The sequence below is a fragment of the Pelodiscus sinensis genome, chromosome 4 (assembly GCF_049634645.1).
Source record: "Pelodiscus sinensis isolate JC-2024 chromosome 4, ASM4963464v1, whole genome shotgun sequence".
Classification (NCBI taxonomy): Eukaryota; Metazoa; Chordata; order Testudines; family Trionychidae; genus Pelodiscus; species Pelodiscus sinensis.
The window spans coordinates 132,456,004-132,574,718 of record NC_134714.1 but is presented as its reverse complement, the minus strand read 5'-3'; the positions used below and the strand labels follow the sequence as shown (position 1 = coordinate 132,574,718).

General features: G+C 45.3%; 16 protein-coding genes across 16 annotated transcripts; all 16 read left to right on the top strand.

The window, feature by feature from the left end:
• The first annotated feature begins 6,627 nt into the window (after positions 1-6,627).
• LOC102447108 (olfactory receptor 8U9-like) lies at positions 6,628-7,566 on the top strand. Its single transcript, XM_006130343.2, has one exon. It carries the CDS (start codon positions 6,628-6,630, stop codon positions 7,564-7,566), a length of 939 nt encoding a protein of 312 aa, XP_006130405.2.
• Positions 7,567-14,385: 6,819 nt separating this feature from the next.
• LOC102462413 (olfactory receptor 8U9-like) lies at positions 14,386-15,327 on the top strand. The gene has a single exon (XM_006117272.2). The coding sequence runs from the start codon at positions 14,386-14,388 to the stop codon at positions 15,325-15,327; it is 942 nt and encodes a 313-aa protein (XP_006117334.2).
• A 4,603-nt stretch (positions 15,328-19,930) lies between these two features.
• LOC102462166 (olfactory receptor 5AR1-like) lies at positions 19,931-20,869 on the top strand. Its single transcript, XM_075928831.1, has one exon. The coding sequence runs from the start codon at positions 19,931-19,933 to the stop codon at positions 20,867-20,869; it is 939 nt and encodes a 312-aa protein (XP_075784946.1).
• A 7,921-nt stretch (positions 20,870-28,790) lies between these two features.
• On the top strand, positions 28,791-29,729 carry LOC102461935 (olfactory receptor 8U9-like). The gene has a single exon (XM_006117271.3). It carries the CDS (start codon positions 28,791-28,793, stop codon positions 29,727-29,729), a length of 939 nt encoding a protein of 312 aa, XP_006117333.3.
• Positions 29,730-34,978: 5,249 nt separating this feature from the next.
• LOC106731572 (olfactory receptor 8U3-like) lies at positions 34,979-35,917 on the top strand. The gene has a single exon (XM_014570577.2). It carries the CDS (start codon positions 34,979-34,981, stop codon positions 35,915-35,917), a length of 939 nt encoding a protein of 312 aa, XP_014426063.2.
• A 6,616-nt stretch (positions 35,918-42,533) lies between these two features.
• Positions 42,534-43,472, top strand: LOC102461708 (olfactory receptor 8U9-like). The gene has a single exon (XM_014570576.2). The coding sequence runs from the start codon at positions 42,534-42,536 to the stop codon at positions 43,470-43,472; it is 939 nt and encodes a 312-aa protein (XP_014426062.2).
• A 7,198-nt stretch (positions 43,473-50,670) lies between these two features.
• LOC142829341 (olfactory receptor-like protein OLF2) lies at positions 50,671-51,642 on the top strand. Its single transcript, XM_075928830.1, has one exon. The coding sequence runs from the start codon at positions 50,671-50,673 to the stop codon at positions 51,640-51,642; it is 972 nt and encodes a 323-aa protein (XP_075784945.1).
• A 5,708-nt stretch (positions 51,643-57,350) lies between these two features.
• LOC106731571 (olfactory receptor 8U9-like) lies at positions 57,351-58,289 on the top strand. Its single transcript, XM_014570575.2, has one exon. The coding sequence runs from the start codon at positions 57,351-57,353 to the stop codon at positions 58,287-58,289; it is 939 nt and encodes a 312-aa protein (XP_014426061.2).
• Positions 58,290-63,127: 4,838 nt separating this feature from the next.
• On the top strand, positions 63,128-64,129 carry LOC102461216 (olfactory receptor 5AR1-like). The gene has a single exon (XM_014570574.3). The coding sequence runs from the start codon at positions 63,128-63,130 to the stop codon at positions 64,127-64,129; it is 1,002 nt and encodes a 333-aa protein (XP_014426060.3).
• A 7,485-nt stretch (positions 64,130-71,614) lies between these two features.
• On the top strand, positions 71,615-72,553 carry LOC102460980 (olfactory receptor 8U9-like). The gene has a single exon (XM_075926083.1). The coding sequence runs from the start codon at positions 71,615-71,617 to the stop codon at positions 72,551-72,553; it is 939 nt and encodes a 312-aa protein (XP_075782198.1).
• Positions 72,554-78,916: 6,363 nt separating this feature from the next.
• On the top strand, positions 78,917-80,732 carry LOC106731570 (olfactory receptor-like protein OLF2). The gene has a single exon (XM_014570572.2). It carries the CDS (start codon positions 79,354-79,356, stop codon positions 80,290-80,292), a length of 939 nt encoding a protein of 312 aa, XP_014426058.2. The 5' UTR covers positions 78,917-79,353; the 3' UTR covers positions 80,293-80,732.
• Positions 80,733-89,123: 8,391 nt separating this feature from the next.
• Positions 89,124-90,284, top strand: LOC102460741 (olfactory receptor 5AR1-like). Its single transcript, XM_006117266.2, has one exon. The coding sequence runs from the start codon at positions 89,348-89,350 to the stop codon at positions 90,281-90,283; it is 936 nt and encodes a 311-aa protein (XP_006117328.2). The 5' UTR covers positions 89,124-89,347; the 3' UTR covers position 90,284.
• Positions 90,285-90,431: 147 nt separating this feature from the next.
• Positions 90,432-102,815, top strand: LOC142829340 (olfactory receptor-like protein OLF2). Its single transcript, XM_075928828.1, has 2 exons — positions 90,432-90,516; positions 101,809-102,815. Exon 2 carries the CDS (start codon positions 101,877-101,879, stop codon positions 102,813-102,815), a length of 939 nt encoding a protein of 312 aa, XP_075784943.1. The 5' UTR covers positions 90,432-90,516; positions 101,809-101,876.
• On the top strand, positions 95,603-96,541 carry LOC102460498 (olfactory receptor-like protein OLF2). The gene has a single exon (XM_075928829.1). The coding sequence runs from the start codon at positions 95,603-95,605 to the stop codon at positions 96,539-96,541; it is 939 nt and encodes a 312-aa protein (XP_075784944.1).
• Positions 102,816-110,633: 7,818 nt separating the features above from the next.
• On the top strand, positions 110,634-111,867 carry LOC102460015 (olfactory receptor-like protein OLF2). The gene has a single exon (XM_006117263.4). The coding sequence runs from the start codon at positions 110,634-110,636 to the stop codon at positions 111,570-111,572; it is 939 nt and encodes a 312-aa protein (XP_006117325.3). The 3' UTR covers positions 111,573-111,867.
• Positions 111,868-117,252: 5,385 nt separating this feature from the next.
• On the top strand, positions 117,253-118,196 carry LOC142829339 (olfactory receptor 8U9-like). Its single transcript, XM_075928827.1, has one exon. It carries the CDS (start codon positions 117,258-117,260, stop codon positions 118,194-118,196), a length of 939 nt encoding a protein of 312 aa, XP_075784942.1. The 5' UTR covers positions 117,253-117,257.
• The last annotated feature ends 519 nt before the right edge of the window (positions 118,197-118,715 follow it).

Sequence of the window (118,715 nt, the reverse complement as noted above, 5' to 3'; positions counted from 1 at the left end):
GAAGAAGTCAGTTGCACCCTCAAATGCTCGTGATACCAGCTACATTTTTTTGTTAGTTTCTAAGTGGCTGCAGGACTATTCATTGTTTTTCATGGGTCTTTTTCAGTCACTGTGGTCTTTATTTCATGTTAAGGGGACAACAAAATGAAGAGCCAGGGGAACATTTCCAAGAAACAGCAACATGTCTTTGCTTTCTCTTTAAGGGTATGTCTAGACTACAGGGTTTTGTCAACAGAAGTTTTGTCAACAGATTCAGTCGACAAAGCTTCTGTCAACAAAGAGCGTCTAGACTGCAGCCAGTTCTGTTGACAAAGCAAGCCGCTTTGTCGACATAACAGTGTGGACGCAAAGGACAGTGTAGATGCAATAATGCCTTCTATCGACAGAACTCTGTCGACAAAAGGTGTTATTCCTCGTAGAATGAGGTTAACATACGTCGACAAAACTGCTGAGTTCTGTCGATGTTATGTCGACATAACTCAAAGGCAGTGTGGACGCAGGTATAGTTTTGTCAACAAAAGTCCACTTTTGTCAACAAAACCCTGTAGTCTAGATACACCCTGAGAGTCCTCACTGAACTGAACCCAAACTAGCACAGAAAGGGGGAATAGTCTCTCCAACATACATTTTAAAAAAAAACAGATAACTCATGACACTTTGTCCCTCATCAGCATGTTTACTATGGCTTTAGCTTTTAGTTAGGTTGGAAAGATTCACAGACTCTGAAGAGCAGGGATTGTGGGAATTATACGGCTCAGGAGACAGAGAGAGAGAAATGGATAGAACTGAGCCAAGAGCTAATTTCTGGAGTTCACAGGGGCTTAGGAAATATTCATTTCATCCTGAGCCACAGCTGAAAGTTCCCTCAATGTGGAACAAATTTCCTTTGGGGAGGAAGAAAACATTTTACATCAGAATAGTTCCTAAATATTTGACAACTTGAAAACATTCCCCATAACGTTCATTAGAACCAAAAGAATCTTTTTACACAGCTAGAAATGGCATGTGTTTTCCTTCCTGGGTATTCTTCAGTGGAAAGCAAAGACACAGAAAGGCTAGACTGACAAAATGGATGGGACTGGAAGTGTTAGTGATGCTGCTGCTTTTCTTGTAAGTTTCAATGCAGTGATTGGAGCACTCACATAGGATGTGGGAGATGTAAACCAATTCCCCTCTGTCCAATCTCACATGGGATGTGGGAGATGCAGGTCAATCCCCCTCTGTCCAATCGGTGACAGCTCTGCCCAGGTTCCGTCTTGGATCATTCTCTGGGCTGGTCGTTGATATTGTTGTTATGTGATCTGCATTATGTTACATCAAATTGATGTAACTGAGTTTGATTGACAGCGGCATCCACAGCACTGTTACATAAATGAAGTGGTGTAATTTACATCTCCCGATAGCATTAGTGTAGACCAGCCCTGAGAAAGATCCATGGCGGAAAACAGTCTCTGAGGGAGGTGGAGTACAGACATTGATGGGCAAGTGCTCTCCTATTGACCCAGCATTTCTCCACCAGATTTGCTAATTTACCACTTTATTTCCAGTGCCAGATTAGCCCATGGTGTAACTATGACCTCAGTCATTCCTGTTGGACTGATTTTTGGATGACCCCTGGAAAGAACCACAGGCCCAGAAAGAAAAAGCGATTCTATAGAGGGGTTCTATTGACTATTGTCTGTTTGGGGACCAACAGCTAAATCCGTCCCGAGACACACACACATGGTTTTGGGACAAAGCTACAAGGGGATTTTGTAACTTATTTGTGAGTCATTTCAAGTGATCCAAAACATCATTGTTTAGACAATAAATTATTAGTCCATGAGAAATTCACCCATTTCTTGACTCCTTTTTCTCTTAGTTACTGCACCTAATTGAAAATAAGGAGAATAGATTATCGAGTTTATAAACTTCATTGCCCTTTCTTATAGCTTGGTACAAACGGGATGAGGGAGTAGTCCCTCAAAACTCCAAGACTGTGTGTTCTAAACTTCTATAGGCAATATGAAATATATTATATGGTGCACCAGTATTTGCTGATGATTACAATAAAGGCGTTTAAATATTTCTCTCCTGGGCTGTCATGTAATTTCATTCAAAAGAAGTACAAATTGAAATAAAATGATCATATTAAGCAACTTTGTTTTTACTTTTCTCATTCAATACTGAATAATTAAATATATTCCTATAAGGATGTTTGAAATATAAAAAAAATCTGACAGTCTGGAAAATATGTAGTTGCCTCTTTTCATTCCAATGATCTGGAAGCAGTATTTTCAAAAGCAGTCATTCATTCAGGGTGTTTAAGGGCAAGTATGAAAATATGGGTCTTACATTCTTTCTGCCTTCTTTTTTCCTCATCTGTAAATCTTATTTGCCTGTTTTATAACAGGGTTCATAAAAAAAATGGCAGGTCCTTATTTAGCCCTCGTGACGCAGAAAATTCGAATATTTCAAAATGTATATTGCATTGATAGTCATAACTTCCATATTAGTTAGTGCAGTATTATCTCCATTATACAGATGGAGAACTGAGGGACAGAGAAAATAAATCTCTCTCTTCATGGTGGCACAAAAGGTATGCAGCTGAGCCAGGAACTAAGCCCAAATTATAGAGTGCTAGACTACTGGACAAGCTTTCCTTCACATGACAGGAGAAGTGGTGTAAAACCTATATATAAGAGTGGCAACATAGCCCTTATTCTATATATAAATATCATAATCTGCTGAATATCATTGTCCAGATCATTTGTGTGTGGCAGCCTTTGTACATAAAATAAAACATTTTTTAACATTACTGAGTCAATGTGAGCTTAAAAGGCAAACTGATTCCTCAGCCATGTGTCAATCAAATCAAATTATTTCTCAGCTGCTTCTGGGGCTATTCCTGGGCAGGAAGAAGAATGTGAGTGAGAAATCTACATTTTGACAAACAGCAGGAGTTTTCTGTCCCCTCAAACTTTGTCTCCTCATCCTCAGCTGGAGGTGATTCTTGACAAAGAGAAATGGGACTATAAGAGGCAAACATAAATGACCCAAACAAACTCTTCCTCCTTTTCTCTCGGCTCATCACATCAACACATCTGAAGGAAAAGAAGGGAAAGGATTCTGGCTGGAAGGCATCTGGCCAGTAAGTTTGCAAAAGCAGGTGATGAGAGAAATCTTTGCTTTCAATTCATTTAGCTTGTTAACTTAGGTATGAGTTGCATTTTACCTTTCATTCCTTTGTAATGGATTTTCAATTTCCCCCTCATTATTGATATTCACTTACAATTTTTCTGTAATCAGTAAATGCCTCTTATTGTTTTAATGAAGGCCTTGTGTTGTTGTATTGAAATATTTGGGACCCTCAGTTTGGGAACAGGATTTGCGCCTTTCCTTTTTTCATAAGGAAATGACAGACTTTAGGGGTATATCTACATTGCACAGTTATTTTGGAATAAGCTATTCTGGAATAGTTACTCCAAAATAGCTTATTTTAAAAAGCACATCTACACAGCAGGGAAGCCTCAAAATGAGTCCGAGGAGGACTTGCCTAATGTAGACGTGCTCTTTCAATTTAGATTCCCGGGAGGAATAACTTAGTATGGCCCTGGTGAGGGTCTATTTCGAAATATCAGAAGTGGGGTGTCTATACATGCCTTATTTCGAAACAGCTATTTCAGAATAGACGTTATTCTTTGTAGAATGAGGTTTACAGAGAAGCTGTCTGTTATTTTGAAATTATTTTGAAATAACGGAACTGCTGTGTAGACGCGCACATAGTTATTGCAGAATAACAGCTGTTATTCCGAAATAACTTTGCTGTGTTGACAGACCCCAGGTGAGCTGGTGTTGTCCAGGAGGGTGCTGGACAGTACCAGTCACATATTTCATTCTGCAACGCTAGGCCTGGTGACCTAGAGGTTGCTGCGCCATGCTGTTGGATTGAAAAGCATCAGGGGATTCTCTTGTTCATGAAGGTGCCAGCGGTAGAGCCCAGGTGTGAGCTCTTTCTATAGCCTTCATGTCTAGACCAAAGCCCAAAACTTTACGTAGGTGAAGAGGTAAAGGCAATGTAGCAGGAGCGGCCCTAGATGAGCAGCCGGCAACTAGCGCCCTAGGCAAAATGCGCACGTGATAGGAGCCCTCACCTCCAAAGCCTTCACTGGCTGTTTTGCTTGGATCCCTAGGCAACTGCGTAAGTCACCTGTATTGATGTGCTGCCACTGCACTGTGGAGAAGAAATGTGTATGAAATTACAAGAGTAATACAAGAGTGCAAGAGTTAGTTACACCTGGCATTTATAATCTATAGCGCTCACAACACGTTACAGCTGAGTGTTAATATGTTCCGTTGTCCTAATACTATATCTTTTGGGAAACTAATACAGTAGGGCACAAATTATCCAACAAGTTCTTGGATTGCATGGGAGACATTTTTTTAATTTTAGAAGGTTGGGAAGCTACTGGGGAGAAGCTGTTCTCGATTTGATTATATCAGACAGAGAGGAATTAGTTGAAAATTTGAAACTGGGTTCAGCTTGGGTGAAAGTGATCATGAAATCATACAGCTCATGATTCTAACAAATGGTAGAAGGGAGAACAGCAAAATAGAGATAATGGATTTCAGGAAGGTAGATTTTATTAAACTCAGAGAGCTGGTAGGTAAGGTCCCATGGGAAGCAAGACTAAGAGAAAAAAAATCTTAATACTGTTGGCAGTTTTTCAAAGGAGCATTATTAAGGGCACAAAAGCAAAATATTCCACTGCGTAGGAAAGATAGGAAGTACGGCAAGAAACTACCTTGGCTTAACCAGGAAGTCTTACATGATGTAAAAATCAAAAGAGTCATATAAAAAGTAAAAACTTGGTCAAATTACAAAGGATGAATATAAGCAAATAACACAGGTATGCAGGGACAAGATTAGAAAGGCAAAGGCAAAAAATGAGTAAGGGACATAAACGGTAACAAGAAGACATTCTACAATTATATGAGAAGCAAGAGGAAGACTGAGGACAGGATAGGCCCACTGCTCAGAGAAGAGGGAGAAACAAGAAGAGAGAACTGGGAAATGGTGGAAGTTCATAACAAGTCCTTGTTTCGGTTTACCCCAAGAAGATTGATGGTGACAGGATGCCTAACATAGTGAATGCTACTGGGAAGGGGGTAGGTTTAGAAGTTAAAATAAAAAAAACCAAGTTAAACATCTCTTAGAAAAGTTAGACGTTTTCAAGTCACCAGAGCCTGATTAAATGCAACCTAGAATACTCAAGGAGCCGATAGAGGAAGTATCTGAGCCTTTAGCTGTCATCGTTGAAAAGTCATGGAAGTAGGCAAAGATTCCAGAAGACTAGAAAAGGGAAAATCTAGTTCCTTCAATAGACTAGACTATTTGTGAGATCTATATGGTGAATCTGAAGAAGGTCACATTACAGCAGAGTATAAGGAGCTAGGACATCACTCTCTTATATGCCATGAGAAGCAAAATGTTCTAGTAGATGAAGCGGTGGGTTAGCTCTCAGTACTGTGGCCATCTGGCCCATGGAAGAGAATGGGGGTATGTGGTATATGAGGGACCCCATGGTAATTCTGCATCGTAATATCAAATTTTCAGGCATGAGCATTTGGTGTCTGCCGCCCACAAACCAAATCAACACTTGTTTGATCAGCTCCTCTCAGAACCCAGGTTGAAGTGAAACTCCGTATCTCTGAAGAAATTGCATCATTCAATCACACAGGAGGAAAGAGGGGGCCAAATTAATCCCCAAAGCATAAACTACACTTCATGTCGCTGAGGACACTAATTAGATGCTGTTTCTCTCTGAGCTCAGAATTCCCACTTGCTTATGAGATCACGTCCCAGAGATTACAAAACTCAGTATAAAACCTCCTGAATTCTCCACTCTGGCAGTTTCTGTTGATACCCTACGTATCTTCTCAGCAGGTATGTGCTGTTCGCATGCATCTCTCTCTCTCTCACATACATACACACACCCCATAGGAATAAGCAGGTTTTGAATTCAAGATCTCCAGCTCTAAATACATCAGTCCCAGCTCCTACCTCTTGAGTTAAAAGAACAACCCCTTTGGCAGGGAAGAATAGGGAGTTTCCTAGTCACGGAAGTCTGTGCATTGAATTGTGACTCAGAGTTTCCACACAGATTAATGTAAATGACTTTAGTAGATGCCTAAAAGGTTAATTAGCAGAGCACACAAGCTTTACCCCAAAGGACATGCCAACCCACAGAGCTCCCCTTGCCCAAAGAGGGTAGAAAGATTGACACTCATTAACTCTCGCCCCTTGAGGAGGTAAGGAATAATTTCTGCAGTCTGAGATACTTTCACCCTGATTCTCTCACAGCAGCGAGAAGAGATACTATTTGCTACTCAGAATAGTGAATAGGCGCATTGTTTGTCGGAGGGTGATTAATCTGCATATCCTTGTATTTTTGCAGCGTGTGCATTGTATGGAACACCTGGAAGGACCAGCGCTGAACATCTGGCTTTGTGGACTTTACGCTACCCTGAGCTGGTACCAGTGTCCGTTAAGAAACAGATGTGTCTTTGCTTTCTTCATTACCATGACGCAATAGGTTTCGCAAGATATCAACGTACCCTTCTAGCTGCCTGCTCTCGGCTCAGGTAATGGAAGAGGGAAATCACTCAGGGGTGACTGAGTTCATTCTCTCAGGACTGACAGATCGTCCGGAGCTGCAGGTCCCCCTGTTTGTGTTGTTCCTACTGATTTATGTTATCACCCTGGTGGGAAATGGGGGGATGATCTTGTTAATTACAATTGACCCCCGACTCCACACCCCCATGTACTTTTTCCTCCGCAATTTGTCCTTCTGTGATCTCTGCTATTCCACAGTAATTGCCCCTACGATGTTGCAGAATTTCTTAATCAGCAAGAGAAGCATTTCTTATACTGCCTGCACTGTGCAAATATTCCTCTTTGTCTCTTTTTCAGACATTGAGTGTCTCTTGCTGGCTGCGATGGCGTATGACCGTTATGTGGCCATTTGTAACCCACTGCTCTACAGGGTCATCATGTCTAGGGGGCGTTGTAACCAGCTAGTTGCCGCCTGCTATGCTGGGGGGTTGGTGGATGCAATGATACTTACATGTTTTACATTTCAGCTGTCATTCTGCCGCTCAAATGTCATTGATTATTTCTGCTGCGACATCCCCCCTTTGCTGGCGCTCTCCTGCTCTGACACCCACATCAATGAGATTCTGATGTTTGCTTCCATGTGTTACATTGTAGTGAGCAGCTTTGTGATCATCCTCCTCTCCTATGTCTGTATTATCACTGCAATACTGCGGGTCCGCTCTGCCGAGGGCCGGCGCAAAGCCTTTTCCACCTGCGCTTGTCACTTGATCACGGTGGTTATGCTTCATGGCACTCTCCTCTTCATATACTTCCGTCCCACGTCCAGCTATTCCCTGACCACAGACAAAGTAGCCTCCGTGTTCTACACGGCGGTGATCCCCATGTTGAACCCCCTCATCTACAGCCTGAGGAACACGGAGGTGAAACACGCCCTGAACAAAGCAAGGAATAAACTCCACAGCAATCTGTGAATATTTTTTTTCTAAGAGCTAGTTTAGTGATGAGGGCAGGAAAACTTGGTCAATTCAGTTCCCGGCCCATTGCAATGTCATTTCACAGCGATTATAGTAGTTCTGTTCTTTAGGGTATTGTTGTTATTATTTATTTGGTGCTATTCCAACAAGCTTTCATTAGGCTCTTGCCCCAGCAAAATTCAAGGGGGCATGTCTTTGACACGTATGATTATTTATGTGACGGGCTTTGGATGCTTGGAGTTGTTTGTTTTGGGAAAGAAGAGGGCAGCATCAAATCTAGCTCCCTATTTTTTTTAATTGGTTTGGATTCATTGTTATTGATTATGTGGTATCTATAGCTGCAACAAAGAGAGTCTGGCATATCCTTTTTCAACTAGTTCGAACAAAGGGGGTAGTGTAGACATACCCTAACTGGTGCTAGGTACTGACTGCAAAACAATAATAGATACCAGTCATAAGTAGAAAGCACATGGTATCACAAGCTCATTAAAAAAGACCTTGGTACCCACTCCACACAGATACAGACTCAGGTTAAAGAAAGGGTCTAAAATGGCAGCATGATGGATAGAGATGATCTAATCAAATCATGAAATACAGGGTGATGGGTGGTCACCTGACAACGTCAGAGGGTAACCTCACAATGTCAGAGGGGGGTAACCTGACAACGTCAGTAGTGAGGTGTGACTTGTTGTACCTGCATATAAGGTGGTGTCTTGGGGGGACAGTCTTTGTATGACTGGGGGGCAGTGGAACTTTCCCACTGATTGAGTCATTCCATTGTGGCAAATACATGTGCGTAGTGGTTCAGTAGAGTCTACTGACAGCTGTTACTGTGCTTTGCTCTGCAATAAACCTGGCCTGGCACCTTCAATCCTTATCTGGTTTGTGGTCTTTGGGGACCCTTTTTGGGTCTGCTGTGGTCATTGGGCCAAATCATTGAGCACACACGCAAGCAGCCTTCTGATTACCATCATTGACATAGCCAGAGACCTGTGAGGACACCACGGCCGTAAATCCTGACCGGCCCTCCCTGAAGAACTACACCTGACAGGAATTTTTTCCTAATGTCCAACCTAAACATTCCTTGCTGAAATTTAAGCCCATTGATCCTTGTTCCAACATCAGAGGTTAAGGAAAACAATTTTTCTCCCTCCTCCTTGTAACAACCTTTTAGATACCTGAAAGCTGCTACCATGTCCCCTTTCAATCTCCTCTTTTACAAACTGAACAAACCCAATTTTTTCAGTCTTCCCTCATAGGTCATGTTTTCTAGACTATTAGGCCATATCTACAGATACGATTGAATCAGCCACAGTCGATCTTCTGGGGTTTGAATTAACGGGTCTAGTGAAGACACAGTAATTTGAACTGAGAGGGGTGCTCCTGTTGATGCTGGTAGTCCTACTTCTACAAGAAGTGAAGGAAGACAAAGGGAGAGTGTGAGAAAAAAAGGCATCCAGCCAGTAAGTTTGCAAAAGCAGGTGATGAGAGAATCTTTGTTTTCAATTCATTTAGCTTGTTAATTTAGGTATGAGTTGCATTTTACCTTTCATTCATTGGGACCGTCTATTGGAAACAAGATTTGTGCCTTTCCTTTTCTCATAATGAAATGACAGACTTTAGTGGTATATCTACACTACACAGTTATTTGGAATAAGCTATTCTGGAATAGTTATTTCAAAAAACTTATCTTGAAATAGCAAGTCTACGCTGCAGGGAAGCCACAAAATGAGTCCGAGGCAGGCTTCCCTAATGTAGACGTGCTATTTCGGTTTAGAGACCCAGGAGGAATAACTTAGAATGGCCCTGGTGAGGGTTTATTTTGAAATATCAGAAGTGAAGTGTCTACACACTCCTTATTTCGAAATAGCTATTTCAGAATAGACGTTATTCTTCATAGAATGAGGTTTACAGAAGTTAGGACAAGCTGTCTGTTATTTTGAAATTATTTCGAAATAATGGAATGGCTGTGTAGACGCTCGTATAGTTATTTCAGAATAACAGCTGTTATTCAGAAATAACTGTGCTGTGTTGACACACCCTAGATGAGCTGGTGTTGTCCAGGAGGGTGCTGGAAAGTACCAGACACACAGTCCATTCTGCAATGCTAGGCCAGGTGACCTGGAGGTTGCTGCTCCATGCTGTTTGGTTGAAAAGCATCAGGGGATTCTCTTGTTCATGAAGGTGCCAGCGGTAGAGCCCAGGTGTGAGCTCTTTCTATAGCCTTCATGTCTAGACCAAAGCCCAAAACTTTACATAGGTGAAGAGGTAAAGACATTGTGGCAGGAGCGGCCCTAAATGAGCAGCCGGCAACTGGTGCCCCAGGTGAAACGGGAGCACAGTCGGCACCCGCACTTCCAAAGCCCTCAAGGGCCATTTTGCTTGGTGCCCTAGGCAACTGCCTAGGTTGCCTGTATGGACGGGCTGCCACTGCACTGTGGAGAAGAAATGTGTATGAAATTAGTATAGACCTAAAAGTGTGCAAGAGTCACAGTTACACGTGGCATTTATAATCTATAGCACTCACAACACGTTACAGCTGAGTGTTAATATGTTCCATTGTCCTAATACGATATCTGTTGGGAAACCAGCACAGGAGGGCACAAATTATCCAACAAGTTCTTGGATTGCATGGGAGACATTTTTTTAATTTCAGAAGGTTGGGAAGCTACTGGGGAGAAGCTGTTCTCGATTTGATTATATCAGACAGAGAGGAATTAGTTGAAAATTTGAAACTGGGTTCAGCTTGGGTGAAAGTGATCATGAAATCACAGAGCTCATGATTCTAACAAATGGTAGAAGGGAGAACAGCAAAATAGAGACGATGGATTTCAGGAAGGCAGATTTTATTAAACTCAGAGAGCTGGTAGGTAAGGTCCCACGGGAAGCAAGACTAAGAAAAAAAATCTTAATACTGTTGGCAGTTTTTCAAAGGAGCATTATTAAGGGCCCAAAAGCAAAGTATTCCGCTGCGTAGGAAAGATAGGAAGTACGGCAAGAAACTACCTTGGCTTAACCAGGAGGTCTTACATGATCTAAAAATCAAAAAAGAGTTGTATAAAAAGTAAAAACTAAGTCAAATTACAAGGATAAGCAAATAACACAGGTATGCAGGGACAAGATTAGAAAGGCAAAGACAGAAAACAAGCTCAATCTAGTTAGGGATGTAAAGAGTAACAAGAAGACATTCTACATATATATGAGAAGCAAGAGGAAGACTGAGGACAGAATAGGCCCACTGCTCAGAGAAGAGGGAGAAACAAGAAGAGAAAACTTTGAAATGGTGGAAGTGCTTATCAAGTCTTTGTTTCAGTTTACCCCAAGAGGATTGATGGTGACAGGATGCCTAACATAGTGAATACTAGTGGGAAGGGGGTAGGTTTAGAAGTTAAAATAAAAATAAAAGAACAAGTTAAACATTTCTTAGAAAAGTTAGACGTCTTCAAGTCACCAGAGCCTGATGAAATGCAGCCTAGAATACTCAAGGAGCCGATAGAGGAAATACCTGAGCCTTTAGCTGTCATCTTTGAAGAGTCATGGAAGTCGGCAAAGATTCCAGAAAACTAAAAATGGAAAATCTAGTGCCCATATATAAAAAGGGAAATAAGAACAATCCAGGAAACTACAGACCCATCAGTTTAACTTCTGGGCCAGGGAACATAATGGAGCAAGTCATTGAGGAATTTATCTTCAAATGTCTGGAAGATAATAAGTTGATAGGTAACAGCTAACATGGATGTTGAAAGAACAAACCAATCTGATAGCTTTCTTTGATGGGATAACAAGTCTTGTGAATAAGGAAGAAGCGGTGGACGTGGTCATGATGATTTTAGTAAATCATCTGATAGTCTCACACAACCTTCTTGTCAATAAAGTGGGGAAATACAACCTAAGTGGAGCATCTGTAAGATGGGTGCATAACTGGCTGGATAACCATTCTTAGAGAGCAGTTATTAACGGTTAACAGTCATGCTGGAAGGGCATAACATGTGGGGTCTGTTTGGGGACAGGTTCTGGTCAATATCTTCATCAAAGATTTAGATGATGGCATAGAGAGTCCGCTTACTAAGTGTGGAGATGATTCCAACTTGGAAAGGGTTCCAAGTGTTTTGGAGGATAGGGTCATAATTCAAAATGACCATAAATGACAAACTGGAGAAATGGTCTGAGGTAAATAGGATGAAGTTTAACAAGGACAAATGCAAAGTCTTCTACTTAGGAAGGAACAATCCCTTTCACACATACAGAACGGGAAGAGACTGTCTAGGAAGGAGTACTGCAGAAAGGAATCTAGGGGTCAGAGTGGACCACAACCTAAATATGAGTCAACAGTGTGACACTGTTGCAAAAAAAGCAAACACGATTATGGGCTGCATTCACACGAGAGTTGTGAGCAAGACACCAGAACTGGAGACAATACTACAACGGAGGCCTAATGAGCACAGAGCAGAGTGGAAGATCATTTGATAACTACTCTCTGGGAACAGTTATCATACCAGTTAAATACCCACCTTATTGTAGTCCCATCTAGGTTGTGCTTACCTAATTTATTAATAAGAACATCATGAAACACTGTACCACATCTACCACTTCCCTCTCATCCGCAGGCCCTGTCATGGGACGGGAAGAAAGGAATTATCCAGAGAGGAGACATTTTAACTTTACTGGCATTGTCTGAGGTGGGAGAGGAGTGACAGGGAATGTCTATACTAACGCCCCTACAGAGACTCAGCTCTGCTGCTGCAGCACCATCGTGTAGACGCTTTTACATGGATGGAATCTATACCCACTTCTCCTAGAGGCTTTAGGTGGCCTTACATGGGGTGTGAAAAATCTTCCAGTTTTATGCAACAGAGCATGGTTACATAATTCTTAAGCATAAGCCAGGCCGCATACGTTGTTATAATGGAAAAGAACATTTGGTGTTCATTTGATTTTGTTGGCACCTGTCGGAGGGCTTCAATTTTCCTTTTATCTCTGAGGAACCACTTTGTCCCTGTATCTCTACACTCAGAACAGCTCGCAAGTGTTATTAGAGTGGAATACCATCACTTTACACACAGTGCTGCTGCACACACTTTACATGGACAATGATGATCAGCGGATTATGAGAATTCAAAGGAGACCTCACGAGGCATGCTTTGAACAAAATTAATCATAGTCTTGCAAAAATGTGAGCATAAAGGTACACATTGTCACAATTGCGAAACAATTTATTTTGCCTCTAATTTGCTTGAGGATGATACGATGGCTCTGCACGTAAATTGCAGTGTATTAATCACAGTCTTGCAAAAATGTGAGCATAAAGGTACACATTGTCACAATTGCGAAACAATTTATTTTGCCACTTATTTGCTTGAGGTTACTACCTTTAATTTAAGAAGCAGCAAATGGAGTGAAAGTAAAGGAATCAGTTGCAACAGACACACACTTGACACAGACCTTTTTATGTTCAGCTATAATATGAGATAATACGATGGCTCTGAACGTAATTTGCAGTGTATCTTCAAAGAGGGAATTCACTAAGTTCCTTCAATAGTCCAGACTATTTGTGAGACCAATATGGGGAATCTGAAGAAGGTCGCATTACAGCAGAGTATGAGGGTCTAGGACATCACTCTCTGACATACCATGAGAAGCAAAATGTTCTAATAAATGAAGCGGTGGCTTAGCTCTCAGTACCATGGCCGTCTGGCCCATGGAAGAGAATGGGGGTATGTGGTATCTGGGGGGCCCCGTGGTAATTCTGCTTCGTAATATCAAGTTTTCCGGCATGAGTTTTTGGTATCCACCGCTCACAAACCAAATCAACACTTGTTTGATCAGCACCGCTCAGAACCCAGGGTGAAGTGAAACTCCGTTTCTCTGAAGAAATTGCATCATTTAATCACATAGGAGAAAAGAGGAGGCCAAATTAATCCCCAAAGCCTGAGCTACACTTCACGTCGCTGAGCACACTAATTAGATGTTGTTTCTCTCTGAGCTCAGAATTCCCACTTGCTTATGAGATCACGTCCCAGAGATCACAAATCTCAGTATAAAACCTCCTGAATTCTCCAATCTGGCAGTTTCTGTTGATTGGGAGGTGCTACCCCACGTCTCTTCTCAGCAGGTATGTGCTGTTGCCATGTATCTCTCTTTCCCTATCTCTCTCACTCGCACACAACCCATGGGAATAAGCAGGTTTTGATTTCAAGATCTCCAGCTCTAAATACATCAGCCCCAGCTCCTACCTCTTGAGTTAAAAGAACAACCCCTTTGGCAGGGAAAAACAGGCAGTTTCCTAGTCACGGAAGCCTGCGCATTGAATTGTGACTCATAGTATGCACACAGATTAATGTAAATGACATTAGTAGATGCCTAAAAGGTTAATTAGCAGAGCACACAAGCTTTACCCCAAAGGACATGCCAACCCACAGAGCTCCCCTTGCCCGAAGAGGGTAGAAAGATTGACACTCATTAACCTCACCCCTTGAGGAGGTAAGGAATAATCTCTGCAGTCTGAGATACTTTCATCCTGATTCTTTCACAGCAGCGAGAAGAGTTACTATTTGCTACTCAGAATAGTGACCAGGCGTGTTCTTTGTGGGAGGGTGATTAATCTGCATGTCCTCGTATTTGTACAGTGTGTGCATTGTATGGAACACCTGGAATGATGAGCTGTGACCATCTGGCTATGTGGACTTTCCTTCCCTGAACTGATACCAGTGTCCATTAAGAAACGGATGTGTCTTTGCTTTCCTCATTACCGTGAAGCAATAGGTTTCCTGAGATATCAACGTGCCCCTGTAGCTCCCTGTCCTTGGCTCAGAGGAAATGGAAGAGGGAAATCACTCGGTGGTGACTGAGTTCATTCTCTTAGGACTGACAGATCGTCCGGAGCTGCAGGTTCCCCTGTTTGTGTTGTTCCTACTGATTTATGTTATCACTGTGGTGGGGAACGGGGGTATGACTCTGTTAATCACAACTGAGCCCCGACTCCACACCCCCATGTACTTTTTCCTCCGCAATTTGTCCTTCTGTGATCTCTGCTATTCCACAGTAATTGCCCCTGTGATGTTGCAGAATTTTTTAACCAGCAAGAAAAGCATTTCTTATACTGCCTGCACTGTGCAAATATTCCTCTTTATCACTTTTACAGACACTGAATGTCTCTTGCTGGCTGCGATGGCGTATGACCGTTTTGTGGCCATCTCTAACCCGCTGCTCTACAAGGTCATCATGTCTAGGGGGCGTTGTAACCAGCTAGTGGCTGCCTGCTATGCTGGGGGGCTGGTGGATGCAGTGATGCTCACAAGTTTTACATTTCAGCTGTCATTCTGCCGCTCGAATATCATCGATTATATCTGCTGTGACATCCCCCCTTTGCTGGCGCTCTCCTGCTCTGACACCCACACCAACGAGATTCTGATGTTTGTTTCCATGTGCTGCATTTCACTGAGCAGCATTGTGATCATCCTCGTCTCTTATGTCTGTATTATCACCACCATCTTGCGGATGCACTCTGCCGAGGGCCGGCGCAAAGCCTTCTCCACCTGCGCTTGTCACTTGATCACGGTGGTTATGCTTCATGGCACTCTCCTCTTCATATACTTCCGTCCCATCTCCAGCTATTCCCTGACCACAGACAAAGTGGCCTCCGTGTTCTACACGGCGGTGATCCCCGTGTTGAACCCCCTCATCTACAGCCTGAGGAACACGGAGGTAAAACACGCCCTGAACAAAGCATTCTGTGAATATTTTTTTTCTAAGAGCTAGTTTAGTGATGAGGGCATGAAAACCAAGCCAATTCAGTTCCCAGACCATTGCAATGTCATTTCGTAGTGCTTAAAGTAGTCCTGTTCTTTAGCGTATTGTTGTTATTATTTTTTTTTCTATTCCAAAAAGCTTTCATTAGGCTCTTGCCCCAGCAAAATTCAAGGGGGCACTTCTTTGACACGTGTGATTATATATGTGACAGGCTTTGGATGCATGGAGCTGTTTGTTTTGGGAAAGAAGAGGGCAGCATCAAATCTAGCTCCCTCTTTTTTGTAGTTGGTTTGGATTAATTGTTATTGGTTATGTGATATCTATGGCTGCATCAAAAGGAGTCTGGCACATTGTTTTGCTATGCTACAGCCTTTCATGTGCTGTGTGGGGTTGTAGTAGACATTGTCACCCGGTTTATGAACATGCCATAGAAGGTGAAAAGAGATTTCAGTTACCATGACCTTTCTTTTAAGGTAAGGGGACAACCAATAAACTAAGAGCAAGGGGAATGTTTTCAAGAGAGACACGGTGTCTGTCCTTTCTCTTTGACAGTCCTCCCTAAACTGAATCCAAACTAGCACAGAAAGGGGGAGTTCTCTCTACAACATACACTTTAAAAAATTATGAATGCTGTCAGAAACTAGATATTTGTCCCTCATCAGCAGGTTCACTCTGAGTTCTGATTTTGGAAAGATTCCTAGCCTCTGAAGAGAAGGGATTTGTGAAAATTGTATGGCTCAGGGGACTGAGAGGGAGAAATGGACGGAACTGGCCCAAAAGCTGATTTCTGAGTTCACGGGGTATTCGAAAATGTTCATCTCGACCCGATCCACATTGGTAATTTCCCCAAATCGCTGGCAAATGGAAAACATTAATCTCCACTGAAGTTACATGACACATTTTACACGTCCGGAAATGGCACGTTACCTTTTCTTCCTGGGTATTCTTCCACGTAAGGCAGTGACAATGAAGGGCTAGCCTGACAAAAGGGATGGGACTGGAAGATGCGGTGATACTGCTGCTTCTCCTGTAATCTTCAACCCAGTGATTGGAGCAATCATGGGAAAAGGAGGAGAAACCCTTCTCTATGAGTTACAGACATTGGTAGGTAAGTGCTTTCCCATTGACCTGACACGTCTTCTCCAGTCTTGCTAAATTAACACCACTTCATTTATCAAAGCGGCACTGGGTTAGCCGGTAGTGTAGCTCTGGCCTCAGTCTCTCTTCTTGGAGCTACTGAATTTTGGGTAACCCATGGGAACAACCACAAACCCAAAACCAGAGAGCGATTCTGGAGACTGGTTGCCAGGAGGGGCATATGGTCAACCTCATGTCTCTGTTTTAATGGTTATTTCCTTAGTTATCTATAGTAGACCAAGGTTGAAAAAAAGATATCAAGAACAACACGGACTGGAATAACCTATTCATCAGGGGCTGTGGTTCTTTATGGAAAGGCAAGGAACCCAGGGACAAATCTTTGCCCAGCTCTAGTCTGAAGTGGGAATTGAAGTTGGATCTCCCACCTTACAGGTGAAAACTGTAACAATTGGGTATAATCTACAAACGGAGGGTATATCACTGCCTGATACCTTTGGCTGTTTTGTGCCCCGCAACTAAACTCTTCCCCAGATATATGCATGGGTTGTGTCTAGACTGGCCACTTTTTCCAGAAAAGCACCCACTTTTCCGGAAAAACTTGCCAGCTGTCTACACTGGCCGCTTGAATTTCCGCAAAAGCACTGACGATCTCATGTAAGATTGTCAGTGCTTTTGCGGAAATACTATGCAGCTCCCATTCGGGCAAAAGTCTTTTTCCGAAAAACTTTTGCACAAAAGGGCCAGTGTAGACAGCTCAGATTTGTTTTCCGCAAAAAAGCCCCGATCACGAAAATGCCGATCAGGGCTTTTTTGCAGAAAAGCGCATCTAGATTGGCCACGGACGCTTTTCCGCAAAAAGTGCTTTTGCGGAAAAGCGTCCTGCCAATCTAGATGCACTTTTCCGAAAATGCTTTTAACGGAAAACTTTTCCGTTAAAAGCATTTCTGGAAAATCATGTCAGTCTAGACGTAGCCATGTGGTTTGGGGACAAAGTTACTAGGAGAATTTGTAACACATTTGTGAACAATTTCAAGGGAAACAAAGCATCCTTGTGTTTGGCAATGAATTATTAGTGCACGGGAAATTCACCTATCTCTAGACTCTTTCGTGTGTTGGTCACTACACCAAATGTTGAAAATAACGAGAATCGGTTACAGAGCTTATGAATTTCCAGACCATTTCTACAACTTGGAACAAATGGGATGAGGGAATAGACCTTCAAAACTCCCAACTGAATGATCTCACCTTCTAAACGCAATATTAAAGAACTGGTATGGTTCTCCAGTATTTCCTGATGATTGTAATGAAAGTGGTTAGCTATTTCTCTCCCAGGTTGCTATATAATACAATTTAATATAAGTACAAAATAAAATAAAATGACCATTTGTTTTAACAACTTTGTTTTTACTTGCCTCATTCAATTCTGAATAATTAAATACATTCCTGTAAGAATGTAGGAATTGTTTGAACAATTTGAAAAATTGGACCATCTGTACGATATGTAGTTGCCTCTTCTCATTCCAAGTATCTGGAAGTAGCATTTTCAAAAGCAGTCACTGATTCAAGGTGCCTATGGACAGGTGTGAAAATGTGGGTCTTACATTTTCCCTTCCCTATCTCTGAATGGCAGTAATCTTCTTTGCCTACTTTATAATGGGATTCCGAATAGTTTATAGGTCCTTTTTTGGCCTTCATCAATGAAGTACATTCTGAGCACCTCAAAACGTGTATTGTATTGACTATAATAACTTCCACATTAGCTAGCCCAGCATTATCTCCATTATACAGCTGAAGAACTGAGGGACAGCAAAAGTAAGTATCTTCCTTCACAGATGCACAAAAGGTATGCAGCTGAGGTAGGTAGTGAGCCCCAAATTACAGAGTGCTAGACTAAGGCTCTATCCACTGGACAAGCTTTCCATCTTATGACAGACAGTAGAGGGATAGTGGTGTAAAGCCTACGTCTAAGAGTGGAAACACAGCCCCTCATTTTATATACAAAATCATAATCTGCTGACCATCATTGTTGTGGTCACGTGTGTGGCAGCCTTATGTGTAAAAAAAGGCGTTCTTGAATGCCAACAGGACTTTTTAGAAAGAGAGCATCCAGACTCACTCGCTGCTTTCTTTCAAAAAAGCGGCTTGCTTTTTCGAAATTTCCGCTTGCAGTCTAGACGCTCTTTTTCGAAAGAGGCTTGCAGTCTAGACATAGCCATGGTGAATTGGAAGAAGGTCGCATTACAGCATAGTATGGGAGGCTGGGACGCCACTCCCGTACATGCCATGAAAATAACATTTTCTAGTACAGGGCTACTTAACTTTGGAACCCCCAGAGGCCACAGTGACACTCATAGCACATGCCGAGAGCGGCAACGTAAGTGTGGTTGCATATATATACAAATATATGCAAATAGCTTCTTTCACACTGACGGGGATGAACACAAAAATTAAGGCAAGACTACACAACACGCAGGCCCCATTTACGTCAGCGCTGATGATATTAATAAACTGCAATAGTTACCACATTTCCATCCATAGGATGGCACTTTTAATCAGTCCATGACAGTCCACAAATTCAACTACTAAAAGGCATCTCCACAGAAGACCATTATATTGACTCGTCGTTGTGGAACGTGTTCCCACTGGAGGCCATGTTCAAAGGATCCCATCCACGGGCCGCAAGTTGAGTAGCCCTGTTCTAGCAAATGAAGTGGTGGGTTAGCATTTGGTGCTATGGGAGTCTGACCCATGGAAGAGAGTGGGAATAGGTGGTATCTGAGGGACCCAATGGAAATTCCACATCATAATATCAAGTTTTCAGCATGAGCTTTCGTTGTCCACCAACAACAAACCAAATCAACACATGTTTGATCAGCTCCACTCAGACCCCAGGCTGAACTGAACACGGCAGGATGAAATTAACCCTGACCTCAAACTCCATATCTCTGAATAAACTGCATCATTTAATCACACAGGGGAAAAGAAGGGGACAAATTAATCCCCAAAGCATGAGATACACTTCAAGACGCTGAGTGCACAATTAGATGCTGTTTCTCTTTGAGCTCAGAATTCCCACCTGTTTATGAGATCACACCTCATAGATCACAAATCTTAGTATAAAACCTCCTGAATTCTCCAATCTGGCAATTTCTGTTGATTGGGATGTGCCACCCCATGTATCTTCTCAGGTATGTGCTGTTCTCATGCATCACAGTCACATACACACGCACACAGAGACACCGTGGGAATCAGCAGGTTTTGAATTTAAGATCTCCAGCTCTAAATACATCAGTCCCAGTTGCATGTCCTTATATGTTTACAGTCTGTGCATTGTATGGAACACCTGCAAGGACCAGCGCTGAACATCTGGCTCTGTGGACTTCACCCTTTCAGGATTGGAAATCTGTGTCCATTAAGAAACTGATCTTTCCTCATTTTCGTCATTACCGCGAAGTGATAGGTTGCCCAAGACATCAGCATGTCCCTGTAGCTGCCTGATCTCTGCTCAGAGGAGATGGAAGGGGGAAATCACTCGGTGGTGACTGAGTTCATTCTCTCAGGACTGACAGATCATCCAGATTTGCAGATCCCCCTGTTTGTATTGTTCCTACTGATTTATGTTGTCACCCTGGTGGGAAATGGGGGGATGATCTTGTTAATCACGATTGAGACCCAACTCCACACCCCCATGTACTTTTTCCTCCGGAGTTTGTCTTTCTGTGATCTCTGCTATTCCTCAGTAATTGTCCCTACAATGTTGCAGAATTTCTTAGCAAAGAGGAAAAGCATTTCTTACCCTGCTTGTGCTCTGCAAATATACCTCTTTGTCACTTGTGCAGACATTGAGTGTCTCTTGCTGGCTGTGATGGCGTATGACCGTTATGTGGCCATCTGTAACCCGCTGCTCTATACGGTCACCATGCCCCGGCAGCTTTGTAACCAGCTAGTGGCTGCCTGCTATGCCGTGGGCTTGATGGATTCAATGCTACTCACATGTCTTACATTTCGTCTGTCATTCTGCCACTCCAATGTCCTTAATTACTTCTGCTGTGACATCCCCCCCTTGCTGGCGCTCTCCTGCTCTGACACCCGTATCAATGAGATTGTGCTCTTTGTTTCCATGTGCTACATTGTAGTGAGCAGCTTTGTGATCATCCTCCTCTCCTACGCCTGTATCATCTCCAGCATCTTGCGGATCCGCTCCGCCGAGGGCCGCCGCAAAGCCTTCTCCACCTGCACTTGTCACTTGATCACGGTAGTTATGCTTAACGGCAGTCTACTCTTCATGTATTTACGTCCCACCTCCAGCTATTCCCTGGCCACGGACAAAGTAGCCTCTGTGTTTTACACGGCGGTGATCCCCATGTTAAACCCCCTCATCTACAGCCTGAGGAACAAGGAGGTGAAACAAGCCCTGAACAAACTGTACAATAAACTCCTCAACAAACTGTGAATATTTTTTCTAACTGAGTTCTGATTTAGGGATGAGGAGAGGAAAACCAGGCCAATTCAATTCCCAGACCATTGCAATGTCATTTTCCAGGGCACAGGGCCGTCACTGTCATTAGCGTATTGTTCTTATTATGTTTTTTATTTGTATTCCAACAAGGCCTGCCGGCCCCAACTGAAATCAAGGTTTCCTTAGGCTCTCCCCCAGCAACAGTCAAGGAGGCGCCTGTCTGACATGTGTCATTATGTATGTGATGTGCTTTGGAAGCTGTTTGTATTGGGAAAAAAGAGGACAGCATCAAATCTAGCTCCCTCTTTTCTGTAGTTGGTTTAGTTTCATTATGTTATTGCAAATGTGAAGTGTGTAAATTCCGTGGCTGGAACAAAGGGAGTTTGGTTCATCCTCCTGCTACCCTGCAGTCCTTTACGTGTTCCGGTGGGTTCTGGTTGAGATTGTCCCCTAATTTCTGTCCATGCACTAGGAGGGAAAAGGAGATTTCAGTCACAATGGGCTTTATTTTATATTAAGGGGACAACAAAGGAAGTAAGAGCAAGGACAACATCTCCAAGAAACAGCACCATGTCTGTGCTTTCTCTTTGAGGGTGTATCAAGACAGCACTGCTATTTTGGGCTACTTTTGGTAGCCCAAAATAGAATTTTCTGTGTCTTGACAGCATATTAAAATAATAAACCATATCAGACACCTTCTTCTTCATCAGCAAGTTCACTATGGTTCTTGCTCTTAGTTTGGTGGAAAGATTCATAGACTGTGAAGAGCGGGGATTGTGGGAATGGAATGACTCATGACACTGTGTGAGAGAAATGGAGAGAGTGCAGCCAAGAGTTAATTTTATGAGTTCACGGGTACTTGGAAAATATTCATCTCATCCCAACGCACATCTGAAAAGTCACTAAACGTCTGGCAATTGGACAACATTGACCAAAATCTCCATTAGGATCAAAAGAAACATTTTAAACACAATGGCTATGTCTAGACTGGCATGATTTTCCAGAAATGCTTTTAACGGAAAAGTTTTCCGTTAAAAGCATTTTCAAAAAAGAGCATCTATATTGGCATGGACGCTTTTCTGCAAAAGCACTTTTTGCGGAAAAGCATCCATGGCCAATCTAGACATGGTTTTCCGCAAAAAAAGCCCCGATCGCCATTTTCGCGATTGGGGCTTTTTTGCAGAAAACAAATCTGAGCTGTCTACACTGGCCCTTTTGCGCAAAAGTTTTGTGCAAAAGGACTTTTGCCCGAACAAGAGCAGCATAGTATTTCCGCAAGAAGCACTGATTTCTTACAGTAGGAAGTCAGTGCTTTTGCGGAAATTCAAGCGGCCAGTGTAGACAGCTGGCAAGTTTTTCTAGAAAAGCGGCTGATTGGCTGTCTCTAGACTGGCCAGTTTTTCCAGAAAATCAGAAATGGCACATGTCTTAGATTCTGCAATGTAAAACAATGACACTAAAGGGCTAGATGGACAAAATGGATGGGACTGGAAGAGGTAGTGATGCTGCTGTTTTTGAGAGAATGAACTCAGTCACCACCAAGTGATGTCCCTCTCCCATCTCCTCTGAGCCGAGGTCAATGATTGGAGCACTCACATGTGATGTTGGAGATGAAGGTCAATCCCCCTCAGTCTAGTCTGTTCATGCAGTTTGAAAGTGGCTCTTCCACTTTGCCCAACAGTGGCTGGTTGACTGGGTTCCGTTCTGTCCTGGAGCATTCTCAAGAAAGGCAGGAAACAGCCCTGGTCTGTTGCGGGAATTGAAGTTGGATCTCCCACTACACAGATGAAAACTGTAACAATGGGATAAAAATTGCAAAGGGACGATGTATCACTGCCTCTTACCTTTGACTTTTTTTTGACCAGCAGCTAAATTCTTTCCCAGACACACCCACATATGATTTTGGGACAGAGTTACTAGGAGAATTTAAAAGATTTTTGTGAATAGTTTCAAGTGAAACAAAACATGATAATTTTTTACAGAAAAGTATTAGTCCATGAGAAATTTATCCATTTCTAGACTACTTTGTGTCTCGATCATTGCACCAAATGTTGACAATAAGAAGAATAGATTATGTAGCTTATAGATATTCACTCAAAATGTCTCTGTGGTCAGTAAAATGTCTCTTAGGGTGTATCTCTTAGGGTGGCCTTTTTTTCGAAAAAAGCTTTACCAGCATCTAAACTGCTGCTGCGTTCTTTCAAAAGTAAATCAAAAAAACATGGCATTTTTTTTGACCACGGTAAACCTCCTTTTACAAGGACTAACGCCTTTTTTTGAAAGTGCTCTTTCGAAAAAAGGATCTTTGTAATGCAAATGTGCTTTTTCGAAAGAGAGCATCCAGATTGCCTGGGTGCTCTCTTTCGAATAGGGGGCTTGCTTTTTCAAAAGTACTGGTTGGAGTATAGATGCTCTTTTTCGAAAGAGGCTTTTTCGAAAAAGCCTTTCGAAAGAGGCTTGCAGTCTAGATGTAGCCTTATTGTTTTAATTAAAGTAGTGTGGTTTGGTATTGAAATATTTGGGACCTTCTACCCGAGGAGAGGATTGCACCTTTCATTTTCTTTTAAACATGACAGACTTTGTATGAGCTGGTGTTGTCCAGTAGGGTGCTGGGCAGTACAAAATATGCATCCCATTCAGCTTTACTCTGCCTGGTGACCTACAGGTTGCTGCTCTGTGCTGTTGTGTTGAAAAGCAGCATGTGAGACACTTGTTCACAAAGCTGCTGGAGGTAGAGCCAGGTGTGAGTTCTTTCTATAGCCCTGGGCTGCGTCTAGACTGGCAAGTTTTTCCGCAAAAGCAATTGCTTTTGCGGAAAAACGTGCCAGCTGTCTACACTGGCCGCTTGAATTTGTGCAAGAACACTGACGATCTAATGTAAGATTGTCAGTGTTCTTCTGCAAATACTATGATGCTCCCATTCGGGAAAAAGCCCTCTTGTGCAAATGTATTTGCGCAAGAGGGCCAGTGTAGACAGCTCAGGACTGTTTTGCGCAAAAAAGCCATGATGGCGAAAATGGCAATCGGGGCTTCCTTGCACAAAACTGCATCTAGATTGGCACGGACGCTTTTCCACAAAAAGGGCTTTTCCGCAAAAGTGTCTGTGCCAATCTAGACACACTTTTCCGCAAATGCTTTTAACGGAAAATCTTTTCCGTTAAAAGCATTTGCGGAAAATCATGCCAGTCTAGATGTAGCCCTGATGTCTAGATCCATCCAGGTGAAGAGGTAAAGACACTGTGGGGAAGAAATGTGTGACATTGGTACAGACCTGAAAGTGTGAAATAGTCACAAGTAGCAGCCAGTATCTATAAGCAATAGTGTTCAAAGCACTTTCCACCTGAGTGTTAATATAATCCACTGTCTTAATATAATACTTGTGTTGAAAGGATTTGCCCAATAATTCCTCATAGGGGAGTAGTGATTTCGAGAGAAGAGTCCAAATCTCATATTGCATCGGGGATGTTGTGGGTCGCTGTGATTCTGAGCTAAGCTGCAGCAGGGGAACTCCATTCTAACTTCAGAATTATTGGCATGTCCCTGGAGTTATACCAGTACCAATGAGAGATGAGTCTGGCCCAGGGTACCTACCCCAACACTGGGACATGACCGATGGAGACATTGGGAAAGGTGCCCAACACAGGAAGTGGAATACACTCATCTCATTCTAATATCATGTTAAAAAGACCTCACGGGAGACATGGCACTACACAGGGGCTGATGCTCTGGCCCTCTGGGGCTATGTCTAGACTGCAAGCCTCTTTCGAAAAAGAGCGTCTAGACTGCAAGAAGTACTTTCAAAATAGCAAGCCACTTTTTCAAAAGAAAGCAGCGAGTCTGGATGCTCTCTTTCTAAAAAGCCCTGTTGGCATTCAAGAACGCCTTTTTTCGAAAGAGCACTTTCGAAAAAAGGCGTTCTTCCTCGTGCAATGAGGTTTACCGCCGTCGAAAGAAAAGCCGCGTTCTTTCGATTTAATTTTGAAAGAACGCGGCTGCAGTCTAGACGCAGGTGAAGTTTTTTCGAAAAAAGGCTACTTTTTTCGAAAAAACCTCTGAGTCTAGACACAGCCTGGGTTCCATTTCACACAGAAAACCATGGCAACCACAGGCATTGCATGGGCTCTGCACAGCTGGTCTCCTGGGAGCAAAGTTCTCCATGGAGCAACACTCAAAGCCAACAAAGCCGAATGTAACAACTTCTACCTCAGGCAGAGAGGTACCACCAAGTCATGGGCACAGGGGCCAGTTTGAGAGCATTTTGGTGGTTGAATGAAGCGGAAGTGAGCCCTTCATAGAATCACAGAATCTCAGAAATTGAAGGAATCTGGAGAGGTCACTCAGCCCAGCCCCCTGCAATTGTGGCAGAAGCAAGTACCATCCTCGGGAGGTGTGTGTCTCACCTGCTATTTAACATTTTCCAGTGAAGTATATTCCACAATCTCCCTGGGCAATTTATTTCAGTGTTTAACAACCCTGACATTAGGAACTTTTTCCTACTTTCCAACCTAAGCCCCCCTTTGCTGCAATTGAAGCCCATTGCTTCTTGTCCTATCATCAAAAACGAAGGAGAATCATTTTCTCCCTCCTCCATGTGATAACATTTTATGTTATGGAAAGCTGTTATCATGTCCCCTCTCAGTCTCCTCTATTCCAGACTAAAATAATTGAGACCTTTCAATCTTCTCTCGTAGCTCATGTTTTCTGGACCATTAGTCATTTTTGTTGCCCTTCTCTGGACCTTCTCCAAAGTCTGCACATTTTTCCTGATATGTGGTACCCAGAACTGAACATGGCTCAGGCCTAATCAGTGCAGACAAGAGCAGAAATATCACTTCTCATGATCCTTTGATAGCCACTCTCTGGCTACGTCTAGACTGGCATGATTTTCCGGAAATGCTTTTAACGGAAAAGTTTTCCATTAAAAACATTTTCGGAAAAGCTCCTCTAGATTGGAAGGACGCTTTTCTGCAAAATCACTTTTTGCGGAAAAGCGTCCGTGGCCAATCTAGATGCGTTTTTCCGCAAAAAAAGCCCAGATCGCCATTTTTGCAATCGGGGCTTTTTTGCGGGAAACAAATCTCTGCTGTCTACACTGGCCCTTTTGCGCAAAAGTTTTTCAGAAAAAGACTTTTGCCCAAACGGGAGCAACATAGTATTTCTGCAAAAGCACTGACAATCTTACATGAGATCATCAGTGCTTTTGTGGAAATTCAAGCGGCCAGTGTAGACAGCTGGCAAGTTTTTCCGGAAAAGCGGCTACTTTTCCGGAAAAAGTGGCCAGTCTAGACACAGCCTCTGTGAACAGTTATCCAATTACTTATGCAGCCACCTTATAGTAGCCCCATCTAGGTTGTGGATACCTAGTTTATTAACGAGAACGTCATACAGGACTGTATCAAATACTTTATTAAAATCTAGGTGTAGCCTATCTACCACTTCCCTCTCATCCACAAGGCCTGTGATGGGAAGAAAGGAATTACCCTGAGAGGACACTTTTTAACTTTACCAATTCCAAAGTGTTATCTGAGGTGGGAGAGGAGTGACAGGGAATGTCTACACTAACGTCTCTACAATGACTCAGCTATGCTGCTACAGCAGCACCATAATGTAGATGCTTTTCACATGGATGGAATCTACATCCACTCCTCTGAAGGCTCTAGTGAGGCCAAGGGATAAATAACTCATATGACGTGGGACTATTTTTCCAGCTTTATGTGACAGAACTTGGTTGATTTAATTTTTAAGCGTAAGCAAGACCTAAGAGGTTCTAATGATGGAAACAACCATTTGGTGCTCATTTCATTTTGTTGACACCTTGCTAAGGGCACCAATTTGCATTTTGTCTCTGAAGAACTGTTTTGTCCCCACTTTAATAAGCTTGGAACAGCTTATTGATGTTATTAGAGTATCAGAGGGGTAGTCATGTTAGTCTGAATCTGCAAAAGCGGCGAGGAGTCCTGTGGCACCTTATAGACTAACTGAAGTGTTGGAGCATAAGCTTTTGTGGGCAAAGACCCACTTTGTCAGATGCATGCAGATGGGTCTTTGGTGAATCTGAAAAAGGTTGGATTATAGCATAGAATTAGGGAAACGGTCACCACTTTCTTACATACCATGAGAAGCAAAATGTTCTATTACGAGGAGCGGTGGGTTAACACTTGCTATTGTGGGAGTCTGGCCCATGGAAGAGAGTGCGGGCATGTGGTATCTGAGGGTATGTCTACACTGCCACCCTTGTTCGAACTAGGGTGGTTAATGTAGGCATTTGAACTTGCAAGTGAAGCCCGGGATTTAAATAACCCGGGCTTCATTTGCATGTTCCCGGGCACCGCCATTTTAAATGCCCTGTAGTTCAAACTACCTGCCCGTGGCTACACGTGGCATGGACTAGGTAGTTCGAATTAAAGCTCCTAATTCGAATTACCGTTAAACCTCCTTGCAGGCTTCATTTGCAAGTGTGAATGCCTACATTAGCCACCCTAGTTTGAACTAGGGTGGCAGGGTAGACATACCCTGAGGGACCCCATGGTATTTCTGCATTGTAATATCAAATTTTCAGCCATGAGCTTTCAGTATCCACCAATAACAAACCAATTAAAACTTTTTCGATCAGCTCTACTCAGAAAATAGGTTGAATTGAACACAGCAGGATGAAATTAACCCTAACCTCAAACTCCATAGATCTGTGAAGAAATTGCATCATTTAATAACACAGGAGAAAAGACGGGGCCAAATTAATCCTCAAAGCATGAGCTATTCTTCAACTCACTGAGCACACTAATTAGATGTTGTTTCTCTCTGAGCATAGATTTCCCAGTTGCTTATGAGATCAAGTCTCATAGATCACACATCTCAGTATAAAACCTCCTGAATTCTCCAATCTGGCAGTGTCTGTTGATGGGGAAACACCACCTTATGTCTCTCTTCAGCAGGTACGTGCTGTTGTCCTGCACCACAGACACACACACATGCACATAGACCATGGTGATCAGTAGGTTTTGATTTCAAGACCTCGAGCACTAAAAACCTCAGCCCCAACTCCAACCTTCTGAGTTAAAGGAGCAACTTCGTGTCTGGGAAAAATAGTCAGTTTCCTAGTCACAGAAGCAAGTGCATTGCATTATGTCTCTGGGGATGTGTCTCTAGTCTACGGGATTTTTTCCGAAAAAAATGGCCTTTTTTCAAAAACACTTCCCCTTCATCCAGACTACCGCCATGTTCTTTTGAAAGTAAATCAAAAGAACGCAGCAGTTTTTTCGACTGTGGAAAACCTCATTTTAGGAGGAAGAACGCCATTTTTTTGAAAGCGCTCTTTTGAAAAAAGATGCTATGTAATGGAAACTGTGCTTTTTCGAAAGAGATCATCCTGGCTGTAGTCTAGATGCTGTCTTTCGAAAGACGCTTGTAGTCTAGGCATAGCCTAGGGGTTTCCATACAGATTAATGTAAATGCCATTTTTAGATGCCATAAAGCTTAATTAGCAGAGCACACAAGCTTTACCCCAAACCGCCATGATAAGCCACAGAGCTCCCCTTGCCCAAAGAGGGTAGAAAGATTGAAACTCATTAACTCTCACCACTTCACAAACTAAGGAATAATCTCTGCAGTCTGAGATAGTTTCACCCTGATTCTCTCACAGCACTGACATGAATTACTATTTGCTGCTCGGAATGGTGAACAGGCATGTTCTGTGTGGGAGGGTGATTAACCTGTGTGTCCTTGTATTTGTACAGTGTGTGCATTGTCAGAATAACCAGAAAGACCAGCTGTGAACCTCTGACTTTACCCTTCCCTGATCAGAAACCTGTGTCCATTAAGAAGCAAATGTCTCTTCTCTTTCTTCATTACCACTAAGCGATAGGTTGCTCAAGACATCAGCATGTCCCTGTAGCTGCCTGATCTCTGCTCAGAGGAGATGGAAGGGGGAAATCACTCGGTGGTCACTGAGTTCATTCTCTCAGGACTGACAGATCGTCCAGAGCTGCAGGTCCCTCTGTTTGTGTTGTTCCTGTTGATTTATGCTGTCACCATGATGGGAAACGGGGGGATGATCTTGTTAATCACGATTGAGACCCGACTTCACACCCCCATGTACTTTTTCCTCCGGAGTTTGTCTTTCTGTGATCTCTGCTATTCCTCGGTAATTGTTCCTACTCTGTTGCTTAACTTCTTAGCAGAGAGGAAAAGCATTTCTTATACTGCTTGCGCTGTGCAAATATACCTCTTTGTCTCTTGTGCAGATACCGAGTGTCTCTTGCTGGCTGTGATGGCGTATGATCGTTATGTGGCCATCTGTAACCCCCTGCTCTATACGGTCACCATGCCCCGGCAGCGTTGTAATCAGCTGGTGGCTGCCTGCTATGCTGTGGGCTTGGTGGATTCAATGCTACTCACATGTCTTACATTTCGACTGTCATTCTGCCACTCCAATGTCCTGAATTACTTCTGCTGTGACATCCCCCCTTTGCTGATGCTCTCCTGCTCTGACACCCAGATCAATGAGATTGTGCTGTTTGCTTCCATGTGCTACATTATGATGGGCAGCTTTGTGATCATCCTCCTGTCTTATGCCTGTATCATCTCCAGCATCTTGCAGATCCGCTCTGCCGAGGGCCGGCGCAAAGCCTTCTCCACCTGCACTTGTCACTTGATCACGGTCGTTATCCTTTACGGCACTCTCCTCTTCATGTACTTCCGTCCCACCTCCAGCTATTCCCTGGCCACGGACAAAGTAGCCTCCGTGTTCTACACAGCAGTGATCCCCATGCTGAACCCCCTCATCTACAGCCTGAGGAACAAGGAGGTGAAACACGCCCTGTACAAAGCATACAATAAATACCTCAGCAATCTGTGAATATTTTTTTCTAAGAGCTATTTTAGTGATGAGGAGAGGAAAAACAGGCCAATTCAGTTCCAAGCCCATTCAATGTCATTTCACAGGCTGCATAGCCGTCGCGTTCATTAATATATTGTTCTTATTATGCTCAACTTCATGTCTCTGTTCCAGTGGTTATTGTGTAGTTGCCCAAGATAGAACAAGTTTGAAAAGCAAGATTGAGAACAACCTAGACTGGAATAATGTATTATTCAGGGGCTGTGGTTCTTTATGGAAAGGCAGGAAACCCAAGGACAAATCTTTGTCCAGCCCTGGTCTGAAGCGGGAATTGAAGTTGGATCTCCCACCTCAAAAAACTGATTGAACAGGGTCAAAATTACAAAGAGAGGATGTATCGCTGCCTGCTACCTTTCTCCCTCCCTGCTCTTGCTCCCTTTCTCTCTACTCATGGCATCAACAGCATCTGAAGGAAGTGTTGGAAAAGGGTTCTGACTGGAAGTCATCCAGCCAGTAAGACTGTAAAAGCAGGTGATGAGAGAAATCTTCAATTTTAACTTATTTAACTTGTTAAGTTAGGGTATGTCTACACTACCCCCCTAGTTCGAACTAGGGGGGTAATGTATGCATACCGAACTTGCTAATGAAGCCCGGGATTTGAATTTCCCGGGCTTCATTAGCATAAAGCCGGCGCCACCATTTTTAAAAGCCGGCTAGTGCGAACCCCGTGCCGCGCGGCTACACGCGGCACGGACTAGATAGTTCGGATTAGGCTTCTAATCCGAACTATCTGTACGCCTAATCCGAACTAGCCGGCTTTTTTTAAGAGGAAAAGGCTTTATTTTCTGAAAGATCCCCATCTAGACTGGCGCTTTTTTCCGGCAAAGCTCTGAGCTCATGTTTATGCAAATGAAGCGGGGGGGATTTAAATCCCCGCTTCATTTGCAATTGCGATGTGTCTAATTTTCATCCCTTTTACGGAAAAGGGATGCAGTCTAGACACAGCTAAAGTGTAATACATTCATGTCATCCAAGTATCATCTTAAAAGGACCTCATAGGAGACACAGCACTGCACACTGGCTGGTGCTCTGGTCCTCTGGGTTCCATTCCCACGTGGAAAGCCATGGCAACCACATTAATTGCATGGGCTCTGCACAGCCATTCTCCTGGGAGAAAAGATGCTTCAGGGAGCAAATCTCAAAGCCATCAAAGCCAAAAGTTACACATAGTTTACGAGACAATCCTGAAGAGACAGAATTTAAATGTGTATGTTAATGGAGGAAAGTTTATATACCAGGTATCTAAAAAGGGTGTCACAAGGCGGAGGGAGAAAACTTGTTCTTCCTGGCTTCTGAGGATAGAATAAGAAGCAATGGGCTTAAACTGCAGCAAGGGAGGTTGAGGTTGGACATTAGGAAAAACTTCGTAACTGTCAGAGTGATTAAACACTGGAATAAATTGCCCAGGGAGGTTGTGGAATCCCCATCTCTGGGGATATTTAAGAGCAGGTTAGATAAATGTCTATCAGGGATGGTCTAGACAGTGCTGGGTCCTGCCATGAGGGCAGGGGACTGGACTCGATGACCTCTCGCAGTCCCTTCCAGTCCTAGTATTCTATGATTCTATGATTCTTTTAAATGACTTGTCACCTTAGCACAAGGGCCAGGCAAGTTTTACTATAAGGGCTTAAACTGCAGCAAGGGAGATCATCCAGTACAGCTTGGTGGGAGTGTTATGCTTATAAGAAGCACGCCGGATCTTTTTCATGGGAAAAGGCAATACAATCCAGATCTTTTTCATGGGAAAAGTACAATATTTATTGAGAATACAGTAGAGAAGCAGTTAGCATATGCTTTATAAAGACAAACCCACATACACACACACAGGTCCTGCACACGGTGCATGGTTACCAGGCCATGGTGGCTCAAATAATTCTTACTGGCCAGACAAGACTGCCTGAGCGAGGAGTCGGGGTTGCTCTGATACTCCTCTGAGGCTTAGCTAGCAGAACTGAACCCAGAGTACTATGGCAAGAGCCCCCCTTCTTTTACATGTAAGTTCCCATGGGAGTCTATGGGTTTTGTAGTGTCATGCTGCAATCATCCATCCTTAGAAGGCGTTAATCTGTGTTCTCCAGATTTGTCCTTTGATGGTGATTGTCCGACTGCCCATCATTGTCTCTCACTCTTGGGGGGGGGGGTCTCTGCCTGTCTCCAGGGTTCATCAGTGCTGCTAATTCAATTCAGCCTCAAGACGCAATGGCTGTTTCCTCATTATCTTCAGAGTTTCCACTTTTTCTTGATTCCTCTGGGCATCTGTGATGGCTTTCCCACTTACACAACTCCTCCACTCACACCACACAACTGTACAGAGTTTCAGACAAGATCAATAGTTACTAGAAGACACAACTTAATTTGTGATGCAGACGATGGCTGCGTCTAGACTGGCAAGTATTTCCGCAAAAACAAGCGCTTTTGTGCAAAAACTTGCCAACTGTCTACACTGGCCGCTTGATTTTGTGCAAAAGCACTGACGTTCTACAGTCCGAAATCAGTGCTTCTTGCGCAAATGCTTTGACGTTCCCGTTCGGGCAAAAGCCCTTTTCTGGAAAAGTTTTTGCACAAGAGGGCCAATGTAGACAGCTAAAAACCGTTTTGCGCAAAAAAGCCCCAATGGCGAAAATGGCGATCGGGGCTTTCTTGCGCAAAACCGCGTCTAGATTGGCACGGACGCTTTTCCACAAAAAATGCTTTTGCGGAAAATCTAAACGCTCTTTTCTGCAAATGCTTTTACCGGAAAAACTTTTCAGTTAAAGGCATTTGAGGAAAATCATGCAAATCTAGACGTAGCCAAGGGGTACAATCTGAAGGGAGGTTCTAAAGAGGACGGAGAAAGGCTGTTCTCAGTAGTGACGGATGGCAGAACAAGGAGTAATGGGGGAGTTACAGTGGGGGAGGACTAGGTTGGATATTAGGAAAAACTATTTCCCTAGGCAGGTGGTGAAGTACTGGAATGGGTTACCTAGGGAGGTGGTGGAGTCTCCATCCCTAGAGGTTTTTAAGTCTTGGCTTGACAAAGCTCTGGTTGGGTTGATTTAGTTGGGATTGGTCCTGCCTAGGGGAGGGGGCTGGATCTGATGACCTCCGTAGGTCTCTTCCAGCCCTATGATTCTATGATTCTAAATGAATTTGTAATGCTGCAGTAAACATTATCTAATCATGAAAGACAGAAAGAAATAGAAGAATACAGACCTTATAAGCAAGCCATTATGCATGAAATCATTACACATCACACTTATAGTCTTATAACCAATACTAAAATATACATTTTTGCTACAGGTGAGGGCTATAAACAGAGGAAAATGACTACAGAGGAAGATGGCTATTTGACCTCAGATCAAAAAACATTTAAAGTCACACTCCCTGTTAATTATCTCTTATGTTAGTCTTCTTTCTTCTATAACATTTTACAAAATATATACAAGATAATCCTTAACTTGGGTGCCATGGTGGAACAAATCAGAATAAACACACACACCCTCAATATTGATAGAAATGTAGCCGTGTTAGTCTGGTGTCGCTGAAACAAAAAACAGGACTATGTAGCATTTTAAAGACTAACAAGATGGGTTATTAGGTGATGAGCTTTTGTGGGCCAGACCTACTACCTCAGATCAAATAGTGGAAGAAAATTGTCACAACCATATATACCAAAGGATACAATTAAAAAAAATGAACACATATGAAAAGGACAAATCAAATTTCAAAACAGGAGGAGGATGGGGGGAAAGGTAAATGTCTGTGAGTTAATGATATTAGAGATGATAATTGCGGAAGCTATCTTTGTAATGGGTAAGATAATTAATGTCTTTGTTTAAGCTTAGGTGTAAAGTGTCGAATTTAAGCATGAATGACAGTTCAGCGGATTCTCTTTCAAGTATAGTCTTAAAAGGACTTTGAAGCAGGATGCAGGTAATCATGTCGTTGAGACAATGTCCTTTCTGGTTGAAATGGCAAGAAACTGTTTTTTCTTTGTGATCCTGTCTAATATCTGTTTTGTGGGCACAAGACAAAACTCACTTTGCTCATGGATGGAAAATACAAGAGAGAACATTTTTGTTTCCCATGTTCTAGAAGCTGGAGCAGTGGGCTAGCATTTGGTGATGGAAGAATTGGTGCTATGCGATATCTGAGGGACCCCGTAGTAATTCTCCATTGTAATATCAAGTTTTCAGTCACAAGCTTTTGGTATCCACCAACAACGAACAAAATCAACTCTTTTTTGATCAGTTCTTCTCAGAACCCAGCTTGAACTAAAAACAGCAGGATGAAATTAACCTAACCTCAAATTCCATATCTGTGAGGAAAGTGCATTATTTAATAACACAGGAGAAAAGAGTGGGCCAAATTAATCCCCAAAGCATGAGCTACTCTTCAACTCACTGAGCACACTAATTAGATGTTGTTTCTCTCTGAGCATAAATTTCCCAGTAGATTATGAGATCACGTCCCATAGATCACAAATCTCAATATAAAACCTCCTGAATTCTCCAACCTGGCAGAGTCTGTCGCTAGGGAAACGCCACCTCATGTCTCTCCTCAGAAGGTATGTTCTGTTGTCCTGCACCACAGACACACACACATAGACCACAGTGATCAGCAGGTTTTGATTTCAAGACCTCGAGCACTAAAAACCTCAGCCCCACCTCGCTGGTGGAGAAAAATCGGCAGTTTCCTAGTCACCGAGCTGGTTTATTGCTTCATGTCTCTGGGTTTGCACACAGATTAATGTAAATGCCATTTTTGGATGCCAGAAAAGCTTAATTAGCACAGCAAAAGCTTTACCCCAAACTGACATGCCAAGCCACAGAGCTCCCCTGGCCCAAAGACGGTAGAAATATTGACACTCGCTAACTCTCACCCCTTCATGAGGTAAGCAATAATCTCTACAGTTTGAGATAGTTTCGCCTTGATTCGCTCATGGCAGTGAAATGAGTTACTGTTTGCTGCTCGGAATAGTGAACAGGCGTGTTCTTTGTGGGAGGGTGATGAACCTGCATGTTCTTTTATGTGTACAATGTGTGCATTGTATGGCACATCTGGAATGATCAGCTGTGAGCATCTGGCTCTGTGCACTTAATTCTTATCTGATGTGGTAGCAATGTCCATTAAGAAACTGATCTCTCCTCATTTTCTTCATTACCACAGAGCAATAGATTGCCCAGCATATCAACATGCCCCGGTAGCTGCCTGCTCTTTCCTCAGAGGAGATGGAAGAGGGAAATCACTCGGTGGTGGCTGAGTTCATTCTCTCAGGACTGACAGATCGTCCGGAACTGCAGGTCCCCCTGTTTGTGTTGTTCCTACTGATTTACATTGTCACCATCGTAGGGAACGGGGGGATGATCTTGTTAATCACGATTGAGCCCCGACTTCACACCCCCATGTACTTTTTTCTCCGGAGTTTGTCTTTCTGCGATCTCTGCTATTCTACAGTAATTGTCCCTAAGATGCTGCAGCATTTCTTAGCAGAGAGGAAAAGCATTTCCTACACTGCCTGTGCTGTGCAAATATACCTCCTTGTCTTTTTTTCAGATACTGAGTGTCTCTTGCTGGCTGTGATGGCGTATGACCGTTATGCAGCCATCTGTAACCCGCTGCTCTATACAGTCACCATGTCCAGGTGGCGTTGTAACCAGCTGGTGGCTGGGTGCTATGCTCTTGGGGTGGTCGATGCATCGATACTCACTTGTTTTACATTCCGATTGTCATTCTGCCGCTCAAATGTCCTTAATTATTTCTGCTGCGACATCCCCCCAGTCCTGGCGCTCTCCTGCTCTGACACCGGCATCAGTGAGGTTGTGCTGTTTGCATCCATGTGCTACATTGTAGTGAGCAGCTTTGTGATCATCCTCCTCTCCTACATCTGTATCATCTCCAGCATCTTGCAGATCCGCTCCGCCGAGGGCCGGCGCAAAGCCTTCTCCACCTGCACTTTCCACTTGGTCACGGTGGCTATATTCCATGGCACTCTGTTCTTCATATATTTACGTCCCACCTCCAGCTATTCCTTGAACACGGACAAAATTGCCTCAGTGTTTTACACAGCAGTGATCCCCATGTTGAACCCCCTCATCTACAGCCTGAGGAACATGGAGGTGAAACACGCCCTGAACAAAGCAAGGAATAAACTCCTAAGCCGGCTGTGAATATTTTTTCACTGAGTTCTAATTTAGTGACAAGTTGAGGAAAACCAGGCCAATTCAATTCCGAACCCATTGTAATGTCATTTTGCAGGGTGCATAGCAGTTGTGCTCATTAGTGTGTTGTTCTTCTTATGTATTTATTTGTATACCAAAAAGGCCTGCTGGCCCCAATCGAAATCAAGACTTCCTTAGGCTCTTACCCCACCAAAATTCAAGGAGGCACCTGGATGATATGTCTAAGTATATATGTGATGTGGTTGGATGCATGGAGTTGTTTGTATTGAGAAAGAAGAAGGCAGCATCAAATGTAGCTCCCTCTTTTTTTGTAGCTGGTTTGGTTTCATCATGTTATTGCAAATATGAAGTGTGTGATTACCGTGGCTGAAACACAGGAAGTTCAGCACATCCTCTTGCTATCCTGCAGCCCTTCTTGTGCTCCATCAGGTCATGGTGGAGATTGTCACGTGGCTTCTCTCCATGCACTAGGAGGGGAAAGGAGATGTCAGTCACAATGGGCTTTATTTTGAGTTAAGGGGACAACAAAGGAAGTAAGAGCAAGGGCAACGTTTCCAAGACAAATTGTTGTGTCTTTGCTTTCTCTTTGACAGTCCTCACTCAACTAAATCCAAACTAGCACAGAGAAGGGAAGTTTTCTCTCTCTTTTTTTAAAAATATAAATCATGACAAACAGTTTGTCCATCATCAGCAAGTTCACTGGGGTTCTTGCTTTTACTTCAGTTGGAAAGATTCATAGACTCTGAGGGTGTCTCTAGACCACGGGTTCTCAACTGTGGGCCATATGGCTGCCCAGGGGCCACGCCCTACCTCTAGGGCACCATATGGAAAAAACGGAACAGTCGGTAAATTATGTACTTTTTTTTCAACTAACAGTGGTTATGAGGGGGGCCACAGAGGTAAACGAGGCTCAGAAGGGGGCCATGAGCAAAAAAAAAAAAAGTTTGAGAAACACTGGTCTAGAAAAAAAGTGGCGTTTTTTCGAAAAATCTTTACCTGCATCTAGACTACCACCGCATTCTGTCGCCAATCAATTGAAAGAATGCAGAGGGTTTTTTGACCGCGGTAAACCTCATTTTACAGGGAAGAACGCCTTTTTTTAAACAAAATACAGGACTATGTAGCACTTTAAAGACTAACAAGATGGTTTATTAGATGATGAGCTTTCGTGGGCCAGACCCACTTCCTCAGATCAAATAGTGGAAGAAAATAGTCACAACCATATATACCAAAGGATACAATTAAAAAAAGTGAACACATATGAAAAGGACAAATCACATTTCAGAACAGAAGGGGATGCGGGAGGGGGAGAGGAAGGTAAATGTCTGTGAGCTAATGGTATTAGAGGTGATAATTGGGGAAGCTATCTTTGTAATGGGTAAGATAGTTAGTGTCTTTGTTGAGATCGACACGTAGAGTGTCGAATTTTAGCATGAATGACAGTTCATAGGATTCCCTTTCAAGTGCAGATTTAAAAGGCTCTTTCAAAAAGAGGCGCTATGTAATGCACACTGTGCTTTTTTGAAAGAGAGCATCTGGACTGCCTGGGTGCTCTCTTTTGAAAAAGTGGCTTGCTTTTTCGAAAGAACTGGTTGTAGTCTAGGCGCTCTTTTTCAAAAGAGGCTTTTTCGAAAGATACTTTCGAAAAAGCTTCTTTCGAAAGAGGCTTGCAGTCTAGACATAGCCTAGCTTGGTTCATTTCTCTCTCTCAGTCTCATGAGCTGTACAATTCCCACGATCCCTGCTCCTCAGGCTAAAAGCCTATTTTCTGAGTTCATAGGGGCCCAGAAAATGTTCATCTCAAACTGATCCATCTCTTAAAAGGCCCTAAACTTTTGGCAAATTGAACCATTGATGGAAATCTTCATTGGGGTTAAAGGAAACATTTTGCACAATCAGAAATGGGACATTTCTTTTCCTTCCTGTGTAACTTAAAGGAAATGGCAATGAAGGGTGAGACTGACAAGATGGATGGGACTGGAAGAGGCAGTTACGATGTTGCGTCTCTTGTAACCTTTAATCCAGGGATTGGAGAATTCCCATGGGAGGTGCCACTGGACCCTCAAAACTTTTAGACATGGTGATCTTAGCTAGTATGGGAAACTTCAATATATTGATAAGATGATCTAGTATTGCTGATGATTTATAGTAAAGGTGGTTAGGTATTTCATTCCTGAGCTGCTGTATAATTCAATTCAATATAAGTACAATATGAAATATAATGACCATTTCTTTTAGCATCTTTGTCTTTTCTTCATTCAATGAGGAAAAAATTAAAGTTATTCCTTTAAGAATGTAGGAATTATTTGAAATATAAAAAAACCCTGCTAGTCTGTACAATGTGTAGCCTCTTCATCTCATTACAACTTTCTGGAAGCAGCATTTTCAAAAGCAGTCACTAATTCAGCGTGCCTATGGAACGAGTATGAAAATGTGGGTCTTAAATTTGTTCTGCCTCTATTTGCCCATCTCTGAATGGTAGCAATAATACTTGTCTGTTTTATAACAGGGTGGATAACATTTCATAGATCCCTGTATAGGCCTCCTCAATGAGCTAACTCTGAGCACCTCAAAATGTATATTGAATTGATTGTCATAACTTCCACATTAGCTAGTGTGGTATTGTCTACATTATACTGGTGAAGAGCTGAGACACAGAGAAAGTAAATATCTTCCTCAAAGTTTCCATAAGAGGTCTGGGAACTAAGCCTCAAATTACAAAAAGCTTTCCTTCGCATGACAGTAAAGGGATAGTGGTGTAACACCTATGTGTAAAAGTAGCAACACAGTCCCTCATTCTATACATAATGCTCATAATCCGCTGATCATCATTGTCATGGTAATTGTACGGGGAAGCATTGTATATCAAATGATAAGATTCTACCGTATAACATTACTGAGCCACTGTGAGTTTTAAAAAGTAGGGGCAAAGCAGTTCCTCAGGGTATGTGTACACTACAGCACTAATTCGAACTAACTTAATTCGAATTAGTTAATTTGAACTAAGCTAATTCGAATTAGTGTATCTAGACCTAAAAACTAATTCGAATTAGTGTTTTGCTAATTCGAAATAGCATGTCCACACTGAGGGTGTGTCTAGACTACATGCCTCCTTCGACGGAGGCATGTAGATTAGCCAGATCGGAAGAGGGAAATGAAGCCGCGATTAAAATAATCGCGGCTTCATTTAAATTTAAATGGCTGCCCCGATCTGCCGATCAGCTGTTTGTCGGCAGATCGGGGGAGTCTGGACGCGATGCCCCGACAAAGAAGCCTTTCTTCATCGACACAGGTAAGCCTCGTGAAACCAGGTTTACCTGTGTCGATGAAGAAAGGCTTCTTTGTCGGGGCATCGCGTCCAGACTCCCCCGATCTGCCGACAAACAGCTGATCGGCAGATCGGGGCAGCCATTTAAATTTAAATGAAGCCGCGATTATTTTAATCGCGGCTTCATTTCCCTCTTCCGATCTGGCTAATCTACATGCCTCCGTCGAAGGAGGCATGTAGTCTAGACACACCCTGAGTGGCCCCTGAACTGAAGTTAAGGCTGGCCAGAACCAGTGCTAACAGGGCATCAGGTTAGGACTCAGAGTGTGGAGCTGCTGCTTCAGGCTAGCCGAGGGCTGTGCTTAAAGGGACCTGACCCCCACCTTGGACAGACAGTTCTCAGGGTTCCCCGCTTGCTTGTCTAACTCGATGAGGGACAGCAAAGCAGTCCTATCTTGGAGTACCCTGAGGGCCAAGTGCTGTGATGTGCCGAGTGTGGGCAATCAGCCCGGCTGCACTTGCCACAAGCTGCCATCCGGGGGGTTCAGTCAGGGGGCTGTCAGGATCCAGGAGGCCCTGCAAGAGAGCTTCCACCCTGAGGAGCCCGCAGAGCCAGCCCAGTCCTCCCCATCAGGGGCTCGTGCCCCATTCCTCCCTCTCCTCCTTCCACTTACCCCTCCCTAGCCCCCCTTTCTGATGTAAAAAATAAAGGACACATGTGTTCAAAAATAGAAACTTTAACAAAACTGGGGGGGAGATTAACCTCCGGGGAGACTGGGAAAAGGAGGTGGGAGAGGGGAACAGAGAGGGTGCGAGAGGGGAGGGGGAAACCTGGGAGGAGGGAGCGGGAAGGGGAAAGCCAGGGGAAAAAGGAGGAGGGGAAGTATAAAACTATGGAACGCCATATCTTCAGTACTGTGTACAGATGTGGTCTCCTCACCTCAAAAAACATATTTTGGCCTTGGAAAGGGTTCAGAAAAGGGCAACTAAAATGATTAGGGGTTTGGAACAGGTCCCATATGAAGAGAGGCTAAAGAGACTGGGACTTTTCAGCTTAGAAAAGAGGAGACCGAGGGGGGATATGATAGAGGTCTATAAAATCATGAGTGGTGTGGAGAGGGTGAATAAAGAAAAGTTCTTCATTAGTTCCCATAATATAAGGACTAGAGGACACCAAATGAAATTAATGGGCAGCAGGTTTAAAACTAATAAGCAAAAGTTCTTCTTCACACAGCACATAGTCAACCTGTGGAACTCCTTGTCACAGGAGACTGTGAAGGCTAGAACTATAAGGGTATGTCTACACTACCCTCCTAGTTCGAACTAGGAGGGTAATGTAGGCATACCACACTTGCAAATGAAGCCCGGGATTTGAGTTTAAAGAGAAGTTAGATAAATTCATGGAGGTTAGGTCCATGGAGTGCTATTAGCCAGGGGGTAGGAATGCTGGCCCTGGCCTCTGTTTGTGGAAGGCTGGAGGTGGACGGCACGAGACAAATCGCTTGGTCATTGTCTTTGGTCCATCCCCTCCGGGGTACCTGGTACTGGCCACTGTTGGCTAGATGGACCTTCGGTCTGACCCAGTATGGCCATTCTTATGTTCTTATGTTCTAAGCTCAGGGTCGGGGGTCTCACTGGACCAACTTGATTTTCATGCAAACCTGCTCCTAGGTTTGCATGTGGCCTTCGGTGGCCAGGCTGGCAGCTATCCTGCCCTAGACAGCCACATTCCTGTGCCTAGTGCGGAGAATGAGGTTTACCTCATTCGAATTAAGCACGCCGCTAGTTTGATTTAAATTCAAACTAGCGGTTTGCCTGTGTAGCCCCTATTAAAGTTAATTTGAACTAATGGCTGTTAGTTCGAATTAATTTGTAGTGTAGACATACCCTCAGAGACAAAAAAATTGATGCCTCAGCCAGGGTTCAATCAAATCAATGATAGCTCACCTGGTTAAGGGATCTTTCTTAGGCAGAAAGAAGGGTATTAGTGGGAAATTTACATTTCGACATAGAGCTGGGAACAGAGTGCCTGACATCTAAGGTGTTTACAAGAGTTGCCCAAAAATTCCCATTTGGGGAGTAGTAGTTTTGAAAGCAGACCCCAACTCTTAAATTCAGGGCTCTCACACTCTTTACAATGGGTAGGTTTTGGGTCGGTGTGATTCTGAGCTAAGATACAGCAGTGGGAATCCAGATTAACTCTACTGACATCGTTAGTATTCCTTGGAGTTATACCAGTGTAACTGAGAGAAGAATTTAGTCAAAGCTTTCTAGACCGATGCTGGGAAATTACTTAGGGAGACATTTGGAGAGGTACCCCACACACAAAGTGAAATAGCTCTACTCAATACCAGCTCAAACTAAACACAGAAGGATGAAATGTATCCCTAAACTCTGTATCTCGGATAGAACTTGCATCATTTAATAGCAGGGGAGAAAAGAGTGCGCCAAATTAATCCCAAGCGTAGGATGTACACCAAAGGTGTCTTTGGTTCTCTGAGCTCATTAATGAAATGTCTCTTTGCGCTCAGGTATTCCCTATTGTTTCCTGGAGCATGTCCCATGGATCACAAATCTCAGTATAAAACTTCCCAAATTCTCCAAACCGGCAGTTTCTGTCAATAGGGAAACCCCACCACATCTCCCTCTTCTCAGCAGGTACATGCTGTTGTCCTGCATCACGGCCATACTCACGTACAGACACCATGGAGACCGGCAGGTACACAACTCTAGACCTCCCGCACTAAAACCTCCCCCAAGCTCATACCCAGGGAGCCAACAGAATGAGTGATTTGGTTGGAAAACACAGGAAATTACATAGTCGCTGAAGCCAGAGCCCTTTATTAGGTTTTTATACAGACTAATGTAGCAGATGCTGGAAAGCTTAATGAGCACAGTAAGAAAGAGTTATTCCAAACCTGCATGCTGAGCCACAGAGCGCACCTTGCCTCAAAAGGGAAGAGAGTTTCCCGCTTGTTTACACTCCCCCCTTCTGTACTCTTGTCAGACAGATGGTTTTCACCCCGATTCTTTCACAGCAGAGTCACGAGTCACCATCTGCTGCTTGGATTCATGAAAAGGACAGTTTGAGTGTAGGGTGTAATTAACCTGTATGTCCTTGGTTTTGTACAGTGTCTGCATTGTATGGAACACCTGGAATGGCCACCTGTGGACACCTGGTTCTCTGGACCAAGCCCTTGCTTGAGCTGGTACTGGTGCCCATTAAGAAACTCATCTTCATTTCTCTTCACTTACTTTGGTACAGAGAAGGGATAAGTTTCTTTCTTCAGCCACCTGCTCACCTCACTGTAGCTGCCTGATCTCGGCTCAGAGGAGATGGAAGAGGGAAATCACTCGGAGGCGACTGAGTTCATTCTCTCAGGACTGACAGATCGCCCGGAGCTGCAGGTCCCCCTGTTTGTGTTGTTCCTACTGATTTATGTTGTCACCCTGGTAGGTAATGGGGGGATGATCTTATTAATCATGATTGATCCCCGACTCCACACCCCCATGTACTTTTTCCTCGGTAATTTGTCTTTCTGTGATTTCTGCTATTCCACAGTAATTTCCCCCAAGATGCTGCTGGATTTCTTAGCCGAGAGGAAAAGCATTTCTCATGCTGCCTGTGCTGTGCAAATGTATTTTGTCATTTTTTTTCAAGATATTGAGTGTCTCTTGTTGGCTGTGATGGCGTACGACCGTTATGTGGCCATTTCTAAACCCCTGCTCTATATGATCACCATGTCCCGGCAGCGCTGTAACCAGCTGGTGGCTGGAGTCTGTGCTGTGGGGCTACTGGATGCAATGATACTCATGTATTTTACATTCCGGCTGTCATTCTGCCATTCCATCATCATCAATCATTTCTGCTGTGACATGCCCCCATTGCTGGCGCTCTCCTGCTCTGACACCCGCCTCAGTGAGATTGTGTTGTTTGCCTCCATGTGCTACATTGTAGTGAGCAGCGTTGTGACCGTCCTCCTCTCCTACGTCTGTATCTTCTTCACCCTCCTGCGGATCCGCTCTGCCGAGGGCCGGCGCAAAGCCTTCTCCACCTGCACTTGCCACTTGACGGCGGTGGTCATGTTTCATGGCACCCTCCTCTTTATGTATTTCCGACCCACCTCCAGCTATTCTATGGACACCGACAAAATAGCCTCGGTGTTCTACACGCTGGTGATCCCCTTGTTGAATCCCCTGATCTACAGCCTCAGGAACACGGAGGTGAAGCGCGCCTTGAACAACGTGAGGAATAAACTCCTAACCCGTTCCTGAATCTTGTTAACTCAGTACCTAGCAATGGGGAGTGGATTCAATTCCCAGGCCATTTGAATGTCACTTTGTAGAGCCCATGGTAGCATTGTTCATTACTACATTGATATTATTATTTGTTTGTTCGTATTCCAAAAGTGCCTGCAAGCCCCCGCTGAGATAAGACATCATGAGGCTGTTGCCCCAGCAAAATTCAAGGTAGCTCCTGTTTCACATGTGTGTAAACATACATGTGACGTGCTTTGAAAGCATGGACGTGTTTCTATTGGGAAAGAAGAGCATGAAATCTGTCTCCCTCTTCTTCGTGAGGGGTTGGCTTCATTATGTAGTCACAAGTGTGAAGTGGGTGATTTCTATTCTGAACCGAGGGCAGTTTGGCACCTGCTCTTTCTACTCTGCAGCCCTTTCTGTGAGCTGTGGGGCTGTGGTAGAGATTGTCACCTCGTTTGTGTCCATGCATTATGTAGGGAAAGGAGATTTCAATCACAACGATTTTTAATATAAGTGAAGGGGACAACAAAACAAATCACAGCAAGGGTGATATTTTTCAAGCGAGATCGCGGTGTGTGTGTGTTTGCAGCCGCTGTCCTGAACTCAATCCAAGATAGTACCGATAGTGTGAGTTTCCTCTACAATGTACATTAAGCAGAAAGATAATGTCTTATCATCGAGTCGGTGTTGATCAACTGAATCATTAGAGGTTCAGGAGCTTAGATCTTTTGGAAAGATTGATACAGCAGGGATTCTAGGAGTATGAAATGGACAGAGTTGGGCCAACAGCTGATTTCTGAGATCACAGGTGCGTAGAAAAACTTCAGCCCGTCTTGATCCAAGTCTGAATACAGTATTTCCTCATTTAACACTCTAGATCTGCTTCAGAAAATGATCGTGTTAAGTGAAAACATGTTATGCGGGGTCAATTTTCCCATTGAAAATAATGGAAAAGGTGGGGGTTGCATTTCAAGCTGTGGTCTCTGTTGGGATCGGGACATTAGGTTGGGGGAGAAAGGGGACTGGGTTACAGCAGGGAGGGGAGATGGCTCTGGGGAAGGGAAGGGATGGTGAGGGGAGGCGGATTGGGTTGGGAGTATGCCCCTGTGATGGGTCTGCCGGGACCTGCACTGAGTCCAGTGGGGGGGGGGGGGCCTGCAAGTGGAGGTGGTGGAGACGGGGCAAGGCTTCTGGTGAGGGGGAGTCAGTGGGGAACGGCGCGGTGAGCGGCGAACCCTCCGCCGCTTTGCAGGGAGGACGGGGAAGCCCCGCGCAGCCGCCAGCAATGGGCCAGCTGGGGAAATCGTGTTATTCCAGGGATGGTCGTGTAATTCAACAAATGTTCCCTAAAAAAAAATCGTGCTATTGCGAAAACGAGTTAAGTGGGCACGTGTTAAATGAGGAATTACCGTATTACCAAAATGTTTGGCAAATTTAAATCATGGACCAAAATTTTGATTCCTTTCTGAGTATAGTTCAGCATGGAAGTGAAGACAAAGAAGGACTAGACAGACAAAATGGATGGAGTGGACGAGGCAGTAATGCTGCTGCTTCCCTTATAGACAGTAATCCAGTGATCAGAGAAGTTATGTAGGAGACACAGGACTGGAATAACTCATTGCTTCGTGGCTGGGATTCTTACTGGAAAGGCAGGAATCCCAAGTGCACATCTGTGCCTAGCATTGGACAGACAGGGGATTAAACCTGGATGTGCCACCTCACAGTTGAAAACCCTAATTATTTGCCAAACAATTACAAAGGGAAGGTGCACCATTAGTTCCTTGCGACTGGCATTTATATCCTTCCCCGGAGACACACACACGATTTTGGGACAAAACTATCAGGAGAATGTGTAAGCTTTTGGGAATAATTTAACGTGAACGAATGTTTCATTGTTTTTACACTAAATTATTACGTCCAAATGAAATTCTCCCATTTCTAGACACATTTGTGTAATGGTCACTGCACTGTAAAGGTACGTCTAGACTACAGGCTTCTGTCGACAGATACTGTCGACAAAACTTCTGTCGACAAAGCGCGTCCAGACTACATTGAGTTCTGTCGACAAAGCAAGCTGCTTTTGTCGACATGGTAGTCTGGACGCAAAGGACAGTTTCCATTCAATAACACCTTCTGTCGACAGAAACTCTGTCGACAGAAGGTGTTATGCCTCGTAAAATGAGGTTTACCAGCGTCGACAAAACTGCTGAGTTCTGTCGACGTTATGTCGACAGAACTCAGCGGTAGTGTGGACGCAGGTATAGTTTTGTCGACAAAACTCTGTAGTCTAGACACACCCTAAGTGATGATGAGAAGAGGTGGGTAGTGGAACTGTTGATTTCAAGGCTTTGTCTATATGTTAGTACCAAAGGGCTAAGGGAGGGGGCCCTCAAAACTCCTAGCTTGTGTATTTTTAGCTTCTATAAGCAACTCTAAGGAGCTAAAATGCTCAAGATTTGCTGATGCGTTCAGTAAAAGTGGGTAAATACTTCACACCCAGGAGCTCATATAATTCCATTCCCTATAAATACAAAATGAAAAAAGTGTTAGCAACTTTATTTTTAGTTTTCATAGTCCATCATGAAACATTAAAGATATTCCTTTATGAATGTAGGAATGGTGCGATGTATAAAAAAAAATCCACCAATCTTTGTAACATGTAGTTGCCTCTTTTCATTCCAGCTACATGGGATCAGCATTTTCAAAAGCATTCACTGATTCAGGGTGCCTTTGGTTGATCTTTAATTCTTTCTGTCTCCCTTTACCCATCTCTGACTGGGAGTAACCAGACTTGCCTGTCTTAATACAGGGTTCATAAATGTTTGTAGGTCCTTATATGGTCCTCATCAATGTAGTATACCTCTGAGCACCTCATAATGTTTATTGTATTTATAGCCACAACTTCCATGTTAGGTAGAACAATAATATCTTCATTTTACAGATGAAGAAAAGAGGCACAGAAAAAGTAAAAGTCTTGCTTCCAGGTTGTAAAGTAGGTCTGCAGTTGAGCCAGAACTGTTTTCTAAATTACAGAGTGCTGGATTAAAGTTCTACCTACTAGACAAACTTTCTTTCACATGCCAGTAGAGAGAGAGTGGTATGAAACCTATATATAAGGGTACGTCTAGACTACAGGCTTCTGTCGACAGAAGTTTTGTCGACAGATACTGTCGACAAAACTTCTGTCGACAAAGCGCGTCCAGACTACATTGAGTTCTGTCGACAAAGCAAGCTGCTTTTGTCGACATGGTAGTCTGGACGCAAAGGACAGTTTCCATTCAATAACACCTTCTGTCGACAGAAACTCTGTCGACAGAAGGTGTTATTCCTCGTAAAATGAGGTTTACATACGTCGACAAAACTGCTGAGTTCTGTCGACGTTATGTCGACATAACTCAGCGGTAGTGTGGACGCAGGTATAGTTTTGTCGACAAAAGTGGACTTTTGTCGACAAAACTCTGTAGTCTAGACACACCCTAAGAGAGTGGCAACACTGCCTCTCATTCTATATGCAAAGCTCATAATCCGCTGATCATCATTGTCCTACTAAAATGTATTGCTTGTATCATATAATTCTACTTCATAACATTACTGAGCAATTCTGAATTTAGAAAAGCAAGGAGAAAGCAGTACCTAAGAGACAAAACAAAACTTGATGCCTCTGCCAGATGTCAACCAGATGAGATATCTCACTTGGTTAAGAGTCCATTCTTGGTCAGGAAGAAGGGTGTGAGTGAGATATCTACATGTTGACAAACAAAAGGCCCAAATTCTGTGTCCCGTCAGACATTGTCTCCTGAATCCAAAGATGGAGATGATTTTTGCGAAAGAAAAGTGGCTATAAGAGACAAGGTCAAATGTCTGAAATGTACTAGCCCACCCTTTCAGTCTGCTAAACACATATACACCATCTGAAGGCATTACACCATCTGAAGGCATTACACCATCTGAAGGCACTGGAAAGTATCATTGGACTGGGGGAGGATTCTGGATGACAGGCATCCAGATGGTCAGACCACAGAACTTTAGGTTCATTTGGGTTCTAAAGTTAGGTATTAGTTGCATTGTCCCTTTTATTTCTTGTAACCAATTCTCAGTTATCTGCCACATTATTTGCAATCACCTCAAATATTTCTGTAGTGGGTTTTATTGTTTTATCAAGGCTCATGTGTTTTTGTATTGAAATATTTGGGAACTTCTCCATGAGAACAAGATTTGCACATTAACAGAATGACAGATTTTTATGAGCTTCAATTGTCCAGGAGGGTGCTGGACAACACAAGGCACACTTTTCATTCAGCATCGCTAGGTCTCATGACCTAGAGGTTCATGCTGTCACATTGAAAAGAAGCATGGGATTCTCTTGTTCCTGAAGGCTGCTAAACAGAAGGGCAAGAATCTTAGAATACGTCTAAACTACATGGCTCCGTCGACGGGGCCATGTAGATTTGTTTGTTCGGCAAAGGGAAATGAAGCCGTGATTTAAATAATCGTGGCTTTATTTAAATTTAAATGGCTGCCCCGCTCTGCCAATCAGCTGTTTGTCGGCAGATCGGGGCAGTCTGGACGCTCCCCTGCCGACATGAAAGCCCTTTATCAACCTCCCCGGGAAACCTCATCATACGAGGCATAATGGGGAGGTCGATAAAGGGCTTTCAGGTAGGCGCGGGAGCATCCAGACTAGCGCGCTGAGCCGACAAACAGCTGATCAGCTGTTTGTTGGCTCAGCGGGGCAGCCATTTAAATTTAAATGAAGCCGTGATTATTTAAATCCATCGATGGAGCCATCGATGGAGCCATGTAGTTTAGACACGCCCTTAGATTTGGCCCATAGCAAACAGTATAGGGATACGGTATCTGAGGCACCTTGGCAGTATTTCAGAGGGGATTGTGGAAATCATTTCATATTTAGCTAGAAGCCATTCTGTATAACAGAATCCATTTCAGTTTCTTGCTTTTGCACGTACGCCAGTGAGTGAATTGACCTTCACCAATGTGAGAAAAAAGCCAGAAAGATGAGCTGTTGGAATGTGTTAATGAATCATTTTGAGTTGAAACTCTCACTCCCTAAAACCTGTTTCTTTTTTTGCTGATAACCATTTCTCCTTGAAGCTTGCTTTCATGGTATGCCCTGGCATCAAACTTGTTTGGTTAAGGGTATAAAAGACTAGGATTGATTGTGTTGAGCAGCCTTACTGGGTCAGGCTCTGCTGGGACGACGTTTGGCTCACTTTGTGCCTTATTGATCAATAAAGCTGTTTGTTAGCTGCCTAACCACATAGGAGCTTATTTTGCTTCAACAGGATCTATTGTGTTTTCAGCCAAAAGTTTTCGGTCTCCACACAAACACTTTATTGATCAGCTCGACACAGTACCAGGGTTGAAATTTGAAAACAAGAAGATGAAATCTGCATCCTGTTGCACTGTGTAACTCTGATAGAAATTGCATCATTTAGTAACACAGGAGGAAGGAGTGCACCAAATTAATCCCCAGGAAATAAGCTACCCCTGGGGTTACTTTGCCTCATTTAGTACATTAATTAGGTGTTGTGCCTCTCTGAGCACAGTTATTCCCAGTTACTTCAGGGATCATGTCCCATGGATCACAGATCTGGGTATAAAACTTCCTGAATATGCAAAATTGGCACTTTCTGTCGATGAGGAAAGACCACATCTCTCTCCTGAACGGGCATGTGCTATTGTCCTGCATCACAGTCACACGTGCTCACAGATAACAGGGCAATCAGCAGGTAATGAATTCATACCTACAGCATTAAAAACCTCAGCACTGCAGTTATGCAAACCTGCTGTATAAGGAGTGAAGGGGAGAGTCTGTTTGCAGGGCAAGAGCTGGGACTCATAAAGAGGCACTAGAAGATGAAGGGAGGAGAATGAGCGGACAGTAGCGGATCCAAGATTCTGCAGTTGGCAATGGTGGCTGGGCGTCAGAGAGATTATTCTCAGAAGCTTATTCTCCAAAGCAAGGTGTGGCTAGTACAAAGCCAGCTCTGTACGGGAGCATTCCTGCAGAGGCATTATGGACAAGGGGAAGGGAAATGCTGTTCACTACATGAAAATCATAAGACAAGGGAAGAAAAGGCCATGTGGTTCCTGGACGCTATGGCTATGTCTACACTGCAGCGCTATTTCAGGATACTGGCGGTATCCCAAAATAGCTATTCTGCTTCTTTTGCGTGCACCCATTATGTCAAAATATAGCGGGCTTGCTATTCCGACGTCCTTGTACACCTCATTTCATGAGGAGTAATGGATGTTTCTGAATAGCGATTTATTTTGAAAGAAGTGCTGTGTAGATGGTGCCAAATTCGGAATAAGCTAGTCAGAAATAATATCAAAATAAGATACGCAATTTGCGCAGCTCAAGTTGCGTATTTTATTTCAACCTCTGGTGCAGTGTAGATTAACCTTATCTCTGTGCCATAAATACAGTCATACTTGTTCCAAGCCATGGAAGACCCTTTGGGTCCTTCTAAGGTGGCAATTGTAATTAGAGAGGTTGTGGAATTTCCATCACTGGAGATATATAAGAGCCGGTTAGACAGACATCTATCAGCGATGAGATAGGCCGTGCTTAGTCCTGCCATGAGGTCAGAGGACTGGACCTGTGATCTCTCAAGGTCCCTTCCAGTTCTAGTAGTCTGTGAAACCATGTGATTGGAAAAAATAGGCAATTACATTGTCCATGAAGCCCCTGGTTTCCACTATTTCTCAGGATTTTCTTAAAGAACAATGCAAATGCCATTTCAGATGCAAAACAGCTTAATTTGCTCAGCTTTACCACAAAGAGACATGCTGAGCCATAGAGCTCACTTCGTCCAAAGAGGGTGGAAAGATTGACACTCATTTACTCTCACCCTTTCTTGAGCTAGACAATATTCTCACCAAACCAAGATGGTTTTCACCTCAATTCTCTCATAGCAGTGACAGGAGTTCCTGTTTGATGCTTGGATTACAGAACTGGAGTATTCATACGTAGGGAATGATTACCCTCCGTATCCTTCTCTTTGTATAGTGAATTAATTATATGGAACATCTGGCTCTGTGGACTAAGCGTTTCACGGAGCTGGTACAGGTGCCATTAAGAAATTGATCTCCATTTTTTTAACATGTTACAGAGAAGGGATAAGTTGCCAGAGCTGTCAGCCTGCCCACATCATCACTGTAACTGTCTGATCTCTGCTCCGGGGAGATGGAAGAGGGAAATCACTCAGCAGTGACTGAATTCATCCTCTCAGGACTGACAGACCGTCCAGAGCTGCAGGTCCCCTTGTTCGTGTTGTTCCTACTGATTTATGTTACCACCCAGGTCTGTAATGGGGGGATGATCTTGTTAATCACAGTTGACACCCGACTTCACACCCCCATGTACTTTTTCCTTAGGAGTTTATCTGTCTGTGATCTCTGTTGTTCCACAGTAATCGCTCCTAAGATGCTGCAGAATTTTTTAGCCAAAAGGAAAAGCATTTCTCATGCTGCCTGTGCTGTGCAAATGTATTTCTTTCTTGTTTGTGTAGATGTTGAGTGTCTCTTGCTGGCTGTGATGGCGTACGACCGTTATGTGGCCATCTGTAACCCTCTGCTCTATATGGTCACCATGTCCAGGCACCGTTGTCACCTGCTGGTGGCTGGGGTTTTTGCTGTGGCGTTGGTGGATGCATTGATACTCACATGTTCTACATTTCGGTTGTCATTCTGCCGCTCAAATATCATCAATCATTTCTGCTGCGACATGCCCCCCCTACTGGCGCTCTCCTGCTCTGACACCCACATCAATGAGATTTTGTTGTTTGCATCGATGTGTTACATTGTAGTGATCAGCATTGGGACCATCTTCTTCTCCTATGTCTTTGTCATCTCCACCATTGTTCAGATCCGCTCTGCCGAGGGCCGGCGCAAAACCTTCTCCACCTGCACTTGTCACTTGACCGCAGTGGTCATATTTTATGGCACCCTCCTTTTTATGTATTTCCGACCCACCTCCACCTATTCCATGGATACCGACAAAATGATCTCAGTGTTTTACTCACTGGTGATCCCCATGTTGAACCCCCTCATCTACAGCCTGAGGAACAGGGAGGTGAAAGACGCCCTGAGGAAAGCAATGAATAAACTCCTAATCAATTCTTGCATCTGTTCATCTCAGTGCCGGTTGAGTGATTGAGGGCGGAAACAGCTGAATTGAATTCCCAGCCTAGTGCAACTTTTTTTTTCGCACAGCCCCTGGTATTATTGTTCATTATTGTATTGCTCTAATTATGAATTTGTTTGTCTTCCAATAAGCCCTGCAGGCCTCAACTGAGATCAGGGCTGGAGGGCTACATTAAGCTATTATCCTAGCAAAATTAAAGGATGCACCTATTGCAAATGCGTGAGTACATTAATACATGCATTTGCTTTGAATCCATGGATCGGTTTGTTTTTGGAAAGAAGAAGGGAGTATCTAAAGTCCCTCTTATTTGTAGTTGGATTGGTTTCTTTATAGCTGGCTTGGTTTCATTATGAAGTGTGTGATTTCTATAGGCTGAAGCAATGAGAGGTTTAGCAGAGAGTGATTGTCACCTGGTTTGTGTCAATGCACTGAGGAAAAACATGATTTTCCTCACAACGTCCTTCACTTCATCTTAAGGGAACAGCAAAACAAATAGGAACCTACTGTCTATGGTTACATCTATACTGCACCTCTCTTGCACGAAAGCTTATGCAAATGAAGTGCAGATTAGCATATTGCTGCACTTCATTTGCATAGGTAATTAGGGGCCACTTTTGTGCAAAACGGAACTGAGTAGATGGCTCCTTTTTGCATAAGCCCCCCTTTTGCGTAAGAGGCGTTCTTCCTGAAAAATGAGGAAGAATGGCTTTTGCTCGAGAGGGGATCTTTGTGCAAAAGCGGCCCCTAATTAATTATGCAAATGAAGCACGTTGCCATGCTTCATTTGCATAAGCTTTTGTGTAAGAGAGATGCAGTATGGGCATATTCTATGAGAGAGAACACGGTGTATGTGCATCATTTTTGAATGCAGTATTAAATAGCACCAAAAACGTGAGTTTTCTCTATTACATGAATTCAACAGAGAGATAAATTCATATCAGACACTAGATATTTACACCTCATCAGCATGTTTGCTATGCATTCTTCCTCTTGGTGCTCTTGGGGTGTAGCACAGCCGCTAAAGTATAGTGGTTCTAGGAATTGCATGGCTCCAGGGACTATGAGTGAGACAGGGATGAAGCTCTGCCCATAAAGGATTTTTTGGTTCATGGCTACTTAGAAAATGGTCATCTTGACCCAATCAAAGTCTAAAAATTCCCTAAACATTTGACAAATTGAAAACATCGACCAAAAGGTCCTTTGGGAGAACACAGTAACACAGTAGAACACAAATGACAGATCCATTGGAACAGGGACAGGAAGTTGAGCAGCTCCCCGTCTCGATGGGTGCCCCTAGCAACCAGTCAATAGAATCATTCTCTCTGTCTGGCCCTGTGATTCTGCCCAAGGCTCTCAGGAACGCCATGGCTCCAGCAGGAGAGACTGGGGCCAGAGCTGCACCACTGGCGACATCGACGCTGCTGCTAGAAATGAAGCTGAGTTTGTTTGGCGCATCTGGTGGAAACACATCAGATCAATGGGGGTGCGACTACCCATCAATGCCTGTTCCAATGGGCCTGTAATTTGTGTTACATAGTCGCACAATTTTGAAGGGAGAGATTGAGAGTGACCCAGTCAGGAATCGCTCATTGCTCCGTGGCTGGGGTTCTTTCTAGGAAGGCAGGAAACCCAAATGCACATCTGAACCCAGAATTGGGCAGACAGGGGAATTGAACCTGGATTGCCACCTCACAAGTAAACAGCCTGACTATGGGTCGTGAAATTACAAAGCCTCCTTATTTGGGCTGCCTCGTAATCGATGCCTAAATCCTTCCCAAAACACATGCACATAGTTTGGGACAAAACTCTCAGGAGAATTTTTAACACATTGGCGAATAGTTTCAAGGGAACCACAGATTCATTGTTTTTGACAATAAATGTTGAGCCCAAAAGAAATCCACCCACTTCTAGATACGTTTGTGTAATGGTCACTGCACTGAATGCTGACAATGAGAAGACTGGGTTACGGCACCATTGATTTCAAGGCCCTTTCTGTTGGTTGGTTCCAAAGGGCAAAGAGAGTGGAGCCTCATAATTTCTAGGTTGCATGATCTTAGCTTCTATAGGCAATATTAATGAATTGATGAGATGCTTCAGTATTTGCTGGTATTCACAGTAAAGGAAGATAAATGCTTCAAACCCAGGCTCTCTGATTGTTCCTTTCACTATAAATACACAATGAAACAAAGTAACCATATGTGTTAGCAACTTTATTTTTACTTTTCCTATTCAATGATGAAAAATTAAAAATATCCTTTCAGAATGTAGGTATTTTTTGAAATATAAAACACCTGCTGGCAGATCATTAAAGATCGTAGATTCTTAGGAGGCCCACATCACCATACTTCTTGGGAGCACCTTAAAATCTTTATTGTTTTGATTGTCATAACTTCTACATTAGGTAGCACAATATTATCTCCATTACACAGATGATGAGCTGAGGCACAGAGAAAGTTCATGTCCTGCTTCAAGCTCACACAAGAGGTCTCTAGAAAAGCCAGGAACTAAGCCACAAATTACAGAGTTCCAAGCTAATACCCAACCTAATAGATGATCTTTCCTACTCCTGACAATAAAGAAACAGTTATGTAAAATTGTATGTAAAAGAGTGGTGAAATTGACTAGCCCGTGATACGGGAGTTCAAAGCAAACCCGACTCGAATTAGCTGTTATTCCTCGTGAAATGACGTTTAACAGCTAATTCAAGTTAAGGGGTTTACTTCAAACACCAAATTGCTTCATTTGCAATTTCGGTCGCCCTCATTAGACTCCCTAGGTCGAACTAGGGAGCTAGTGTAGACGTACCCTTACTTTCTCTGTGATGGAAGGGATTACAATAAATAGAATAAAGTTTTCAAGGTGCTCAGAGACTCTACATTGATGACATAATGGAGCTGAAGCTGACCTTCTTGGTGGCTGGTTGAAGAGTTTAATTGATCTACCTCATTAAATGTAATGTTATGACCGTGTTTAAGTCAGAATTGGGACAAACAAAATGGAGTCTGTGACCCTTGACCTAGGGATCCACGTTGGATCTTCTCAGGCATTGACGCTCAGAGACTGGGCTGAACTGGATTTTCCCCCAAGTGGTAACGAGGGTGTCATTCCCCTCAGGCTTTCCTTGTCCGTGTGGCTTTGTAAGGGCTGCATTGCCTCAGTTACAGCTACTGTCGGCCCTAGTGGCAGCTCCACCCCCTGACAGCCAGGGGCAGCCCCAGCCATGCCTGCGAGGGGGGGAGAAGGGGATTTTACCAACTGCCCCCCCACACAGCCTGCCTGTAACACCCCCAGCCTGCGGATCCTCTGCACCCCCCAGTGCGGGACAGGACATCGCGGGACTCCCTGAGGATCCTAAATCTGCCTGAGGGTAGCAGGTCCTAGGCACCTCCCCCAGCGCCTCTGCCAGTCCCAGGAGAGTAAGGACACTGCACTCAGGGGCTATTCTTACCATTTTAAAACTCAAGGCCAAACGGGGTTTGATGAGGTGGGTCTGGACTTCCAGCCCCTGCATGTGCTGTTACTGTCCCTAGTTTGGTTTTAAGTGTGTTATATCTGCATTGAGTCATCTCCCCCTTTCTCCCTCTTTTGCAATTAATCCCTAGATAACATTAAACCTCGTCTGTACCCGAAGATCATTGCATCTTTCTTCATTGCTCCTGCATGTGGCGCCCTTTTCCTTCCCTGACTCCACCCACCCCTGCTTCTCACTCGTGCTTCTCTCCCAGCAAACTACCCAGGTAACAATCCAAGGAGCCTTCTGATCAACAGCCTTACATGGGCCAGCCTGGCCCTGACTAGCTATTCCATGAAGCCTTCTCTCTACAAGCGGGTCACTTACTAAGTGTCTCCAGTCACCATCGCTGTGTCTAGACTACAGGGCTCCATCGACGGACCCATGTAGATTAGGGTTGTAGGCAAAGGGAAATGAAGCGGCGATTTAAATAATCGCCGCTTCGTTTAAATGTAAATGGCTGCTGCGCTGAGCCGACAAACAGCTAGTCTGGACGCTCCACGGCTGACATCAAAGCCCTTTGTCGACCGCCCTGGTAAACCTCATCCCACGAGGAATAATGGGGCAGTCGACAAAGGGCTTTAATGTCGACCACGGAGCATTCAGACTAGCGCGCTGAGCCGACAAACAGCTGATCAGCTGTTTGTCGGCTCAGCGCGGCAGCCATTTAAATTTAAATGAAGCGGCGATTATTTAAATCGCCGCTTCATTTCCCTTTGCCCAATACACAAATCTACACAGCTCTGTCGACGAAGCCATGTAGTCTAGATATACCCCATGTGTCCTCCATCAAGCAAAACCAAAGAACCTAGCTGTTCTATTTTGGGGAGAGACACAGCAAGAGAAACACATAGAATATCACAATCTGTGATTGATAGATCGATAGATAGATCAATAGACAGATGATAGATAGATAGATTTTGGGGATTTTTCAAGAAACTATCTTTTCCATGAACGTCTTTCAATCAAAATACCAATCTCGTCCCTTCCCCTCCTCAAACTGTGGCTGTGGGACGCTGGAGATTTTCTAGAGCAGTTCAGCAAGAAGAGAGTCCATCATACATCATGGGAAATTGGCCCATGCAGACAATATTGGGCAGTGGTAACTGAGCCACCTCTGTGTTATTTCTGATGGGATCTATTGTGTTTTCAACAAAAAGCTTTCAGTCTCCACAAACAAAGTCCTTTTTGAATACCTCGACACAGTCCCAGGGTTAAACTTTGAAAACAAGAAGAAGAAATGTACGTCCTGTTGTACTGAGCAACTCTGAGTGTTACTGAATGATGCAATTTCTAAGGCAGAAAACGTACCAAATTAGTCCCCAGAGAATTCATTTCACTGAGAGTAACTTAGCTTCACTCAATAGGTGAATTAGGTGTTGCACCTCTTGAGATCAATTAGTCACGCTTACTTCAGGGAGCATGTCCCATGGATCACAGATCTGGGTATAAAACTTCCTGAATACTCAAACCTGGCACTTTCTTTCGAAGGGGAAACACCACATCTCTCGTCTCATCAGGTACGTACTATTGACTTGCATCATAGTCACGCTCACCAGGACCATCTACGGGTACTGAACTCATAACCTACAACACTAAAAGCCTCAGCCCACCTTGAGCTATGGAAACAAACCACTTGATTGGAAGAAATAGGCAATTACATAGTCCCTGAAATCCCTGGTTTCCACGGTTTCTCAGGATTTTCTTATAGCGCACTGGAAATGATATTTCAGATGCATAAAAGCTTTATTAGCAGAGCACACAAGCTTTTCCCCAAACAGACATGCCCAGCCACAGAGCTCCCCATTCCCAAAAAGGTTAGAGACATTCACACTTGTTTACTCGCACCCCTTCTTGAGCTAAGCAATAATCACATCACTCTGAGATGGGTTTCACCCTGATTCTCCCTCAGCAGAGTAACAAGTTGCTGTTTGCTGCTGAGATCAGTGAAGAGGAGTGTTTGTGTGTGTGTCATGATTAACCTGTGTGCTCTTTATGCGTACAATGTGTGGAATGTATGGAACAACTAGAATGAGCAGCTGTGAACATCTAGCTCTGTACACTAAGCCCATCCCCAATTTTATACAGGTGCCCATTAAGAAACTGATCTCCATTTTCTTCACTTACTTCATTACAGCGAAGACACAGATTCTCAGAATCAATCCACCTGCCCATATCACTGTAGCAATCTGATGTCTGCTCAGAGGAGATGGAAGAGGGAAATCACTCGGTGGTGACTGAGTTCATTCTCTTAGGACTGACAGATCGTCCGGAGCTGCAGGTCCCCCTGTTTGTGTTGTTCCTACTGATTTATGTTACTACTCTGATCTGTAATGGGGGGATGATCTTGTTAATCACAATTGACCCACAACTGCACACCCCCATGTACTTTTTCCTCAGGACTTTATCTTTCTGTGATTTCTGCTGTTCCACAGTAATTGCCCCTAAGATGCTGCAGACTTTCTTCGCTGAGAGAAAAAGCATTTCTCGCACTGCCTGCGCTGTGCAAATGTTTTTCTTCCTTGTTTGCGTAGATATTGAGTGTCTCTTGCTGGCTGTGATGGCGTATGACCGTTATGTGGCCATCTGTAACCCCCTACTCTATACGGTCACCATGTCCAGAGAACACTGTAACCAGCTGGTGGCTGGGGTGTGTGGTGTGGGGTTGGTGGATGCAATGATGCTCACATGTTGTACATTCCAGCTGTCATTCTGCCGCTCCAATATCATAAATCATTTCAGCTGTGACATCCCCCCATTGCTGGCGCTCTCTTGCTCTGACACCCGCATCATTGAAATTATGATGTTTGCTTCTACTTGTTACATAATAGTGATCAGTAGTGTGACCATCCTTCTCTCCTATGTCTACATCATCTCCGCCATTCTGCAGATCCACTCTGCCGAGGGCCGGTGCAAAGCTTTCTCCACCTGCTCTTCTCACTTGTCCACGGTGGTCATTTTTCATGGCACTCTCATTTTCATGTCTCTCCGCCCATCCTCCAGCTATTCTATGGACACAGACAAAATAGCCTCAGTCTTCCACATGATGGTGGTCCCCATGTTGAATCCCCTCATCTACAGCTTGAGGAACAGGGAAGTGAAGGATGCCTTGAAGAAAGCCATGCACAACCTGTTAGCGAATTCCTGAATTTGTTCATCTAAGTTTTGGTTGAATGTTGGGGAATGAGAACAGGGGAATTCAGTTCCTCTCCCATAGTGATGTCATCTTGTAGAGCTCATAGTAGTATGGTTCATTATTACATTGATATTATTATTTATTTATGTTTATTCCAACAAATTCTGCTGGTCCCAACTGAGATTAGAGCTTTCTTATGCTATTACTCCAGCAAAATTAAAGGATGCACCTGTTTCACATGTCTGAGTATGTAAATGTACGTCATTTGCTTTGAATCCATGGATCTGTTTGTAGTTGCAGTGAAGAGGGGGGATTCAAATGTCTCTCAACTTTGTAGCTGGGTTGGTTTCTTTGTATCTGGCTTGGTTTTATTAGGATGTGTGTAAATTCTATGGCTCAAGGAAAGGTAGTTGTTGTAGAGTTTGTCTCCTGGTTTGTGTCCCTGCACACTGAGGAAATAACGTTATTTTCATCACAACATCCTTCACTTCATCTTAAGGAAACAAAACAAAACAAAACAAAACAAAAAAAGAAATAGGAGCATGGTGTCTATGGATACGTCTAGCCTACAGGCTTTTGTCGACAGTGGTGTTGTCGACAGATACTGTTGGCAAGGTTTCTGTTGACAAAGAGTGTCTAGACTACATTCAGTTCTGTTGAGAAAGCAAGCTGCTTTGTCGACATGAGAGTGTAGACGCAAATGGCAGTGTAGATGCAATAACCCGTTCTGTTGACAGAACTGTGTCGACAGAAGGTGTTATTCCTCGTAGAATGAGGTTTCCCGCCGTCAACAAAACTGCCGAATTCTGTCAACATTATGTATAGTTAGACAAAACTACAGACAAAAGTCCACTTTTGTCGACAAAACCTTGTAGTCTAGACACACCCTAAGAGAGAGCACAGTGTGTGTGCATCCCCTGTGACAGTCTGCACTGAACAGAATATGAAATAGCACAAAAGTGTGAATTTTCTCTACAACATAAACACAGAGAAAAAAAATCATACACAAGCTATTTACACCTCATCAGCATGTTAACTATGTGTTCTTGCTCTTAGTTCTCTTGGGATGTATTATAGACTGTGAAGGATAACGGTTTTATATGGTGAGTGAGAAATGGATGAAGCTACTCTCATAAATTATTTTTTAGTTCACAGCTGCTTAGAAAATATTCATCTCAATGTGACTGAAATCTGAAAATGTCCTAAACATAGAGCAAATTGAAAACATTATTTGAAATAAAAAATAGCTATCGGTGGACCATTACAGTTAGCTGTTCCAATATGGGCCTCATCAACACAAATCCCTGAGCACCTCAAAATCTTTATTGTTTTATTTGTCATAACTTCCATGTTAGGTAGCACAATATTATCTCAGTTTCACAAATGAGCTGACACACAGAGAAAGTACAGGTCCTGCTTCAAGACTATATGCGAGGTCTGCAGTAAAGTCAGGAACTTTAAGCCCCAAATTAAAGAGTTCTAAGCTAATGCTCTCAATACGACTAGATGATAATTCCTTCTCCTGACAATAAAAGAACAACTTAAAAAACAACTAATAGTGTAGCAGCACCTTGAAGACTAACAAAACATAGATGGGATCATTTGGGGTTTTTTTTAAGTTTTTCCAGTTATAGGCTAACTCGGCTACTCCTCTGAAGCAATGAAGGACCAGTTGTATAAAATATGTATGTAAAAGAACGGCAAAACAGTCCCTCTTTCTCTTCATCAAGCTCATAAACTGCTGATGATCATTATTCTGCTAAAATATGTGCGGCAATGTTATGTGTAAAATTAGAAGATTCTGCTGTGTAATGTATTGAGCTCTTTCAAGTTGAGACAAGGAGGCAGGGGCGGGCTGCCAATCAAAATAGGCCCGGAAAATGGGTTGAGAACAGCCCTCCCCATGACATCATCCTGCGTGCCCCTCCCCCTTTTTGACGTCACCCCCGTGTGACTCTACACCTGCGTGCTGATTCGAGGTTTTTTGCCACTCCAATCAAAACATTTTTTGCCCTCCCCCCTTTTTTGTCCGGGGAGAGTGCACACGCAAATGCAGCTGGCACGGCTTTCTGGGGGTGCACGCACAAATGCAGCTTGTGCAGCTTCCTGGGGGGGGGGGCACGTGTTCCAGGGAGAGCCCAAACCACAGGGTATATTCATCTCCTAGCAGAAGCCCCTTCCTCTCCCACACTTTCTCCCTATTTCCCCCTTCCCCTCTCCTACTTAACTTCTGCCTTCCAGTTTGTGGGGCTGGAATCTGTGATTGGACCCCAGCTGCTTCTGGGGCTCCAGACCATGGAGCTGGGCTATGCGGTGCAACACTGGGCCGGGCAGTTTTAAAGTCCCGGGCCATGACGTCACGCCACGCCCAGGTGTCTCCCCTTTCATCCGTTGCACGGGGTTTGAGTATGCCACGCATGCACTCCCTCGGCTCCACAATGGCTTGTACATGGCCGGCGCGCGGCACCGGGGAATTTGAAGTGCAGGGCTGCGGCGCCCCATTATAATCCCCCTCCTCCTCCAGCATCCACCAGCCAGCCCTTAGGAGGACAGCCCACCGGGAAATTCCCGGTCTCCCGCTGGGCCAGTCTGCCCCGATGAAGGGGCCTCCAGCAGCTTGTTATGCACCAAAGAAAATTTGATATTAAGGGACATCCCCATTAAGGAAATCAAATCATTAACATCACACAATGGGAAAGAGCTTAACACCATTTACCCAAGAACTCATAGGACTCTTGGGCCTTTAGTCCAGCCAAAGGTCCGTGGGATTACAGAATCTTGATGGATGTGGCATTTTGGGTATGGACCTTCTATCAACATTTAATGATAAAATAGACCTGCCAAATAGGATAATAAGCAGGGCTGAAAATGGAGAAGCAGGGAGATCCCAGTAGCCCACCAACTCGCAACCATAACAGCAGACTTTAATGGTGGGGAGCGATTTTCTGCTTCTAACAGGGACACCGAGTGACACTTTAACCGTATTTGCTACCTACGCCCTTGGGGTAACAGGCTCCTGCTGGCCATTTTAGAATATCATAGTCTGTGATTAGATAGATAGATAGATAGATAGATAGATAGATAGATAGATAGATAGATAGATAGATAGATGAGGTGTATGGGGATAGATAGATAGATAGATAGATAGATAGATAGATAGATAGATAGATAGATAGATAGATAGATAGATAGATAGACAGACAGACAGACAGACAGACAGATAGATAGATAGATAGATAATGTGCGAAGAGAGAGAGAGAGAGAGAGAGAGAGAGAGAAGATACATCTACACTAGCCTCCTAGTTAGAACTAGGGAGGCTAATGAGGGTGACCAAAATTGCAAATAAAGCATGGGATTTAAATATTCCATGAGGTTTAACTGTTAATTCGAACTAAGGGGTTATCTCGGAATCACGCTTCTCTGCCGCCTGTAGACGCAGGCAGTTATTCCAGGCTAGTCAATTTCCAAAATGGCGACCGGACGGGAATATGCTAATGAAGCACAGGAAATTTAAATCCTACGCGTCATCTGCAATTTTGGTCACCCCCATTAGCCTCCCTAGTTCGAACTGGGGGATAGTGTAGACGTACCCAGAGAGATGAAGAGTTTGGGATCTTTCGAGTAATTATCTTTTCCATGGACATGTTTCATCTTTAAATCAAAATAACCTCTCCTCTCCTCAACCTGTGGCTGTGGGCCTCTGGTGATTTCTTAGGGCAGTTCAGTACGAGGAGAGTCCATCACGCATCATGGGAGGTGGAGTCCAGCCAGGGAGCCTGGCCCATGGCAGACAATATTGGGCTCTGGTATCTGAGGCACCTTGGTTGTATTTCTGAGGGGATCCATTGTGTTTTCAGCCAAAAGCTTTCAGTCTCCACAAACAAAGCCTTTGCTGCTCAGCTCGACATAGTCCCTGGGTTTAACTTTGAAAACAAGAAGATGAAATGTACGCCCTGTTGCACCGTGCAACTCTGAAAGAAATTGCATCATTTAGTAACACAGGAGGAAAGAGCGCACCAAATTAATCCCCCGGGAATGAGATGCACCCAAGGTGACTTTGCTACACTAAGCATCGTAATTAGGTGTTGTGCTTCTCTCAGATCAGCTATTCCTGGTTACTTCAGAGAGCATGTCCCATGGATCAGAGATCTGAGTATAAAATTTCCTGAACACTCCAAATTGTCACATTCATTAATGGGGAAACACCACATCTCTTTCCACAGCAGGTACGTGCGATTGTCCTACATCACAGTCACACACTCATACAGACACCGGTGTGATCAGCCATACTGAATTCATGACCTACAACACTAAAAGCCTCAGCCCACCTTGAGCTATTGAAACACCTTGCATTTGGAAAAAAATTGGCAATTACATAGACATTGAAGCCCCTGATTTCCAATATTTCTCAGGATTTTCTGACAGAACAATGTAAATGCCATTTCAGCTGCAAAAAAAGCTGAATTAGCTCAGCACACAAGCTTTTCCACAACACACATGCCATGCCACAAAGCTCTTTTTGCCCAAAAAGGGTGAAAAGTTTGCTCACACACCTTCATGAGCCAAATAATAATCCCATCACACTGTTTGCTGTTTCTATTCGAGATCAGTGCTGTTTGTGTCTGTGATGTGATTATTCTGTGTGTATATTGGGTGCATTGTATAGAACAACTGGCATGATCAGCCGTTAACTTCTGACTCCATAGACTAAACCCATCTCCAATCTTATACTGATGCTCATTAATATACTGATCTCCATTTTTCTTCTCTTAATTTGTTAGCAAGAAAAATTATGTTACCCAAGCCATCTAATGTCCCACTGTAGCTGCTGGATCTCTGCTCCGAGGACATGGAAGAGGGAAATCACTCGGTGGTGACTGAGTTCATTCTCTCAGGACTGACAGATCATCCAGAGCTACAGGTCCCCCTATTTGTGTTGTTCCTACTGATTTATGTTACCACTCTGATCTGTAATGGAGGGATGATCTTGTTAATCACAATTGACCCACAACTGCACACCCCCATGTACTTTTTCCTCAGGACTTTGTCTTTCTGTGATCTCTGCTGTTCCACAGTAATTGCCCCTAAGATGCTGCAGACTTTCTTAGCTGAGAAGAAAAGCATTTCGTACATGGCTTGTGCTGTGCAAATGTATTGCTTTCTTGTCTGTGTAGATGTTGAGTGTCTCTTGTTGGCTGTGATGGCGTATGACCGTTATGTGGCCATCTGTAACCCGCTGCTTTATACAGTCACTATGTCCAGGCAGCGTTGTGACCTGCTGGTGGCTGGGGTGTGCGCTGTGGGGTTGGTGGATACGTTGATACTCACCTGTTGTACATTTCGGCTGTCATTCTGCAGCTCCAACATCATCAGGCATTTCTACTGTGAACTGCCCTCTGTTTTGGGGCTCTCCTGCTCTGATACACACTTCAGTGAGATTGTGATGTTTGCTTCTACATGTTACACTGTGGTGCTCACCAGTGTGATTATCCTCCTCTCCTATGTCCTCATCATCTCCACCATCCTGCGGATCCGCTCTGCTGAGGGCCGGCACAAGGCCTTCTCCACCTGCGCTTGCCACTTGACAGCGGTGGTCATTTTTCAAGGCACCGGCATTTTTATGTCTTTCTGGCCAACCTCCAGCTATTCCATGGACACGGACAAAATAGCCTCATTGTTCTACACACTGGGGAGCCCCATGTTGAACCCCCTCATCTACAGCCTGAGGAACAGGGAGGTGAAAGATGCGCTGAGGAAAGCCATGAATAAACTTCGAACCAATTCCTCAATATTTTCATCCAAATGCTGGTTGAGTGATGGGGAGTGGAAACAAGGGAATTCCAGCCCATAGTGATGGTGTCTACTAGAATTTGTGGTGGTATTGTTCATTATTACATTCATATTATTTATTTGAATTCCAACAAAGTCTGCAGGCGCCAATAGAGTTTGGGGCACTATTATGTTATTGCTCCAGCACAATTAAAGGCGGCATCTGTTTCACATGCGTGAGTATGTAAATATAAGCTGGTCTTTAAAAAGTGGAAATCCAGTCCTAGTGAGGAAAATAAAGGAACATAAACTCTGCCAAATTAAGTTTAAAAATGTATTAAGAAAAGCCAGAAAAGATTTCGAGGAACAGCTAGTCAAAAACTCAAAAAGGAAGAGCAAAATGTTTTTTAAGTACATTAGAAGCAGGATGGTCAGCGGGGCCCCTGGACCATCGAGATACAAAAGGAACCATCAAGGGTGATAAAGCGATTGCAGAGAGACTAAATGATTTATTTGCTTCAGTCTTCATGACTGAGGATGTTAGGGAGATTCCCAAACCTGCACCGTCCTTTGTGGGAGATGAATCTGAGGAACTGTCCCTGATTGAAGTGTCATTAGAGGAGGTTTTTGGAACAAAAAGGAAAACCTAACAGTAATAAATCACCAGGACCGGATGGCATTTACCCAAGGGTTCTGAAAGAACTCAAATGTGAAATTGCGGAACTATTCACTGTGGTTTGTAACCTGTCCTTTAAATCAGCTTCTGTACCCAGGATTGGAAGACAGCTAACATAACACCGATATTTAAAAAGGGCTCTAGAGGCAACCGTGGCAGTTACAGGCCAGTAAGTCTAATGTCAGTACCAGGCAAATTAGTTGCAACGATAGTAAAGAATAAAATTGCCAGACCCCCATGGTTTAGGGGTGAAAACCTCTTGGGAGTCCTGGGCTGCCTTCTTGAGACAGGCTCCATGTTGGCACGGGGGAAGGTTTGGGGGAACCCAGTTCAGCCCACGACTCCGGGTTCCAGCCCAGACTCCTAAAATAGCAGCAGCCGCGATGGTTGTTTTTCTTTCTGACTTGGCAGCTTTTTCCCTAGACACTTCCCCAAACAACCCCTCCAAAATAGCTCCTGCTAGACTCCCTCTTCCATCTTCTTGAGGGTTTTCCTGGCTCCTTTCTTCTTCACTGCTGCAGGCCTGGACGCCACCTTCCCTGCTGCTGCTGCTCCCCCTGGGACAGAGGAGATAAGGGGGCTGCTTTAGGTCGGCTCCTTTCTCCCCACAGCTTGCTCTGTCGTGAGGGTGTTGGGCGGAGGGGGGGATTTTAAGGGGCCCTCTGTCCATCTGGGTTCCTAGGTGGTGGCTGGCGCAGCTCTCATGGAGCACTGGGAGGTGGAGGTGGCTCACCCCCCGCTGCTTCCCCTGCATTTCTGTTGCTGCAAGAGTTGTTGCATCCTTGGCCCCACTGTTTGCCTCCCGCCTTTTCTTTGCTCTGCTGGGACCTGCCACAGGTGCGGTGGGCCTGCCACTCAGGCACCTGTGGGCTCACTTGGTCTCCTTCCTCCCAGCAGTGTCTGGTTATCCCTGCCCTACTTTCTTGAGCAGGTACCTCCTCCCCGCCTGCCCTCCCTCTCCACCACTTCCCCCTTCCTGTGTGACCATGCCCCCCTCTGCTTTTTGTGTTTGGTGCCTGAGCCTCCCCTTCTATACTGGTTACTCTTCAGACCCCAAACACTGTTTCGCTTCGTCCATGTTCTTTAAATAATTGACCCCTCATCTCCTCAGTGCAGCCGGAGGAGCCGGGCTTTCCGTCCTGTGCTGGCAAACGCACCTCTTCTTCCTTTATTCTCTCTTCCCCCTATTTGTATTGCTGCCCTCTCACCCCGCTTCCAGCCTTCTTCCTCCCCTTCCTTCCCCCCCTTGCTCCCTCCCTTGGCACTACAGGCTTCCCCCAATTGTTTGTTCCTGTCCTTCCCTCCCCACCCATGACTACAATGGGTGCGCTGATGCCCCTTCACTACTCCTCCTCACATCTACCTCTGCCAGTACCGACCCCTCTGAGGCTGCCGGGCTCCCCGCTCATATAGTGGAGATCGATGGGAATTCTGGGGCCCTGCCTCCTCCTGCCGCACCTCCTCTCACCACTGTCACCATTAAGAAGGCCCCCCTGAAAGGCAGGAAAGGGACATAGGACCAAAAAGGACAAGAGGCCCACGCAGAAGGATAAACATCTTTGGTGAAGGCTCACCCCCTGGCCTTAGAACCAGGGCTTCCCCTCTTTCCCAGTCCCCTGTTCCTTCCACCGGCTCAGTGGGCGATGGTGTCACAGCCCCCAAGGAATATGCCCACATAGCTACCACCTGCTTTAGCCACCTCCCCATCCACTCAGGACATCTCCTGGAATTCCATCTCCGACAGCCGCTGCCCCTTTCCTTTCCTGAGAAGAAGGTACAGGGTCTATTGCCTCTTGGTGTCGGCCTCACCTCACGTGGAGACCTACATGCGGGTGTTGGCACATGTGGTGGGGTCCGTGGCCATGGTGGTGGCCTCTAAGATGTTCAGGAAGGTGTTCTTCTTCCTGGCATCTCAGGCTTCCACCCAGGAGGTGGTGGAGAAGGTTTGGCAGTGGGGCAGTCCACGTCCCATTTGAGCCTCTGGAGGACCTGGACGTACGGGTGGTATTTTCCTCTGTTCCTCCCTTCCTCCCCAGTACCAACCTACTACCTTTCCTCTGCACCCTGGGGAGGCCTTTGTCAGTCCCGAGTCCCTTTTTTTGGCGGCAAGGACCCTACCCTCCACCACGTCCTTTCCTTTCACCGGCAGGTACAAATCCAACTACTACTGGCAGGGTGTGGGGGAGAAGCCCTAGAAGGGTAATTTCTGGTGCTCCATCATGGGGACCAGTACCAGGTATATTATATGATGCAGGATGCCCGGTGTTTTTTCCATCGGGCGACAAGGCATGTCCAAAGGGACTGCCCTGGGATTGTTGCGGAGAAGCATTCAGGACCCCGATGCCCAGGAGGGCACCTGCCCTATCACTGACCTTGGCCCTGACAGTCCAGACCCTGGGGTCGCCCCTCCTCCAACTATGACCTTCTTTAGTCTCACTCGGGCTCCGTGGGACCCAGACATGTGTCTGGTGCTGCTGACACTGCCAAAAGTGGCAAGGCTGGGCCTGAGGAGGAGAAGGCAGCAGGGTCGATGATGGGACTCGGACAGGGCCTACTTCGGGGAGAGATCTCTCCCTCCCCTGCTGCCCAGCCTCTGTCATTCCTCGCCTTCCCACCACTGCCCTTGTTCCCTGATTCTTCCCCCATTCAGGTCCCACCTGCCTCCTCCGAGGCGTCGTCATAGGGAGACGCTGAAACCAGGCCCTGGCATCATACCCCACCCACTGAGGGGGAGGAAAACCTCCTCATACCTTTGTGGTGGACTTTGGAGCCAGCTCTCCCTCTGAGCCCCCGGACACTTCACAGCGCTGCAGGGCGGCTGAGGTGACCCCAGAGGTTTCGGAGGGTGCAAATGCCTCTTTCCCAGAGTGCCTGCATGGGGAAGCTATGGAGGATGCCCCCACCGTCCACACCGCTGCTGTGGGGACGACTGCTGATCCTGCCACCGACAAGTGTGACCACGTGGTGGTGGGCCGTGGCCTTGCCTTCCTCTCTCAGGAGGTTGAGGCCCTAGGTTTGACCCCGGCTGCCTCAGAGGGGATCTCCTTGTCCTGGAAGAGTGACAATTATTGTCTCCTTCCAACATGACACCCTCCCGTCTCCCTGCCCCCGGGTTGCCCCAGGATGAGACCATCTGCCCGGTCATTGGCAGCACTTTGGCCATGGCCACTGGGGGGTTGCTAGTAGGCGGGAGCTCCCATTGTTCTCCATCACCTCATGCTGGAGCCTCTGGTGTTGCATGCCCAGTGGCACTGGGCCCTGGTGCTGGGGAGACACTAACTTCCCCTACTGCTGCTACCGATCCCCTGCCCTTCGAGGAGGCACCGCATCCCTGTACCTTTTCCACTGAGGCTGCTGATCCTGTCCCTGCTCCTAACCCCTGTTCCACTCCTGTTCCCTGCTCAGCCCCTCTCCCAACTAAATTTCCCACTCCTCTTCCTGCTCTTCTTCCACCCCTTCCTCTTGCTCCTTTTCCTAACCCCCCCACTCTTGTTCCCAATCCCCTCCCTGGCCACTTTCTTTCCCCTTGCCCTGTTACTGCTGCCCCCCGCCCCCAGGCTGCTACATTTAGTTCAGATGTTGGCCCCCAGGAGGTGCTTTTGTTTCTACCACTCCCAAGGAGGTCTGGGGCTGTTCTCCCTCTGCCACTGCCACTGACATAGGAAGGCAGAGACCCTGAAGTCCCTGCTGGGAAGATGGTAATCAGTCTTGCAGCCTATAGGGGGGTCTGTCCCAAAGACATTCAGGCCCCAAAGTCCAATGTGCTGAGGACAAGACGCAAGACTTCTTAGAAGACATCCATGGCTCCGAGAGCAAAGTGGCTCTCGCCCTTCAGCACTGGGGAGATTTCCATCTCATCCTCCAGACCATTAGGGCCATCTTGAGGGAGGGTAAAAGGACTGGGTAGCAGGAGGCTATGGCCTACCAGTGGGCCCACAGCTTCTGCAATGCCCTGCTCATATTTGGGTATAGTCACGCTTTGCTGCGGGCCCAATGGAGGCTGCCAGCACTCCTTGCCAAGAGGGCTTACACTTGGAAAAGAGCACAGATCTTACGCAAGAAGCCCTCTCTTCCCAGGCTTTACTTTAAATCTTCTTGCGCGGGCCGTGTGGACGCTCTGCGGGTTCTTGCGCAAGAACCTGCCAGTGTCCAGATAACCATGGTGTTTAAGTCAGTAATTGGAACAACCAAAATGGAGTGTGTGACCCTTGACCTAGGGATCCATGTTGGATTTTCTCAGGTACTGACTGCTCTAAGACCAATGTAAACCGGATTTTCCCACCAAGTGATCACAGGGTTTCCATTCCCCGCAGACTTTCCCCGCTTTGTAAGGGCAGTGTTGCCTCAGCCTTAGCTACTGTCGGCCGTTGTGGCAGCTCCACCCCCTGACAGCCAAAGGCAGCCCCAGCCACGCTTGCAGGAGGGAAAGAAGAGGATTTTACCTACTGCCCCCCACCCCCAGCCTGCCTGTAACACCCCCAGCCTGCGGCTCCTCTGCACCCCCCACTGCAGGACAGGACATCATGGGACTCCTGTGCTCCTCCCCAAGGGCTCCAGACAAGCCTGAAGGTAGCAGGTCCTGGGCACTTCCCCCAGCGCCACTGCCAATCCCAGGAGAGAAATGTCACTGAACTCAGGGCTTATTCTTACATTTTTAAAACCCCAAAAGGGGGTTGATTTCGTGGGTCTGGACTTCTAGGCCCTGTTTCTGTTGTCACTATCCCCAAGTTTGTTTTACGTTTGTTATATCTGCATTGGGTTATCTCCCCATTTCTCCCTCTTTTGCAATTAATCCCTAGATAATATTATACCTCGTTTGCAACCAAAGATCACCAAATCTTTCTTCATTGCACCTGCATGTAGCTCCCTTTTCCTTCTCTGACTCTACCCATCTGTACTTTTGCTCTGGTGCTCTTCTTCCAGCAAACTGTCCAGGCAACAAAACAGTTCCACTGCTCAGCAGCCTTCTGACATGGGCCAGCCAAGCCGTGACTGGATACTCCACTAAGCCTTCTCCCTACTGGTTGGTCACTTAGGGTACGTCTAAACTACATGCCTCCGTCGACGGAGGTATGTAGATTAGACAGATCGGCAGAGGGAAATGAAGCCGCGATTAAAATAATCGTGGCTTCATTTAAATTTAAATGGCTGCCCCGCTCTGCCGATCAGCTGTTTGTCGTCAGATCGGGGCAGTCTGGATGCGCCGCGTCGACAAAGAAGCCTTTCTTGATCGGCACAGGTATGCCTCGTGAAACCAGGTTTACCTGTGCCGATCAAGAAAGGCTTCTTTGTCGACGCGGCGCATCCAGACTGCCCCGATCTGCCGACAAACAGTTGATCGACAGAGCGGGGCAGCCATTTAAATTTAAATGAAGCCGCGATTATTTTAATCGCGGCTTCATTTCCCTCTGCCGATCTGTCTAATCTACATGCCTCCGTCGACGGAGGCATGTAGTCTAGACACACCCTTACTTTGGTTTTGCTTGATGGAGGAAACATGATGACTGGAGAACCTATGAACCTATGTGTTATATTTTGGAAAGTGACACAGCAAGAGAAACACATAGAATATCACAAGCTGCAATAGATCGATAGGTTGATTTGGGGGATTTTTCAAGAAATTATTTTTTTCCAAAGACGTCTTTCAATCAAAATACTAATCTCGCCTCCTCCCCTCCACAAACGGTGGCTGTGGGACTCCAGTGATTTTCTAGGGTAGTTTTGAAAGAGGAGAGTCCATCATGCATCATGGGGGATGCAGTGCAGCCTGGCCCATGGCAGACAATATCAGGCTCTGGTATATGAGGCACTTCTGTGGTATTCCTGAGGGGATCTGTTGTGTTTTCAGCCAAAAGCTTTCAATCTCAACAAACAAAGCCGTTTTTTGAGTAGCTCGACACAGTCCCAGGGTTGAACTTCGAAAACAAGAAGATGAAATGTACGCCCTATTGCACCGTGCAACTCTGATAGAAATTGCATCATTTAGTAACACAGGAGGAAAGAGTGCACCAAATTAGTCCTCAGAGAATGAGTTTCACCAAGAGTAATTTGGCTTCACTCGGTAGGTGAATTAGATGTTGTGCTCTTGAGATCAGGAAGCCTGTCCAATGGATCACAGATCTAGGTATAAAACTTCCGGAATACTCAAAACTGGCACTTTCTTTCAATGGGGAAACACCTCATCTCTCTTCTCATCAGGTACGTACTATTGACTTGCATCATAGTCACACTCACACAGTCAGCAGGGCCATCAACAGGTACTGAATTCATGACCTACAACACTCAAAGCCTTAGCCCACCTTGAGCTATATAAACAAACCTCTTGATTGGAAGAAATAGGCAATTACGTAGTCCCTGAAACCCCTGGTTTCCCTCGTTTCTCAAGATTTTCTTAAAGAGCACTGTAAAGGCCATTTCAGATGCATAAAAGCTTTATTAGCAGAGCACACAAGCTTTTCTCCAAACAGACATGCCCAGCCACAGAGCTCCCCATACCCAAAAAGGTTAGAGACATTGTCACTTGTTTACTCTAACCCCTTCTTGAGCTAAACAACAATCTCATAACACTAAGATGGATGGTTTTCACCCCGATTCTCCCACAACAGAAATCACCGTTTATTGCTGAGATCAGTGAAGAGGAGTGTTTGTGTGTGTGTGTCACGATCAATCTGTGTGTCCTCGTATGTGAACAATGTGTCCGTTGTATGGAACAACTGGAATGAACAGCTGTGAACATCTAGCCCTGTTAACTAAGCCCATCCCCAATTTTATACAGGTGCTCAGTAAGAAACTGATCCACATTTCTTCACTTACTTCATTACAGTGAAAGGACATATTCTCTGGACCAACCCACCCACATCACTGTAGCTCCCTGATCTATGCTCAGAGGAGATGGAAGAGGGAAATCACTCAGTGGTGCCTGAGTTCATTCTCTCAGGATTGACAGATCGTCCAGAGCTACAGGTCCCCCTTTTTTTGTTGTTCTTACTGATTTACGTTACGACTCTGATCTGTAATGGTGGGATGATCTTGTTAATCACAGTTAACCAGCAACTTCATATCCCCATGTACTTTTTCCTCAGGAGTTTGTCTTTCTGTGATCTCTGCTGTTCCACAGTAATAGCCCCTAAAATGCTGCAGACTTTCTTAACTGAGAGAAAAAGTATTTCTCACACTGCCTGCGCTGTGCAAATGTATTTCTTCCTTGTTTGCATAGATATTGAGTGTCTCTTGCTGGCTGTGATGGCGTATGACCGTTATGTGGCCATCTGTAACCCCCTGCTCTATATGGTCACCATGTCCAGGCAGCGTTGTACCCAGCTCATAGCTGGGGTGTGTGCCGTGGGGTTTTTGGATGCAATGATACTCACATGTTGTACGTTTCGGCTGTCATTCTGCAGCTCCAACATCATCCATCATTTCAGCTGTGACATCCCCCCATTGCTGGCGCTCTCTTGCTCTGACACCCGCATCAGTGAAATTGTGATGTTTGCTTCTACGTGTTACACTGTAGTGATCACCAGTGTGACCATCCTCCTCTCCTATGTCTACATCATCTCCACCATTCTGCAGATGCACTCTGCCGAGGGCCGGTACAAAGCCTTCTCCACCTGCTCTTCTCACTTGTCCACGGTGGTCATTTTTCATGGCACTCTCATTTTCATGTCTCTCCGCCCATCCTCCAGCTATTCTATGGACACAGACAAAATAGCCTCAGTCTTCTACACGATGGTTATCCCCATGTTGAACCCCCTCATCTACAGCTTGAGGAACAGGGAAGTGAAGGACGCAGTGAAGAAAGGCTTGAATAACCTGTTAGCGAATTCCTGAATTTGTTCATCCAAGTGCTGGTTGAATGATTGGGAGTGAAAACAGGGGAATTCAATTCCTCTCCCATAGTGATGTCGTCTCATAGAGCTCATAGTAGTATTGTTCATTATTGCATTTATATTATTATTTATGTATTTGTATTCCACCAAAATCTGCAGGTCACAACTGAGATTAGAGCTTTCTTATGCTATTACTCCAGCAAAATTAAAGGAAGCACCTGTTTCATGTCTGACTATGTAAATATATGTCATTTGCTTTGAATCCATGGATCTGTTTGTATTTTCAGTGAAAGGGGGGATTCAAATGTCTCTCTTTGTTTTATCTAGGTTTGTTTCTTTGTAGCTGGCTTGGCTTCATTAAGGTGTGTGTAATTTCTATGGCTCAAGGAAAGGGAGTTGTTGTAGAGATTGTCTCCCGGTTTATGTCCATGCATGCTGAGGAAATATTATTTTCATCACAAAATCCTTCACTTCATCTGAAGGAAACAAACAAACAAAAAAATGAAATAGGAGCATAGTGTCTAAGAGAGAGCATAGTGTGTATGCATCCCCTGTGACAGTCTGCACTGAACAGAATACAAAATAGCACAGAAAGTGTAAATTTTCTCTACAACATAAATAAAACACGTTAAATAATCAGACACAATATTTTTATACCTCATCAGCAGGTTAGCAATGTGTTCTTGCTCTTAGTTCTCTTGGGATTTATTATAGACTATGAAGGGTAACGATTCTGGGAATTGTATGGCTCTGGGGATTGTGAGTGAGAAATGGTTGAAGCTGCTCTTATAAATGTTTTTTAGTTCATGGCACCTTAGAAAATATTCATTTCAATCTGATCGAAATCTGAGAATTCTCCAAACATAGTGATATTTGAAAACATTCTTTGAATATAAAATATCTGTTGGTGGATCATTACAGTTAGTAGTTCCTTATAAGCGCCTCATCAATATATGCCTCTGAGAACCTCAAACTCTTTATTGTTTGTATTGACATAACTTTCATGTTAGGTAGCACAATAGTATCTCCAGGTGTGTCTAGACTACATGGCTCCATCGACAGAGCCATGTAGATGAGTGTACTCAGCAAAGGGAAAGGAAGTAGTGATTTAAATAATCACCGTTTCATTTACATCAAAATGGCCGCTGCGCTTTGACGATCAGCTGATTGTCGGCACAGCGTGGTAGTCTAGACGGGGATCATCCGACCCCAAATCCCTTTGTCGTCAGATCCTGTAAGCCTCATTTCTCAAGACATAAAGGATCTGACGACAAAGGGATCTGGGGTCGGCTGATCCCCGTTTAGACTACTGTGCTGTGCCGACAGTCAGTTGATCGGCACAGCGCGGAAGCCATTTTGATGTAAATGAAGCAGTGATTATTTAAATCGTCACTTCATTTCCTTTTGCTGAGTACACTCATCTACATGGCTCTGTCGATGGAGCCATGTAGTCTAGACACACCCTCTATTTCACAAATGAGCTGAAGCACAGAGAAAGTTAATATCCTGCTTTAAGGCTACACGCGAGGTCTGCAGTAGTCAGGAACTAAGCCCCAAATTAAAGAGTTCTAAACTAATGCTCTCACTACAGCTAGATGATCGTTCCTTCTCCTGACAATAAAGGCACAACTTAAAAAACAACGAATAGTGCAGCAGCACCTTGAAGTCTAACAAAACATGTAGATGGGATCATTCGTTGTTTTTTAAGTTTTTCCCCCTCTGAAGCAATAAAGGAACAGCTGTGTAAAACATGAACGTAAAAGCATGGCAAAACAGACCCGCTATCTCTTCATCAAGTTCATAATCTGCTGATCATTATTCTGGTAAAAATGCGTGTGGCAACGTTATGTAAAATTAGAAGATTCCGCTTTATAATGTATTGAGCTATTTCAAGTTGAGAAAAGCAGGGACAAAGTAGTTCTTAAGGACACATGCCTCAGGCATGTGTCAACCAATTTCAATTATATCTCATCTGCTGAAGAGGCCATTCTTGTGCAGGAAGACGGGTGTAGGTGAGAAATCTACATTCTGATAAACAAACCGCTGGGATTTTCTGTTCCCTCAGACTTTGTTTTTGATGCCATGAACTGACAAAAAGGGAAGGATAGTACCATTCAGAGAACTGCCTTTGCTTCTCATTTCTCTTTTGCAAGAATCATCTTCAGCCTGAGGTTTTAGAGACAATCGGAAATAAAGTGAAAGAAAGTTGGGCTGGAGGGGTCTGGCTGAAAGGCATTCAGTAACACTGCAGACATAAGTGGCAAGATAAATCTTTGCTTGAATTCATTAAGCTAGTCAAGTTAGCTATTAGTTGAATTTTATATTTCATTTCCTTTATTTCCAATTCTCTGACTTCCTATTTGTATGTTTCAGGGGGTAGCCGAGTTAGTCTGCACAGGATAAACTTAAAAAACAACAATGGTCTGGTAGCACTTTATAGACTAACAAAACATGTAGATGGGATGATGAAGAAGTGGGCTGTGCCCATGAAAGCTCATAATACCATTGATAGGTTTTGTTACTCTAGAAAGTGCTACCAGAACATTTGTTGTTTTTAAGTTCATCATAATTTGTAATCAAAAAGAACATTTCTGTAGTCAGTAAATGTGTTTTATTGCTTAACTGAGGCCCGTGTATTTTTGTATTGAAATAGCTGAGAACTTCTAATTGAGAAGAAGATTTGCACAGGCCATTTTCTATTCATAAAATGATGGCTTTTGTATGAGTTGATGTTCCAAGAGAGTGTTGGACAGAACCAGGCATACATTCCAGTCAGCATCGCTAGGCCCTGCGATCTTGAGTTTCTTGGTCTCTGCTGTCAGGCTGAAAAGCTGCCCGAGTAGGAGCCTAGAGATTTGTGCGAAGTTGCATTAAAGAATGAGGGATTTGGTCGCCATTCTGTTATCTGTACAATTTTCACCCGTTTCTCTGTTGCCATTAGAAGGAAAAAGTCTCAATGATGTAGAGCAATATCTATCATCCACTAACTATGGGCTTTGTTCCTAGCTCAATGATGGGCCTGTTGGACAACCTTAAATCAAGACAGTTGCTTTCTCTGTGATGGCAGCGATTACAATAAATAGAGTAAAGTTTGCAAGGTCTTCAGAGATACTACATTGTTGACATATAATGGAGCTGAAGCTGACCTTCATGGCAGCTGGTTTGGGAGTTTTGTTTATGTATGGTTTAATTGATCTACCTCGTTAAATGCAATGTTATGATAGTGTTTAAGTCAGTAATTGGAAGAAACAAAATGGAGTCTGTGATCCTTGACCTAGGGATCCATGTTGGATCTCCTCAGGCACTAACCGCTCAGAGACCGGTCTAAACCGGATTTTCCGTCCAACTGGTCATGAGATTTCCATTCCCCTCAGGCTTTCCCCGCTCTTGTGGCTTTGCAAGGGCTGAGTTGCCTCAGCCTCAGCTGCTGTTGGCCATAATGGCAGCTCCACCCCCTGCCAGCCAGAAGCAGCCCCAACTGCAAGATCCAACTGCAGCTGCTGGCGGGAAGAGGGGATTTTACCAACCGTCCCCCCCCAGCCTGCCTATAACCCCTCCCCCCAGCCTACGGATCCTCTGCACCCCCCAGTGCAGGACAGGACATCGTAGGACTCCCCAGCGCTTCTCCCCAAAGACTCCAGACCAGCCTGAGGGTAGCAGGTCCTAGGCACCTCCCCCAGCGCCACTGCCAGTCCCAGGAGAGAAAAGTCACTGAACTCAGGGCTTATTCTTACCATTTTAAAATTCAAGACCAAAAGGGGTTTGATGAGGTGGGTCTGGACTTCCAGCCCCTGTTTGTGCTGTGTCTGTCCCCAGTTTGGTTTTCTGTTTGTTATAACTGCATTGGGTCATCTCCCCATTTCTCCCTCTTTTGCAATTAATCCCTAGAAAACATTAAATCTCGTTTGCACCCGAAGATCACCCCATCTTTCTTCATTCCTCCTGCACAGGAGGAAGGGGAGGGAAGAAACAGGATCCATTTCACTGATTAATTCATGGGTGACAGACCTGGATAGGGGACTGATCCTGTGCATCTGACAAGGGCACCAAAGGGCATTTGGAACTGTGTTTGCTACCTGCGCCCTGGGGGTAGCAGTCTCCTCCTGGCCATTTGGGGATTTAACTCTCCCAACAGTGCCCCCTCCTCAGAGGGTGCCTCACCACCATCACTTCTGCTCTGGACCCACCTGACTGTGATCCACATTGTTCTCCAGATGGCAGTGACCTCTTCTGGACACAGCACCCCACTCAGTTATCTCCCCATGACTGGGGAGCCGACAGTTCTTAGTTCTGTCACTTGCCTCATTGGCCACCTTCACCCTCAATCCCCGAACTCAGGGACAAACAACAGTCTGGATACCAGCCACCCCCTCATTTGAAAGTGGAGTGCAAAGGAGGGGGACCCAGAACTGCCTGCTTCTCTGGGTTGGTCAGCAGCCACCTACTGCCCGTTTTCCAGCATCTCCCTGTTCTCTTCCCTAAAATCACAACTGCTTCCTTATCCCTGTATCAGGACTTCACTCTGCCAGTCACTCAGGTTGTAGCTCCCTTCCCCTCCCCTGATTTCCCCCACCCCTGCTTTGGATTTGGTGCTCCTCTCCCGGCAACCAACCCAGGCAGCATTCCCGGGAGCCTTTTGCTCAGCAGCCCTGCTTATAGGGGCCATCCTGGCCCTGATTGGCTGCTCCACTAAGCCTTCTCCCTACAGCTTAGCTCAATAAGCCCTCTTCTGATTGGTTTGTGTGCCGCCTCCCCGAGGTACCTTAACCCCACTTCCACTAGTGTGGTTCAGCCGCACCACCACAAAACCTTGTCAGGACATACACATTTTTTGAATCCTACTGAAAGGCACATAAGTAGACTTGCCCCCGTTCAGAGATCGGCAAGCAGAGGCAGAAAAATGTAAGGCCCGTTTTTTACATAGGTCTATAGGCTCACTGAATCCGTGAATGCTTTCGAAAACGCCGCCTCTGGACAGACCCCCTTCAACAGGTTCGTTTCTGCTTTGCAGAGAAGCAACCAAATAAGTAATGGAGATCAGACGTTGGTGGTCGCTTGCTGAGCTTCTCTGGTCATCATGGGTGTGTCTACATGGCACCATTATTTTGGGAGAACTAGCGTTATTTAGAAATAACAACGTGAGCGTCTGCACAGCCATGCTGTTATTTTGAAATAATTTTGAAATAACAGATGGCTTAATCCGAAATCTGTACAACTCATTCTGTGAGGAATAATGCCTGTTCTGAAAGAGCTATTTAGAAATAAGGTGTGCGTAGATGCTCCACATGTGTCCTCCATCAAGCAAAAGCAATGCGCCTATCTGTCCTATTTTGGGTAATGACACAGTAAGAGAAAGACACAGAATATATCACAGTCTGAGATAGATAGATAGATAGATAGATAGATAGATAGATAGATAGATAGATAGATAGATAGATAGATAGATAGATAGATGGGGTGTGTGGGGATAGATAGATAGATAGATAGATAGATAGATAGATAGATAGATAGATAGATAGGGTGGATGGATTTTTAGGATTTTTCAAGACATTACATTTCCATGGAAATCTTTCCCATCTCCGACCACTGCCCGTCCCCTCTACACCCAACTGAAAAGAAGAGACTATCATGCATCATGGGGGATGGAGTCCAGCCTCGGATCCTGACAATATTGGGCAGTGGTAACTGTGGTAACCTCTGTGGTATTTCTGAGGGGATCTATTGTGCTTTTAGGAAAAAGTTTTCAGTCTCCACAAACAAAGCCTTTTTTGATCAGCTTGACACAGTCCCAAGGTTGAACTTTGAAAACAGGAAGATGAAATAGACGCCCTGTTGTACTGTGTAACTCTGGTAGAAATTGCATCATTTAGTAACACAGGAGGAAAGAGTGCGCCAAATTAATCCCCAGGAATGAGTTTCACCCAGGATGAGTTTGCATCACTCAGTAGCTTAATTAGGTGTTGTGCCTCTTGAGATCAGTTATTCCCAGTTACTTCAGGGAGCATGTCCCATGGATCACAGCTCTGGGTATAAAGTTTCCTGAATACTCAAATCTGGCACTTTCTTTCGATAGGGAAACACCACATCTCTCTCCTCAAAAGGTACGTGCTATTGTCTTGCATCACAATCACACACACATACAGACAGCAGGGTCGTATAGCAGCTACTGAATTCACGACACACAGCCCTAAAAATCTCAGCCCACCCTTAGCTAGAGAAATAAACCATGTGATTGGAAAAAATAGGCAATTACATAGTCCCTGAAAACCCTGGTTTCCACTATTTCTCAGGATTTTCTTACAGAGCACTGAATGAAAATGCAATTTCAGATGCAAATAAGCTTTATTAGCAGAGCACACAAGCTTTTCCCCAAACAGACAAGCCCAGCCACAGAGCTCCCCATTCCCAAAGAGGGGAGAGACTTTGACACTTGTTTACTCTCACTCCTTCTTGAGCGAATCAGATCACCTGGGATATTTTTCATCCAGATTCTCCCTCAGCAGAGTAAGAAATCTCTGTTTGCTGCTGAGATCAGTGAAGAGGAATGTTTTTGTATGTATGTCATGATTAACCTGTGTGTTCTTGTATGTTTACCGTGTGTGCATTGTATGGAACAATTGTAATGACCAGCTGTGAACATCTAGTCCTGAAAAGTAAGTGCATCCCTAATTTTATACAGGTGTCCATTAAAAAACTGATCGCCACTTTTCTTCACTTACTTCATTACAGTGAAGGGACAGATTCTGTGAACCAGTCCACACACCCACATCACTGTAGCTACCTGATCTCAGCAAAGAGGAGATGGAAGAGGGAAATCACTCGGTGGTGACTGAGTTCATTCTCTCAGGACTGACAGATCATCCAGAGCTCCAGGTCCCCCTCTTTGTGTTCTTCCTACTGATTTATGTTACTACTCTGATCTGTAATGGGGGGATGATCTTGTTAATCACAATTGACCCACAACTGCACACCCCCATGTACATTTTCCTCAGGACTTTGTCTTTTTCTGATTTCTGCTGTTCCACAGTAATCGCCCCTAAGATGCTGCAGATTTTCTTAGCTGAGAGGAAAAGCATTTCGTACATTGCCTGTGCTGTGCAAATGTATTTTTTTCTCGTTTGTGTAGATATTGAGTGTCTCCTGCTGGCTGTGATGGCGTACGACCGTTATGTGGCCATCTGTAACCCACTGCTCTATAGTGTCACCATGTCAAGGCAGCGGTGTAACTTGCTGATGGCTGGGGTGTTTGCTGTGGGGTTGGTGGATGCGTTGATACTCACATGTTGTACATTTCGGCTGTCATTCTGCCGCTCCAACATCATCAGTCATTTCTTCTGTTGCATCTCCTCATTGTTGCCACTCTCCTGCTCTGACACCCGCATCAATGAGATTGTGATGTTTGCTTCTACATGCTACACTGTGGTGATCACGACTGTGATTATCCTTCTCTCCTATGTCTGTATCATCTCCGCCATTCTGCAGATCAACTCTTCCGAGGGCCGGCGAAAATCCTTCTTCACCTGCACCTCTCATTTGACTGCAGTGGGCATGTTTCATGGCACCCTTATTATTATGTCTTTCCAGCCCAGCTCCAACTATTCCATGGACTCTGACAAAATAACCTCCGTGTTCTACACGCTGGTAATTCCTATGTTGAACCCCCTCATCTACAGTCTGAGGAACAGGCAGGTGAAGGGTGCTGTAAGGAAAACAATGAATAAACTCCTAAAGAATTCCTGAATTTGTTCATCCCACTGCAGGTTGAGTGATTGGGAGTGGAATTAGGAGAATTTAATTCCTAACTCATTGTAATGTCGTCTAGTAGAGCTTACGGTAATATAATTGATGTTATTATTTGTTTGTATTCCAAAAAAACGTTCTTCCTTAATTGAGATCAGGCCTTTGAAACAGGTACCTCCTTTTACTGGAATAATAGCATAACAATTGTGTGAGTGTGTAAATATATGTCACTTGCTTTGAATCCATGGATCAATTTGTATGTGCAATGGCTTCAGACATCTCTCTTCTTTGTAACTGGGTTTGTTTCTTTGTTGGTGGCTTGGTTTCATTAGGATGTGTGTCATTTCTACAGCTCAAGGAAAGGGAGTTGTTGCAGTGTTTGTCTCCTAGTTTGTGTCCATGCATTATGAGGAAAATCATGTTTGTCACGATGTCCTTCACGTCATCTTAAGGGAACAAAAATAAATAAATAAATAGGATCCTGGTGTCGAAGAGAAAGCACGGTGTGTGTGCATCCTCCGTGACAGTCTCCTCTGAACAAAATACAAATAGCACAAAAAGTGTGAATTTTGTTTACAACTTAAAAAAAGCCACAGAGATAAAATCAGATGCTAGACATTTATACCTCATCAGCAGGTTAGCTATGCTTTTTTCCTCTTAGTTCAATGGGGATATATTATAGACGGTGGAGGGTAGCAGTTCTGGGAATTGTATGGCTCTGGGGATTGTGAGTGAGAAATGGATGACGCTGCATGCATAAATCTTTTCTTTTTTTTAGTTGACGGCTGCTTAGAAAATATTCATCTCAATCCAATCCTTATTTGAATATTCCCTAAACATTGAGAAAATTGAAATGTCTTTTTAGAAATATAACATATCTGTTGGTGGATCATTAAAGTTTATAGTGCCTTACTTGACCCTCATCAAGATATACCTTTGAGCACCTCAGAATCTTTATTGTTTTGATTGTCATAACTTCCATGTCACGTAGCACAATATTATCTCCATTACACAGATGATGAGCTGAGGCACTAAACATCCTGCTAGAAGATCACACAAGAGGTCTGCTGTAAAGTCAGGAACTAAGCCCCAAATTACAGAGTTCTAAGCTAATGATCTACCTAAACCTAGATGCTCTTTCCTTCTCTTTTACCCCCACACAAACTGCCTGTAACACCTCTAGCCTGCAGCTCCTCTGAACCCAACAGTCTCGGACAGGACATCATGGGCCACCCCAAGGCTACACCCCAAGGGCTCTAGACCAGCCTGGGGATAGCAGGTCCTGGGTACCTCCTGTCCCCAGTTTGGTTTTCTGTTTGTCACAGCTGGGTCAGGTTCTATCCCCCATTCACCTCCTTTGTAACCAGTCCCCGAGCAACCTCCTGCTCTGTTTGCACCTGGACATCCCCTCCTCTCTCTGTAATGCACCTGCCCTGGAGGGAAGGGAGGGATCCACTTTCTTAAAGACCGGGGTGGGGAACCTCAGGCCCGGGGCTGGAAGTGGTCCCTGGCTTTTGTGGATCCAGCTCCTGGGGCTCAGGGCTCCCCCCAGAATTGGGGAGCCCGTGTTGGTGCTCAAGCCCCTCTGCCACCCCATGTCAGGGCTGAAGCACACAAAATCTACCAGCCTGCACCCCACTAGGTTCTGGTGTGTGAGGGGAATGAGGGGGGGGGGTCTTTCCCTTGCTCAGTCAGGGGTCACATCAGTGAGCAGTTGGGGGATTTTGCTTCTCTCTTTTGTGTGGTCCCCCAACTGATTTTTCTGTGGGTCAGCGACCTTGCCCCAGATGTGGGCTGCTGACTTTGGTGCATCCTACACCAGAGGGAGGAAACAGGACCCACTTCAGCACTTAATTCATTTCCAGGTGACAAGCCTTCGCTGGGGGGCCAATCCTGTGCTTCTGGCAAGAGCACCAAGCAGCATTTCTAACCGTATTTGCCACCCGTGCCCTGGGGTTAACAGACTGGTGACTTCAGCAGAACCCCTTGGGAATTAATTTTTCAGAGAGAGACCTGACGGGAATTTGTTTAGTTCATTCATGAATAGTGACAGAGAGCACCACGCCCTTGTGTGTGAGATGAACGTGGGACTGTCTTTCCCCTTGTGTAGTAGCGAGGAACTAGATCACCAGGTATCCCTGCTACAGAAACAGCTGGCTCAGACCTCCGAGGCTACAGGTCCACTGCAGCTCTTTTCCGGGATACGAGCAGTATCCCGGATAAGCAATGGTGCATCCAAGGAACGCGTCCTCATTTCTGAAAAAAAATTCGGAACAGTGAACTTGCTCTTTCACCATCCCTGCAAACCTCATTGTACGAGGAAGAAGGAGTGTGTCAAAAGAGGACATTTTTCTGAAATTTGGTTCCGTGTGGACAGAAATGCCTCTTTCGAAAGAATCAGAGGGGTAGATGTGTTAGTCTGAAATTTCCACTCCATGCATCTGACGAAGTGGGTCTTTGCCCACGAAAGCTTATGCTCCAACACTTCATTTAGTCTATAAGGTGCCATAGGACTCCTCGCCGCTCTTTCAAAAGAAAAGCAGAAAAAGATACGAAAATTGTGAACTGCAATTTGAGTATCTTTTGCCGACTTGTCTTCCTGGTCTAGACATAGCCTGAGTGTGAAAAACAAAGGGATCGGTTGATTCAGCAGCAAGTCGCTGAGTTTGCAGGTCTCCCAACTGGAGGGTTGAAAGAGTTGACACAGCGAGTGGCCGCAGCAGAACAAGATGCTGAGATAGAATCAGTGGAGGTGCAGGAGTCTCAAGCCGCTGTGAGGCAGCTGTTAAAGGAGGCTTGTAATAAAATGGCAGGGCCTAGCAGGTATGGTGAGTGCCATAAGAACATAAGAATGGCCATACTGGCTGCATTCCATGGGGTCTGTGAGAGGTCAGATGCTGACTCTGAAAATGAGAGTTCTCCTCTGAAATCCTCAGAGGGCACTTTGGGGGTGTGTCTAGACTACAGGGTTTTGTCGACAAAAGTGGACTTTTGTCGATAAAACTATACCTGTGTCCACACTGCCTTTGAGTTATGTTGACATAATGTTGACAAAACTCAGCAGTTTTGTCGACGTATGTAAACCTCATTCTACGAGGAATAACGCCTTTTGTTGACAGAGTTCTGTCGATAGAAGGCATTATTGCATCTACACTGTCCTTTGCATCCACACTGTTATGTCGACAAAGCAGCTTGCTTTGTCGACAGAACTGGATGTAGTCTAGATGCTCTTTGTCGACAGAAGCTTTGTTGACAGTATCTGTCGACAAAGCTTCTGTCGACAAAACCCTGTAGTCTAGACGTCCCCTACAGTGTGCAATCCCATCTTCCGCTCTTGAGGAGATGAGCCTGAAGGAACATACTGAGGGGTTTCTGTAGGTATCAGTAGTCACCACAGTGTCCACATATGACCGAAACACAGAGCCACCCTCCATTAAGCAGGAAACCAAGGTCTATACACCAGACCAAGCCCGAACCATGGGCAAGCATCCGTGGCCTTGTAATAAGAGTATAGTTTTTCATTGGTTAGCGCGAGTGTCAGTGGCCCCCAGTTTAACACATGAAGATTTTGTAACTATGTTGATAGAATGTATGACACCTGAAGAATTTACCTTATGAAGCCACGATGAATGATAATGTAAATCAAGTTGATCTATAAAGACATGTTGTTAAGGTATATTTTCCCCATGATAAAATTGTGGGAAAGGCATATTCAGAAAAAAGACCTTAACGAGCAACCTGAATGATATTTAATATAAAAGAAATTCCTGTTTTTTTGTTAGTGGGTATGGGGCTGTCATGGCTCCTTCCCCACATTGGCATAATAAATGCAAAAAGGGGGGGTCTGCAAAAGTACCCTAAAATCTTATCTTTCCAGGCTTTGGTATAAAACCTCCCCCCAAAATCTTAAAAACCTAGAGTTTGGGGATAAAATTCATAGCTACCACCCAAGTAATGATAAAGAAACTAGGGAGAGATTGCTTGGGAAATCTCAGCCCCAAAAGTTAAAACCAGGATGAAAAAATTAACCAGTACCAGGTTAATTCAAAGAAAAGAAATAGAACTTGTATTATCACCACACTTCTTGTTGCAAGCATCATGACTAGATGGAAAAGTCACAAATTAATATACTCATGGGGGGAGCCTCACCAGGGGCCAAAAACCTTAATTACAAAGGAGAGGAAAACCCATTTTTAAATGCACAGACATGAGCTCCTATTTCCCAAACAATAAAACCTAACGGATTTATCTAAACTTTACCCTACTTACAGACCATGAAGAGTCTAATCTTCAAGGGAGAATTAGCGTCTGTTCCCCTCGCTAGCTGGAAAGAAAAAACTGCCTAGGCCTAAAGAAGGGAGAAACCAAACATTCCTTTCTCCTAGTTTGAAATTCCTACCTGCATTCCTATTGGGTAAATCTTCCTAGCTTAGGTAAAAAGGGCATAATTAACCCCTTAGTCCCCAGGCTGCTGGCTAACCCTCATGGTCATGACAGGGGCGTGATATAGGGGGAATTGCAAACTATGACATTCTTGAATTGAGGAATTTGTATGTGCAGAGATTTAGCCCCAATATTAGATTAGTCTTAGGCCCTGGAAACACCAGGCATGTGAGCCTAAGGGAACTTGAAGCTCATGCCCGAGAAATTTATGACCTGCAACAATTAACTTGTCTCACCACCAGCACAAGCACCACAGGTGTTGCTACTCATGCCAACACACAGGGCTGGATTACCCAATAGGCAGGCTAAGCATGTGCTTAGGGCACCAGCAAAGCAGGGGCACCCCCAAAAAATGAGATTTTACGGTATAGTATTGTTTTAATTTTGAATTACATATGGGGGGCACCGTAATCTTTTCAGAGCTTAGGGCCTCTTCATCCGGCCCTGCCAACACAGCAGTAAAGAATCAAATAGCTGCCTTCAATAATAACAGAAATTTCAGGTTCCAGAGGGGTAGAAAGTTCAGGGAGAACCAGCCTCCCCCAGTGCAGACAAGCTCTGACTGCGAGCAACTTCTAAACTTCTATGGTGTAGAAGTACAGGGGAGGAATGAAAATAAATGAAAATATTGCTAATAAGTTTAACTAAATATGTGTCATGGGAACAGCTATCAAAACAGAAGCTAACGGCTGAGGACATAGACTCATAGAACTCTAGAACTAGAAAGGGAGCTGGAGAGGTCATCAAGTCCAGTCCCCTGCCCTCACGGCAGGACCAATCACCTTCTAGACCATCCCTGATAGATGTTTAGGAAACTGGCAGCCTGTGAAAGTGGCAACAACAGTAGTTCAGCAGAAATAGCAGCATCTATTAGCCACGTGGTCATCTCTGTGGGCAACAGACTTCGAAGGAGCTGAGGTTCCCAAGACCCCCGAGTGGTGGCCCCCATTGCAAATGAAGACTGGGGTCATCCCACCGTGAATCTAACTGTTCAGGGGAACTTCGGCACTATTACGCAAAGAACTTTGGTGGACACAGGGGCCTCCACCAACTTATGTACCAGAGACAATTCGATATTAAGGAACATCCCCATTCAGGAAATCAGATCATTAAAAGAAAGTTCTTCTTCACACAGCGTGTAGTCAACCTGTGGAACTCCTTGCCAGAGGAGGCTGTGAAGGCTAGGACTATAATAGAGTTTAAAGAGAAGCTAGATAATTTCATGGAGGTTAGGTCCATAAAAGGCTATTAGCCAGGGGATAAAATGGTGTCCTTGGCCTCTGTTTGTCAGAGGCTGGAGAGGGATGGCAGGAGACAAATCGCTTGATCATTGTCTTCGGTCCACCCTCTCTGGGGCACCTGGTGCTGGCCACTGTTGGCAGACATACTACTGGGCTAGACGGACCTTTGGTCTGACCCAGTACGGCCGTTCTTATGTTCTTATGTTCTAACATCACACAATGGGAAACAGAGCTTAACACCATTTACCCAAGAACTCACAGGAGCCTTGGGCCCTTTGTCCATCCACAGATCCATGGGATTACAGGGTCTCGATGGATGTGGCATTCTGGGTATGGACCGCCTATCAACATGTAATGTTACAACAGACTTGCTAAGAAGCAGGGCTGAAGTTGGAGAAGCAGGGAGCATAATCCCAGCAGCCCATCAACTCAAAGCTGTAACGGCAGACTCTAATGGCGGGGTGATCCTCTGCTTCTGACAAGGACCCTGAGTAGCACTTAAGCCTTGTTTGCTACCTACGCCTGTGGGGTAACAGGCTCCTGAAGGCCATTGTGTGATTTAACTCTCCAACAGTGCAACCTCCTCTGACTGTACCTCACTAGCATCACCTCTGCTCTGGACCCACCACACCGCGACTCACACTATTCCCCAGACAGCATCGACCTCTTCTGGACACAGTGCCCCACCCTGTTATCTTCCTCCTACTGGGAAACTGATCCTTCTTAGTCCTGCCACTTGCCTGCAGCCCAAGGTTCAGTCCCTGAGCTCAGGAGCAAAATACAGTTTGGATACCAGCCGCCCTCCTCATCTGCAAGTGTGGTGTAAAGGAGGGGACCCAGATCTTCCTGTTACTCTGTGTTGGGACTCAGAGATGCTATAGACATCAGCCACCGCCTGTCCCTTTTCCAACATTTCTCTTTTTCCTTGAGTCACTTCCCTAAAGCAAGAACCCCTTCTTTATACCCATATCAGGGCTTCGGTCTGTCAGTCAGGCTGCAGCTCCCTTTTGCTCCCGACCCACCCATCATGGCCACCCATCCAGGCAGCATTCCAGGGAGCACTGTGATCAGGAGCCCATCTTATATGGCCCAGCCTGGCCCTGATTGGCTGCTCCACTATAAGCCTTTTCCCTACAAGCTGGTTCAATAAGCCCTCTTCTAATTGTCTGGGTTTTGTGCAGCCTCCCCAACGCTTCTTAATCCCCCTATGTGGGTCAGTCCCATCAGAAGGCCATATCAGGATTTCCACATATTTTTGAACTCTATTAAGAGGCACCTAAGTACTGCTACTCCCATTCAGAGAAGGGCAAAAAGCAGCAGAAAGAATTTAAAGGCCCACTTTTTCATATAGGTCCGCAGGCTCAGAGACTTAGTGAATGCTTTCAAAAATGTTGCCTCTGGACAGAAAAGAAACCAAATTAACAATTGAGATGAGATACTGGTGGTCACCTGCTGAGATTCTCTGGTCACCATGTGGCCTCCAGCAAGCAAAATCAGTGAACCTATCTGTCCTATGTTGGGGAGTTACACAGCAAGAGGAAGGCAAAGAATATCATACAAACATAAGAATGGCCGTACTGAGTCAGACCAAAGGTCCATCTAGCCCAGTAGCTTATCTGTCGACAGTGGCCAGCACCAGGTGCCCCAGAGGGGGTGGACCGAAGACAATGATCAAGCGATTTGTCTCCTGCCATCCTTCTCCAGCCTCTAACAAACAGAAGCCAGGGACACCATTTCTATCCCCTGGCTAATAGCCTTTTATGGACCTAACCTCCATGAATATCACTGTCTGTGACAGATAGATAGATAGATAGATAGATAGATAGATAGATAGATAGATAGATAGATAGATAGATAGATAGATAGATAGATAGATAGATAATTTCAGAAAAAATCCCAAAAATCTATCTTTCCCCTTTTCATCTTTCCATCAAAATATCAAACTTCCCCACCCCTATTTGAAACTGTGGCTGTGGGACTCTGGTGATGTTCCAGGGCAGCTCATCCAGAGGAGAGACCATCATGCATCATGGGGGTGGAGTCCAGCCAGGGAGCCTGGCCCATGGCAGACAAAATTGGGTGGTGGTATCTGAGGCACCTGGGTCGTATTTCTGAGGGGATCTATTGTGTTTTCAGCCATAAGCTTTCAGTGTCCACAAACAAAGCCTTTGCTGCTCAGATCGACACTGTCCCAGGCTTAAACTTTGAAAACAGAAGGTGAAATACATACCCTGTTATACTGTATACTGCTGATAGAAATTGCATCATTTAGTAACGCAGGAGGAAAGAGTGCACCAAATTCATCCCCAGGGAATAAGCTACACCCAGGGTGACTGCTTCACTCAGCTCATTAGTTATGTGTTGTGCCTTTCTGGACTCAGTTATTCCCAGGACTACAGGGACCATGTCCCATGGATCACAGTTGTGGGTATAAAACTTCCTGAACACTCTAAATCGGCACTTTCTGACAACAGAGAAACACCACATCTCTCTTCTCTCGGCAGGTATGTGCTATTGTCTCACATCACAGTTACACAACTTTACAGACTCCAGGGCCCTCCGCGGATATAGAATTCATGACCTAAAAGACTAAAAGTCTCAGCCTATTTTCAATTATAGAAACAAACCACATGATTAGAAAAAAATAGGCAATTACATAGTGCCTGAAGCTTCCACTATTTCTCAGGATTTTCTTACAGAACAGTGTAAATACCATTTCCGATGCAAAGAAGCTTACTTAGCTCAGCTTTACCACAAACAGACATGCCGAGTCAAAGACCTTCCCTTTCCCAAAGAGCTTAGAAAGATAAAAACTCATTTACTTTCACAACTCCTTGAGCTAAGCAATAATCTCATCATACTAAGATGATTTTCACCACGATTCTCTCACAGCAGTGACCTGAGGTACTGTTTGATACTCGGATTAGTGATCGGGAGTGTTCATGTGTAGGACATGATTAACCTGAGTGTTCTTCTATTTCTATAGTGTGTGAATTATATGGAACACCTGGGATTCACTCACTGTGAACCTCTGCCTCTGTGGACTAAGTCCTTCACTGAGCTGGTACCAGTGCCTATTAAGTATCAGAGGGGTAGCTGTGTTAGTCTGAATCTGCAAAAGCGGCGAGGAGTCCTGTGGCACCTTATAGACTAAACAAAGTGTTGGAGCATAAGCTTTCGTGGGCAAAGACCCACTTCGTCAGATGCATGTACAACACTTCGGTTAGTCTACAAGGTGCCACAGGACTTCTCGCCGCTAGTGCCTATTAAAAAACTGATCTTCATTTTTTTCACTTAATTTGTTACAGAGAATGGGTAAGTTGCCCGCGCCATCCACTGGCCCACGTCCCATAGATGCCTGATGGAAGGAGATGGAAGAGGGAAATCACTCCGTGGTGACTGAGTTCATTCTCTCAGGATTGACAGATCACCCGGAGCTACAGGTCCCTCTGTTTGTGTTGTTCCTATTGATTTATGTTACCACCCAGGTCTGTAATGGGGGGATGGTCTTGTTAATCATGACTGACCCACAACTCCACTCCCCCATGTACTTTTTCCTCAGGAGTTTGTCTTTTTGTGATCTTTGCAGTTCCACAGTAATTGCCCCTAAGTTGCTGCAGATTTTCTTAGCTGAGAGGAAAAGCATTTCTCACACTGCCTGCGCTGTGCAAATGTATTTCTTCCTTGTTTGCGTAGATATTGAGTGTCTCTTGCTGGCTGTGATGGCGTATGACCGTTATGTGGCCATCTGTAACCCCCTGCTCTATACGGTCACCATGTCCAGGCAGCGTTGTGGCCAGCTGGTGGCTGGGGTGTGCGCTGTAGGTTTGGTGGATGCAATGATACTCACATGTTCTACGTTTCAGCTGTCATTCTGTCACTCAAATATCAGCAATTTCTGCTGTGACGTACCCCCCTTGCTGGCGCTCTCCTGCTCTGATACCCACATCAATGAGATTTTGTTGTTTGCATCCATGTGCTACACTGTAATGATCAGCGTGGTGACCATCCTCCTCTCCTATGTCTGTATCTTCTCCACCATCCTGCGGATCCGCTCTGCCAAGGGCCGGCACAAAGCCTTCTCCACCTGCGCTTGTCATTTGACCGCAGTGGGCATGTTTCATGGCTCTCTCATTTTTATGACTTTCCAACCGAGCTCCAGCTATTCCACGGGCACAGACAAAATAGCCTCAGTATTCTACACACTGGTGAGCCCCATGCTGAACCCCCTCATCTACAGCCTGAGGAACAGGGAGGTGAAGGACGCCGTGAGGAAAGCCAGGAACAAACTTCTAACCAATTCCTGAACCTGTTCATCCCAGTGCTGGTTGAGTGATGGCAAGTGGAAACATTGGAATTCAATTCCCAGCTCATTGTGATGTCATCTCATAGAACTCAGAGTAGGATTGTTCATTATTCCATTGATATTATTATTTGTTTGGTTGTATTCCAACAAAGCTTGCTTGCCCCCACTGAGATCAGAGAGGTTTTTTTATGCTATTATTCCAGCCAAAATAAAGGAAACACCTGTTTCACATGTGTGAGTATGTAAATATACATAATTTGCTTTGAATGAATGGATCTGTTTGTATTTGAAATGAAGGGGGAAAGTCAAATGTCTCTGCTTTGTAGCTGGGTTGGATTATTTGTAACCGGTTTGGCTTCATTAACACATCTGTGATTTCTATGGCTGCAGCAATGGTAGTTTTTGCAAAGATTGTCACCTGCTTTCTGTCTATGAACCATGAGGAAAAACATAATTTTCCTCACAACATCTTTCCCTTCATCTTAAGGGAACAACAGAAGTAAGGGTATGTCTACACTACCCTCCTAGTTCGAACTAGAAGGGTAATGTAGGCATACCGCACTTGCAAATGAAGCCCAGGATTTGAATTTCCTGGGCTTCATTTGCATAAGCGGGGCGCCGCCATTTTTAAAACCCCGCTCGTTCGTACCCCGTGCAGCGCGGCTACACGGGGCATGAACTAGGTAGTTCGAACTAGGCTTCACGCATTGGACTGGTAGGTTCTGGCTGAAAGGCATTCCGCTGGTAACACTGCAGCAGTGGATGGTGAGGGTAAACTTTCCTTTTAATTTGTTTAGCTTGCTAAGATAGGTGTTAGGTGAATTTCATGTTTTATTTCTTTGTAACCAATTCTCTGCCTCACTATTTGTAACTTCTACTTGAGAAGAAGGTTTGCACAAGCCACTTTTCTGTTAATAAAAGGACGACTTTGAATGAAGCGATGTTGTCCAGGAGGGTGCTGGACAGTACCAGACACACATCCCATTCAGCATCACTAAGCCTTGTGGCCTAGAGATTAGTGCTCTGTGTTGACAGTCGGAAAGCTGCCAGAGTCGGAGCCCAGATATTTAGGTGGGAGACTGAAATACAATGCAGAATGAGGGACTTGGTTGCCACTCTCTTACCTACAGTTTTTTCCTCTACCCACGGCCAGTGAGGGTTAGTTAAGCTGCACCTGCCGAGGGGGAAGAAAGGGATTTTACCATCCTAACACACACACAAACTGCCTGTAACACCCACAGCCCGCAACTCCTCTGAACCCAACAGTCTGGGACAGGAAACTTCGGGGCTCCCCAGCGCCCATCCCCAAAGGTTCCAGACCAGCCTGAGGGCAGCAGGTCCTGAGTGCCTCCCCCAGCGCCACCTCCAGTGCCAGGAGAGAAAGGGCCAGGTACGTAGGGGTTTTCCTGCCATTTTAAACCACGGCCCAGAGGGGTTTTCATTTAGTGGGTCTGGACAAAGCCCCTGTGTGTTGCTGTCACTGTCCCCGGTTTGGTTCTATGTTTGTCAGAGCTGGGTCAGGTTCTGTCCCCTGTTTGTCCCCCTTTGTAACCAGTCCCCGAGCAACCCCCTGCTCTGTTAGCATCTGGACATCCCCTCCTCTCTCTGTAATGCACCCACCAATATTGGGGAGCCCATGCTGGTGCTCAAGCCCCTCTGCCAGCCCATGACAGGGCATGAGCACTAAAATTTGCTAGCCTGCACTCCACTAGGTTCTGGTGTGTGAGGAGAATGTGTGTATGGGGGGGTCTTTCCCCTTCTCGGTCAGGGGTCACTTTGGGGGATTTCCAGAAAGCCTTTGTCAAGATCACTCAACGAGGGTTAAGTAAAGTCACTTATCATGGGATAAAAGAGATGGTCCTATCATGGATCGAGAACTGGTTCAAAGATAGGGAACAAAAGTCTGAAATAAATGGTAAGTTTTTGAAATGGAGAGAGGTAATTAGTGGGGTCCCCCAAGGGTCAGTCCTAGGACCAATCCTATTCCATTTTGTTGTAACTAATCTGGAAAAAGAAGTAAACAGTGAGTAGCAAAATTTGCAGATGATACTAAACTGCTCAAGGTACTTAGGACCAAAGCAGACCGTGAAGAACTTCAAAAAGATCTCACCAACCTCAGTGACTGGGCAACAAAATGGCAAATGAAATTGAATGTTGATAAATGTAAAGTAATGCACGTTGGAAAAAATAACCCCAGCTCTGCATCCAATTTTATGGGGATTGATTTAGCTACAGCTACTCAAGAGAGAGATCTGGGAGCCATTGTGGATGGTTCTCTGAAAACATCCAGTCAATGGGCAGTGGTAGTCAAAAAGCAAAGAGAATGTTAGGAATCATTAGAAAGGGGATAGAGAATAAGACAGAGAATATCTTCTTGCCCTTATATAAATCCATAGTACGGTCACATCTTGAATGCTGCTGTGACAGGCTATGGCTACGCTGCCATTTTTTTCCCAGGAGAAGATATGCAAATCACGCTCATATTTGCATATCCTCTTCTGATTCTTTTTGAGGAAGAGGTTTTTCCAATATTTGGCCCCATGTAGATGAGGCCAACTGTCGGGAAAAAAAACCCTCTATAGAAAGACCCTGTAAACCTCAATTTTGGGAAGGGAAAGAATCCCTACAAGGAGGGATGCCTGGCGGAAGTGGACTCTGCTTTCTTTACACGTGGTATACTACTCCCATAATGCAGTAACCTTCTTCAGAGAGGCAAAGGCTACGTCTAGACTACAAGCCTCTTTTGAAAGAGAGTGTCTAGACTACAAGCAGATTTTTCAAAAAAGCCAGCTGCTTTTTCAAAAGAGAGTCTATATGCTCTCTTTCGAAAAAGCACAGTTTGCATTTAATACGAAAGAGTACTTTTGAAAAAAAGGTGTTATTCCTTGTAAAATTAGGTTTGCCGTGATCGAAAAAACTGCTGCTTCCTTTTGATTTACTTTCAAAGGGATGCAGCTGTAGTCTAGACACACCCAAAGTGTCCTCCTGTACGGGTGGGCCATTGTAAGCCGGGAACTAGATCAGCAGGTGGCCCTGCTGCAAGAATAGGTGGCTTTTCTGAGTCTGAAAAACAAAGGGATCAGTTAGTTCAGCCGCAAGCTGCTGAGCTGATGGCTGAAAAAGGCCAAAGTGACATTGTTGAGCTTGCAGGTCTCCCAATTGGAGGCTCAGTTGAAAGAGTTGATACAGCAAGTGGCCACGGCAGAACAAGCTGCTGAGATAAGCTCCCTCCCCCAACACAGACAAATTCTAACTGGGAGCAAAATCTACGGTGTAGAGATGCAGGGGATGAGTGAAAAGTCAAGAAAATGTTGCCACTAAGGAGATTAACCAAATATGTGTCGTGGGAGCAGCTATCAGAACAGAATCGAATGGCTGAGGATGTGTTTAGGAAACTGGCTGCATACAAAAGTGGCAACAACAGTAGCTCAGTGGAAATAGCAGCATCTATTAGCCCTGATGTTGTCTTTGTGGGAAATAGACTTTGAAGGAGCCAAGGTTCCCAAGACATCCAAGTGGTGGCACCCATTGCAAACGATGACTGGAGTCACCCTACCATGAATCTACCTGTAGAGGGGAACTACAGCACTATGAAGCAAAAAGCTTTGGTGGATGAAGGGGCCTCCAGCAGCTTGTTATGCACCAGAGATAATGATCTGATTTCCTTAATGGGAATGTCCCTTAATATGAAATTAACATCACACAATGGGAAACAGAGCTTAACACCATTTACCCAAGAACTCACAGGAGTCTTGGGCCCTTTGTACAGCCGAGGATCCATGGGATTCCAGGGTCTTGATGGAGGTGGGATTTTGGGTATGGCCCTCCTATCAACATGTAATGTTCTAAAAGACCTGCCAAATAGGATAATAAGCAGTGCTGAAAATGGAGAAGCAGGGAGATCCCAGTAGCCCACTAACTCACAACCATAATGGCAGACTCTAATGGTGGGGAGTGATTTTCTGTTTCTACCAAGGACACCGAGTGACACTTTAACAATGTTTGCTACCTATGCCCTTGGGATAACAGACTCCTGCTGGCCATTATGGAATATCACAGTCTGTGGTAGGATGGATGGAAAGAAAGAATGAATTTGGGATGTTTCATGAAATTATCTTTTCCATAGACGTCTTTCAAACAAAATAGCAATCTTCTCCCCTCTCCTCAAACTGGGCCTTTAAGACTCTGGTGACTTTCTAGGACAGTCCAAAAAGAGGGGAGTCCATCATGCATCATGGGGGATGGGATCCAGTTTGGGTCCTTGCCTCATGGCAGATAATATCGGGCTGTGATATCTGAGTCACCTCTGTGGTATTCCTGAGGGGATCTATTGTGTTTTCAGCCAAAAGCTTTCAATCGCCACAAACAAAGCCTTTGTGAAGCAGCTCAACACAGTCCCAGGGTTGAACTTTGAAAACAAGAAGATGAAATGCACGCCCTGTTGCACTGTGCATCATTTAGTAACATAGAAGTAAAGAGCACGCCAAATTAATCCTCAGGGAATGAGATGCACCCAAGGTGATTTTGCTTCACTCCGCATCGTAATCACGTGTTGTGCTTCTCAGAGATCAGCTATTGCTGGTTACTTCAGAGAGCATGTCCCATGGATCAGAGATCTGGGTATAAAATTTCCTGAAGACTCAAAAGTGGCACTTTCATTGATGGGGAAACACCACATCTCTTTCCACAGCAGGTACGTGTTACTGTTCTGCATCACAGTCACACGCTCATACAGACACTGGCATGATCAGCACATAGTGAATTCATGACCTACAACACTAAAAGCCTCAGCCCACCTTGAGCTATTGAAACACACCTTGTATTTGGAAAAACAATGGGCAATTGCATAGTTACTGAAGCCCCTGCTTTCCAGTATTTCTCAGGATTTTCTGACAGAACAATGTAAATGCCGTTTTAGTTGCAAAAAAAGCTGAATTAGCTCAGCACACAAGCTTTTCCACAACACACATGCCATGCCACAAAGCTCTTTTTGCCCAAAAAGGGTGAAAAGTTTGCTCACACACCTTCATGAGCCAAATAATAATCCCATCACACTGTTTGCTGCTTCTATTTGTGATCAGGACTGTTTGTGTCTGTGATGTGATTATTCTGTGTGTATATTGGGTGCATTGTATAGAACAACTGGCATGATCAGCCGTTAACTTCTGACTCTGTAGACTAAGCTCATCTCCAATCTTATACTGATGCTCATTAAGATACTGATCTCTATTTTTCTTCTCTTAATTTGCTATCAAGAAAAGACATGTTACCTGAGCCATCTAATGTTCCCCTATAGCTGCCTGATCTCTGCTCCGAGGAGATGAAAGCGGGAAATTACTCATTGGTGACTGAGTTCATTCTCTCAGGACTGACAGATCGTCCAGAGCTCCAGGTCCCCCTGTTTGTGTTGTTCCTACTGATTTATGTTACCACTCTGCTCTGTAATGGGGGGATGATCTTGATAATTACAATTGACCCACAACTGCACACCCCCATGTACTTTTTCCTCAGGAGTTTGTCTTTCTGTGATCTCTGCTGTTCCACAGTAATTGCCCCTAAGATGCTGCAGACTTTCTTAGCTGAGAAGAAAAGCATTTCGTACATTGCTTGTGCTGTGCAAATGTATTGCTTCCTTGTTTGTGTAGATGTTGAGTGTCTCTTGCTGGCTGTGATGGCATACGACCGTTATGTGGCCATCTGTAACCCACTGCTCTATACGGTCACCATGTCCAGGCAGCGTTGTGAGCTGCTGGTGGCTGGGGTTTGTGCTGTGGGGTTGGTGGATACATTGATACTTACATGTTGTACCTTTCAGCTGTCATTCTGCAGCTCCAACATCATCAGGCATTTCTACTGTGAAATGCCCTTTGTTATGGGGCTGTCCTGCTCTGACACACGCATCACTGAGACTGTGATGTTTGCTTCTACATGTTACACTGTGGTGATCACCGGTGTGATTATCCTCCTCTCCTATGTCCTCATCATCTCCACCATCCTGCAGATCCGCTCAGCTGAGGGCCGGCGCAAAGCCTTCTCCACCTGTGCTTCCCACTTGACAGCGGTGGTCATTTTTCAAGGCACCGTTACTTTTATGTCTTTCCGGCCAACCTCCAGCAATTCCATGGACATGGACAAAATAGCCTCATTGTTCTACACGCTGGTGATCCCCATGTTGAACCCCCTCATCTACAGCCTGAGGAACATGGAGGTGAAAGCTGCCCTGAGGAAAGTCATGAATAAACTTCCAACCAATTCCTGAATATTTTCATCCAAATGCTGGTTGAGTGATGGGGAGTGGAAACAAGGGAATTCCCGCCCATAGTGATGTCTCGTAGAGCTTGTGGTGGTATTGTTCATTATTACATTCATATTATTTGTTTGTATTCCAACAAAGCCTACAGGCTCCAATAAAAATCAGGGCATTATTATGCTATTGCTCCACCAAAATTAAAGGTGGCACCTGTTTCACATGCGTGAGTATGTAAATATTAGCTCGTGTTTTCCAGCAGAGTGCTGGACAGTACAAGTCACACATCCCATTCAGCATCACTAGGCCCTGTTACCTAGAAGTTAGTGCTCTCTGCTTTCAGGTTGAAAAGCTGGTAGAGTAGGAGCCCAGAGATTTAGGTGCAAGGTTGCATTACAGTACAGAATGCAGGACTTTTTGGCAACTCTCTTATGTGTAGGTTTGGCATCCATGTTCCTCTATTGCACTGAGAAGGAAAAATGCTCTATGACGTAAAGCAGTATCTATCACTCCCTAACTTTGGTCTTTGTTCCTAGCTCAACAAGGGGCCTCTATGCAACCTAAAATCAAGATGTTTACTTTCCCTCTGATAGAAGTTGTGACAATGAATAGAGTAAAGCTCACAGGGTTCTCAGAGATATGACATTGATGACGTGTCATGGAGCTGAAGCTGATCTCCATGGTGACTTGTTAGGGAGTTTTGATTATGGCTTGTGGCACGAGGAGTACAGGTAGTTCGGAATAGGAAGTCTAACCCGAACTACCTAGTTCGTGCCGCGTGTAGCCGCGGGGACGGAGTCCAAACTAGCGGACATTTAAAAATGGCGGCGCCCAGCAACATGCAAAAGAAGCCCGGCAAATTCAAATCCCGGGCTTCATTTGCAACTCCGGTTGCCTACATTAACCACCCTAGTTCGAACTAGGGTGGTAGTGTAGACATACCCTAAATTAGCAGCAGCAGCAATGGTGGTTTTTCTTTCTGACTTGGCAGGTTTTTCCCTGGGCCACTTCCCCAAACAACCCCTCCAAAATAGCTCCCTCTAGACTTCCTCTTCCATCTTCTTGAGGGTTTACCTGGCTCCTTTCTTCTTCACTGCTGCAGGCCTGGACTCCACCTTCCCTGCTGCTGCTGCTCCCCCTGGGACAGAGCAGATAAGGGGACTGCTTTAGGTCAGCTCCTCGGCTCCTTTCTCCCCACAGCTTGCTCTGTGGTGAAGGTGTTGGGTGGGAGTTTTTAAGGGGCCCTTCCATCTGGATTCCTAGGTGGTGGCTGGCTCAGCTCTCGTGGAGCACTGGGAGGTAGTTCACCCCCACTGTTTCCCCTGCATTTCTGCTGGTGCTCCCTCCCCAGCCTGAGTTGTTGCAGGAGTCCTTTGCATCCCTTGGCCCCACAGCCTGCCTCCCGGCCTTTCATTTGCTCTGCTGGGTCCTGCCGTGGGAGCTGTGGGCCTGCCACTGAGGCACCTGTGGGCTCACTTGGTCTCCTTCCTCCCAGCAGTGTCTCGTTCTCTCTGTCCCACTTTCTTGAGCAGGTACCTCCTCCCCGCCTGCCCTCCCTCTCCACCACTTCCCCCCTTCCTGGTTGCCCATGCCCCCTCTGTTCCTTTGTTTGGCACCTGAGCCTCCCCTTCTGTTTTAGTTACTCTCCCGCCACACACCATTTCACTTCCTCCATGTTCTTTAAATAATTTATCCCCTCATGTCCCCAGTGCAGCCGTAGAAGCCGGGTTTTCCGTCCTGTGCTGGGTGTTGCACCTCTTGTTCCTTTATTCCCCCTTCCCCCTATTTGTATCACTGCCTTCTCACCCTGCTTCCAGCCTGGGGGGCGTGAACCTTCTTCCTCCCTTTCCTTCTCCCCCTTGCTCCCTTTCTTTGCACTACAGGCTTCCTGCGAGGCCTGGGAGCTTGTCATAGGGAAACGCTGCAACCGTGCCCTGGCATTTCACCCCACCCACTGAGTGGGAGGAAAACCTCCTCATACCTTTAGGGGTGGACTTTGGAGCCAGCTCTCCCTCTGAGCCCCCGGACACTTCACAGCGCTGTGGGGCAGCTGAGGTGACCACGGAGGTTGCAGAGGGGGTAAATGCCTCTTTCCCAGAGTGCCTGCTTGGGGAAGCCATGCAGGATGCCCCCACCGACAAGTGTGACCACGTGGTGGTGGGCCGTGGCCTTGCTTTCCTCTCGCAGGAGGTTAAGGCCCTAGGTTTGACCCCGACTACCTGAGAGGGCATCACCTTGTCCAGAAAGGACGACAACTGTCCTCTCCTTCTGACATGCCACCCTCCCCTCTCTCTGCCCCCGAGTTGCCCCAGGGTGAGACCATCTGCCCGGCCATTGTCAGCACTTTGGCCATGGCCACTGAACTCTTGGGGGCTGCTAGCAGGTGGGAGCTCCCACTGTTCTCCATCGCCCCTGGTGCTGGGGCCTCTGGTACTGCATGCCCAGAGGCACCGGGGTCTGGTGCTGGGGAGACACCAACTTCCCTTACCGTTGCTATCGATCCCCTGCCCTGCAAGGAGGCACCGCGTCCCTGAATCTCTTCTGCTGAGGCTGCTGATCCTATTCCTGCTCCTAACCCCTGTCCCACTCCTGTTCCCTGCTCAGCTCCTCTCACAACCAAATTTCCCACTCCTCTTCCTGCTCTTCTTCCACCCCTTCCTCTGAATCTGTTTCCTAACCCCCCCAATTCCTCTTCCTCCTCTTCTCAATCTCCTCCCTGGCCACTTACTTTCCCCTTGCCCTATTAATGCTCCCCTTCCCCTCCAGGCTGCTACATTCAGTTCAGATATTGGCCCCCGGAAAGTGGTTTTTGTTTCTTCTGCTCCCAGCAGGTCTGGGGCTGTTCTTCCTCCGCCACTGCCACTACCATCTTCCCAGCAGGGACTTCACGGTCCCTGCCTTCCTATGTCAATCAGTCTTGAGGCCCGGAGTGGGGCGGGCTGCCCCAAAGATATTCAGGAGCCTGAGGCCCCAACACTCGATATGCTGAGGGCCAGATGCATGACTTCTTGGGAGACATCCACGGCTCCAACAACAAAGTGGCTCTCACCCTTCAGTACTGGGGAGATTTCCATCTCACCCTTCAGACCATTAGGGCCATCTTGGGGGAGGGTGAAGGGACTGGGTGGCAGGAGGCTATGGCCTACCAGTGGGCCCACAGCTTCTGCGATGCCCTGTTCATATTTGGGTATAGTCACACTTTGTTGCGAGCCCAATGGGGACTGCCAGCCCTCCTGCCAGTGAGGATCTTCCCCAGCCCTCTCGATGCTGCCGTTCATCCTTGATATTCTGAACACCCAGGACTGTAGTCTGGGTCTCCACAGGTGTCAGGTACTCTCCTTCCTTCAAGAGGGGTTTTCTCTGGTATCTACCAGCAGGAGACCCTTATTGCTCCAGCTGCCGAAGCTAGTTGGAGTCTGGAGTGGAGAAACAGGGTCCCCCTCTCCTCAAACTCTGGCTTTAAGACTGGTGATTTTCTAGGACAGTTCAGAAAGAGGAGAGTCCATCATGCATCATGGGGGATGGGGTCCAGTCTGGGACCTTGGCCAATGGCAGACGACATTGGACTCTGGTATCTGAGTTACCTCTGTGGTATTCCTGAGGGGATCTGTTGTGTTTTCAGCCAAAAGCTTTCAATCGCCACAAACAAAGCCTTTGTGAAGCAGCTCAACACAGTCCCTGGGTGGAACTTTGAAAACAAGATGAAATGCACGCCCTGTTGCACCGTGCAACTCTGGTAGAAATTGCCTCATTTAGTAACACAGGAGGAAAGAGTGCACCAAATTAGTCCCCAGGGAATGAGTTGCACCCAGGGTGATTTTGCTTCACTCAGCATCATAATTAGGTGTAGTGCTTCTCTGAGATCAGCTATTCCTGGTTACTTCAGGGAGCATGTCCCATGGATCAGAGATCCGGGTATAAAATTTCCTGTACATTCCAAATTGGCACTTTCATTGATGGGGAAACACCACATCTCTTTCCACAGCAGGTACGTGCTACTGTTCTGCATCACAGTCACACACTCATACAGACACCGGTGTGATCAGCATATACTGAATTCACGACCGACAACACTAAACGCCTCAGCCCACCTTGAGCTATTGAAACACCTTGCATTTGGAAAAAATATTGGCAATTAGATAGTCACTGAAGTCCCTGATTTCCAATATTTCTCAGGATTTTTTTTACAGAACAATGTAAATGCCATTTGAGTTGCAAAAAAAAAAAAGCTTAATTAGCTCAGCACACAAGCTTTTCTGCAACACACATGCCATGCCTCTTCGTGCCCAAAGAGGGTGAAAAGTTTGCTCACACTCCACTAGGATGATCCGAGGAATGGAAAACCTGTCTTATGAAAGGAGACTCAAGGAGCTTGGCTTGTTTACTTTAACCAAAAGAAGGCTGAGGGGGGACGTGATTGCACTTTTTATATATATTAGAGGGATAAATACCAGGGAGGGAGAGGAATTATTTAAGTTTAATACCAATGTGGACACAAGAACAAATGGATATAAGCTGGCTAGTAGGAAGTTTAGACTTGAGATTAGACGAAGGTTTCTAACCATTAGAGGAGTGAAGTTCTGGAACGGCCTTCCAAGGGAAGTAGTGGGGGCAAAAGATCTATCTGGCTTCAAGATTAAACTAGATGGGTTTATGAAGGGGATGGTTTGATGAGATAACATGATCTTGGTAACTAATTGACCATTCATTATCAGTGGGAAATAGGTCAATGGAGGGATGATAGGAGTTACTATAGAGAACTTTCTGGGTGTCTGGCTGATCGCCATATTTGGGGTCGGGAAGGAATTTTCCTCCAGGGTAGATTGGCAGAGACCCTGGAGGTTTTTTGCCTTCCTCTGTAGCATGGGGTACAGATCACAGCTAGAGGATTCTCTGCATCTTGGGGTCTTCAAAGTATTTGAAGGCTTCAATATCTGAGATATAGGTGAGAGGATTATTCTAGGAGGGGTGGGTGAGATACTGTGGCCTGCACTGTGCAGGGGGTCAGACTAGATGATCATAATGGTCCCTTCTGACCTTAAAGTCTATGAGTCTATGAGCCGAATATTAATCCCATCACACTGTTTGCGGCTTCTATTAGTGATCAGGACTGTTTGTGTCTGTGATGTGATTATTCTGTGTGTACAGGGTGTGCATTTCAGAGAACAACTGGCATGATCAGCTGTGAACTTCTGACTCTGTAAACTAAGCCCATCTCCAATCTTATATTAATGCTCATTAAGAAACTGATCTCCATTTCTCTTCTCTTAATTGGTTAGAGAGAAAAGACATGTTACCCGAGCCATCTAATGTCCCACTGTAGCTGCGTGATCTCTATATCGAGGCGATGGAAGAAGGAAATCATTCGGTGGTGAGTGAGTTCATTCTCTCAGGTCTCTCAGACAGTGCAGAACTGCAAGTTCTTCTGTTTGTGTTGTTCCTACTAATTTATGTTACCACCCTGGTCTGTAATGGGGGGATGATCTTCTTAATCACAATTGACCCACAACTACACACCCCCATGTACTTTTTCCTCAGGAGTTTGTCTTTCTGTGATCTCTGCTGTTCTACAGTAATAGCCCCTAAAATGCTGCAGACTTTCTTAACTGAGAAGAAAAGCATTTCGTACATTGCTTGTGCTGTGCAAATGTATTGCTTCCTTGTTTGTGTAGATGTTGAGTGTCTCTTACTGGCTGTGATGGCATACGACCGTTATGTGGCCATCTGTAACCCACTGCTCTATACGGTCACCATGTCCAGGCAGCGTTGTGGCCAGCTGGTGGCTGGAGTTTGTGCTGTGGGGTTGGTGGATGCAATGATACTCACATGTTGTACCTTTCAGCTGTCATTCTGTCGCTCCAACATCATCAGGCATTTCTACTGTGAAATGCCCTTTGTGATGGGGCTGTCCTGCTCTGACACACGCATCACTGAGACTGTGCTGTTTGTTTCTACGTGTTTCACTGTGGTGATCATCACTGTGACCATCCTCCTCTCCTATGTCCTCATCATCTCCACCATCCTGCAGATCCGCTCTGCCGAGGGCCGGCGCAAAGCCTTCTCCACCTGCGCTTGCCACTTGACAGCGGTGGTCATTTTTCAAGGCACCCTCATTTTTATGTCTTTCCGGCCAACCTCCAGCAATTCCATGGACACGGACAAAATAGCCTCATTGTTCTACACACTGGTGATCCCCATGTTGAACCCCCTCATCTACAGCCTGAGGAACAGGGAGGTGAAAGGTGCCCTGAAGAAAGCCATTAATAAACTTCCAACCAATTCCTGAATATTTTCATTCAAATGCTGGTTGAGTAATGGGGAGTGGAAACAAGGGAATTCCCTGCCCATAGTGATGTTGTCTCCTAGAGCTTGTATAGCATTGTTTGTTATTACATTCATATTATTTTTTTGTTTGTATTCCAACAAAGCCTGCAGGCTCCAATAGAGATAAAGGAATTATTATGCTATTACTCCAACAAAATTAAAGGAGACAACTGTTTCACATGTGTGAGTGTGTAAATATAAACTGGTGTTTTCTAGTAGGGTGCTGGACAGTACAAGACACACATCCCATTCAGCATCACTAGGCCCTGTGACCTAGAAGTTAGTGCTGTATGCTGTCAGGTTGAAAAGATGGCAGAGTAGGAGCCCAGAGATTTAGGTGCAAGGTTGTATTGTATTACAGAATGAGGGACGTGTTCGCCACTCTCCTTATGTGTAGGTTTGGCATTCCTGTTCCTCTATCGCACTGAGAAGGAAAAATGCTCTATGACATAGAGCAATATCTATCACTCAGTAACTTTGGGCTTTGTTCCAAGCTCAACTAGGAACCTCTGGTGCAACCTAATCAAGACGTTTACTTTCCCTGTGATAGAAGTCGTGACAATGAATAGACTAAAGCTTACAAGGTTCTCAGGAATACTACACTGATGACATGTAATGGAGCTGAAGCTGATCTCCACGGTGACTTGTTAGGGAGTTTGGATTATTAGTGGCAAAGTTCTGGATGTGACCCATGGGTTTCACGTTACCAGCAGATAATATTAGCCTCAGAAATTAGCTGTGGCTCTATACACCACTCATTTCTCTCTACGGGACGCAGGATCTGCAGTTTAGTAGTCCATACACATCGCAGGCTAGTCCATGGTTTTGGGGTGAAAACATCTTGGTAGTCCTGATCTGCCTTCTTGAGAAAGGCTCAGTGTTTGCAAGGGAGAAGGTTTGGGGGAACCCAGTGCCTCCCGTTACTCTGGGTTCCAGCCCAGGCCCCTAAAATATCTCGCTGTAGTACCCGTTAACCAGCTCTCAGCTCACACACAGCTTCTTCTTGTTCCTCCCTTTGGGTACGTCTACACTACAGCGCTATTTTGAATTAACTTATTTCGAAATAAGCTAATTAGTTAATTTGAAAGAAGCTAATTTGAAATAACACATCTAGGCACAAAATCTAATTCGAAATAGCATTTTGCTATTTCGAAATAGTGCAGCCATACTGATTGGATGCTGGATCACATTTAAGGGCAGCTGAAACTGGTTCCAGCAGGGCATCAGGTCAGTAGTTGCTTTGTGTGGCTGCTGTCTGAGGCTATCTGAGGCTCGTGCTTAAAGGGACCCCCCTGGACAGCCGGTTCTCAGCTTTCCCGCTTGTTTGCCTACCTCGCCGAGGGACAGCAAAGCGTTTTCCTCTCCTCCTGATCTGGTCGCTCTCATTTGGGACACCACAGCACTCGGCACCATGGAGCCAGAGCCTCCCCTGGGCACTCTGGTGCTCATGTTGAACGTCTTGCTGCAATCCTGGCAGCAATTGCTGGAGGCTTCCTGGCACCTTTTGCTGCAGGCCAGCCCCCTGGCCCTCCCCCTACACATGCTGGGGGCCCTGGAGGAGCGGCACCCGGATGCCAGCATGCCCCACTACATCTGGCGTCTGGACATCAGCAGCAACTGGTGGGACCACATTGTCCTGGAGTGCTGGGGAGACCAAGAGTGGACCCAGAACTTCAGGATGAAGAAGGACACCTTCCTCGAGCTCTGCGAGTGGCTCGCCCCTGCTTTGCGGTGACAGGACACACACAGGAAGCCCACCATTCCCCTCCACAAGCGGGTGGCCATCGCCTTCTGTAAGCTCTCCATGCTGGATAGCTACTGATCCGTGGGGAACCAGTTCAGAGTGGGGAGATCCACCATTGGAGCGGTGCTCATGCAGGTATGGCTCTCACTTGCCACTGGGTCAGGAGGGTGGGCTGCAAGGAGGAGATGGGCTGCTCCAGGGAAATCGGGGAGCAGGTGGTGTAAGTGCCCTCCCCAGGAGGGTTCGGTCTGTCCCAGCCGCGCTACAGACCACCCGCAGTGGCCGGGATTGCTGTGGGGGTTGCTCCTGGGAGTGGGGTGCGGGGCAGTGCCAGGGAATGAACACTCCCAGCCACCTGGGCACCCCAGTGACCCTCTGTTTCATGTGTCTCTCTGCAGATGGTGAAGGCCATCAGCAGGGTGCTGCTCCGCAGAGTCGTCTGCCTCACCGACCTGGATGCAGTCATCCAGGGGTTCGGTGCCCTATACTTCCCCAACTGCGGGGGGGCAATTGATGGGTTACACATCCCCATCCGTGCCCTGGACCACCAGGCCTCCCTCTACATCGATAGGAAGGGGTACTTCTCTGTGATCCTGAAGGCCGTGTCTGACCAACGGGGCCAATTCACGGACATCAATGTGGGCTGGTCCGGCAAGGCACATGATGCGCGGGTGTACCGCAACTCCTCCATGTGCCAGAGGCTGCACACTGGGACTTTCTTCCCCGACCGCCACATCAGGGTCGGGGACATGGACATGTCAGTGTGCCTGCTGGGGATGCGGCCTACCCCCTACAGCCCTGGCTGATGAAGCCCTACACAGGACACCTCAACCCCTCCCGGCAGGCCTTCAATGCCAGGCTCAGCAGGGCCCACATTGTGGTCGAGGGGGCTTTTGGCCGACTGAAAGCCCGATTCAGATTCCTCCTCACCCACCTCGACCTCTCCCAGCACAATATTCCGCATGAGGTGACAGCGTGCGGTGTGCTCCACAATTTATGTGAGAGGAAGGGGGAGGCTTTCCTGCTAGCCTGGATGGCAGAGGCTGCCTGCCTGGCTGGCCAGTACACACAGCCCTGCCTAGCTGCCAGCCGGGAGGCACTTCAGGGGGCTGTCCGCATCTGGGAAGCAATGTGGGAGAGCTACCAAGCGGATGAGGACTGAAGTCTCCCTGGCATGCCCCACTGGAGCCTTGTGCCTTACATTCCACCCCCACCTCCTTCCCCTTTCCCCTGCCTAACCCCCCTTCCTGATGTGCAATAAAAACACCTGTGTTGCCACAAAGAAATCTCTTTATATAACATAACTGAGGTGAGGAGAAGGGGGGGGAAAGGGTGGGAGAGGGGAGGGGGAAACCTGGGAGGAGGGAGCTGGAAGGGGGAGGCAAGGGGAAGAAGAAGGAGGGGAAGCTCAGGATTGGGGACCCTGCCGGCCCTCCCCTCTCATAGCACTGCAGATGCGGAGGTCTCTGTGTTCCCAGGGGGGAGTGGGTATGGAGGGTGGGGCAGGAGGGACGGGGGTGTGTGCAAGGAGCGGGAGGGGGAACAGGGGTGGGAGGAGTAATATCTGGGGCAGCTGCAGGGGCTGGAGCATCAGGAGGCAGCAATGGTTCTGCCAAGGCCTGCAGGTGCTCGTGGAGGGCATGGCCGTGCTCCTGCAGCTCCTGCAAGCTCTCCCACCGCAGCTGTAGGTCTTCTTGCACCCACTGCTCCTGGCTGTGGACCTGCCATCCCTGGAATCGCAGCTGCTGCCTCTGGAACTCCTCCTGGTTGCAGGTGTGCCTGCTGGCCCGGGTGCAGGTAGATGGCCCAGGTGGGGTGGTGCAACCTGCACTCGCAGGTGCTGCAACCTGCACTCGCAGGTGCTGCGGCTGTGGTGAAACAAGATAAGTGGTCAGTTCTCCTTGGGGACACAGTGGGTGAAACACAGCCCCGCTCTGCACGACAAGGACGGCAGGTCTCCGCACCATCACGTTCTGCTATCCCTGGGAGTGTGAGCTGGCCCAGGACTGCACCCCAGCCCCTGTGCTGCCTCTAGTGTAGTGTGGGGGAGCAGGGGAAATGTTACCTACCTCTATGTAGAGGGAGCATCTGGAGGAAGGGCAGTGTGCAGTGTCTCTCCCCGGGGTCAAGAGCCTGTCATGTGCCTTCACATGTAGACGCGTGTGGGGAACAGGCCAGGGCCCCTGCATGGCACCCAGCTGGGGCCACATGTCGCAGCTGGCATGGCAGATACAGAGATTGCTGCCTGCTCCGTGGTCAGCAAGGCTCACGCACATGGTCCCTGAGCTCCCCCTCCCTCCACCCACTCCGCATAAGGGGAATGTAATGTGACTCACATGTGGAGACCTACCCGGCCTCGGATGAGGCTGCTGACGGGCTCTCCGGTACGGCTTGGGGGTCCTGGGTGCAGGGCACACTCCCTGCAGGCTCCAGGCTGCTGTCCTCCTCTTCGTCCACTTCCCCTGTGTCGGGGCAGGGCCCTCTTCCCTGGGGTCGATGACGACCAGGGGGGCATGGACCGTCTGACCCTCCAGGATGTAGTCCAGGGCCTCGAACTGCAGGCAGGCCTCCAGGTCAGCTCCTGGTTGGGAGGCCCTGGCATAGGCCTGCCACAGCTCTTTGATCTTGCTCCGCACCTGCTCCTGGCTGTGCATGTGGCCTCTGGTGGCCAGGCTGGCAGCCATGCAGGTGTAGACAGCCACATTCCTGCACCTAGTGCATATATCGTGGGCATTGGAGGCCTCCCCTCAAACCTCAATGAGGTCCACGATCCCCGCACTAGACCAGGAAGGCGCCTGCCTTTTGCGGCCCCTGGCAGGCTACTGGGAGCTACCAGCCTGGTCCTGGGGAGTGGTGGAGTGTTGGATGGCAGCGGGTTGCTGGCTCATGCTGTGCCAGGTGCACAGTCTGCTGGCTGTGTGCTGGCAACTGGCACAAGCACTGCGGCCAAAGTCTGCCCCTTTAAGAGCTCTGGAGCTGGTGGGGAGCAGACAAGTTTTCCTGGTTGTGCCCAGAGTGGCCACCAGGGCTCCTTGGGAAGGGCTGGAAGCCCCCTAATTCGAAATAACTGTCTATACAGCACTTATTTCGAATTAGATATTTCGAATTTGTTAACGGTTAACGTTGTTAACGGTTCTAAATCCTGCTGGAAAGGGATAACAAGTGGAGTTCCTCAAGGGTCTGTTTTGGGACCCGTACTGTTCAATATCTTCATCAATGATGTAGATATTGGGATAGAGAGTACGCTTATTAAGTTTGCAGATGATACCAAACTGGGTGGGGTTGCGACTTCTTTGGAGGATAGGGACATAATTCAAAATGACCTTAGCAAGTTAGAGAAATGGTCAGAGGTAAACAGGATGAGGTTTAATAAGGAGAAATGCAAAGTGCTCCACTTAGGAAGGAACAATCAGTTCCATACATACAAGATGGGAAGCGACTGTCTAGGAAGGAGCATGGCGGAAAGGGATCTAGGGGTCATAGTGGACCACAAGTTGAATATGAGCCAACAGTGTGATGCTGTTGCAAAAAAAGCAAATATGATTCTAGGTTGTATCAACAGGTGTGTTGTAAGCAAGACTCGTGAAGTCATTCTGCCGCTCTACTCTGCACTAGTTAGGCCTCAGCTGGAGTACTGTGTCCAGTTCTGGGCGCCACATTTCAAGAAAGATGTGGAGAAATTGGAAAGGGTACAGAGAAGAGCGACAAGAATGATTAAAGGTTTAGAGAACATGACCTATGAAGCCAGGCTTCATGAACTGGGCTTGTTTAGTTTGGAAAAAAGAAGATTAAGGGGGGACATGATAGCGGTTTTCAAATATCTAAAAGGGTGTCACAAGGAGGAAGGAGAAAATTTGTTCCTCTTGGTTTCTGAGGACAGGACAAGGAGTAATGGGCTTAAAGTGCAGCAGGGGAGGTTTAGATTGGACATTAGGAAAAAATTCCTAACTGTCAGGGTGGTCAAATATTGGAATAAATTGCCAAGGGAGGTGGTGGAATCTCCCTCTCTGGAGATATTTAAGAACAGGTTAGATAGACATCTGTCAGGGATGGTGTAGACGGAGCTTGATCCTGCCTTGAGGGTGGGGGGCTGGACTCGATGACCTCTCGAGGTCCCTTCCAGTCCTATTATTCTATGATTCTATGATTCTATGATTCTATGAATTTGGTGTTAATCCTCGTAGAGTAAAGTTTACCAAATTAGAAATAAGGGCTCCACTATTTCGAATTTATTTTGAAATAGCAGTTTGCCTGTGTAGACGCTATTGAAGTTAATTCAAAATAACTGCTGTTATTTCGAATTAACTTTGCATGGAAAGAGTGAGGGTATGTCTACACTACAATCATTTTTTGTCTCCCCCTCCTCTCCTTACCTGGGGGAGGCCTTTTAGAGTAATTCCACTGGCTGTCATTGGCTGTAGGTGTTGAGTGACTTGTCTGAGGGAGCAATTGAGTTAATTATCTCAGGTGTTTTTCTGCTTTTAGAAGTTCTACGAGGAATAACGGTAGTTCGAATTAGAGATCCTAATTCAAACTACCTACTCCGTGCTGCGTGTAGCCGCAGGCATGGAGTTCAGACTAAGGGACATTTAAAAATGGCGGCGCCTGGGAAGATGCAAATGAAGCCCGGCATATTTAAACTAGGTTTGAACTAGGGGGCTAGTGTAGACATACCCACTGAGTGGAGGCCTCGGCTGCCTGGCAGGGGATGGGAGGGGGGCTCCCTCTTCTTGGGGGTTTACCTGGCTCCTTTCTTCTTCACTGCTGCAGCCTGGACTCCACAGCGCGGGCGGCTAATTTGCGCCCAGGGCCGACCCCCTCTCCAAGCGCCTGGGGCCGGCGCCCCCCCAAGCGCCGCGCACCCAGAGCGTGGGTGGCTAATTCGCGGCGTTCCCGGGGCCAGCGCTCACTGTGCGCCATGCGCCCGGGCTGGCTCCGGCACCATTCATGCACCACGTGCCCGGGGCCAAGCCAGCCCCGAGAACTTGGCGGGCGCACACAAATGGCCCCGTGGGCGCCATAGCTCTCAGACTCCGCAAACAAAGCCTTTGCTGCTCAGCGTGACAAAGACCCCACTTTGAAAACAGGAAGATGAAATATACGATCTGTTATGTTGTGTAACTCTGATAGAAATTCCATCATTTAGTAAGACTGTGGGAAAGAGTGCACCAAATTAATCCCCGGGGAATGAGTTTTGTCCAGGATGATTTTGCTTCACTCAGTAGCTTAATTAGGTGTTTTGCCTCCGGAGATCAGTTATTCCCAATTACTTCAGGGAGCATGTCCCATGGGTCACAGATCTGGGTATAAAACTTCCAGAATATTGAAAATTGGCACTTTCTTTTGATGGCGAAACACCACATCTCTCACCTCAGCAGGTACGTGCTACTGTCCTGCATCACAGTCACATACAGACACCAGCGTCGTACAGCAGCTACTAAATTCATAACCTACAACAATAAAAGTCACCGCCCAATCTTAGCGGTAGAAACAAACCACATGCTTGGAAACAATAGGCAATTACAAAGTCCCTGGACTCCCTGGTTTTCTCATAGAGCACTGTAAAATGACATTTCAGATGAAAAAAGCTTTATCAGGAGAGCACACAAGCTTTTCCCCAACACACATGCTGAGCCACAGAGCTCCCCTTGCCCAAAGAGGGTGGACTTACACTCGTTTACTCTTACCCCGCCTTGAGCTAAGCAATAATCTGATCACACTAAGATGATTTGCACCCTGATTCTCGCTCAGCCGAGCAAGAAGTCACTGTTTGTTCCTCGTATCCGTAAAGAGGAGTATTTGTGTGTCATGCTTAACCTGTGTTTCCTTGTATGTGTACAGTGTGAGCATTGTATATGGAACAACAGGAATGACCAGCAGTGAACACCTAGTTCTGTACACTAAGTCCATCCCTAGTTGTATACAAGTGCCCATTAATGAACTAATCTCCACTTTTCTTCACTTCCTTACAGAGAAGGGACAGATTCTCTGAACCCACCCACATGACTGTAGCTGCCTGATCTTGCCTCAGAGGAGATGGAAGAGGGAAATTATTCAGTGGTGACTGAGTTCATTCTCTCAGGACTGACAGATCGTCCGGAGCTCCAGGTCCCCCTGTTCGTGTTGTTCCTACTGATTTATGTTATCACCCTGGTCTGTAATGGGGGGATGATCTTGTTAATCACAATTGACCCAGAACTCCACACCCCCATGTACGTTTTCCTCAGGAGTTTGTCTTTTTGTGATCTCTGCTGTTCCACAGTAATAGCCCCTAAGATGCTGCAGACTTTCCTAGCTGAGAGGAAAAGCATTTCGTACATTGCCTGTGCTTTGCAACTGTATTTCTTTCTTTTCTTTGTAGATATTGAGTGTGTTTTGCTGTCTGTGATGGCCTATGACCGTTATGTGGCCATCTGTAAACCGCTGCTCTATACAGTCATCATGTCTAGGCAGCGTTGTAACCAGCTGGTGGCTGGGGTGTGTACTGTGGGGCTGGTTAATGCAATGATACACACGTGTTTTACATTTCGTCTTTCATTTTGTCGCTCCAACATCATCAATCATTTCTTTTGTGGCATCGCCCCATTGCTGCCGCTCTCCTGCTCGGACACCCACATCAATGGGATTCTGATTTTTGCTGCTACATTTTATATGGTGGTGATCACCATTGGGACCATCCTCCTCTCCTATGGCTACATCATCTCCGCCATCCTGCGGATCCGCTCTGCTGAGGGCCGGTGGAAATCCTTCTCCACATGCACCTCTCACTTGACCGCAGTGGTCATGTATCATGGCATTCTCATTTTTATGACTTTCCAACCCACCTCCAGCTATTCCTTGGAAACAGACAAAATAACCTCCGTGTTCTACGCGTTGGGGATCCCCATGTTGAACCCCCTCATCTACAGCCTGAGGAACAGGCAGGTGAAGAATGCCTTGAGAAAAACAATGAATAAACTCCTAAGGAATTTCTGAATTTGTTCATCCCAGTGCAGTTTGAGTCATCGGGAGTGGAAATAGGTGAATTTAATTCCTAACCCATTCCGTTGTCATCTCAAAGAGTTTAGAGTAGTATAATTGATATTATTATTTGTTTGTATTCCAACAACGCCTGCTTTGCCCAACTAAGATGAGGACTTTGTTATGCTATTACTCCAGCAAAATTAAAGGAGGCAGCTTTTTCACTTGTGTGAGTATGTAACTATATGTCATTCGCTTTGAATCCATGGATTTGTTTGTATTTGCAATGAAGAGGGATGCTTCAAATGTCTCTTTTCTTTGTAACTGGGTTGTTTTCTTTGTAGCTGGCTTGGTTTCATTAGAATGTATGTAATTTCTATGCCTGAAGGAGAGGGAGTTGTTGTAGAGATTTTTGTCTCTTTTTTGTATCCATGCACTATGAGTAAAAACATTTTCAACACAAAGTCTTTCTCTTCATCTTAAGGGAACAACAAAAGGAATAGGACCATGGTACCTAAGAGACAGCATGGGGTGTGTGTGTGTGTGTTCTGTGACAGTCTGCACTGAACAGAATACAAAATAGCACAAAAAGCGTGAATTTTCTCTACAACATAAATTAAATACAGAGATAAAAATCAGACACTAAATATTTACACCTCATCAGGAGGTTAGCTATTTGTTCTTGCTCTTAGTTTCTTTAGATGTATTATAGACTGTGAAGGGTAGCGGTTCTGGGAATTGTATGGCGTTGGGGACTGAGAGTGAGAAATGGATGAAGCTGCTCCCATAAATGAGTTTTTAGTTCAGAGCTGCCTAGAAAATATTAATCTCAACCTGATTCCTATCTGAAAAATCCCTAAACATTGAGCACATAGCAAACTTTAATTATCTACAACAAACTTTATATTTCAAAAAACATTTTCTATTTCTACATCCCTGTACACCTCATTGTATGAGGGATAAGAGATGTCTCAAAATAGTGCGTTATTTCAAAATTTGGTGCTGTGGAGCTAGCATCAAAATTTGAAATAGCCTATTTTGAAATAGGATTGAAATAAGCTATGCAATTTGCATTGCACAAATTGTGTATTTTATTTTGAGCTAAGGGTGCTGTGTACACACAGCCTAAGCGTACTATATCCACTTGATCTTCCTTGTCCACTTGTTTGTTGATCCCCTCAGAGAACTCCAGCAGATTAGTAAGTTATGATTTTCCTTTACAGAAACCATGCTGACTTTCCCCCAACAAATTATATTCATCCATGTGTCTGACAATTTTATTCTTTACTATAGTTCCAACATTAGACGTACCAGTATGTAACTGCCAGGGTCACCTCTAGAATCCTTTTTAAATATTGGTGTTAGCTATCTTCCAGTCACTAGATATGGAAGCTGATTTAAAGGAGAGGTTACAAACCACAGTTAATAGTTGTGCAATTTCCTATTTGAGTTCTTTAAGAACTCTTGAGTTAATGCCCTCTGGTCCCGGTGACTTGGAACAAATTGATAAACTTAACTGTAACAACACCTCCTGTAAGGACCCGTGAATCCTGGACAATTCCTCAGATATGTCACCTAAAAAGAATGGCTCAGGTTTGGGAATCTCCCCCCAATATCCTCAGCCATGAATATTAAAGGAAAGAAATCATTTAGCTTCTCTGCAATGACTTTATCATCTTTGAGTGCTCCTTTAGCATCTCAGTCATCCAAGGGCCCCACTGGTTGCTTAGCCAGCTTCCTGCTTCTGATGTACTTAAAAAACATTTTGCTATTACAGCTGGTCCCCGAAGCTGTCGTAAATGGCGGACCCCGAGTTATGAACGCGATCCGCGCATATGAACAGCGCGGTCGTGTGTAACTCTATGGGGTCCAACTTAAGAACAAACTGAGGGCACGTCTAGACTACCGCGTTTTGTCGACGGAAGTTTTGTCGACAGATACTGTCGACAAAACTTCCGTCGACAATTTGCGTCCAGACACATGGAGTTCTGTCGACAAAGCAAGCCGCTTTGTCGACAGAACTCCGTAGTCTGGACGCAGTGTTACAGGCAATAACACCTTCTGTCGACAGAGTTCTGTCGACAAAGTGTTATGCCTCGTAAAATGAGGTATACCAGCGTCGACAAAACCGCGGAGTTCTGTCGACGTTATGTTGACAGAACTCCGCGGTAGTGTAGACGCTGGTATTGTTTTGTCGACAAAAGTCCACATTTGTCGACAAAACTAGGTAGTCTAGACACACCCTGAGTTATGACTAATTGCTTGGTCCATACCAGTTCATAAGTCGGAGAGAGGCTGTCATTTTGAGTTTTTGGCTAGATGTTCTTCAAACTCCTTTATGGATTTTTGTATTATATTTTTACACTTAATTTGACAAAGTTTATGTTCCTTTCTGTTTTCCTCACTAGGATTTGTCTTCCAGTTTTTAAAAGATGTCTTTTTATCTGTCACTGCTTCTTTTACTTGGTTGTTAAGCCACAGTGGCACTTTTTTGGTTCCCTTACTATGTTTTTAAATTTGGGGTATACATTTAAGTTGGGGATCTATTATGATGACTTTGAAAAGTTGCCTGGCAGATTGCAGAGATTTTATTTTTGTCACTGTACCTTTTAATTTCTGTTTAACTAACTTCTTCATTTTTGTGTAGTTCCCCTTTCTAAAATTAAATGCCATAGTGTTGGGCTGCTGAGGTGTTTTTCCCACAACAGGGATGTTACATTTTATTACATTATGGTCACTATTTCCACGTGGTCCAGTTATATCGACCTCTTGAACCAGATCCTGTGTGCCACTTAGGACTAAATCAAGAATAGCCTCTCCCCTTCTGGGTTCCAGAACCAGCTGCTCCAAAAAGCAGTCATTTAAGCTATCTAGAAATTTTATCTCTGCATCCTGTCCTAAGGTCACGTGTACCCAGTCAATATGTGGATAGTTTAAATCTTTTCAATCCCCCACTATTATTGATTTTTTTTATTTTGATAGCCTCTCTAATCTCCCTTAGCATTTCACATTCACTAGCAATGTCCTGATCAGGAAGTCAATAATATATCCCTACTGGTATATTTTTATTATTGGAGCATGGAATTACTATCTATAGAGATTTTATGGAACATTTTGGCTCATTTCAGATTTTTACGTTATTTGATTCTACATTTTCTTTCACATACAGTGCCACTCCCCCACCAGCACAACCTGTTCTACCCTTCCAATATATTTTGTACCCTGCTATGACCGTGTCCCATTGATTGTCCTCATTCCACCAATTTCTGAGACTCCTATTATATCAATATCCTCCTTTAAAACTAGGCACTCTAATTCACCCATTTTATTATTTAGACTTCTAGCATTTGTGTATGCGCAGTTTAAAAATTTGTCACTATTTATGTTTGCCATTTCCTGACGTTTTAGACTCTTTTTCATTTGATCATATCTCATCTGATCTGACCCATACTTCCATCCTCTTCTCTTGACTAGAACATAGAGCATCTCTATTAATAGACTCTCCCCTAAGAGATGTCTTTGTCTGATCCTTCTGCTCTTCTGCACTCGTTGGCTTTCCACCAGCCTTTAGTTTACAAACTGCTCTACAACATTGTTAATGTTAAGTGCCAGCAGTCTGGTTTCATGTTGGTTTAGGTGGAGCCCAACCTTCTTGTATAGGCTCACCCTATACGAAGAGTTTCCCCAATTCCTAAGGAACCTAAACTCCTCCTCTCTACACCATCGTCTTATCCATGCATTGAGACTCTGAGGCTCTGCCTGTCTACTCAGCCCTGTGAGTGGAACTGGAAGCATTTCAGAGAATGCTACCATAGAGATCCTTGATTTAAATCTTTTCCCTAGCAGCCTAATTTGGCCTCCAGAACCTCTCTTCTACCTTTCCCTATTTCATTGGTACCTACATGGACCATGACCACCGGCTCCTCCCCAACACTACACATAAGTCTATCTAGATGTCTCAAGAGATGCGCAACTTTCACATCAGGCAGACAAGTCACCATACGGTTCTCCAGGTCATCACAAACTCAGATATCTAAGTTTCTAATGATCAAATCATCCATTACTAACCCTGGCCTTTTCCTAAGGACTGGAGTTTTCTGTTCCCACGATGCATCCTCAGTGTGTGAGGATACCAGGACATCCTCTGGCAGGAGAGTCCCAACTATGGGATCATTTCCCTTTGATCCAGTTGACTGTTCTCCTTCCATGAGCCTTTCATCCTACATAACAGCACAGGGAATATCTGACTCGGGGTGGGAACATCTATGAATCTCTTCGCCCCCCCTTAACTCCTCCAATTCAGCCGCCCTGGTCTCTAAAGCCCGTACGTGGTCTTTGAGGATCAGAAGCTCCTTGCACCGAATGCATACATATGCCAACTGTCCACAGAGTAGCATACATGCTACATTGGGAGCAATAAACAAGATAGCCCCCCATTCTGCTGTTGGGCTTCTGCCTGCATTGTCTCCTACAGCTAATTAGGTTATTGATGGGGTTTTAATTTAAATCAGGTAGTTTTGGTTTTAGTTTAGTTTAAAACCCTATTCCAACTCCCCTTCCAGACTCCCTTACAAAACTCCCTGCTGGCTGGCCCTGTTCGCAAAGCTCCCTGGTCACTTACTAACAATAATACTCTGAAAGCTTTTGGGTGAAAACACAATAGATCCCCTCAGAAATACCACAGTCTCCACAAAAAAAGCCTTTGCTGCTTAGCTCAACACACTTCCAGGGCTGAACTTTGAAAACTGGAAGATAAAATATATAAGTCCTGCTGTACTGTGTATCTTTGATAGAAATTAGCATAATTTACTAAAAGGGTAGGAAAGTGTATTCCAAATTAATCCCCAGGGAATGAGTTTTACCAAGAGTGACTTTGCATTTCTCAGTAGCTTAATGAGGGGTGATGCTTTTTAGATCACTTATTCCCAGTTACTTCAGGGAGCATGTCCCATGGATCACAGATCTGGGTATAAAACTTCATGAATACACACATTTGGCACTTTCTTTCAATGGAGAAGCACAACATCTCTCACCTCAGCAGGTATGTACTATTCTCCTGCATCACATAAAGACACCAGGGTGATCAGCTGCTACTGAATTCATGACCTACAATATTAAAGTCACAGTCCACTCTTAGCTATAGAAACAAACCACATGATTGGACAACCTGGGCAACTGCATAGTCTGTGAAGTCCCTGGTTTTCACTATTTCTCAGGATTTTTTTACAGAACACCGTAAATGACATTTCAGATGCAAAAAGGCTTAATTAGCAGAGCACACAAGCTTTTCCCCAAACACACATGCGGAAGCACAGAGCTCCCCTTGCCCAAAGAAGTTGAAGACTGACATTCATGTACTCTCACCCCTCCTCGAGCTAAGCAATAATCTCATCACACTGAGATGGTTTTCACCCTGATTCTCACACAGCAGAGTAAGAAGTCACTGTTTGCTGCGCAGATCACTGAAGAGGAGTGTTTATGTGTGCGTGGCATGATTAACTTGTGTGTCCCCGTATGTGTATAGTGTGTTCATTGTATGGAACCACTGGAATGATCAGCTGTGAACATCTAGCTCTGTCCACTAAGCCCATCCCCAGTTTTATAAAGGTGCCCATTACTTTATTACAGTGAAGGGACAGTTTCTCTGAACTAATCCACCCACCCACTTCACTGTAGTTGCCTGATCTCGACTCAGAGGAGATGGAAGAGGGAAATCACTCGGTGGTGACTGAGTTCATTCTCTCAGGACTGACAGATCGTCGGGAGCTGCAGGTCCCCATGTTTTTGTTGTTCCTACTGATTTACCTTGCCACTATGATGTGTAATGGTGGGATGATCTTGTTAATCACAATAGACCCACAACTGCACACCCCCATGTACTTTTTCCTCAGGACTTTGTCTTTATGTGATCTCTGCTGTTCCACAGTAATAGCCCCTAAAATGCTGCAGACGTTCTTAGCTGAGAGGAAAAGCATTTTGTACACTGCCTGTGCTGTGCAAATGTATTTCTTCCTTGTTTGTGTAGATATTGAGTGTCTCTTGCTGGCTGTGATGGCGTATGACCGTTATGTGGCCATCTGTAACCCGCTGCTCTATATGATCACTATGTCCAGGCAGCGGTGTAACCAGCTGGTGGCTGGGGTGTGCGCTGTGGGGTTGGTGGATGCGTTGATACTCATATGTTGTACATTTCGGCTGTCATTCTGCAGCTCCAACATCATCAGGCATTTCTTCTGTGGCATCGTCCCATTGCTGCCACTCTCCTGCTCTGACACCCGCATCAGTGAGATTGTGATGTTTGCTTCTGCATGTTACACTGTAGTGATCACTAGTGTGATCATCCTCCTCTCCTATGCCTGTATAATCTCCACCATCCTTCAGATCCCATCTGCTGAGGGCCGGCGCAAACCCTTCTCCACCTGCGCTTCTCACTTGACCACAGTGGGCATGTTTTATGGCACTCTCATTTTTATGTCCCTCCGACCGACCTCCAGAAATTCTATGGACACAGACAAAATAGCCTCAGTATTCTACACGCTGGTGATCCCCATGTTGAACCCCCTTATCTACAGCCTGAGGAACAGGGAGGTGAAGGACGCTCTGAAGAAAGCCATGAATAAACTCCTAAGGAATTCCTGAATTTTTTCCTTCCTTTGCAGTTTGAGTGATCAAAATGGAAATAGGTGAATTCAATTCCTAGCCTATTGTGATGTCACCTAGTAGTGCTCATAGTAGTATTATTACATTGTTGTTATTATTGTTTGTTTGTTTATATTCCAACAAAGTTTGCAGGCCGCAACTGAGATCAGGGCTTTGTTATATGTGTGAGTATGTAAATATATGACATTTGCTTTGAATCCAGGGATCTGTTTGTATTTGTAATGAAAAGGGGGGCATACAACGTCTTTCCTCTTTGCAACTAGCTTGGTTTCATTAAGGTGTGTGTAATTTCTATGGGTGAAGGAAAGGGTGTTGTTGCAGAGATTGTTTCCTGGTTTGTGTCCCTGCACTATGAGGAAAAACATCATTTTGATCACAACGTCCTTTACCTCATCTTAATGGAACAACAAAACAAATTGGAGCCTGGTGTCTAAGAGGGGACACAGTGTGCATGCATCCTTTGTGACAGTCTGCACTGAAAAACATATGAAATAGCAC

What these genes read in the sequence shown, in the direction of transcription:
- LOC102461708 (XM_014570576.2), top strand. Translation starts at nt 42,534, where the DNA reads ATGGAAGAGGGAAATCACTCGGAGGCGACTGAGTTCATTCTCTCAGGA.
- LOC102460741 (XM_006117266.2), top strand. Translation starts at nt 89,348, where the DNA reads ATGGAAGAGGGAAATCACTCCGTGGTGACTGAGTTCATTCTCTCAGGA.
- LOC142829340 (XM_075928828.1), top strand. Translation starts at nt 101,877, where the DNA reads ATGGAAGAAGGAAATCATTCGGTGGTGAGTGAGTTCATTCTCTCAGGT.
- LOC102460980 (XM_075926083.1), top strand. Translation starts at nt 71,615, where the DNA reads ATGGAAGAGGGAAATCACTCAGTGGTGCCTGAGTTCATTCTCTCAGGA.
- LOC102447108 (XM_006130343.2), top strand. Translation starts at nt 6,628, where the DNA reads ATGGAAGAGGGAAATCACTCAGGGGTGACTGAGTTCATTCTCTCAGGA.
- LOC102461216 (XM_014570574.3), top strand. Translation starts at nt 63,128, where the DNA reads ATGGAAGAGGGAAATCACTCGGTGGTGACTGAGTTCATTCTCTCAGGA.
- LOC142829339 (XM_075928827.1), top strand. Translation starts at nt 117,258, where the DNA reads ATGGAAGAGGGAAATCACTCGGTGGTGACTGAGTTCATTCTCTCAGGA.
- LOC102462166 (XM_075928831.1), top strand. Translation starts at nt 19,931, where the DNA reads ATGGAAGGGGGAAATCACTCGGTGGTGACTGAGTTCATTCTCTCAGGA.
- LOC106731570 (XM_014570572.2), top strand. Translation starts at nt 79,354, where the DNA reads ATGGAAGAGGGAAATCACTCGGTGGTGACTGAGTTCATTCTCTCAGGA.
- LOC102460498 (XM_075928829.1), top strand. Translation starts at nt 95,603, where the DNA reads ATGAAAGCGGGAAATTACTCATTGGTGACTGAGTTCATTCTCTCAGGA.
- LOC106731571 (XM_014570575.2), top strand. Translation starts at nt 57,351, where the DNA reads ATGGAAGAGGGAAATCACTCGGTGGTGACTGAGTTCATTCTCTTAGGA.
- LOC102461935 (XM_006117271.3), top strand. Translation starts at nt 28,791, where the DNA reads ATGGAAGGGGGAAATCACTCGGTGGTCACTGAGTTCATTCTCTCAGGA.
- LOC142829341 (XM_075928830.1), top strand. Translation starts at nt 50,671, where the DNA reads ATGGAAGAGGGAAATCACTCAGCAGTGACTGAATTCATCCTCTCAGGA.
- LOC102460015 (XM_006117263.4), top strand. Translation starts at nt 110,634, where the DNA reads ATGGAAGAGGGAAATTATTCAGTGGTGACTGAGTTCATTCTCTCAGGA.
- LOC102462413 (XM_006117272.2), top strand. Translation starts at nt 14,386, where the DNA reads ATGGAAGAGGGAAATCACTCGGTGGTGACTGAGTTCATTCTCTTAGGA.
- LOC106731572 (XM_014570577.2), top strand. Translation starts at nt 34,979, where the DNA reads ATGGAAGAGGGAAATCACTCGGTGGTGGCTGAGTTCATTCTCTCAGGA.